This window comes from Xenopus laevis, chromosome 5S (genome assembly GCF_017654675.1).
Source record: "Xenopus laevis strain J_2021 chromosome 5S, Xenopus_laevis_v10.1, whole genome shotgun sequence".
NCBI classification, from domain to species: domain Eukaryota; kingdom Metazoa; phylum Chordata; class Amphibia; order Anura; family Pipidae; genus Xenopus; species Xenopus laevis.
The window spans coordinates 14,665,075-14,791,257 of record NC_054380.1 but is presented as its reverse complement, the minus strand read 5'-3'; the positions used below and the strand labels follow the sequence as shown (position 1 = coordinate 14,791,257).

The following is a 126,183-nucleotide window of genomic DNA, read 5'->3' as shown; positions in this document are numbered from 1 at the left end:
CTGAAATGTTCTGCAAACATAATTTTTTTCCAGTTGCAAATAAAATTACCCTCAGTTTTAATAGACACATTTTAGTTAATGGCCACAATTTTATCTATTTGTAAGAAAACATAATTTGTGTAGTCTGCGACAAGTAATAAAAAATATATATTAAAGGCAGAATTAATTTGGAAATGTACAAAAGTGTTGTTACGATAATAAAGGTGTAAAATTGCAGTAAAAGTTCATTCACCTGAAAATTCACACTCAACACTGTTGGTTTTTTGTTTTTTTGCGTCACCTTATGGGCACATTTTTGTCATCTTTTGAAAGAATTGTAGAAATAAAATTCCACCAGCACCGCTCCTTTCTCAGTTCGACTCCAACAAAATGTCATTAAAGCCAGAAAAAATACACGAACTTCAAACTGTTAAATCAATGCCAAAATAAATTCTGTAATTCCTGCTTTACTTTTGTAAAGCTGAATGCGACCTGTTTGTGTTAGATGCCCATAAACTGGAGTATGAAGTTTGTCCATCCCTTGCTCTGTCCTCATGTATACAAAGTTAAATTAGGCAAGGGTTATGAAAAATGAATGAACCTGCTTTATTTTGAAATTATTCTTGTTTCATGGACATTTAGTCAGTTTTGGATTAAACAAAACAGGGCAGAAAATTTGGGTAAAGCTGGCCATGCATTGACTGATAAAAGCTGCTGATTTGCTCCCTCTAAACCACAATGATTCTTGTTGGCTTATGTATGGCCACTTACTGGCCTGCCCAACTGAACATTGACCAGATATCTGTTGCGTCTAATAATCCAGTTGGTTGAGGCATATTGATTTGGTCATCATCTAACCCAATTTGGCCAAGTGGACTGGTGGACGAATCAGTCCAAGATCCCCTCACCAGCCTACGATAAAGCTGCCAATGGACAAATACAACAGCGCTGCGCCAGATTTAATGTCTTCTTTCAATGTTCCAGTCTAACATTAAGTTCTATCTTGTCTCCATATCACTAGTAAGATAAGTCATATGTTTGTAGAATGATTCCAGATATTCAAAGTATTCTTGTTTGATTCTACTTAATATGATCAAGATATGCTGCCATGTTCTCCCAACTATTATGAGTTCTCAAGGACTAGCTGAACACCCATCAGAACTGGATATTGCAAGCCTCTATTACAACCTGGAACATGTCTTTTGGGGATGATAAAATAAATATTTTCTTTCACTATAGTTACCCTGTATCAGTTGAGGTCCACTATATGTAGTGCCTAATTTTTTTCCTGTGGTCTTCGAAGACTATAGACATTTAGGAGACAAACTTTGTTCTATGAGCATTGCTGTTAAAAAATAACCACTGTTTCCCTAAAAGTTTGACTGTTTACACAGGTGATCTTAGTGCTACATTTGTAGTGCAAAAGCCAACGTTTGTTCACTTTGATTGTGATCTCTCTTTTGTTTTCACTCATCCTCTTTATTATCTCTACCTATGGATGATTGATTGTTCAATTAAAAATCCATCTCTCTTCCACCTGTTAAAAGAGGCTAATGTGGCCATAAAAACGCTTGTCTGAGACTGTGGAGGAGACAATAACAAACTTATTAAGGGGCTGGTTCACATTGAAATTCATTTTTAGGGTGATTTCAACTGGTATTCTAAGATCGTGATGACCCATACATGCAATGGTCAGTAAGACCAAAACTGGGCAATATGTCAGTCATATCTGTGCTTGGTAAAGATTTATTTCTGGTCCTGGAACTGCTTTCCATTTAGGAGCAGATTACATGCTAGGAAGCCTTTGGATTGAAGGCAGATAAATCGACCATATAGCGTTTGTTTTGCCTAATTTAAGATGAATTTATCATGCCATGAGTACAATACTGAGCTTGTTAGGGCAGGCACTGAATTGGACACATTAACAAATGGTCTTTCCTAATTGCTTCAGTGCAAGTGGCTGCTTAGAGATGTATCTGCTAATCTGGCACCAATATTACTAACCAATCAGGGCACGCTCAATTCACTGAAATGGCTTTTTAATTGCATCCCATCATCTATCATGGCCAGTTATATTCAAGTGAGTGTGCATTACATTGTATTTCCAGAATATCCCTAATCTTTAGAGAAAATACGTTTTTTGCTCCAATTGGGGGGTGGTGGTACTTTGTTATTGTTTATGCAGTGTCTGTTTCCCACCCAGAAACCCCAGTCCTATTTATCACATACACTGCACATACAAATGCAGATTCTTCTCTTTCCAAATAAACCATATAATATATTTGTCTCATTGCATTGCCCATTTACTGTACTAAAGTTAATAGATCAAAAATAACACAAAACCTGATTAGCAAATAAGCTATTTTGGTTTTGCAGTGGCTATATCACTCGGAAGTGTTGAGACACCCCTCTTTTCGTCAGCATTAGAGCTGCCTTCAGTTGAGGTAAAGAAGGTCCTCCAGTCAAGGACCCAGTGGCAGAATTGGCCGTAAGAGAAGATGTGAGCAGTGCTTGGGGCTTGTATCATGTGTTGGGTTAGAGCAGTGATCACCAACCAGTAGCTTTCCTGCAACGTGTTGCTCACCAACCTCTTGGATGTTGCTCCCAGTGGCCCTAAAAAACTTATTTTACATTTGAATGTGGCTCACTGGTAAAAAAAGGTTGGGTAACCCTGGGTTGGAGAGTAATTGGTATGCATGGGGTAGGTGAGGAGCATGGCCATTCATGCCCACTTCATCCCCACTCCACTACTTGTTGAAAGGGCACATTACCCAGATGACCAGTGGTCCAAACGTTGGGCCCCCCTTGGGGGGAAGCCCCTGCGAACTTGGCAGTATAAGGCCCCATGATTAATGATGGCAACCTTGTTCAGCAGGCTAAATGAATCTATTAGAATGCAGGGTACAAATAACTAAAATTGGTTTTGCTGTACTTAACTATATTTTTGAAAATTGTTGTGGTGCTTAACAAATATTTCATATTAATATTTATTCTGAGCAAGATATTCCCATAATATTTAAAAAAAAAAAAAAAAAGAGAGTCTTCAACTCAGTATTTTCATGAAATGTTCAAAAACTATCTATGATTTTGAGGAAAAAAATATTTAGTCCTGAACTGAACTTTTCAGAACTAAATCTCACTTGCAGGAAAAAAACACTGATTTAACCCAAATTTGCTTGTGAAATTCATATGGAATTTTACCAGCTTTAAACATTACATCTCCGCAGAAGTATAAATGGCACCGTGCTGACCGAAAGTTTTCAGCGTGTCCATCACTGCACGGAGCTTGTGCAATGTGGCCAAGCATTTAATGATCTGCTCAGCAGATTCCGAGATTCCTTCCTCTCTGTCTAGGAGAGAGTTACCTGCTTATACCCAGAGCGCCGGCATTTCCAGCTAAACCACATATAAAATTCTGACCACATTGTGTCGAACATTAAACAGAAAACAAAAAACCATCAGGTTCTGCAAAGTCATTTTCCAGGTGTCTCCGATTTAGTAAAGCTGTATTTTTGCTTCCCAAAGAGAAATCAGCACTGTAACAGAATGCACCCGATGCCTGTGAGCGAGGGACCAAAATCAGTTTATTTTGTAGCTAATATAATCCCCTCTGTGTTTTTTTTTTTATTAGTCACTTTATCCTCACATACCTGCTGATTTTAACACTAAACGTAAATTGGATTAACTTTTTCTTTCATTAAGGGAAAAGGCTATACATCTGTCTTTGCATTCATTTGTGTATCTGAATAACTAGCAGTGGGACAATAGTCTCTGGGAAGGGAGTGTGACTGTGGGATAGCAGGTATAGTAGGGAGAAATGGTGCCTATAGTAACAGTGGATAATAGTCTCTGGGAAGGGAGTGTGACTGTGGGATAGCAGGTATAGTAGGGAGAGATGGTGTCTATAGTAACAGTGGATAATAGTCTCTGGGAAGGGAGTGTGACTGTGGGATAGCAGGTATAGTAGGGAGAGATAGTGTCTATAGTAACAGTGGGATAATAGTCTCTGGGAAGGGAGTGTGACTGTGGGATAGCAGGTATAGTAGGGAGAGATAGTGTCTATAGTAACAGTGGGATAATAGTCTCTGGGAAGGGAGTGTGACTGTGGGATAGCAGGTATAGTAGAGAGAGATGGTGCCTATAGTCACATATAGGCACCAGTGGATAACAGTGGATAATAGTCTCTGTCACTTTAAATATATTACATATTTTTCTATATATATGTGCTTATATGGATGTATATAATAATCGAGTATTAAGTGATTAATGGAGCATATAGTCACTTTACATATATGATTGATCTATGAATTACAATGCATGATCTATTGCGCATTATTCTGATTTTAATATTTATATATGACACACAGGGTGTACCTATGAATTTTATTATGTGATTAATTGTACAATATTTTTTTCAATTTAAAATTTCATTTGGTTACTAGAGGGTTAATGGTTTTTTTAAAAAATGACAGGTGATGTCACATGACCTTGATTGTATTTGTTTCAATGCTCGTTTTTTTATGATATGGCACACTGTTCACATTTTTTTACTGCACTATAGCACTTTTAAGCCATATGAATAATATAATTATAAGGCATATTGCATGACTCTGTCCTGATCTGTTATTCTTCTGGGCGCTCTTGTTATCGTTTCTGTTCTGGGGCAATGTAAACAATAGTGTCACATGTAGCTGAAGTTGCTTAGCAACATGGTAAACAGATGCGCATGATTCCTCCCTGAATATGCGCAGTATAGCGCCACGTCACCAAGCCAGATGACTCATCGGCGGAGGTGACGTCACAAACCCGGAAGTATAGGAAGCGCGCGAACGAAGCGTCGTGATAGTGATTGAATAGGGTATTTATACCTCCACTAAACTCAGTAAGCATCAGAATCCCCTTGACAAAGGCCTTGGTGCCGAAACGTTGGGGCCATTCTCATTTTTCTGGTAGGTGTATCCGCTCCCTTGCTGATTTCTTGCTTGCTGCATATAACTAATGGGTGGTTAATTTTCTATGCTACTTTTTTAACATTGTATAAATTGCGCCATGTGTTGTATGGCATTATCTATGTAAAATGTTTTTTGAACAATAGTAAAAATTATTTTTTCAAACCACCCTTATGTTCAATTGTTTTGTTTTTGTTTTGAGTGTGCAAACATGTAGATTTAGTATTGATAATAGTCTCTGGGAAGGGAGTGTGACTGTGGGATAGCAGGTATAGTAGGGAGAGATGGTGCCTATAGTAACAGTGGGATAATAGTCTCTGGGAAGGGAGTGTGACTGTGGGATAGCAGGTATAGTAGGGAGAGATGGTGCCTATAGTAACAGTGGGATAATAGTCTCTGGGAAGGGAGTGTGACTGTGGGATAGCAGGTATAGTAGGGAGAGATGGTGTCTATAGTAACAGTGGGATAATAGTCTCTGGGAAGGGATTGTGACTGTGGGATAGCAGGTATAGTAGGGAGAGATGGTGCCTATAGTAACAGTGGGATAATAGTCTCTGGGAAGGGATTGTGACTGTGGGATAGCAGGTATAGTAGGGAGAGATGGTGCCTATAGTAACATTGGGGATAATAGTCTCTGGGAAGGGAGTGTGACTGTGGGATAGCAGGTATAGTAGGGAGAGATGGTGCCTACAGTAACAGTGGGATAATAGTCTCTGGGAAGGGAGTGTGACTGTGGGATAGCAGGTATAGTAGGGAGAGATGGTGTCTATAGTAACAGTGGGATAATAGTCTCTGGGAAGGGATTGTGACTGTGGGATAGCAGGTATAGTAGGGAGAGATGGTGCCTATAGTAACATTGGGGATAATAGTCTCTGGGAAGGGAGTGTGACTGTGGGATAGCAGGTATAGTAGGGAGAGATGGCATCTATAGTAACAGTGGGATAATAGTCTCTGGGAAGGGAGTGTGACTGTGGGATAGCAGGTATAGTAGGGAGAGATGGTGCCTATAGTAGCAGTGGGATAATAGTCTCTTCGAAGGGAGTGTGACTGTGGGATAGCAGGTATAGTAGGGAGAGATGGTGTCTATAGTAACAGTGGATAATAGTCTCTGGGAAGTGACTGTGGAATAGCAGGTATAGTAGGGAGAGATGGTGTCTATAGTAACAGTGGATAATAGTCTCTGGAAAGGGAGTGTGACTGTGGGATAGCAGGTATAGTAGGGAGAGATGGTGCCTATAGTAACAGTGAGATATTAGTTTCTGGGAAGGGACTGTGGTTGTGGGATAGCAGGTATACTATACTAGGGAAAGATGGTGCCAATAGTGGCAGTGAAACACTAGTTATTAATATCAATGTAAGAAAAGTGTCTTCTAAAAATTATGTGGAAGCTAAAAGGACTTTGATCTTCTAGTTACGTCACTGCCTTTGGATAGAGAGAAGGAGCCACCTAGGTGAGCTGTGTATGGATGAATGAACATGGGGACCTTCATGGAATGTAGCTGGGAGCAGAAAATAGTTCTTTGCTAGTTCTTATATCCCTTCTCTGGTTCCACATCCAAAGCAATCCTACTTGTATATTATTTTTGTAGTTGTCATCTCATAATATTTAGAAACTGGGGCCCAGTAGAAGACACAGGAATCTGTCTCAGGTGTTCCAGAGTCATTTTACTTTTAGTTTACCAACTGAGCTACTGCTCACTCTTCTCCTATACTCAGAACATGTGCTTCTTACAGTAGAAGTGTTAATTGAGGGTTAAGTAACCGTATCCCATCCACCTACTTTTTCAAACGTTATCACCAAAGGGTATTTTTAAAGCAGGGAACCCCTGTCTTACCTGCTTACGCTATTTTCCTTCTCCACAGCCTTTATATAAAGTCCACAAGTCTAGTCTCCAATTTCTCCAACATTCCCTCTTCAGAGACAAGAACCAATAGATTCCCATATCTCATCCACTTATTGTTTGAATCTTGCTCACCAAAGGTCCTCGAAGGGTTGTGACTGAGGTTTGCATAAGATAAATACCTGATTATGTACTAGTTTTATAAAGCTGAAGATCTATATTTTTTTCTTGGCACCTAATCTAGCCCAATTCTTCACCAATCTACTCTCCAATTTCTCCAACTTTCACTCAACAGAGGCAAAAAGTAATAGATTCCTGTATTCCTTCCACTTAATGTATGATCATGAAATGTTTTTGAAGGGTTATGGTAGATGTTTAATAGCAGCTACACGTTTGCATAAGAAAGGAACACAATTATATCTAAAGCTGGAGATCCCTTGGGTTCCACTCCTCTATATCTATCTTATAATATATTTTTTTATTCTAGTCTCTACAAGTCTATCCAAAACTTCCAATGTTTACTCTTCAGAGGCCAAAACAAATGGAATTTCTTTAGATTTTGGCTGTCACTTGTAAGGGGGGGTAGTCATCAATAGAACGTCTCTGAAGATATTTCCGATTATTAAAATTTACCAGAATATTGATTTAATAAATTGAATGAAATGCGTTCAATTCTTTCCTGTTGTGTCACGGATTCTAGGTTTTATGGCCAAATGCGGAATTACTGAAGTAACGTCAACTTTTTGCCAAATCAGTTTGAGTTTTCCTACAGTATTTTCGTAAGCCAGGGTGCCAATTTTCAGTGGAACGCAGGGAAAAAAAACTGAAGCAGACAGGCATTAAATAAGTGATGCATCATCAAATACCTCCAGAACCACCTCTATAGGGAGCTGTTGGATTTATTAAAGCAGGAGAACGTATTCAGACTTTGAGCGGTGTTAATTAAAATTTAATTTGCAATATTGATCCCACTGTTATTTTTTCCAGACAACAACACTGTGAGATTTCTGTTGAAATAAAAAGAGAGAGAGAAAAAAATCTGACTTTTTATTTCCATGCATGTTCATATTCTTTCCTTTGGAAGTCTTCTGACTGCTGGTATCCACAGCAACGGTGTACTGGTTAGTCTGCAATGCTAATGCAAGAATCCCTAGTGCGTAGAGCTTTGCCAATGCAAACATGGAATAGTAGTTCAACAGTGCTTGGCTAGGTCCTTTTATCTTATACAGGATACAAGTTTTTCTACTTTTTACCGAGAGTTTGAAAAGTTCAGCTGTACCTCTCCCTCCCGACTGCTGCTCTTCCCAAGTGGCCGGCAAAGCTCAGCTGTTGTCTGCAGACAGAATTTTTACTGCACATTAATCTCAGAGACATGTACTGTATATGTAGACGTTTGTAAGGAGGTTGCTGATATGCTTCTAACTAAAACTAGTAAGTACCAATTAATTTGTAGGCTTCAGTTGGCAAGTAACTATAAAGACTACTTTCTATATAGTGTCCCTCAAACCTTGAGAAGAATGACCTATTTTTTGATATATAAAGTTAGTCTCCCCAAGCCTGTTATCCTATTATCCCCTCAACCTTCTGTTTGAACTGAATCACCAAACATCCTTCAAGAATAGCTGTTGAGGTTGTGCTACATCTTCACAAAAGAAAATCCCCTGATTTATGTACTTACTTCTAAAGGTCCAGCCCTCCATCTTGCATTGCTCCTCTCTTCTCTATCTCCTTCACTAAACCCTTTAAAATATATATTATTGATTTTGACCTTTATCTCCTTTTTTGGTCTTAGGCTTCACAAGTCTAGTCCCCAATTTCTCCAACATTTACTCCTCTGAGACAAGAACCAGTGGATTCCCATATCACATCCATTTACTGTTTAAATCTTGAAGAGCAGCAGTCCATCGAACCTTGAGAAAAATGACCTATTTTTTGACAGGGAACCCCTGTCTTGCCTGGCTCCTCTCTACTCAGTCATATTCAGTTATATGAAAACATTTAAGAACCCCTTTTAATTCTTTGGAGTCTTGTTTATCATTGGCTGAGCTTTCAAAGTAGCAACTTCCTTTTAATATATAACATTTCTTATGGAAACAGTAGTATTTCAGCAGTGACATAAAGTTTATTGGATTAACAGAAAATATGCAATATGCATCATAACAAAATGAGAGGTGCATAAATTTGGGCACCCAAAAGAGATATTACATCAATACTCAGTTGAGCTCCTTTTACAAATGTAACAGCCTCTAGATGCCTCCTATAGCCTTTGATGAGTGTCTGGATTCTGGATGTGGGTATTTTTGACCATTCGTCCATACAAAATCTCTCCAGTTCAGTGATATTTGGTCGCTGCCGAGCATGGACAGTCTGCGGCCGCACAAGAAGTGACCAACGCGGAGGGGGCAGAAGAGGAAAGGGTCACAGAATGTAGTTGTGCCTATCTTTAACCTGTCCCAACATACGCTTTCTGCAGCAGAGGTGAGCTTATTACGCAAGGGCTTTTCTTATGTTCCTACATGCCAATTTAATTCTCTAGACTGGGATGTTTAAAAATTCACAGGAAGTTACATCTGAAGCGCCTAACCTGCGACTTAAAGGGATACTGTCATGGGAAAAAAAATTTTTTCAAAATGAATCAGTTAATAGTGCTGCTCCAGCAGAATTCTGCACTGAAATCCATTTCTCAAAAGAGCAAACAGATTTTTTTATATTCAATTTTGAAATCTGACATGGGGCTAGACATATTGTCAATTTCCCAGCTGCCCCAAGTCATGTGACTTGTGCTCTGATAAACTTCAATTACTCTTTACTGCTGTACTGCAAGTTGGAGTGATATCACCCCCTCCCCTTTTCCCCCCAGCAGCCAAACAAAACAACAATGGGAAGGTAACCAGATAGCAGCTCCCTAACACAAGATAACAGCTGCCTGGTAGATCTAAGAACAACACTCAATAGTAAAAGCCCATGTCCCACTGAGACACATTCAGTTACATTGAGAAGGAAAAACAATAGCCTGCCAAAAAGCATTTCTCTCCTAAAGTGCAGGCACAAGTCACATGACTGGGGGCAGCTGGGAAATTGACAAAATGTCTAGCCCCATGTCAGATTTCAAAATTGAATATAAAAAAATCTGTTTGCGCTTTTGAGAAATGGATTTCAGTGCAGAATTCTGCTGGAGCAGCACTATTAACTGATTCATTTTGGAAATTTTTTTTTCCCATGACAGTATCCCTTTAAGAATCTGTTTACCCCTCCACTTCCACATCCAACTATTAAACTTTTTAAACAAGCTGTTGAGCGTGATGTAAAAAAGAAAGTCATCAAAGATCGGTCGAAACACAACATAACTAATGAGGAACGGGCTGCCATTAGATCACTTCAGGATGACACTAATTTGGTGATAGGGCCTTCTGATAAAGGCAGGGGCATTGTGCTTTTAAATTATTCTGATTATAGAGACGAGATTATGGGCCAATTACTGGACAAGGATGTCTACAGATGTTTACCAAAGGATTCAGTAACACAATTTAAATCCCGGGTAGACATGTTGATTGATAAATCTCTTGTGATTCCTAAGGGACAGAGATGCTGGTTGGCCAGTCTGGATGTTGTCGGCCTTTGAACTATATGGGGGACCCCCGATACCATTCATATTGGAACTTTTAAGACTGTCTTTAACTATGAACTATTTTCGGTTTCAGTCAGATTTTTTTCTACAGGTTGCAGGGACAGCAATGGGGGCTGTCATGGCACCCTCATATGCCAACCTGTCCATGCATCAGTTTGAGCAACATTCCATTATGCCAAATTATGGAAATAGGATACTTTTCTTCCGTCGCTACATCGATTACATCATTATTGTGTGGGGTAGCACGGAGGAAGAGTTCCTTGAGATGATTAATGATTTAAATGCTTTTGGGGGCCCAGTAAAATTCACTTATGAGTTACATTTAGAGCGGATACATTTTCTAGATGTGGAGACAGGATGATCATATTGAATATACATTCTTTCGTAAAAAGACTGACAAAAATCTCTTCCTATAACAGCTGCCACACCGGGCACATGAAAAAATCATTGCCTATCTCAGAGTTTTTTCGAGTTTTACGGAACAATTCAAATTCGGCATTGGCAGAGCAACAGGTAAAAGAGATGTGGACTAGATTTAGAGAACGAGGGTATCCTGGTACAGTGTTGCAGCAAGCATTAGAAACAGCTGGACGTCAGGCAATGGTCCCACGGCCGGAAGGGTTGAAGCACCCCAATTTTATTTACAGCACCAAGTTCTCTACGAGCTCCAATATAATAAAAAAGATCATTAGGAACCACTGGATATAATTCAAGCAGATGATAGTCTGAATAGGGTAATTCCCAAGAAACCTACCAAAGGGGGACAAATTTGAGGGATCTCTTATTGAAGAGTGACCTGGTGAGGTGCTACCAGACGAGACAATAAACCTGGCTATGGAATGATATACCTGGTTGTTTCAAGTGTCCTAGCTGCACTTCCTGGAAACAGTTTTTTACATCCCCAGACTGGCAGACGATTTTTAATAAGACATCACATTACATGCACAATCACTCACGTTATTTACATGATTACCTGCCTCTGTGGGTTATCGTATTTGGGGGTAAAACCGAACAAACATTGCGGTTACGCACGGACGGACACCGGTCCGCAATTAGTACTACATTTCGGGATGGCCATACAAATAAACCAGTAGCTAATCATTTTTTTGCAGTAGGCCATCGATAACCCACATTACGCTATATTGGCATTGATCATTTACCACCTCCGAGAACGGGAGGGGACAGATCAAAAACGCTGCTTCAGCGCGACGTGTTCTGGATAAAAAGGTTAAACACTTTGGCCCAGGCAGGTTTAAATGAACATTGCTCCTTCCTTTGTTTTCTGAATCAAAGATAAAAGTCATAATAATAGGAAGTGAATTTTTACCCTGCTTTATTTCATAAGATTTTTGCTACATTTATGATGTGCTTTTGATACATAGTAGTTGTGGATATCACTGCTGATGAGGTTGATTGTGTTTCTTCCATTTTTTAATGTGGTTCAGGTGGTGTCTTGTTTAACCTCTACAGTGGGGTGGAACTTCTCATCACATGTCCCATGGGGCGGCCCGGGATTGGGTGAGTGCTGTTGGTTTTACTTATTTATTTGCATGATGATTTAATGGGTGCTATTGGTCTTGATAAAGGTCTTAGGGAAAGACTAAAACGTTGACCTGCTTTTAAACATGTATTAAATAAAATGTAGATTTTTTACTTCTGTAAAGGTTCCCAGTGTGCACCTCATTTCTTGGGTTTTTATGTGCAGCATTCGGATGGTAGCACCTGGGTCAGATGTTATTGTTTAGTGGTGTGCTGAACAAATTGGACTCTTTATATATATATAGAGAGAGAGAGAGAGAGAGAGAGAGAGAGAGAGAGAGAGAGAGAGAGAATAAATTACCCCCTTCTGTAAAATATAAGGGAATTAGAAATCACTGTGGAGTCCCATGACCATATAAAAGCTTTTATAAAGGTCGTGGAACAGTGAGATGACCTAGTATCTTCATATTTTACAACAGTCCTTTATTTATTATAATACACAACTTTTAGTGACATCACTAAGCACTGATCATAACTGATGACATCACTAAGTACTTGATTGTGTAACCAGCCCCAACTTTGAGTTACTGAGAAGATCCATTGGTCCTGCTGTACACACACAGTCAAATCCGGAATTGCATGGGATCAGTGGAAAATACCCAACCTGCCCAGTGCGATTTGCAGTCAATACGTTTGGGCAAATTACATCCCCGTCATAAATTTCTTTTTTTTTTTTTTAATAATTGACAGTGGATCATCTTTCCTGATCAGTAACAAACATGTCCTGCTATTCTAATGACATCATATCAATAAGATCCTCAGAACTGTGTGACATGTATAATAGCATGTGCACTCTTTTGTTGATTGCAGCATTGGCACCACTACTCCATGGTCCCTTACAGTGCCAGAGACCTCATGGGATGTTGGTGACATTTTTGTTTTGGGACGGGACCACCAGAAGGTTTTCCCATTGAGGAACCTATATGAATATAGAATGTTTGGTCTTTTGAGAAGGCTATGCTTCCCTAAATCTTCTCTGCCTACGATGTCACCTCAGCCCATGTCATTGGGTAATAATGATCCATTCAGGATGTTTCGAGACCCTGTTTCATGTTCTCATTTAGAGTGGAGAGTAAGGTTTTAAAAAAATCCAAGATGAGGACATTTTACCCCTTATGGCGTGGGGTGAGTTGACATCTCAATGTCATGCTCATTGGGCAACACTTTTAAATAGTGCTATTTAGTTCCAACGTTCTATATCCAAAACTGGAGCAAACTAGGATACTTATCAATGACTTCCACCAGTCAAACCATGGATATTTTACTTACCATTGACCCTACTCATGCTGATTCTTCCAACAGTCAAACCATAGATATTTTACTTACCATTGACCCTACTCATGCTGATTCTTCCAACAGTCAAACCATAGATATTTTACTTACCGCTGACCCTACTCATGTTGATTCTTCCACCAGTCAAACCATAGATATTTTACTTAATGTTGACCCTACTCATGCTGATTCTTCCACCAGTCAACCCATATATATTTTATTTACCGTTGACCCTACTCATGCTAAGTGCAGCCTTAACCCTCTCTCTAAATGGGGCACAGTACAATGTGATGGGATCCGGGTGCCTATTAAACGACATAAATGACAAATTGCCTCCTTCTCTTAAGTTTGACATTACAATCAGTGGTACAACTTCAATTTCCCATGCCCCCTGAAGATATAGGGACCCCCCTCTTCAATCTGTTGGTACAACCCCCTCTCCCTGCCCCTGTGAATGCATGGATCAGATGCAGTGGGTGCAGACAGAAGGGTGCCTGGGGATGCCTGTCACTCTCACACACTTATAATGTTGTTGTTGGGGCCCTTTAAGTCCCAACTGAAGAGAAGTGAACGGCGCCTTACTTGTAAATAGGGAAATATCTCACTACATTCTAGAAAAAAACTATATAGTATATTTAGTATTGGGAATATTTTCCTTGGCATTGAGCCATAAGAACAGAAATATGTTTCACACCTCGGGTTAAGAAGTGTCGTTTCATGGTCAGGAGCACGGGGAGGAGCTACAGTAGTTTAGCCTTCAGCTGCCATTAGCCCGTCTGGGGGTGATGTGGGGCTACAAGCCACTTAAAGGCATATTAACCTTCCTTTATATCTGTTGTCTAAATATTTCATTTTGATGTTCTTATGTTACATTTTTACAGTTGTTGCTTCTGCTAATTATTCCTGCTAAGGGCTCAGAACTCTAAAGGAATGTGAATTGCATATATGATCCATGGCCATGGTTGCACAGTGCATTCTCATAGGCCACTAAGCTCCTGGTCCTGCCCCTTCCCTCACCTTGTGTCTCTGATGCACAAGGTCCAAAGATTATCCCGTAATTCAGATTTAGTAAAATTATCTGCTTTTATTCAACATAAATGAATAAACTGTTTACATACAGACCCCACGACAGTCTGCCTTACGTGTTTCTTACCCTATGGTACTTAGTCATAGGTAATAACCTGAGACAGTGCCTACCCCTCACTTTTCTACTCTAAGGTGAGTGCTTATTTGTGCCCTGGGTACCCCTGGAACTATAGCAGGGTGACTGTTACCCCAATGTTTCTATATATCTGTAACCTTTTTATGAGCTAAGAGAACCCAGTCTGAAGGTCAGTTAGGGGGAGATTTGGGGTGAGTGCTTATTTGTGCCCTGGGTACCCCTGGAACTATAGCAGGGTGACAGTTACCCCAATGTTTCTATATATCTGTAACCTTTTTATGAGCTAAGAGAACCCAGTCTGAAGGTCAGTTAGGGGGAGATTTGGGGTGAGTGCTTATTTGTGCCCTGGGTACCCCTGGAACTATAGCAGGGTGACAGTTACCCCAATGTTTCTATATATCTGTAACCTTGTTATGAGCTAAGGGGGCCCAGCCTGAAGGTCAGTTAGGGGGAGATTTGGCGTGAGTGCTTATTTGTGCCCTGGGTACCCCTGGAACTATAGCAGAGTGACTGTTACCCCAATGTTTCTATATATATCTGTAACCTTGTTATGAGCTAAGGGGGCCCAGCCTGAAGGCCAGTTAGGGGGAGATTTGGGGTGAGTGCTTATTTGTACCCTGGGTACCCCTGGAACTATAGTAGGGTGACTGTTACCTCAGTGTTTCTATATATCTGTAGCCTAGTGATGAGCTTATGAAGACTCTGACCAAAGTTGTCCCTCTAAGGGGCTCTTGAAGTAAAATAGTCTGACACTCACTGCACTAGACAGACTTGTCTGCGCTCAGTACACAAATCCCACGGTCCCTTTTATTATTGGCGCATTGCAATACTGTGACATCATGGAGGAATTCCCTGCGCTGCCTCCTGCCAAAGAGCTGAAAGCAAACAGAGGTGTTATCTCAATTGAGTAATAAGCTATTTAGCCTCCGTGACTCTGTGTCTCTGCTGTGCCCAATGATGGCTGCACCAGGGCCGGAAATAGGGGTAGGCAGAGTAAGCAATCATGGAGGGGGTACACTTTTAAGGGGAATTTTTTTCTCTTTTTTTTAAACCCTTTTTTGTGTGGCCTTTAATAGTTTTTCAATTTTATAATCCACCTGTTCCAACCCCCTTTTCCCTGTGATTCGTACTGTGGGCAGAAGCACTCCCCACCTCCCTCTTGGCAGCTGCTGGCACAGGTACATATTCGGGGGCAATATGAGGGATTTTTGGCTCCTGCTGGCACAAGTACATATTTGGGGCAATATTGTGGATTTTTTAGCTGCTGCTGGCACAGATACATTCTGTATTTGGGGCAATATGATGGATTTTTGGCTCCTGCTGCTGCTACAGATACATATTTGGGGCAATATGATGGCTTTTTTGGCTGCTGTTGGCACAGATACATATTTTGGGAACAATATTGTGTATTTTTTGGCTGCTGTTGGCACAGGTACAAATTAGGGGCAATATGATGGATTTTTTTTGCTGCCACTGGGATAGGTACAGATTGGGGGTAACAATATGATGGATGTTTTGGCTTATGCTGGCACAGGTACAGATTGGGGGTTTGGGGACAATCTGAGGGATTGACTGCAGTTGGCATAGGTACAAATGGGGGCAATATGATGGCTGCTGGCACAGGTACAGGGGGCAATATGAATGGTAAAGCACTGCGTATCTTGACAGCGCTATATAAATAAATGATGATGATAAGGTGTGAAATGGTAATGCAGAACTGGGTGGCAGAGTTGGACTGGGGGGCCCGGGACCCACTGAGACTGCTGTCCCTCCCCCTACGCCGACGCGTCTCATGTGAGAACTGCACCATGCGCATGTGCTGACGGCGTTGCGCCGAATTTCTTTTTCTTTTCGTGAGAGGGGTCTTTGGGACAAGGGGTCTGGCCCAGTGGGGGCCTATGAGGATCGGGCCCACCGGGTTTTTTCCCTGTGTCCCACCGAGCCAGTCCGACACTGCCGGGTGGGGGGCACTGATAGAAGCTCTTGTGTATGATATGGTGCCAAAATACCTTGGCCCTGCCCTGGGGTGGACACTGGGTGCTGTTATCATATCACCCCTGGATGTAATTCAGTATAATTTAGATCTACAGGCAAATAACCGTCACTTCTGTATTCTCCTCCTCCTCCTCTTTACACCCATCACTGGCTGCTGAGACCCCACTCAGCCCACCTGCCCCGTGTCTCCCTGACTGGAGAGGAATCCTCTGAGCTCCACGTCACTTTGTATCAGGGGAACACGTGGTCGAGCGCGACCCCCTATAAATGTCCGTGTCGGCCTCACAAGGCGGTGAAGTTTATCCGCCGGGAGCAGATAGAGGAGGCTCCGCATTGATGTTACATCGAGACGAGCAGCGGCAGCAGCACCGGGGGAGTCGGGGCTGATTCAGTGATACTCGGGGCTGCTCCAGTGCCAGACGCTGCTGTGCTTCATGCTGGGGCTGCAGGGAGTTAGAGGGATGCAGGGAGTTTTTAGAGGGCTGCAGGGAGTACTGGGAGGCGCAGTATAATATAGCGCAGGGCTACTGCATGTTGGGCAGCTGAGGGTTAAGGTTTGGTGCAGAAGATCAGGGGGGCCGCCTGAAGGCACACACAGGAACTCAGGGGTTAATTCAGTGTAATGCGGGGACACAGCCAAGCGCAGGTAATTAAGGGGCAAACCGAGCGCAAGAGCAGCGACAGTGTCGCACAGAGGAGTCGGACAGGAGCGCGAGGCTGACACTTTGTAGCGGAGAGAGCGGAGTGAGGCAGAGACAAGCGCAGAGCTGCTGTTACTGGAGACGGGGGAGCAGCCCAGCCTTCTGCTGATGGTTCATGTTGCAGCGACTCTCTGTGTGTCTCTCTATGTGACTGTCTAAGTGTGTCTCTAGTGTCTCTCTATGTGCAGCAGTGGAAGCAGCGGGACACGTTGGATCTCCAACTCTTTCTCCTCTCGGGGTCGGAGAACATTTCCCTCTGCTGCTCTCGCCTTCACTCACTGGATCCCTTTCTCCTGTGTGGGAGCCTCTCCCTGATCTGCTGACTCCCTGGATGTGATCGCAAGGGCTTTCTCTCCCCTGTGACTTCTCTGGGGCATCAACTGCAGCCTCCTCCTTGGACCTTCCAGCAGACCTTCAGCTTAGCCCAAGGGACTTTGTCTCCTTTTTGCAATCATTTCCCCTTTCATTTGCACTTAGCTCCTCTTGTACTTTTTTTTTTGTATACTTTTCTATTTTGGGACACGTGGATCACTAGCCAGAGAAGAAATGCACTACTATGTCCTATTTGCCTGCCTGACCTTGGAACTGGCCCCTGTGGCCCTCAGCCTGTCTACCTGCAGTGCCCTGGACATGGATCAGTTCATGCGCAAGAGGATTGAGGCCATTAGGGGGCAGATCCTGAGCAAGCTGAAGCTAAACAGCCCCCCTGAGGATTACCCGGAGCCCGGAGAGGTTTCCCAGGATGTCATTTCTATCTACAACAGCACTAGAGACCTTCTTCAGGAGAAGGCCAACGAGAGAGCTGCCTCCTGTGAGAGGGAGAGGAGTGAAGATGAGTATTATGCCAAAGAGGTTTACAAAATTGACATGCTCCCCTACTTCACCTCTGAAAGTAAGTACTGTCCTGGGGCTGAGGGTGCTGTGTGGGGGCTTATATAGACTCATATAAAGGTGCCTGTATCTCCATGTAGGTGCCATCAAGCCTTATCTACCTTGGCCTTATATCAAGACTAGACTCAGACTTTAGTTGGCTTGACTTTGGGTTCCCTTGACCTGGATCATCTGTTTATCTTTATTTGGGACGTTCACTGGTGAAAGTAGAACTGCCATCGTTACCACTTTCTCTGAGGAACATAGATGGGTCACCAGTCACCGACACACATTTGTAAAGAAGCAGCCATGGTTATCCCCAAAGAAATTGATCCCATCTATAGCTGTCACTTTGGGATAACTCTGGCTACAGAGTTATATAATGCACTTTTAGTAGGAGAGCTGCATGGGCACCGGTCATACTTGCAGGCTTCTACTTTAGGATGAAATGATGTCCCTTTGCTTTAAATTAAATCAGTAGCCTTAAATCAGTTATTCCCATAGGCACCCCTGTAATATGACTGCATGCATACTTACTATAGTCTGTGGGGTGACCAATAATCCTATAGGGCTAACAGTACTTCTTTTAGTGATCAGATATGTATTTCAAATTTATGACTTCTAATAGTCGATAGGGTTATTAATAACTCATGCCATGCTCTCCTCTTAAACCCAACTTGCCCAGGTAGTAATATCTATAATTAATACAACCACCAAAAAAGTCAACAAGGTTCACCTCCCCCAGTCCACTCAGCCAATGGGAGACCTGAAAGTTTGAGTCAGCGGTAGGTGGAAAAGAAAACCTGTATTATTGATGACATCCCCTCAATTTCAGGTAGTGGGGACACCTTGTAAGCTCATTGCACCTTCTGTAAAGTAAAAAGGAGTCTGAAAATAGGTTTAGCGGTACCATGGTAGTCAGCCTTATGGAGGAAACGTTACTTCATGGCCCTGTGGTGACTCTTGGTCAACCCATTTTTGGTAGAATTCCATGACTGTACTTCCCAGTGTGTACTATTGTGTCGTAGAGGTCAATGCCAATGTGAGGCAGGTAGTTGATCAGCATCATATGGAAATCTAGTGTAAAATACCTTCTTGCAACCTGCTTATGGATTTCACCACCGATGTTCTCATTCTGTCCAAGTTTTTCTAAATTCTGGTTCCTCTTCTGGGTCCTCTCCAAGCCATGCTCCGGTATCTTGCTCCGATGAGCTCTAACAAGATCCAAGATGGGATGTATGGCTATACTCTGTAGGTTGGATCTGGGTTAGCAAAGCAGCAGAACTGTATGCACAGTTGGCCACAGGAACATTCTTTGAGTGACAGTTAGAACCTCTCATTTTTGGCATGTGAATACTTTATGCTATATATATATATATATATATATATTTATATACGACCATGGTGGATGGACTCTTTGACTCTTCTAACCTCTTCAGTTCCTCTGGTAAGTTGCTAATTTATCATAAGTGGATGGCAACCACTGACTGTCATAGTGAATGGCATCTCCTGGTAGAAAGGATGTACAGGTATTTCAATATACATTAGCAGTTGCCCCCAAATGTCCAAAAACATGTGAATATTCTTAGCCTTGAGATCAGTAGATCCTTAGGCCTTTGATATCTTCTACTGTCACAGTCTGGAAAAAATGACCCTCCCCTTCAAGGTTAGAAGAAGGAAAGTAAGTCTTGTCATGCAATCTAGGAGGGTTTTGCTTCTCTGGAACCTGATGGAAAGTAGCCTTGTTTAAATCATGGTAAAAACATAAAAAAAACAATTGTATTCTTTTTTTTTTTTTCTGTTCATGATAATTATCTGTAAAAAACGAAAATTGACTTGGAAAAGTTGGTGCTGGTGGGAGGGTGCAGGTCCTCGATCTACCAACAGAGGGCGTTAGAAGTTTTCAGTCTGGAGTGCGAGGAAGATTTGGGAAGCTCTGGTATTTTTTAGTGAGTGTGTGATGAGGATAACTTTCCATTACTCTCTCTGTATTCAGGCCGAGCGGGGAATTATTGTAAAAGGTTTTTTTTTGGGGGGGATGGGATGGGAGATTTTCATTATTTGAGTTTTACAGGAGCTGTCAAAAACTTTTGTTTAATGAGAAACTGGCATGCAGAGCTTGATTCATTACTGGATTCAGTTTGCCCATTCACTTTATTTATGATTTTAGCACCAAACAGTCTGTAAGGAAAATGCACACATCGAATCCGAACCCTAATTTGCATATGCAAATTAGGGGTGGGAAGGGGAAAACATTTTTTACTTCCTTGTTTTGTGACAAAAAGTCACAGTTTACTTACTTGTCACACGATTTCCCTCCCGCCCCTAATTTGCACATATTAGGATTTGGTTCGGCCGGGCAGAAGGATTCGGCCGAATGCTGAAAAAGGCCGAATCCTGGATTCGGTGCATCCCTAGTTAATACAGTGCATTATAGTAAATGCCTAGTCCTGACCCCGCTAGTCAGTGATGGTGTACTGCAAGTAAGGGGTTGTTCACCTTTGCGTTAATGTTTAGTACAATGCGGGTGATATTCTGAGACCATTAGCATTTTTTTTTTTTATTATTTGCTGCTTTTGAGTTATTTAGCTTTTTATTCAGCAGCTCTACTATTTCAGCAATCTGGTTGCTAGTGTCCAAATTACCCTAGCAACCATGCACTGATATGAATAAGAGACTGGAATATGAATGGGAGAGGCCTGAATAGAAGGATGAGTAATATTAAGTAGCAATAACAATACATTGGAAGCTTTATTGGCTTTTAGATGGGGTCAGCGAAACCCCCTCCCAACATTTGGACGCTGGACAGAATCAGAAGAAGAAGGCAAATAATTCAATAACTATGAAAAAGAATAAAAATGACATTTGCACTGGGGACATGTATTGGAGGTCGGAAGGAGCCCCAGGGACTTCCAGGATTGCCGTTCCTTTTGCAGCCCTGATGGGCCCCCAAGGTTCCAGTCTGGCCCTGGAATTAGCCATTCTATACTGAAAGTTAACTTAAATATGAACCAACCCTTTAAAGTTCACCTTTAAGTGAACTTTTAGTATATTATAAAAAGGCCAATTCTAAGCAATGTCTCAATTGGTCTTCATTATTTTATTTTTATAGTTTTTGAGCTTTCAAATTGGGGTCACTGACCCCACCTAACAACAAATGCTCAGTAAGGCTACAAATGTAATGATATTACTACTTTATATTGCTCCTCTTTCTATTCAGTTCCTCTCCTATTCATATTCCAGTCTCTCATTAAAATTAATGCATTGTTGCTAGTGTCATTTGAACCTTAGCAACCAGATTGCTGAATATAAAGCTAAATAACTCAAAAGCTACAAATAAAATATGAAACCCAATTGCAGATGGTCTCAGAATATCACTCTCTACATCCTACTAAACGCTAATTTAAAGGGACACACCCCCTAATTGCCATGCCCATTTTACAAAATTTGCCGGGTTTTTAAAGTTGAACACATTTCTGTCGTTTTTATGTTTTATTAGAGTTTTACTAATGAAGGTGAATTGCCCTTTAAGCTGTGAGTCTAATTTCTCCCAAGAGACAAAACTGTTACAAATGTATCTTAAGTATCTATTCTGGGCTCTCTGCCAAGAGCCAATTAACTAATAGGGACTGTCCCGCTCAAAACGGGACAGTTGGAAGGTATGCATAGCTGTTTATTGTTTTTAACTCATATATTTATAATGCACCAACCTGTTTGTAACTGGGATTTCAATACTTTTTGTAGCTACTTTTCCGTCTTTGTGTTTGCATCCATCTCTGTAGTGGGTGGGGTTAAAATTAAATTGTAGTCCCTTATAGTACTGGAATGTTCAAAAAGCATTGAGAACAGAAACATATATATGAGAACACATGTTTATTCAGCCAGTTTCCCCCCCCAGCCAACCAGAGAAACTAACTGTTCTTTTGCAGTCTTCACTTCCTGCTTGTGATTCTTGGTTATGTAGAATAAAAACAGGACATTTACTAATGGTTACAGGGGCAGCGCACACTGTATTTATTAGCTAAACATCAGCACAACACATAGGACTTGTGTTGAAAATGTATTGTGCTTTTTCTAGAAATTTTCATATTTTCATTTCTCAGATGGAGAAAATGATCCCTGTATAAACAAGCCCCATCCCTTGCCTACAATGAAACCTTTATTAGGCCTTGATGTAAGGATCAGTTCATTATACAGAAGGCTTATCTAGGGAATGGTCATTTTTCTAAACTTGCTTCTTCTTGGGGGCTCATCACAATCATTTCTCAAATGGAGACAATGAGCTCTGTATAAACAAGCCCCACCCCTTGCCTACAATGAAACCTTTTTAGGCCTTGGTGTAAGAATCAGTTCATTATACAGAAGGCTTATCTAGGGAATGGTGGTTTGTATTAACTTGCTTCTTCTGGGGGCTCATCACAATAATTTCTCAAATGGAGACAATGAGCTCTGTATAAACAAGCCCCTCCCTTGCCTACGATGAAACCTTTGTTAGGTCTTGACATAAGGATCAGTTTATTATACAGAAGGCTTATCTAGGGAATGGTAATTTGTCTTAACTTGCTTCTTCTTCTTCACAAATTCACAATCATTTCTCAAATGGAGACAAAGAGCTCTGTATAAACAAGCCCCTCTCTTGCCTACGATGAAACCTTTGTTTGGCTTTGACACAAGGATCAGCTCATTATACAGAAGGCTTATCTATGGAATGGTCATTTGATTCTTCTTGGGGGGGGGACTCATGACTGGCGCTGGAGGTATATGGGAAGATGTTGGTCAGGCAGCTAGAGAACAAAGGTGCCTTTTGCAATGCTGAAACTGCAAGAAACTAAGGGAAAACAATTTTCACGTTTACATGAGGCACGCATAAAGGGAAATTAAAAGAAATACTTGCAGTATAATAAGGGTGTTTTTGCAGCGTAATACCCATAAATGGCATTTTTTCCCCCTAAAATATTATTTTCATCCGATATGACCCAGAATAAACACAGGGGCACTTTCTTGGTGTGGCGGTGGCATTTTCCATTTCATTGGACGCATTCATATTTTATTTAGAATGTTTCGTTCTTTTTAACTTGCAGGGGAGGGGATAAAGCTGCTTGGCTCGAGCCAATGTCATAACTGAATTAATAAGGAGCTGGGCAGCAGAGAGAGAGAACAAACTATTAGGATAACGTCTAAAGGTCAGAAGCATTTCGAAGGGGAACACAGAGCACTGTTATACACCCAAATAGACCTCAGTTCCTAAGGAAAAGCCCAGGGACTGACTATAATAGAGGGGACATTACTAACAGGCAAGACTTGTGCCCTTGTTTGGGATAACTGGATGCTTGTTGTTTTGCTACCTACTCACCCCCCCCCTCCACTATAAATGATTTTTTCCGCATCGTGTATTAACCCTTTTTCGTATTATCAGCTCAGGAGGAAAAGCAAAGCTACAGAGGCATTTTGTTGCCAATAGATTAGCTGCAATAGTGCAAGCTATAACACTATATTTATTCTGCAGAATGCTTTACCATACCCGAGTAAAAAGATTTAGAAGCTCTCTGTTTGTTTAGGATAGCAGCTGCCATATTAGCTTGGTGTGACATTGCTCCCTGCTCACTCATAGCTCTAGGCTTAGATTACAGCAGAGAAGGAAAGGGGGTGGGAGTGGAGCAAACTGAGCATGCTCATGCCCTGGGCAAGGAGGTTTAAGCTGAAGGCAGGAAGTCTGATACAGAAGCCCATGTGTACACAATAGAAATGCAGTCTTTCTTTTGAGCAGCACAACTTTGAGGGTTTACTGGTGTATTTATAAAGACCTTTCTAAGGCTTACTAAGGCTTACTTAGTTTTAACCTTTCCTTCTCCTTTAAAGGGGTTGTTCACCTTTAAATGAACTTTTAGTATGATGTAGAGCAGTGGTCCCCAACCTTTTTTGGCCCAGGGACCGGGGGAGGGGGGAGTCGGAGGGGGTTGCGGGGGGGTCATAAGGGGTTGGAGGGGGTCGGGAGGGAGACGGGGGGGTCGGAAGGTGTCAGAGGGGGTCGGGGAGGGGTTCGGAGGAGTCGGCTTCCAATTTGGTTCAAATTCGGCCCACCACTTTCATTGTTCGGTGGCCCAGTTCAGGACTGTCTGCGGCCCAGTGGTTGGGGACCCCTGATGTAGAGAGTGATAGTCTGAGACGATTTGCAACTGGTTTTAATTTTTTTTATTATTTGTGTTTTTTTAGTTATTTAACTTTTTATTCAGCAGCTCTCCAGTTTGCCTTTTCAATGATTCGGTTGTTGTTGTTCAAATCACCCTAGCAACCAGTACTAAAAAAAAAAGTAGAAAAAATAAATAATGAAGACCAATAGAATTGGCCGTACTATAACATTCTAAAAGTTAATTCACGGGTGAAGCACCCCCTTTAACTTTTCCTTTGAACATGGCAAAGATCCTATTATAGGAAAGGCAACGGGAATATTATCAGTAGTAGCCAGGGACGCCCAACCTGTAGCCCTAACATAACTATCCCCATCCAAAAAAAAAAAAAATAGGGTGCCCAGCCTTCTTTCATCAGCCAGGGAACCCCCCTCTCTTTGAGTAAGGTGATGAATGGGTGGGATACTTCAAGCGAATAAACACAAGTCACGAGTCAGAATAGGAGGGATATAATTATCCCCTTTGCAGAAGAAGCATTAGAGTCTTCAGTGGCAGAGGATTAAGAATTAGTTACAATGATGGATTACAAGTGAAAGAATGACAGATATTTAAGGGCAGGTATCCAAAACCAAGGGGGAGGTGTTCTTTTTTTTTTTTTTTTGGCATTGGGAGATGAAAAATGAACAGTCGCTCCCTTATCTGAGCTGGATTGGAGGAGAAGAGCCAGGCCGGGTAACAGGAAATTCAACTGCAGAATAAATAAGTAGAAAAATAAAATAAGAAAGAGAAGCAATGAGTAAAACTGCCAGTTGGCGCGTGGATTCCCGGCAATTGCTGCACTGTTGCCCCCAGCGTCAGTGTTTAGAGCAAATTGCTGAGGGCAGAGGTGATGAAAGGTGAATGTGAAACAATCCATACGTTGCTGCTTAGAGATTCCACCTATGGACGCCTGGGTTAAAGAACTGTCTGATGGGTTTAGTTTTTTCCAAGAGGAAAAGAATAAGTAAAACTGGATGCCCTTATGCCAGTAGGTCCCTGGGGGACTGGCACTTTGTCAGATGGCACTCAGCCTGCAGCTTACAGGTCAGTAAGGAGATGTGGCCTGAAAACGTAGTTGTTGTCCTAGATATTCTATAGGTAGAAGGGAAGGGCTGCCCTGGTGAAAAGTTCCTGTCCAGATTTGCAAATTAGGAAATCCATACAGGACAGTGAAGTGAATGACACAGCGATCAGCCATCAGTCCCACCCCCTACATCATCCGTTCCGCCCCTCACCAAGCCTGCCTCTGACATCACCCACTCAACCCAGACGCACCCGCCTCCGACGTCACCCACTCCGCCCCCTGCCCGTTTTCCCCAAACATAAAGGTTGGCAGCCCTATCTATGGGTAAATGATGGATACAATGGTTTGATTTTATCCTTTATTGATAATAATTTTGTTATGTATAAGCTAAGAGGGACCCTGACCAAAGCTCGATCCTCCAAGGAGAGCTTGAACTGAAAAGGGCAAATAACCCCTGCCAGACCTCCCGACTGTCCCGTTTTTAGAGGGACAGTCCTTCTTTTGACAGCTCAACCCGCAATCCCTCGTTTGTACTGGAAAGTCCTTTTTTTCTCTGCACTGAACAGCCAGAAAAAGACACAAAGTTTTTAACTTATTTGGCTTTTGGCAGAGCCCAGAACAGCCACAGCAGAAGATTAGATACTTTTGTAACAATTTCGAAATAAGCAAATAAGTAATTGTAACAATATAAGATAACAGGTCCCTTGGGAGAAGTTAGGCTCACAGCTTAAAGGGAAATTCACCTTTATTAGCAAAACTGTAATAACTGAAAAAAAAACCACAGAAATATGTTCAAGCTTTCATAACCTGCCAAATGAACATGGTAATTAGGGGGTGTGGCCACAAAAACGGGTGTGATCAAATAAAATTTGCCGCACTACATGCTGCAACTTTTTTGTCCCTCTTTTTAATTCCAAAATGTTGGGAGGTATGAACCCCTACACTAGTTGTATACAGGGCTGTATTTATATATATAGGCCCCCGAAAGTCTGTGCCCAGGGTGGCAGTTTTTTTTTTGGGGGGGGGGCACTCAGTCTGTGCCCATATACAGGTGTGGAACCTGTTATGCAGAAAACATAAGGGGTCTTTCTGTAATTTGGATCTACATACTTTAAATCAACTAAAAAAATTATTTAAACATTAAATAAACCCAATAAAATGGTTTTCATCTCAATAAGGAATAATTATATGTAGGGATGCACCGAATCCACTATTGTGGATTCGGCCGAACCCCTGAATCCTTTGCAAAAGATTCGGCCGAAAACTGTACTTTGCATATGCAAATTAGGGTGGGAAGGGAAAACATTTTTTGCTTCCTTGTTTTCTGACAAAAAGTCACGCGATTTCCCTCCCCACCCCTAATTTGCATATGCAAATTAGGATTCGGTTCGGCAGAAAAAGGCCGAATCCTGGCCGAATCCCGAACCGAATCCTGGATTCGGTGCATCCCTAATTATATGTTGGGATCAAGTACAAGGTACTGTCTTCGTTTTACAAAGAAAAAGGAAATCATTTGTATTATATCGAGTAAAATGGAGTCTATGGGAGACTGCCTTCCTGTAATTCAGAACTATCTGCATATCTGGATAACGGATCCTATACCTGTAACTGAATGCATTTTTTAAATAAAAATAAAAACAAAAGAAATCCCCCGGGTGCTTAAAGCAGGACTGAGGGGGCCCATCGCAGCGATAAGCAGAAGTGACATATGCATGACCCGTGTGGGTGGCGTCACTTCCATACTTAGGGTGGCACCAGACTTAAATATTGCCCTGTGTGAAAAACTTCAAAATCAGAAAGACCAACCGAAATGAAGTCGAAGTTTTTTTTGGCCAAATAGGTCCGTTTTCAATCGAAAAGGTCTGTACTTTGCCGAATTCCCCCCCAAAAAATTCGATTTTTCAAAGTCCACCAATTGACTCCAAGTGGGTTCTAGGAGGTCCCCCATAGGCTAAAACAGCAATTCGACAGGTTTTATATGGCGAATAGTCAAATTTTTAAAGACAATTCGAATAGAATTTGGACTATTCCCTAGTCGAAGTACACAAAAAATAGCTCAAAATTAGAATTTTTTTAAATTCGAAAATTCACCTTCGACCTTTGATAAATCTGCCCCCAAATGTTTAAAAATCATTTCCTTTTTCTCTGTAATAATAAAAAAGTACTTTGTACTTGATCCCAACTAAGATATAATTAATCCTTATTGGAAGCAAAACCAGCCTATTGGGTTTATTTCATGTTTAAATGATCTTTTAGTAGACTTAAGGTATGAAGATCCAAATTATGGAAAGATCCGTTATCCGGAAAAAAACCCTAGTGCCTGTCCCTTAGTCCCTGTCCCCTAGTGCCTGTCCCTTAGTCCCTGTCCCCTAGTGCCTGTCCCTGTCCCCTGGTGCCTGTCCCTTAGTCCCTGTCCCCTAGTGCCTGTCCCCTAGTCCCTATCCCCTAGTGCCTGTCCCTTAGTCCCTGTTCCCTAGTGCCTGTCTCTTAGTCCCTGTCCCCTAGTGCCTGTCCCCTAGTCCCTGTCCCCTAGTGCCTGTCCCCTTAGTCCCTGTCCCCCTAGTGCCTGTCCCTTAGTGCCTGTCCCTTAGTCCCTGTCCCCTAGTGCCTGTCCCCTAGTCCCTGTCCCCTAGTGCCTGTCCCCTTAGTTCCTGTCCCCCTAGTGCCTGTACCTTAGTGCCTGTCCCTTAGTCCCTGTACCCTAGTGCCTGTCCCTTAGTGCCTGTCCCTTAGTCCCTGTCCCCTAGTGCCTGTCCCCTTGTCCCTGTCCCCTTTTGTCTGTCCCTTAGTCCCTGTCCCCTAGTGCCTGTCCCTGTCCCCTAGTCCCTGTCCCCTAGTGCCTGTCTCTTAGTCCCTGTCCCCTAGTGCCTGTCCCTTAGTCCCTGTCCCCTAGTGCCTGTCCCTTAGTCCCTGTCCCCTAGTGTCTGTCCCCTAGTCCCTGTCCCCTAGTGCCTGTCTCTTAGTCCCTGTCCCCTAGTGCCTGTCCCTTAGTCCCTGTCCCCTAGTGCCTGTCCCTTAGTCCCTGTCCCCTAGGCCTGTGCCTATCAATTAGTGCCTGTCCCTTAGTCCCTGTTCCCTAGTGCCTGTCCCATAGTCCCTGTCCCCTAGTGCCTGTCCCTTAGTCCCTGTCCCCTAGTGCCTGTCCCTTAGTCCCTGTCCCCTAGTGCCTGGCACTTAGTGCATGTCCCTTAGTGCCTGTCCCTTAGTGCATGTCCCTTAGTGCCTGTCCCTTAGTGCCTGTCCCTTAGTGCATGTCCCTTAGTGCCTGTCCCTTAGTGCATGTCCCTTAGTGCCTGTCCCTTAGTGCATGTCCCTTAGTGCCTGTTCTTGCTGTGCTCTTTATCAAGGTAATAATAAATGATCCCTTGTATGTTCTGTGTGTTTCCCTCGGCTACTCCGGTTTCCACCCACACTCCAAAAACATAAAGGCAGGTTAATTGGTCCCTGATGAAACTGACTCTTGTGTGTGTGAATGTGATAGGGACCTTTGATTGTAAGCTCCATGGGGGCAGGGCCTGATGTGAAGCAGCCTCTCACTTTCCAAAGCCTTATTCTATCACACAGACCTTACAGTTTCTTGTTCATCTCGCCCGATGAGCTAATGTTGTGGAAGAAAGTTGTGAATTCAGCTTTGTAGTCAGGTTATGTTCATTTAATTATTCAGCCGTTAAGGTCATTTTTATACATTGCAGCAGCAGCTTCTTAGAGAAACATGAGCAGGTCCTTTATAGTGCGGAAATGAAAGCAAAGGGTCTGACCGCGTTTTCCGAGTACTTCCTGCTGAACTGCGGGCACTTGATGGAGTACCATACAAACCATTACTTCCACCAGAGGAAATTATCATTTTTTTCTTTTTTTGAAATTTTTTTTGGCAAAAAGCCTAGCAAATAAAATGAGATTTTAAAGTGGGAAGGGAACGCTCACTATCAAAGGCCTAAAGCTTGCGTTCAATGGAGGCATCAGCGTTGATTTGTTTTCGGAAACGTCTCTCGTGAATTATTCTTTTCATATATCAGCGGAAGGGCAGGCGACCCACAAATAATACGTACAGGGACTTCATTCATTCTCCTGACTGTGATAGAAATACAGAATAAACAATTTGCTTCCACAAGCACAAGGCTCAGATCCCCTTTATTCTGTTGGAACAAAGCAAAGATTCATCGGAATAAAATAAATGCTTAATTAGGATACATGAACGGGCCGCCATCCTTATAAATGGATTTTCCATTAGTGCCAAGGGACTTGTGCTGTGTTCAGTGTCGTTAAAGGAACAGTAACACCAAAATATGAAAATATTCGAAAGAATGACAATATAATGTACAGTTGCTCTGCACTGGTAAAAACTGGTGTGTTTGCTTTAGAAACCCTACTATAGTTTATATAAACAAGCTGCTGTGTAGCCATGGGGACAGCCATTCAAGCACAGGATACACAGTAGATAACAGAAAAGTACTACTATAGTTTATATAAACAAGCTGCTGTGTAGCCATGGGGGCAGCCATTCAATCACAGGATACACAGTAGATAACAGATAAGTACTACTATAGTTTATATAAACAAGCTGCTGTGTAGCCATGGGGGCAGCCATTCAATCACAGGATACACAGTAGATAACAGATAAGTACTACTATAGTTTATATAAACAAGCTGCTGTGTAGCCATGGGGGCAGCCATTCAATCACAGGATACACAGTAGATAACAGATAAGTACTACTATAGTTTATATAAACAAGCTGCTGTGTAGCCATGGGGGCAGCCATTCAAGCACAGGATCCACAGTAGATAACAGATACGTTCTGAAAAATCCCATTGTATACTACAGAGCTTATCTGTTATCTGCTGTGTAACTTGTGCCTTTTCTCCTTTTTCAGCTTTGAATGGCTGCCCCCATGGCTACACAGCAGCTTGTTTATATAAACTGTAGTAGAGTTTCTGAAGCAAATACACCAGTTGTAGCAGTGCAGGGCAATCTGTACATAATATTAGCATTACTTTAATGCACTTTCATTTTTTGTGTTACTGTTCCTTTAAGAGGAAGAAAGAAGCACTTTTTAAAAGGGAAAATAAGCTCCACAAAGATCTCACAGTTATGGGCTGATCAGCCCCCCCCCCATTTCATACTTTCTCAGATGGCAAGTAAGCCAATATATTTAATAGTCCGGAAAACTGTCTGACCATGGTAGAAGTGTCCACTGAGATACCAACAGCACCACCTGCTGGTCATTTTCCCACCAGTCTGACCACCAAGTAGTCAAGGAAATTGTCAGGAGAAAGAAAGAGGCTGTTCTGATGTTCTTCTGCTTAGGAAAAATTAGAAACCTTTCTCACATCTTTCCTAAGCAGAAGAACATCAGAGCAGCCTCTTTCTTTCTCCTGACAACTTCCCTGACTACTTGGTGGTCAGACTGGTGGGAAAATAGCCAGCAGGTGGCGCTGTAGTAACAATATTCATTCATAGTAACAGTACATGTATCCTTTAATATCTTGGAATTTAAAATAAATAAATAAATAAATAATGAATGTACATTGCAAAAGTGCTTAGAATAGCCCCCTCATCAATTTTATATTCACTTATTTTTCAGGTTTACTTATCCTTTAATCAATTACAAGACTAGGAACAGGTAGGGGAAGGAGAGCTACCACCTGATCGCCTGATCTTCTGAGCACATATCCTGGGCATGAAACTCAAAGTGGACCTTTCTCTCGCTGTCTAGTTTCTCAATACTTACATCTGTCCTGTCGTACTAAAGCAATTGCTACCCATCAGGAAATTGGGCAAACCACAACTCCTTTCACTTGTTTATAATTCTGAAAAACCAAAATGACACAAAAGAGAGGAATGAGCAGCTCTCTGGATTTGTGCACCACTTATTGGGACCATGTTTCTCCTGACTACTAGAGCGGTCAGTTCCTTTCAGAATAAAATTTTCCCATATGGGTTACAGACCCTACTATATTAACAGAGGTCTTTCTAATACACAATATTTAGTAAAATCTTTTATAACAGGGGTGCATTAATCCCTATATAAGAGTTAAAGGGACTCATTCACCAATTTTACAGATGCAAATACTTGATTGCTAATGGCAGCGCATTTTTCCTTTTTCAGGGCCTATACATTGAGCACTTTCACCTACTCCATTGGATGCACCTCTTTGCACTCTATGGGGCAAATTCACTAACATTCGTAGTTTCGCCAGGCGCAACTTCGCCACGCTTCGCCGCACTTCTCCGCACTTCGCTGCACTTCGCCAGGCGTAGTTTCGCCAGCGCTCCGCAAATTCACTAAAATCTGAAGTTGCGCTCAGGGGTAGCGTAAGGTTGCGAAGTTGCGCTAGCGTTGATTCGCTATGTAAAGCGAAGTTACGCTAGCGAAGGCTAATTTGCATACGGCGCCAAATTCAAATTTCAATGGAGGAATACTTATAAGCACTACAAATGCCAAGAAAACCTTCGAATCATCAAATAAAAATTTTATTTTGCCCTACACATGTGCCCACTGTATAGTTAAGTTGCCATGAGTCAGGAAATGTAGGGGGGAAGGAGGGGAGCCCCAAAAAAAATTTCGATCTTTTTCAGCCTATCACCCATAATGTAGAAAACACGCCAGCGTTTTTTGGGACTTTTGACTTTTTTACTTTTTTTGAAACAATCCCAATCTACTCTATTGCGCTTTGCCAGGTCTGAGGTGGCGAAGGAAGTCTAGCGTAAAAGGTAGCGTTCAGTACACTGCGCAAGTTAGTGAATTTGCGTAGTTACGTCGTTAGTGAAAATTCGCCTGGCATAAGGGTGCGAAGTAACACTAGCGAAACTACGCCAGCGTTCGTTAGTGAATTTGCGCAGTAACGAAAATGCCAAACTCTAGCGAATTAACGCTAGCGTTCGGCGCTTCGGCGCTTACATCACAACACTGAAATGTCATAGAAGCTTTATGCACTTTGCACCAGTTTTTTGCACTTTGTTCATAGCCCTGCTCTTGCAAATGAGCCTCAGCTACTACTAGGGTTGCTACCTCTCCCATTTAAAACCGAGCACATATGGAAACCACAGCCTGCATGATTAATTAGCAATTCATTTCCATGCATGATACATGGCTGCACATAAATCAGTTCAATCTGCAGCATGCATTTAAATGAATTGCTAATTAGCCATGCAGGCTGCGGATTTCATATGTGTTTGGCTTTAGGGGCAGAGACACATGTGAAGATTCGGGGGGGTTTAGTTGCCCGGCGACAAATCGCCTCTTCTGGCGACTAATCTCCCCGAACTGCCTTCCAGCCGTCTAGAATCTAAATTGCCGTCGGTATGGCTTTGTTTTCCGAAGTCGCCCGTAGTTGCCTCACGAGGAAACCTTGGGGCGACTTCGGAAAACAAAGCACTCCGAGTGCCTTCTCGACGGCGATTTAGATTCTAGCCGGCGGGAAGCTTTTTGGGGAGATTAGTCGTCCGTAGAAGAGGTGATTTATCGCCGGGCAACTAAATCTCCCCGAATATTTGCGTGTGTCTCTGCCCTAAAGGGGTGAGGTGGCAACTCTAGTTACTACCTATTTAGGTTAGAGGCCCTGACTACTTACTTATTATTTTATTTGAATGTGTCAAATAAGATAACAGAACCGTTAAACAAAACACAGCAACTGCACAAAAGTCATGTGCTGAAATGATGTCCAGGATTTGGCCAAACCTTTGTTGAAGAACCCTTAAAGTCATGTTACTTTAACCATGTTGAAATGGGGTGCCTGGGCCCCAGTGTCGGACTGGGGTACCAGGGGCTCACCAGAGAACCTTAGGTTGAGGGCCCACTTTCCAAACTATTATTCCTCCTCTCCTCACTCAACCTCTTTATTCTCCTAGTCTCTTTTCTCTACATACTATTCTCTATTCTTCCATTATTAAACCTCTTTGTTCCCATAAAGAAATAGACCAAATGGCTAAAAGCAAGAGGCCCACTGACACCAGGGCCCACCGGGAGCTTTCCTGGTAACCCGGTGGGCCAGTCCAACACTTCTGGGCCCACTGGGGCTGCCACCTCAAGGCCCTCCAACCCAGTTATGAGCTTCACCTCTTCTAAATGCCACCTCGATGCACACTATGTACCTTACATTTTCTCCTTGCAGCCGCATTCAGGATGGTGGGGGATCGCTCATGTGAAGTTTACAGCAGGGGGAGCAGTTCTGGTTTGGTGGGGGCCATGGGTCGCACCGGCTTTTTTCTCCGTATCCCACCAGCCTAATCCGACCCTGGACTTTAATGGTGAATGCAACAGTTTCTTTGTTCAAAGTTTATAGAATTTTTGGTTATCTTCAAATTTTAATATGCTCATTAGGGTTCAAATTTGGTTCTCAGTTCAGACAAATATTTTGTAGAGGGTTTAGTATTAGATTATAATAGATTTAGTGCATCCATAGTCCTATATGTATTGTATCCGGTGCTGGAGAAGAGCAGGAGAAGAGAGCGGCATGTGTTGTAGGCTTGTGTTGAGTTTGCTAATACAGCAACGTTATTTGAACTGCATACCTTTGCTTTTGACCTTGGCCCTGTATGTTTGGCTTCCTCTTGCCATATCAAAACCTCACCATACTGAGAAATACTGCATCTGTCTTCTTGACATCATTCTCAGAAATAAAAGGGAGCTATTCATGAGTCGGAGCAATAGTAAGCTGCCTTCTTATGTGTCACTACGTCCAAGGACTTCGCAGGTCTGATTCTTTTTTCGTTTTAAATCCTCTGTTGTTGCCATGGATGAAATTAAAATGTTCTGGGAAACACAAGTGAATATTTAAGCGCTGGATACATTTCAGTAAGTCTCATGGCAGCCGTTCCTGCAGAAGTCCAACCCTTGGTTGGGATTGTAGCGAGTGAGCTGGTTGTGCTGTAATTCTTCTGTGCCACTATGTGGTCTCTCAGTCTGGTGTTATTGTTGGCAGGGACTTTTTAAACCTTTGTGGGCAGATGCACCTCAAAATGGGACAGTTGGGTTGGATTGGGGTTCCTTAGCCTTTATAAGGATCATTTTTTGGAATCCACTAATATAAAACCAAGTTATAAACCAAGTTTCATCCCAATCACACTCAGGTCTTCTGGCCTGAAAATGTTATGGATGACTAGTGCAGGTGAAGCTAAGTAGGTGTGTTAAAGGAGAACTAAACCCCCCATTGTGATAAGTCCCCAATTGCCCCCTCTGCTGGCCACATCCCTGCCTCCCCCCAATAAATAGCGACCACACATGCAGAGTGAGCGCACTGGAGCATCTTCTTTTCTTCCGTAATCTTCGTGTCTTCTTCCTCCCCTTTTTTCCGCAATTTCCGTCTCTTTCGGCGCATGCATAGTTGTCGCGAACAGGAAGATTGCTCCAACTGCACATGCGCCAATACGCCGATCACTTTGCGAAGATTGCCGAAGAGAAGAAGATGGCTCCTGTGAGCTCCGCTCCGCTCACTCTGCATGTGCGGTTGCTATTTCTTGGGGGGGACAGAATTCAGGAGAGCCAACTGTTTATGTTATGGAGACCCGTCTAATTAGTTTCAGAGGGGTTTATCAAAGTGTGATGTGGTTAGTGTAGCTTTAAAGGATTTGTATCATAAAATAATATACTGTAATAAAAATGAAAGGTGGACTTATCAAATCAGTCTTTTGCTTATCCATGGAAACCCTTGGTGAATTTTTGTGGACTTTTGCCCTGGACATGGCCCCATATGATCAAGTTATAGACTTGACCCACAGCAAGGGTCACCTAGCCACATTTTAGTGGAAACAGTGTTTCCACCTTCGAGGTGCTTGTGTTTGGCCTGTAAGCTTGTTCTTTATGCCTCCAAAGCTTGCTTCAAAACCAGGAATTTACTAATGAACACCTATGTATAGGCCACTGGGAGCAAAATCAAAGTGGGGTGATGATCATCATGTTGGGGTTGGGGATACTGTCCAATAGTAACACTATCTAACAAGCTCTATCTGTGCATATACTGCACACAAACAAAAAATATTAGCATTGAGCTCAATTTATTCCAGATTCTTATGGATTGCACTGATACTAAGCGCTCAGGAGTTACTTTACACATATTACGTTCTTACTACTGTAATTAGCAAAACATTTTAAGATACAACCTGGCCAGAGTCTGTGCACTATTAAACATCTTTCTGTTTTATCCTGCTTGTATTTAATCTGTTGCACAGGGCCATGTCATGAAAAGGAGCGAGGCACTATTTATATTGGTCGTCACCTTCCGGATACAGATGTTACTCTTCGATTTCTCTTTCCAAGTGTACAGCAGATCTGTAAAAGCTTATAGTCTGCTGGATAATCACGAATCCCATGCTTTTGTTTACTCAAGGGATTTTATTTTGTAGTGTAAAATCCCTTAGCTTTTGACTTCTCACAGGTTAGTCAGAAATCCTAGGGGGATGTAATAATGAGAATGGAATGGCTGCGGTTTAGCGTGTTTTTGTTTATCCTTCCCATTCGAGAGTTTCAGGGTATCATAGAGGTGAGAGAAGTCTTAAAAGCCTCCTCCTTCTCCTATGAGTAACTTGTCAATTATTATCTTTCCATGACTATGTGTCATGCAGAACTGGCTTGCTTGGGACAACTGTGTCTTCTTTATTCTTTGGTGAGATGGGACATAATATGGAAATAATGCTGAAAGTCAATGGAGTGGTCTAAAGTAGCTCAGAAAGGCAATTTACCCTCATCCCCCTGCAGGGGAAAGACATACAAATTCAAAGGGCATAATATACTGTGTGACTTAAAGGGATCCTGTCATTGAAAAACATGTTTTTTTCAAAACACATCAGTTAATAGTGCTACTCCAGCAGAATTCTGCACTGAAATCCATTTCTCAAAAGAGCAAACAGATTTTTTTATATTCAATTTTGAATTTTGAAAACGGGGCTAGACATTTTATCAATTTCCCAGCTGCCCCCAGTCATGTGACTTGTGCCTGCACTTTAGGAGAGAAATGCTTTCTGGCAGGCTGCTGTTTTTCCTTCTCAATGTAACTGAATGTGTCTCAGTGAGACATGGGTTTTTACTATTGAGTGTTGTTCTTAGATCTACCAGTCAGCTGTTATCTTGTGTTAGGGAGCTGCTATCTGGTTACCTTCCCATTGTTCTTTTGTTTGGCTGCTGGGGGGAAAAAGGGAGGGGGGTGATCACTCCAACTTGCAGTACAGCAGTAAAGAGTGATTGAGCACAAGTCACATGACTTGGGGCAGCTGGGAAATTGACAATATGTCTAGCCCCATGTCAGATTTCAAAATTGAATATAAAAAAATCTGTTTGCTCTTTTGAGAAATGGATTTCAGTGCAGAATTCAGGAATTCAGGAGCAGCACTATTAACTGATTCATTTTGAAAAAAAATTTTTTCCCATGACAGTATCCCTTTAATATTTTCAGTACATACATTAGGCATCTTCATCTTATAGTTTCTGGTTTGAAATATTTTATTTGGTTTTCACAATAAACCATAAAAATCAATATGATAACAAATAGTATGCAGAATAAGAAGATTAATACAATGACATATTAAACAGAATGTATAATTTATCATCTTATAGCCCTTCAGCTGTTGTTGCTCTGCCTTCCCTACCGTCCCACTGACAGCCAAAGTCTTCTAAAACAAATGCAGTAAGGACATTTATTTTTTATATAAGCCTCTTAGATGGGTTCCTGCATTTACTGGGTAAACCACTTCACTAACACCAACCCCTGGATGAACCTGTTGAAGTGGCCGTGCTATGGCCAAAGGGTGAAGAGACAGTGTTTTTTGTCAATCAGTGGTATCCAAACTCTAGGGTTGGTCCTCTTGAAAGGACTTGAAATGGTAGCACAGCAGATTTGATGGTACATTTTGTTGAGAACTGGGGGGAATGGCCAGTTAGGTTCATCTAAAGCCTAACTTAATGGTTGGTTAATGTGAGATTTGGGGTGAGTATGTACTTACTGTTCTAAATATTCTTGAAAGTATGACTGAATGGCTGATTTCCCAATATCTTTGCCAATTTCATGAGCTACAAGGGTCCTTGAAAAAGGTTGGATTATCAAGTTGGACCGGTAAGACAACCACTGATCTAGAAATGCTACATCCAGAGTCTTAAGCTTCTGTACCAACCCAAATCTATCACAGCCCCATCTTCTTTTCTGCTGATCCACAGCACTTGTTCTGGCCTGCTGCCAGGGCCGGAACTAGGGGTAGGCAGAAGAGGCACCTGCCTAGGGCTCAATGATGTAGGGGCGCTGGGCTGGTGCCTTTTCAAGGGTCTTCTGCCTACCCCTAGTCTGGTTGCACTCCCCTCTGCCGCTCTATCGCCTGCCACCTCTCTACCCTGCCCTTCTGCATCCTACGAATATAAAAGAAGAATTAGGAATTGTACCATATAAACCAAGGTATTTTGCCTCTCTATTGATTAATAATCCGTCCGGTACCATCAATAGATATATGACAGATGTTACCTTGTTTTTTGCTAATGTCTTATGATTTCACAAAAGATGACCTAACAAAATCCAAGATGGAGAGCTCCTATGGAAAATGTTGAAGGCCTGTATCATTGTTGTTATAGGACTGCTAAACCTCTGGGCCGGTACAGTAAGTTCAGTATATAAAATACAGCATTTTAAGCCATTTTCTTTTTAAGATTTCACTTCTTCTTTAAGACCTTGTTTTGCAGAACGGCATTTTTATTCAAAATTGCAAACAAGGCTTAGCCAGAACTTCCCACCGCAGAAGTATTTTATTTTTAAGGGTCAAAAGAGTTTAAGGACATAAAGTGCTTCCCTTAAAAGCCATGGCCCCAGTGTCTAAAAAAATAAACCCAGAGCCTTCCACTGTATCTGAATTTAGTGCCGTACCAGCAGCAGCGCCACCAGCCTGCCAATTTCCTAGGGCATTAGTGGTGAGTTTGTATATAACCAGTGTTTTACACTGGGCTCCATTATTTGCTTTTTTTTTTTTTTTTGTTTTTTTTTTTTCCTCGTCAGGCTCTTTACAAACTTCGACTTTGTATTTAATAAACATATTCAGCTGATTCCCCGGGGTCTCGTTCTTTCTGACATACCTTTTCTATTCCAAAACAGTAGCGCAGTCTTCCCGAGTGCTGGAGCGAGATTTGAAAGATTAAGATATGCACAGAGCCACATACATTTAATTTGAAACAGCTTTGGGGGGTGGTATATAAAGTATTGTATAAGGCAGCGTCAGCTTTATGCTTCCGTGGGCTTAATATTTCCAGTAATGATTATTGTTCCACCGGTAGAACAACGAGAGATTGTTCTTCGCTCTGACTTGTTGGGTGATGGCTGTGACACTGTAGTCATGGTCCCTTATTTTGCAAAGCCGAGATGATGGTAATTTGGCAGGACAAATATTTTGCTGTTTTAAATTACTGTTTTATGAATAGCGGCTTGTGACTGTTAGAATAGTTGAGGTCAATGACAGCATTTAAGGAGGCTTATGGTCACGGCTTATAAATATCCAGCTAGCCAGCGGCACATTGCCCATGCATCTCTGACCTGTGCCCAAAATATATTGGGATTTATTTCATTGTAGTAAAAAAAAAAAAAAAAAACTCTGTTGTTATTCAGCAAAGATCTCTCCATATTATGGAATGTAATAAAAGGCACAAAAGCTTGCCCAGGTCTAGTTACCCATAGCAACCAATCAGGTTTTTGTGTTCAAACAAATGCTACCTGCTAATTGGTTGCTGTGGGTTGCCAGACGAGTAGCAAAGTTGCATTTTTTCTTACATTAGAATCCAAATGACTTTTTTTTACTGAAAACTAACATACCTCCTAACTGTTCCGTTTGCTGGACAGTCCCGATTTTGACAGCTCAGCCCGCAGTCCCGGGTTTCTTACTGAAATGTCCCGAGTTTTGCTTTGATCTCCTGCACTGACACCAGAAAAAGATAAAAAGTTTGTGAAACTTAATTAAAATAAGATGCTTTATAGCAGAGAAGCCCAGAACTGTTGCTGTTTAAGGTCCATGTGGGTCAGAGACAAGGTATTTCTCAGTGTCATTAAGTGTTATTACTATAAGATCTGAATCTCGTTTGTAGCGATGTACAACAGTAGTTCCAGATCTTGCTAGACTGTTGCTACCATCATGGACTGTTGCTCCCAGTATGGACTGTAGCTCCCAGTATGGACTGTTGCTCCCAGTATGGACTGTTGCTCCCAGCATGCATGGGGCAGATTTACTAAAGAGCGAAGTGGCTAACACTAGCGACTTTTCACCAGCGTTGCTTTAAATTTCCCGCCCTATGCAAATTGACCTAAGCGCAAGATCACTAGCGAAGTTTCGGTAGGCACAAATGAACGATGGCGCATCTTTGCAATGAAATGCTCGCACTGCCAAAGTAACTCTAGCGAAAAGTCGCCAGTGTTCGACGCCTGGGACGAAACTTTGCATTTTAGTGAATTCGTTTATTCGTATCGTATTTGCGCCTGGTGAAGTGGTGCAATGGGTGCCGAGCTGACGCTTGCAAAAATTCGCCTGTTAGTGAATCTACACGCGTCGACTGTTGCTCCCTGCATTTTCAGCCTATAATCAAGGGCAAAATCATGTTGGGAGTTGTAGTCTTACAACATGTGAAGGCCCAAGATTAAGAAACAGAGTACTAAAGCCACATTGTACCTTTCGCTAACCTACGGGCTGTTTGTTTAAGAAGCAACTGATACATGAACAATAAGGTATTATCTCCTGATCTTCTCCGGGTAATTGCTTGGTGCTTGTTTTAAATCAAGGTTCTTTTTATGCCGCAGATTTCAATATTTATTTTTTTTCTGCTGAAAGAAAAAAAAAATGACACGTGTTTATTGTGTGTCAATGTATAGAGAGTTTTACTGCCATAGCCCCTTCCCCTCCCAGGCTTATAGTTTAGGCGTTGGGAGGGGTTTCAGTTTTAATGGCACTCCTGGAAATAGAGTGTGTTTTGTCTGTGGACTAGTTACACTGCCAGCTTTAAGTGGTGTTAACATGTACCCTGAATATCTGCTGCAAATGGGATATTAGGTGGCAGCATTTAGTATATTTATACACTGCTGCTGTTCTGTCATTCTAGCAGAGTTCCAGAATTCCTCTTTTTTAACAGCATTTCCGGCCAGGGTTGTAGAAACCCCTCGAACCTTTAACTGTTGCTGTTTAAAGGGATACTGTCATGGGAAAAAATTGTTTTTCAAAATGAATCAGTTAATAGTGCTTCTCCAGCAGAATTCTGCACTGAAATCTATTTCTCAAAAGAGCAAACAGATTTTTTTATATTCAATTTTGAAATCTGACATGGGGCTAGACATATTGTCAATTTCTCAGCTGCCCCAAGTCATGTGACTTGTGCTCTGATAAACTTCAATCACTCTTTACTGCTGTACTGCAAGTTGGAGTGATATCACCCCCTCCCTTTTCCCCCCCAGCAGCCAAACAAAAGAACAATGGGAAGGTAACCAGATAACAGTTCCCTAACACAACATAACAGCTGCCTGGTAGATCTAAGAACAACACTCAATAGTAAAAACCCATGTCTCACTGAGACACATTCAGTTACATTGAGAAGGAAAAACAGCACAAGTCACATGACTTGGGGCAGCTGGGAAATTGACAAAATGTCTAGCCCCATGTCAGATTTCAAAATTGAATATAAAAAAATCTGTTTGCTCTTTTGAGAAATGGATTTCAGTGCAGAATTCTGCTGGAGCAGCACTATTAACTGATTCATTTTGAAGAAATTTTTTTCCCATGACAGTATCCCTTTAAAGGCTAGACTGGTTAAAGCCTTAAACCAAATAGATCAATTTACGCGTGGGTTTGCCACCCACCTTGACTTAAATGACGGCAACTTGTTGAAAGGTAGAACGGCATGTTGGTGTTTTTAGTCTTCTATAGTGTTAAATTATGCATATCGTCTGGCTGTAATGTGGCAAGACTCTATTTTTACTTCGATTAAATCATTTAATATACAAATTCAAATGAGTCCAACTATTTGGAGTTTGTAGATAACTGGCAGGTCCGGCTGTTGGAGAATGTGAGCGGCATGGAACCCATTCTCTGCAGTGAATCGGGAGATATTTATATTCTAAAAGGATTTTATTCATTTCCTTAAATACCTTTATGTGTTAGAAAATTGTGTTTTTTTTAAGGAATTGTTACCCTTGTATTTACTCTGCAAATGTTCATATTTAGCTAAAATACATTCTACAGTTATTTAACGGGGGTTTTAGATTGGATGAAGAAATATTTACCCCCAATCTTGGCCGTAAGCCGTTGCTTTTTGATCTCAAAGAAAGCGGGTTAAAAAAGTGCTACCATCCCATTAGTGCCTGTTTTGAATACATCTATTTCTTTATTTTGGACCTCTGATTATTGTTGGACATGTTTCTTCACATTGTTATCTTGGCATCTTAGACACTTAGTGGGACAGGACTGCTGCTTACAATGGGGATCAAATAGGATCTGTGCAGCCACTGGGACAGAATGCTCTGTTATACAGATAGATAGAATCTCAGCCATAAAGCAGGACAGGACTGTTGCTTACAATGGGGATCAGATAAGATCTGTGCAGCCACTGGGACAGAATTTTCTGTTTTACAGATAGCTAGAATCTCAGCCACAAAGCAGGACAGGACTGCTGCTTACAATGGGGATCAGATAGGATCTGTGCAGCCACTGGGACAGAATGCTCTGTTATACAGATAGCTAGAATCTCAGCCATAAAGCAGGGGAGGACTGCTGCAAGGACAGAAACCTTACCATTTGTTTACTTTTCCCTATGCACAACATTTTCTATAATATTTTAACTAAATAGTAAACAATTTTTATCCATATTGTTCTAGGTTACATTTTCATAAAGTGTTTCTGTGTTTTTGTAATTCTTTCACCACCCATAATATACAGTATGTTTGGAGTTGAAAAGAGGTTTGAGTTTCATCTCTATTACACTGGGAGGACTATATATATATATATATATATATATATATATATATATATATATATATATATATATATATATATATATATATATATATCCCTGTCTTTGAGCAGTATCTCAGGCAGATTAGGTATCAGGGTTGGAGAGGAGTAAATATCCTGTTAATGATTTTCCCATGGATTCAGGGCTCCGTCCCTCTCTGATGTTCACTGGCTCATCAACTATTTCACACTAAGGGGCCCAGTTGGGAATATTATTTGACTCTTTTCTCCTTTTTGATCTATATTTGGCTCACTCTGACTGAGTCAATGGTTATTGTCTTTCTGCCACGTCAGGGAGAGGTTTGAGGTAAACAAACCAGAAGAGCACAGAGGTTTCATTGCCCGATCTTGGCAGCTGTTTTTAGGATCACGGAAATAAAATCTTAACATCAAATGGGATAAACGCTCCATTGAAAAGTGTTGCTTAGATTTGCTGCTTTAAAGAGGTTGTTGACCTTTGAGTTAACTTTTAGTATGATGTAGAGAGTGATATTCGGAGACAATTTCCAATTGGTCTTCATTTTTTATTATGCGTGTTTTTTGAGTTATTTAGCTTTTTATTCAGCGCCTCAGCAGTTTGCAATTTGAGCAAACCCAATTACCCGAGCAACCGTGCATTGATTTGAATAAGAGACTGCAATATGAACAAGAGAGGTCCTGAATAGAAAGATAAGTAAATAAAAAGTAGTAATATCAATACATGTGTTGCCTTACAGAGCATTTGTTTTTAGATGGGGTCAGTTACCCCCCCATTTAAAACTGGGAAGGGTCAGAAGAAAAATGCAAATAATTCAAAAACTATAAAAAAATAAATAATGAAGGCCAATTGAAATTGAAATTGCTTAGAATTAGCCATTCTATAACATACGAAAAGTAAAAGGGATAGTTCCCCTTTCCGAGCGATGTGGTTGTTTTCAATTAACACCGCCGAATTGACAACTTTCTCCCATTGCTCTTTATTTTTCACTTCTTCAAGGATTTAACGTTCATTTTCCACCTTCTCGTGTTTCCCAGGAGCAGCTCAGTGAGGCTTTCTGACTCTCAAACCTGTTCAGATGTGATACATTGGTTGATCCAGGCTTTTAAAGAGATTGGAAACAGTAGTGTGAATATTAAAGCGTTATGAAGTGAGACATCATTTACAGCAGTTTATATCTTTTCCTGGGCCCTGTATTGACCGTTCCATCTCTGTCATTTAAGCACCTATGGAATCTGTCTGTGTGTCCTTTGATGTGGGCAGGACTCGAATAAAGCCGCAACCAATAAAATCATTAGAGGAAGCTTTAGATTGGTTACAGTTTTAATGTTAGCTGTCAAGCCACTTCCAGAAGGAGCTGCAATAAAATGTGTGAAACACGCCTCTACAGAAAACTTAAGTTTACATATCCCAAATCATTTTTTTCCCCTAATGTTTCTAATTTCCTTTTCTGCTTCAAACATCCTGCTCCCCTTCCCTATGCCAGAGACTTGGCACATGTTGAAGCTGTTTATATCACTGTACAGTCATTTGGAATAAAAAGACAATATCAATTATGCAGGAAGATCTGTTAGGATCAGTGCCACGGACATGTGGTGGCCATTCCTCTCTAGGCAATAAGTGTTTGGTCTATTCCCTTATCCCTTATTTGTACGACATGTGTCCTTTCAGTCACACAATAAATCCACAGACTCTCACTGTTAATGCGATGCACCAGACCTGCTCTGTGAATATCTGACTAACACAAACATAACTCTACTGCCGACAGTTCTGGCATTTGTTAGGATGTAGATGGGGCACTCTATGGAACTCTGACAGGCCAGTCTAACTCTGATGGACTTTCAGGGGAGTCGAGGGACGTTGTCACGGTCAGCACCCAACACCAGAACATACACTAGGCATCCTGGTCTCGTGATTCACCAGTAGTGTGACTGCCTTTGGGCCTCGGGAGGAGCCCTCGGCTTACTTGGATGCCACCTGGACTTAAACGAGAGGTGCAAGATGAAGGTTCTGGATAGGCAGAGGAGCACGACTGTAGATAGAGTCTTTAAGGCCAAAAGTCACGGTATAAGCAGGATAGGCGAATTTGTGGTCAGACAGGCAGAATCGAGGCAGGTAGATAGCAGGATCGTCAGGCAGGCAAGGGTCAAAACCGGGTAATCAATCAGATAGGATGAGGCAGAATCGGAATCAAACAACAGGCAGGAGTCAAAACAGGAAGTCAATCAGGAGGGACAGACAGAATCGGAGTCGGTTTCAGGCAAGGGTCAGGTTACGGCAGTCAGAGAAGTCAAAAGCCAGGCCGGGTCAAAGCACAGAAGTTCAAAACAGAATTCAGGCAAACTAGTATTAGCACAAGGCTCAGGAACCACCAGGAAAGTAATCCTATCATGGGCAAAGAATACAGTGTAATGGCCCTTTAAATACCCATAAGGCCTTGCGTCATTGCGAGCTGACGTCACGCGTCAGCGCGCCTGCACCTTTAACTGGACGACGCATCAAGGGGAAGACCGGCGTGGCGGGTGTCCCCGCCAGCCCGCTAGACCACCAGGGTAAGTTACTGTTACAGATGTGCCTCAGGCTGCAACAACCTGCAAGTTACCAGGGACCTGCTCCATCACTAAAATACTAAGCATGGGGGAATAAGGGTGGTGGCATCTAATTGTGGACTTCTTTATAATATTCACAAGAGCTAAGGATCTTTATAATATTCACAAGAGCTAAGGAATTTATACACAGGACAATATTTTATGCCATCTCAAGTCAGACACTTATTGACCAATGTATGGGGTCTAAAAAGATGACCTCCCCAAATGATTTATGATCTATGCTTGCTTGGTCCAATATGGAGTGGGAAGGCTGGCATATGCCTTCGGGTGGGGACTGCATAAAGCCATGAGTATAGTCCTTTTTTTACAGGTCTTCCTGGGCCCTATCAAGTAGGGATGCACCGAATCCACTATTTTGGATTCGGCCGAACCCCCGAATCCTTTTCAAAAGATTAGACCGAATACCGAACCAAATCCTAATTTGCATATGCAAATTAGGGGTGGGAAGGGAAAACATTTTTTACTTCTTTGTTTTGAGACCAAAAGTCATGTGATTTCCCTCCCTGCCCATAATTTGCATATGCAAATTTGGATTTGGTTTGTCCGGGCAGAAGGATTCAGCCAAATCTGAATCCTGCTAAAAAAAAGCTGAATCCTGCCCGAATCCCGAACCGAATCGTGGATTCGGTGCATCCCTACTATTAAGTGACATGATTGTTGACTTGTAGTCAGATTTTTGCATAAGATTGATCTGACTTACTATTTCAGTGGCTAAATCAGATAAATACCTGCTCATTGGGCAACCTCACAAAAACTAAAGGATCTCTCACAGTTATCTCAAGTGACACATGCCAACATTAATAGCCAGCATGGCGACTCAGTTTAGCAGCTTTTTGGCCTGCCTATGCAGCAAGAATGATGATCTACCTGGGATCAGCCAGATACCTCTCAAACAAGTTTAACACCATTGGACGAGGTCCACCTTGGCCTGTATTCATTCATCTATGTCCTAGTTTAGTTAGGTCTTGATTATGTTCCAGTTGATATTCCAGTGGCGTAACATTCAGATTTTCCCAAAAAACTAGGTGACTAATTATCTGCTCATTTGCCAGCATCGCCAAATAAGTGGACCTTTGCATATGCTTTAGAATGTACCAGAAAAGTTCATGTAATTTTTCTAAACACTCTACTGATTTTCTTATCATTATTTGAGCATCACAAGACAACGGTGTTCCATAGACCATGCATCTTACTACATTATGCAATTATCTTTAAACATATTCCAGCTGAAAGTGCTTGTCTGGATCACACTAGTCATCAACGTACTTGAGACTATCTTAGATAATTTGCCCAGCAGTTTGACTGTAATAATAGCACAAGACTTAAAATGAATGCAAACTTAATACCTAGTTTATATTCCTATAATAAATGTTTAAGAAAGCTTAAGGAAGCGCATTGGACAAATGAGCCGAGTTTGTTTAACATTTGTAAATGTAGCAGCTAGGTATTTGAAACTCTTTGTAATCGTCAGCTAGTGGAATCTTTGGCAAACAGACATGTCATAATACATCATGTGAATATAGTGAATGTGCCTTAATCACTCAACAGCTCGTCTTAGAAGACAGGGCTTGATGTCTGAAGTTCTTTTTGAAAATATTTTAGATAGCAGAAAGTACTATTTAACAAGGGATAACCTAATGATAACAAACAAAAGTCTGGCCAGAGTAGTTTAGAAAGTAAACAGTGAGCTAAATCACCGAATTCTTTGTGTATCATTAAGAGCATTAAGACTGTTAAAACACCCATTGGTCTAGAGCAGGGGTCCCCAACCTTTTTATACCCATGAGCCACATTTAAATGGAAAAAGGGTAGGGGAGCAACACAAGCATGAAAAATGTCCCAGGGGATGCCAAATAAGGTTGGTGATTGGCTATGGGGTAGCTCCCCATACTGGCAGCCTACAGGAGGCTCTGTTTGGCAGTACACCTGGTTTTTATGCAACTAAAACGTGCCTGCAAGCCTGGAATTCAAAAATAAGGGCCTGCTTTGAGGCCACTTGGAGCAACATCTACATTGTTGGTGAGCAACAAGTTGATTACGAGCCAGTGGTTGGGGATCACTGGTCTAGATTAAATTTTACCGACAAGAAGAATTACTGCTAGCGATGGGCAAAAAATTTCGCCATTGTTGAACTTATGACAAATTTGCTGGTTTTTAAATTTATTCCCAAAACGACGGCAAAAAAAAACAAAAACGTGACTCATTTTCGCCGTGCGTCAAATCAAAAAAACGCGCTCAAAAACCAATGGGCCGTCAAAAAAAAATGTAAAAAAACAATATCAAAATAACCTGATGCGTGCATCAGAAAATGTCGCCCATCAAAAAAGACGTGCAACAAAAGAAAATTGACGCATGACTACATCGAAATGGACGGCAAACCAGTTGAATTTTGTGCCATTTTGCTAATTCCTACAGAAATTTGCTAATTGTTTGGCGAAGTGAAACGCAGCAGATTCACCCATCACTAATTACTGCCCCCCAACATTAGAATTTAACATTTTGCTAGGTGTTGCCGATATTTGTGCTATAATATGCATAAAAATTATGTTAAAAATGCTGTATTTTATAATAAATTATTCTGTTTTACTATGTTGAGACAAGCAAGCAACACTGACACCCATGGTTTAAAGGTACATTTAACTTCCAATTATTTTCTTTAAATTAAGGGTAACGTACGAGGATATGGCTTATTGCAGGCACAAAATTACTGCTTTTATTATTATAATCCTTTTTGTAGGTAGTTCCAACATATTCTGCAGCATTTAATCCCCTCCCCACTGGAGTTTATAGTCCAATCACATAATTATGTTATGGGTTTCACAATGTAATTATCTGTATGTGATGAAAGTCAACTGGAACACAACCATATTTATCCAAGTGTGTGTTCGGTATATTCGTTTGATGCATCCATCAAGTCCTGAACATTTGGATGGTGCTCATACAGTTAAAAATATCCCAGATTTCCAGAATACATAGGATATTTAAATTGTCCCAGATAATGCTTTCTGACATCACTTGTGGGCATGTGACATGAGGGAGCCTCGTCAATATTGAATGTTCACAGACCCTACAGCTACAGGAACGGAGAGACATAAAGAGTCATTATATCTGGGAGGAAGCCTACCTGTCTTCACTGTGAGCTCTACTGACACAGGGGTAACTATAGTCAAAATAAAGGAAACTTTGCAGTAAGAAAAAGTCCAAAGAACAAGAAACTGCAAAAACTCTAACATAATGTCTTAACCTAAAAGCAGATTTAGTGCATCAATTCTCCCAGTGGGAGGGATGCTATTCATGTCAATTCAAAGAATACTGAAAAAATACTGAAAATAATGTGTGCCCTTCCATCCAGCCATTACCCAAAAATTGTATGCCAATATCCTCCTATGTCACTGTTTAACACAGCAGCTGAGCATCAACAGTGGTTCCTAAACCATAGAGCTTGCCACTCTAATGGCACTTTAGATTACGATTTGTGGAGTATGCCAATTGGCTCTTCATAATATCCAAGAAGCTCAACTAGGGTAAGATTTGGTATCTTAGATATTCTCAGAATTATGGGGGTTATGTAATTAAAGGTACAAACAAGCTACACTTCCAGTAACCCATAGCTACCAATCAATAGGTAGTATTTCTTGGTAAAATATATGATTGCTTGGTATGGGTTACTAAACTACAGTAGACACTGCTACATTTGCACCAGCAATCACCACCTCTGAAAGGTATTAAGCTTTCCTCTTCTAGTCTAGGCTAAAATACATAGCAATTGAATCTGTCCCACATAACATAACTGCTCCACATAACATAATATTAGACTGAAAGGACATAGTCAAATTGGCACAATCTTCATGTTATAGCTTTCGATCGATAGATGTTGTGCTGAGGTCTTCAAATCACCTGAAATGCGAGGCTCAAAGCAGAAAAAATACTAAACCAATTCTGAAAGAATACTGAACCAATTCCGATCCCTAATTTGTATATGGAAATTAGATGTTGGAAAGGGTAACGAGAACCTCGTGTATTCAAATTTTTTTATGTTTGTGTGAGAAAAGTCACATGATTTTAAGGATTTGGTTTGGCCTGGTACTTTGATTCAGCAGAATCTGGTTCCTGTTGAAAAGGACGAATCCAGGCCGAATCCCAAACCCAGTCCTAGATCCGGTGCATCCCTACTCTTAAAGGACAAGGAAAGTCTAAAATAGAATAAGGCTAGAAATGCTGTATTTTGTATACTAAACATAAGCATGAACTTACTGCACCACAAGCCTAATCAAAAAAATGATTTATGCTTTCAAAGTTGGCCACAGGGGGCTGTCATCTTGTAACTTTGTTATACATCTTTGCCTGACCCTGACCCTGCACATGCTCAGTGTGGTCTGGGCTGCTTAGGGATTGTCATAAACAAAGCTGCTTGAGTTCTGCATGGCTGGTAAGTAAGGCAGGAGCTCCCCCTGCTGTTAATAAGTATGATTGTTTCCCTGCTCAGCAGTTAGGGACCATCTGACAATTCCTATCCACAACAGTAAATGAAGGGAGAATTTCACTGCATACAGTCTGGTTTCTTATAAAAACTGTACACATTTTTTAATTAAAGTATATTGGAGAAAGGTTTATTTTTCATTAAAGAAAGTAAAAATGGGATTTTATTGTTTTGCCTTTCCTTGTCCTTTAATGCTCTTGCACTTATGTCTGGGTCTTTGTAAATGACCCCTTATGTGTCCGTTCACTTCCCATAGCAATTGGAATCAATGATAAGCCCTTAAGTAATATAGACATGGACCACATGTGTGGAAGCTTGATAAAAGGCCACATGGCCTGAAACGTCGCGGGGGATGCCCACAAGAGCACAAATAAAGGCTTTTTAAACCACATCCAAATCGATGGTGCTGTTCATTTTCTACACCACATGTGTGAGGCACCACCGTCTTTTAGTACACTTTATATCACCTATGCACAAAAATATTTCCTTTGGTTTGGTAGTTGCCTTTACATGTACCCATTACATTTAAGTGTAAATTTTCCATAACCATTATATAAATTGTTTCTTCAGTCAAACATAAATACACGTAGATTAGATAGTAACTAAGACAACATCATCCTATGAAAAATTACTTTGTCACCTTGAAAATTCCATGCTAAAACATCCCCATATGAAATGTAGCATAACGGTGCTATATCTTGAACACATCAGTCGATTTTCAGTTTCGCAGACTTGGAAAGAAATAGTCGACTTCTTGTGCCACGTAATGTTCAAGAGGAAAAAAAAGCCAAACAGACTGAGAAAGATTGACATGAGCAAACATGACATTTACAAGGTACAATCCACTATATTTGGCACTTGCATGAAATATGCAAGGAAGGTGGTTTCTCTTCACATACGCATATCCTGGAATTACCGAGCTGACACCAGGCAAATAAAAACTAAAACAGAGCAGACATGTTTCTATTCACACCATGTATGACATTATTACTGAATACATATTTAATGCAATGCATTTACCAATGAAAATTCAATGACTGTCTTATTATTCATCTACACCAGGAACATGGGTATTTATTTGGAAGGGTGGGGAACCTGGTCATCCAGTATATATATTCGTCAACCTAAATATACAATCATCAGACAAAATCAGCATACCACACGCCACCAAAATTGCCACCGTACCCCTGCAAAAAAGATCTCATTGTGCATGATCATCTTATTTGAGAAGCCATCTACTTAAGATGAGCAGAGGAAGGAATGCAGGACATTTGGTAGACAATCTTTTTTACCAGTATCTTTTAGACCTAGGCTATATACAGTACCTTATCAGCATGGTTAAATGGTCTTCAACCAATATTAGATACAAGACACACCAGCAAAACATGGATAATTCTAGCAGGATTTAACCTTGCTCGTTTATTTGCGGATGCAACGTTTCGGGGCGTGACCCCTTTCTCATGCTTGAGAAAGGGGTCACGCCCCGAAACGTTGCATCCGCAAATAAACGAGCAAGGTTAAATCCTGCTAGAATTATCCATGTTGTGCTGGTGTGTCTTGTATCTATGCTGTTTTTGAGGTTGTCCAATTCCTCTAACATCTAGCACCTGGAACTCGTGTGACTTTGGACGACCAGGGTGTGCGAGTGTAAGTTCTTCTTTTTTGCAACTTCAACCAATATTGCCATATCATTTCTATATTTCAGACTGTTTAGAATGTTGTTACATCGACCATTAATGGTCACTCCCCTACTGAAGTTAATGTGTAATGGTTTTGTTGACCATTAATGATTGATCCCTTCCTGACTTGGCCTGTAAATCCAGATCTTTGGTGCTCCTCTACGTTCACAGTAGGGATCTCAATCATTTAGCCATCATAATCATATCCCACCTGATTCTGATATTGCAATTCATCCAGTCAGAACTTCTCATCCAGAGATCAGACAAACACAAAGATGTTACTGCTCATGAAAAACTTATGTGCGAAGCAAGCTAGAATTCAGATGAAAAGGAGAAGCAATGGGGCATTTGAAAGGCCATCCCCTTAAACAATGACACATTTTTTTGGCTTAGTACTATAGGCTTTACCATATCTATTGCAATTAAATATGTCACTATGTGGCCAAAGTGCAGCATAGATCAATGATCTTCAACAGACATTAACAGATAATCTCTATCTATCAGACTGTTTAGTACTTTGTTTTAATGACCATTCCTTTTCTGACTTGGATTTTAAGTACAGGACTTTGGTGATCTCTACAGTTCATGGTTAGTAAAGACCTCACGGCCTTTTAGTTATAAATCAATATGAAATCTAACCCACATCTTCCAGACACTGATCTTGTGTATTTTATTGCTGTAAGGAGATTCATTCATGGTCTGTATGGATATCCAATGATATCAGACATAAAGAAAATTTGAGCAGATCCTTCAAAAACCCACCTGACATTACAAATATGTTTATTTATATTCACAGCTAATTGTCCGGACAGCAAACTTCCTCGGTTCTCTGTCCCAGCTGCAAAAGTAATATCTGCAAGTTAACGCATTACTCAAATTTCTCACTCGCTACCGCCTTACCGGCTTTGTGTTTTTAATGTTATTTAATACTTTGCAAGTTTTAAGGATGCCTGGTCATAGAGTGTTGGAATATCTTGTTTTTTTCCCCCTAGTTTCATGAGAGGATTACAGTATTTAGTGTTTTTTGTGCTGTATGTTGCTAAAAAAAGCTTTTTTCTTAAAAATAGAAGGCCATATCTAAACCTGCCTTTCTAAGTGGCGATTGCTGAAGAAAGTTTCTGTTTTAGAAACCGTAATTCAGTAAAAGTCACCAAGTGCCAAGAGGCTGGATTCCAAATGTGAAGTGAATTTCTCCGTACCCAGTGTGATTCTGAGCACTAGATGAGGGGAAAAAATCCCTGGTGCCAAGAACCTAGAGGATCACCATGTCACCTCAACTGAACTCCAACTCTTTTCAATCAAATAAACTATAGGGGCCCAGCAATGCCATTTTCTATACCTCATTGGCTTGTCTTTTTTTAATTGTTTTCATCTAACATCGAATATCTTGCTTAGATACCACTGACTTTAAAAAAATAGTACTTTACCATTTCTTGATTACTGGCCTAGTTTTATATCATTACAATTCACAAGAGCCATGAAGAACTTTCACTATAGATTTTCATTGCTGGTATAAACGCACTTGAAGTGGGATGTTGTGCCATTATACTGTATATGGTCAGGATATACCTGGTGACTCGGAATATACTAAGGCAGGGAACCTATCTTATATGGTTGACTTACCCCTAATGCTAAGGAAGTCCCCAGTCAGATGCCTATACTTTGGTAGAGGGAAGTTAACTTCATTTACCCAAGGTTCACATTACTTCCTGGTTCATTCATGTTACTGTTTAAAAGGGGACAAGAGGTGTCTCTTTTTGGTCTCCATAATAGCAGGAGGTGGATCTATCAGAGGGCCTGAGGCAGAGGTAGACCCTTGTGCAGGAATACAAGAATTGGGCTTCTAACAAAAATTAAGAGTGGGTTTCTCTGAGTCACGGTTGTGTGATTTTAATACTCAAACAATAATCCTGAATAGATGATCAGCTTGTGTGCATCAGACTTCATCATATTTTTATCTCGCAGGGCTAAATCCTCCATCATCCTAATGTCTGGTGGGTCTGTCGTTTCTCATTTCTGGTCGCCAGATGTTATTCATCGACAGCTGGAGAGGCACAAGTTGCCTAAACGTTTGCTTAGCAATTACTTCTTGAAATGTTTGAAAGTTGCTCAAGGAAGAAGACATGTATTTTGATGCACACTAGACAAACATTAATAAGTTCAATCTATGTCTTTGAAACTGAATGGAAATACAAATATTTAAGGCATTTCCAGAATTAAATACTTGATTTAAAAAAAATTTTTAACAGAGAAGTCTAGGTTGAGGTCCTCCAACCTATGCTTGAACTATAGTTTCTAGTATAGTTAGCACCTGGACCAGAAACTTACTTCCATTTCTACATTTGAAATTATTGTATGATATATGTATTTTTAAATGGTTTGTAATTTGATTGGCATGTCCTGTTTTTTTATTTCTTTGTACCATGGATATCAGTTTGTAAGTGAATTGAGAAGGTTTAAACATTTCATTTGCCATGTACCATGTTGGCCTGTGCTTCAGCATAGTGTAGATAAGGAAGCTAAGAGGAGTCAAAGATCTTCTTCCGACATTAGCCCGAATGAATGCAACAATAGAAAGATGGCAAGACCATGTATGATGGCTAGTATTGTATTCTTTTATTTGGCCCATTGACCGATTGGTTGGATACTGTACAGGACTAGCCAGTGTATGCCTCCCCCCATAGTACCTTGATTGTTTGGTAGTGCAGGACTTCTAAAATGTGCTTGTCTATTGATGAGTGGACTCTCCTAGATTCCTTGAGTAGCTACATGTGCCCAAGTGGTCCATTAGTACTCCTTAGAGTATGCACTATAATTTGAAAAGTATGTTGGTTGCTGTTGACTCCACCTTGTATTTGTGTGCCGTTTCATTGGAGCATAATAAAAAAAAATAGTCCTTGACCTTTACATTAACATTTAGTAGGCACTGATATTCAGTGAGAATTTGCTGTTGGGTTTCATTTTTTTCAGTTGCAATATTTAGCTTTTTGTTTTGCTGATCAAATTATTGCCAGTTGCAGCTCCATTCTGCATTCTGCATGAATCATAGAGCTGGTCTGGTATCAGGCTGGACAGTCAAGGAGATACAGGACAGGTCCAAAAGGCTGGAAGTCAAACCCAGGAAGCACAAGAATCAAGAATTGGGAACTGGATGGGACTGGAGAACAGGAGGAAAGGACCAGGTAGGGACACAGAAACAAGGCAGAAATCAGGCAGAGAATCAAGTAGGAATTACAAGCATTCAGAATAATTGACTGGATCAGGTTCAGGAGCTACTGTACAATGATCAAGCAGTTGGGAAATACAGGGAACAGGTTTACAAATGCCCTCAATAGCAGTGACATATGTGGTTAAAAAAAATTAAAAAATTAAAGTGTTTTAAAGTTATTAAAATATAGTGTACTGTTGCTCTGCACTGATAAAAACAGTGTGTTTGCTTCAGAAAGACAACTATACTTTATATTACTGAGCGGCAGACGGGAAGGCTGGAGTGGGGAGGGGAAGCGGCAGAGGGGAAGGCTGGAGTGGGAATAGGAAGCGGCAGAGGTCTGGAGTGGGAAGGGAAAGTGGCAGAGGGGAGGGCTGGAGTGGAAAGGGGAAGTGGCAGAGGGGAAGGCTGGAGTGGGGAGTTGAAGCTGCAGAGGGGAAGGCTGGAGTGGGAAGGGGAAGTGGCAGAGGGGAGGGCTGGAGTGGGAAGGGGAAGTGGCAGAGGGGAGGCCTGGAGTGGGAAGGGGAAGTGGCAGAGTGGAGGCTGGAGTGGAAAGGGGAAGCGGCAGAAGGGAAGGCTGGAGTGGGGAGGGGAAGCTGCAGAGGGGAGGGCTGGAGTGGGGAGAGGAAGCTACGGAGGATGGCAGTGGGGAGGAGAAGCAGCAAAGGGGAATTCAGACCTGCAGAAGGAAGTGACTATGAACTGGGGTAGGCAGAAGAGGTTCAAGCACAGCACCCCCCTATTGTTGCGCCTTAGGCAGGTGCCTCTTCTGCCTGCCCCTAGTTCCGCCCATTTTCTCTTATCTGCTATAACCTGTGCCCTTTCTCCTTTTTTCAGAATGAACGGCTGCCCCAATGGCTATACAGCAGCTTATTTATATAAGCTATAGTAGTTTTTCTGGAACGAATGCACCAGTTCCATTGCAGGGCAACAGTACATTATATTTTAATAAATTTAAAACACTTCATATTTTTGGTGTTACTGTTCCTTTAACAAGGCAGGCAGAGACAAATCAGTATCAGGGAGAGATATCCGATGCATATCAGGAATTCTGATCAGTCCCATTTCTACAAGTGGCTCAGCTGGTGGTGGAGACAGTGGCAAACTAGTGCCAGGGATTCTGCTGCCCAAGTATTTAGTAGCATCCCAGGCTAGCCTACAATTGTTTCCCATTCATCTCAATGGCAATCACTTGGATCCAAGCAGTGTAGTCATGGGTCAGGCAACTACCAGTATGAAGAATATGGAAGCTAATGTTTTCAAGCAACAACAATTGGCTGAACTGCAGGAAAAACGTTCTGGTGCAAAGTATCATCAATGTTACTTCTTGTGCAAAAATCTAATGTTGCATTGTGTATGAAGTGAATATAGAGGCTGGACTGTATTTAAGGAGCCCAGTAAGTAGGGCTTGCGCTGGACATGCATTCTGCCTATTGCTTTAAAGAAACATTTCTATAGTTGTTATTTGTTTTATTAGACAGTGATATGAATTGAAAGCTAGCTACAATGTGTACAACCTCTGTGGTTCTTCAGATATGGGTTCAACCACCCTTAATAAATAGTGACAATTACCATAATGACTGCATCCAGTTTTGGAGGACAGAAACTGCCGTTGCATCCTGATCCCTTAAATGTCCATCTGGAATCCCATTAGCTAAGGTGGCCATTGGAAGTCTGCTATCTTTCCCCAATGTAATGTAAAACTTATCAGCCTGTTGCCACCCTCCTTTGACCCACTAAACATTCCATCTCTGTACTTACCTCTTGCACTCAGATCTTGGATTGCTAGGTACAGAGTATACTGAAAGAGCTTATGGTTAAAAAAATACATTGGAAAGGGACATCTTTATGTCACCACTTATTCCCTACTATTAAAAAGTTATTGGAAAACGTCAGTATCCCTTTATCTCCCATTTTTTTTGTTGATTTATTTTTCTGAGGTCAAGTAAGGCGATGTTCCTTCTAAGCAGTTTTTTTATTTGAGGTTCTTTGCCCACTTCCCCTTTCATCTGCTCATAAATACATTCTGTTTTTTATTTCTCTTTATGTACACTTCCTCCAGACCTCCAGTCCCCCTGTGCCCCTCTCCTTTTCTCTATACTTCTCTCTTTCTCTCTGTCCAGGAAAGGCTTTTCTCCCTGTTCTGGCAATATTGAATAAAGACCAACTAATCCCACCTTGCAGCTGTTTTTTTTTTTTTTTTCCGTATTTTGATTTATCCTTTGTGACTTTCTTACTATTTTTTTCCAGATCTGTGTACTATCCATCAAATCCTTAAAGAATGTTACCTTACTTTGATTTATTAGAAGTACAACAAATCTCCCACTCAGTAATGTTGGTTGGATTACAACAGATAAGGAAATGTCTTCTTTTATCTGCAGCTGATAACGGAATAATTAAATACAGAAATAAACCTTGGAGGAGGGCCCCATGACAGCCAGAAGAACATAGCCATGTTACTTTTCTTAATATAAACTTAACCCCTCCAATTATCTTTGTAACGGACACCATAACCCAATGGTTCCCAAAATGTGGGACTTGGAGTAGTGGCGGGGGAGCTCAGCCTAATGTCTAATTTGAGTAGAATTTGCTTTCCTAGACTTGAAAGTCCAGCTTGAAGGTAATTTAAGGTGAGATTTGTGACAAAATGTATTTGACATGTTAAATATTCTTGGGTCTATTTCTGACTGATGTACTAATACTTAAAGGGATCCTGTCATCGGAAAACATATTTTTGTTTAAAACGCATCAGTTAATAGTGCTACTCCAGCAGAATTCTGCACCGATATCCATTTCTTAAAAGAGCAAACAGATTTTTTTATATTTAATTTTGAAATCTGACATGGGGCTAGACATTTTGTCAATTTCCCAGCTGACCCCAGTCATGTGACTTGTGCCTGCACTTTAGGAGAGAAATGCTTTCTGGCAGGCTGCTGTTTTTCCTTCTCAATGTAACTGAATGTGTCTCAGTGGGACATGGGTTTTTACTACTGAGTGTTGTTCTTAGATCTACCAGGCAGCTGTTATCTTGTGTTAGGGAGCTGCTATCTGGTTACCTTCCCATTGTTCTGTTGTTTGACTGCTGGGGGGAAAAAGGGAGGGGGTGATATCACTCTAACTTGCAGTACAGCAGTAAAGAGTGATTGAAGTTTATCAGAGCACAAGTCACATGACTTGGGGAAGCTGGGAAAATTGACAAAATGTCTAGTCCCATGTCAGATTTCAAAATTGAATATAAAAAAATCAGTTTGCTCTTTTGAGAAATGGATTTCAGTGCAGAATTCTGCTGAAGCAGCACTATTAATTGATGCATTTTGAAAAAAATTTTTTTTTTCCCCATGACAGTATCCCTTTAACTATCTCTATAACCCTGTTATTGGCCAAGGAGTGGCAGACTGAAAGATAAACATTCTTAAGGTATTTGAAAAAAACATGGCAGCCACTTAACTTGAATTGCTGAAAGAGAGAGGCCAAAAAAGGCCCACCTGAAGATTTTCTAGTACTCTGAAAAGCCAATGTCTTTCTATGCTATGATACAATGTGCAAATTCTAGATTTCACTTCATGTTTGACTTTTCAGTGATAATATTTTTTCAGTGATTGTAATACACTCCCAATATTGAGCCCAGGTGAATCAAAATTCAGTCCTGCTAAGAGCACCTTTCTGTTGTTATGTCTTGAGAAAGGTACTCTTAGCAGGACCGAAATGTTGACAAGAATAAAGATTTTTTCACTCATTCATAAGTCCCGTGAGTGCTCCATTTTTCATGTGGATATATATATATATATATATATATGTGTGTGTGTGATGGAGTGAAAACCCTCAGATAATGAGGCCAGACATCTCTGAGGTTGCACTAGATACTATCTTGGCAGATGTTCACTCTCTTTTGCCTTGAAACCAGTATCTTGGTTACTGTTTTGGTTAATGTTGTTCTTTTTTGGCCATAAAAGTTGAGGTACACTAGATACTATGTTGGTTACTGTCCTGGTTAATGTGATTTCTTTTTGGCCATAAAAGTTAAGGTATACCAGATACTATCTTGGTTACTGTCCTGGTTAATGTTATCTCTTTTTGGCCATAAAATTTGAGGTATATTAGACACTATTTTGGTTACTGTCCTGATTAATGTGATCTGTTTTTGACCAAAACAGTTGAGGTATACTAGATACTGTATTGGTTACTGTCCTGGTTAATGTACTCTCTATATCAGGAGTGCCCATACTAATGCAAGGTCTACTTTTAGTGATGTTGCCCCATCATGATCTTCATCCATAAAATATTATCATTCTGTTCCATGGAAAATATTACAGGTATGGGATCCGTTATCCGGAAACCCATTATCCTGAAGGATCCAAATTAAGGAAAGGCTGTCTCTCATAGATTCAGTTTTATCCAAATTTTAACATTTGAAATACTGTAATAATAAAACAGTACCTTGTAGTTGATCCCAACTAAGATATAATTAATCCTTATTGGAAGCAGAACCAGCCTATTAGGTTTATTTAATGTTTACATGATTTTCAAGTAGATGTAAGGAATGAAGATCCAAATTATGCAATGATCGGTCCCAAGCAATCTGGATAACAGGTCCCATAACTGTATTTAAATATTGATTTAAGAGAAAATGTATATTGCTATATTTAAGAAACAAATATTTCTTATGTTACCGTAACATAATAAATATCTGAATGAAAAACATGAACAGGAGAGTGATTTAGACAAGCTGTTTGTTTGCAGGGTCTTGAGATCTACTGATTACCAACTAAAGGTCTACTGGTAGATCCTGATCTACCTTTTGAGCACCCCTGCTCTATATGGTCATAAAGATTGAGGTGCACCAGATAGTATCTTGGTTGATGTGCTCTCATTTTGGTCATATATGTTGAGGTGACCTAGAAACCCTAAAAGTTCTGTTTGTGCTAGATACTACCTTGGTTATTATCTTTGGTCATAACTCATAAATGTTTCACATTTAAAAAAAAAAAGGCAGTTGGCTTCCTTCACTATTAACACTAAAGCTGCTATTTGGAACCCTGCCATTTCCAAACTTTTATGTGATAGGATTCAAAAAACAAAGTACACCTAGCAAAGAAATAGAAAAAAATCCAGCTAGTTGTGAGAAGATACGTGTCATGGTTTGTCCATCAGCTCCTCTCCCAAGCAAAAGCTTTGCCAGACCAGAATTGCCAGGGAGTATTAGACATATCATAATATGAGGAATGAAGACAGATGGATTCAACTATTCAGAAGTTCTCTTTCATCCAAAACACACAGAACGAAATCCTAAAGCGGCTTTTAGTATAGTTTTTCAGGAAGGGAGCATAATGGTTACATAATGTGCCAATATTTGTATTCAAGTCACTCTTCAAGCTCCTTGACTTTCCAGTGAAACGTTGGAAAACATTAGAATATTGCAAATACACTTGGGAAAATATATAAAATATATATATATATATATATATATATATATATATATATATATATATATATATATATATATATATATATATATATATATATATATATATATATATATATATATATATATATATATATATATATATAGTATACTTGATGAAGCTTAAGATAATTATTTTACACCCAGCCAAGTGTCCCAATACTATTGGCTGGAAGTACTCAACCTGCGCACTACATTTGTCTTTTATGATTATTAAACCAATTGTCATCCCTCTATGTAACCATTTTCAAATTCTGGTCCTAACTTCTATTCCAGCCAGAACATGATCTCAAATGAGTTTATATGGTTTCCCCATGCCTGCATTGGCTTCCTATTGGAACTCCAATTTTCTCTCATACACCAAAGACGTATATGTAGCTTACCTGGTTCCTTAAAAAACATTTCCCAACTGTGTGTAGGGTGCTTAGATTGTAAGCTCCACTGGGCAGTAAACATTGACTATGGATAGGCAGAAAAGGCCTGGTGACATCATTGGGGTGAGGGTAGCTGTCCGCAAGTCCAGCCGAGGTGATGTTTGGATGGCGAGGTGGGGGCTTGCAAGGGCTTGCCTTGGGCATTTGCACCATTAGGCCTGGCACTAGCAAGTTATATATTATCTTGCTAAAGTGACCACATTAGAGCACACTTGCATCTGTAAATTACCCCTTATTGTATGTCATTGACCTAATGGTCCTTAATGAATAAGATAAACTTGTGTCCCTTGGGAGAGCAAACAAGCTCCTTCCTACTATGCACAGTGCAGTCCTAACTAAACTGATAAGTCTGTTTCTAGGGCAGGGATCCCAAACCTTTTGAAACCGTGAGCAACATTCAGAAGTAAAAGGATTTGGGGAGCAACACTAGCGTGAAAAATGTTCTTGGGGTGCCAAATAAGTGCTGTGATTGGCCATTTGGTAGCACCTATATGGATTATCAGCCTACATTGGGGCTCTATTTGGCAGTACACCTGGTTTTTATACAACCAAAACTTGCCTCCAAGCCTGGAATTCAAAAATAAGCTCCTGCTTTGAAGCCACTGGGAGCAACATCCAATGGGTTGGAGAGCAACATGTTGCTCACGAGCTACTGGTTGGGGATCACTGTTCTAGGGTAATATCCCCTAGAAGGATAATCTTGCAGCTGAAACATGCCCTTTTAGCAAGAACACCTATCTAATCCTCATTTTATTATTTGTTTACTAAACATTTAGTTCTGCGGGACAGGGAACATTTTCTCCTTATGTTATAATCATAATTCATTTTCTATGTTCCCATCTGCACCCATACAGTAGTACAAATGTCTAAAGTGCCCTCCAGCCCAGAGGGTATTTCTATGTGTTACCAAGGACTCTCAGTCCGTTCCAGTATTTCTTCACTTAAAATTGGGTAGAGAAAGTATTTTTGTGTATATTGTGATTACCTTGGCAGATATCTGTTTGCAAGATGTTCAGTACAGGAATCCAAACCCAAAATGCCCCCTAAATAAATCTGTAAACTCTAGTAGAACATAAATATGCTTATTTCTTGCCTGCACGAAAAATAATTAAAATTCAAGTTTTGATGCATAAGGTTTTAACTAAAAGATACTGAGCTATAAAGTGTCAGTGTCCAGAGAGCTTGGCCTGGGGAATGTGTTTATTGTTTGCAGGAATATTTTGATGTTCTATTAAATGTAAAGGTTATCTGGGGTAACTTGGCTAAATTGTACTCTTGTATCCTGACCTATTTCAATATTTAGTATCTTTACAGCAGAATTGCCCATAGTGACCCTCTGGCATTCTTTGTCTAAGTTACACCCCAACTGCCTTATTTCTTCATGGTAGCAAAAGTTAGTCACCTCCACAAAGTTACTGATGTGAGGACAGTTACAGATAGTAAATAATAATAACAACATTCTTCTTGTCTTTTATTTTATATGGTATAAATATAAAGTAAAACTTTTTGTGGCCATCCCCTGGCATCATAGCATGAGTTAGGGTTTCTTTTCTATCTCAGGGTTCTCTCAGTCTTTCACAAAGTAAGCTTGACACCAGTGCTTCTTCAACAGTTTATTAGTTGGAACAGGCCTGGTACAGTTACTTTCTTACAAGATGTTATAATGCCATGTAGAGTTACATTCTGGGGTAAGATCAACCATCAACGCACTTAAAGGAGAAGGAAAGCTACGGAGGCATTTTATTGCGAATAGATCAGCTGCAATAGTGCAAGCTAGAATGCTATATTTATTCTGTAGAATGTTTTACCATACCTGAGTAAAAAGCTCTAGAAAGTCTCTGTTTGTTTAGGATAGGAGCTGCAGTATTAACATGGTGTGACATCACTTCCTGCCTGAGTCTCTCCCTGCTCTGGGCTCAGATTACAGCAGAGAAGGGAGGGGTGGGGGAGAAGAGGAACAAACTGAGCATGCTCTTGCCCAGGGCAATGAGGTTTAACCTGAAGGCAGGAAGTCTGATACAGAAGCCCATGAGTACACAATAGAAGGAAAGAAATGCAAAGTTTCTTTTGACAGGGGACTCAGAGCAGCACTACTTTGGGGGTTTACTGGTATATTTAGATGGACCTTTCTGATAAGGCTTACTTAGTTTTAACCTTTCCTTCTCCTTTAAGTTTCTTTATTGGTGAAACACACCAAGGGTAGTCTACTAATCAGCTTTGACTATATTGTGTCCCAACAGCTTTTAAACCTCTTCCAAAACTTCCACAGTTTCACAGTGGTCTTCAATGTCCCAAACCCCTTACATTGTTTAGGCCCTTAGGTCCAATGTTGTTTCAATGGCTGGGGGCTGCTGCCCTGAGTGTAATGTATGCTTATTTGATGTTATTCTTTATGACTAAGACACAAGAGACCATGCCAGAGCTAATGCAGGGAATAGATGGAAGTATTTAATTATTGGTTACTTTAACGGTGTTAAATTACAGTGCACGCTTTTGGTAGGCTATCAAGCCACAAATTGTGAGGTTTTTATGTTATAACTTTTTTAATGAATGACCCCCAAGATGTCTAACATAGATCTTATTGCCTTTCCAATTAATTGCATAGATATCAAGGACATCACCAGGGTGTATTAATTACCTTTATTTTCCTTTCATTGATTTTATGTTAAGACATATTATTTCCTCCATAGTCTTTTCCCTTGGAGAACTTTGTGTTCGCCAGTCTTTTTTCTTCTTGGCTTTCACCTCTGTACCTTTACACAGGGGTGCTTCGCCAATGAGGCAAGTTGAGGCTGTTGCCTCAGGTGGCAGCGCCCCACTAGGTACCAGGGGCAGCAAAAATGCTGCTCCTGGTACTTTAAGAGCGAATTTCCAGGGGAGGGGGGGGGCAGCAGCAACTGCTGCTGCCTCAGGCGGCAGAGGGGCCAGGATCGCCCCTGCCTTTACAGGTACCCTAAGCTCCGTGGACCAGGCGTTTACTCTACCCATAAAACCATATGTTTAGATCCAAACATTGTGAGAATAAATAAATATAATAAAAATAACTGACCTCTTATAAAAATAACTGGAGACCTCTTAGCTGAGTCATGAAAGAAATGAAAGCAAAAGCCTAAACTAAACTAAATTTCACATTAAGTCAAGTGTCTCTATCTTTAGCCTTGAGAGATCTGTCAGAGTAGCTTAGCCAGTGATTGAGTCTAAACCTCTCTGGATATTCTTAGTTCCTGATCATCTGTGTGTTATAAAGGACTGATATTGAGAACTTACAAAGAGAAAATATAATTACATGTTTAGTTATGCATCTCACAGCAAACACACATTCAACTACCCTTCAAAGAATGGTTTTTAAGGCTATGGGAATCTTTCCCTAGCTATATTAAAGTGCACGGACCTGTCACCTACACATAAAAACCTTTATAATAAAAGTCATTTGCAAATAAAACATGGAACCCACATTCTTTTTTTTCATTAAACCACCCCTCCCTGTTATAGAGGTGTTTAAATGTCTGATCTGTCAATCATATATTGCCTGTATGATTGACTGCCTCACCTCTATGCCTCAGGCATAGAGGCGGGGCAGTCAATTACTTTCACTTTCCATTTAGCACTTCCTAGATTTTACTGCACTCCCCATATTCCCCTCCCTCCTAACGCTCCATAATTGTGTAGGCCACTGTCTTTGGGCATTAGGTCCCCCATTCTGGTGCATACACAAGATTTTGGGGTACTACACAACAGTGTCCACTAAATGGCTACTGCTTGCGTGGTGTGATTGTGTAATTCCTAGATCAAAGGAAGCAAAATGTAAAAATGAATTACATTGTAAGTAAATTTTATTTTGCTCAACTAACATGATTGAAAATAATTTGGAATGATTTCCTAGGGTGACAGATCCCCTTTACACCTTAGGGAATGGGTATGAGAGGCAGCCTAAGGGATATTGAGAGTTGATAGTGAATGGATATTTCTGTCCTCTGGATACTCTTTGAACCACATCACCGTGACTATTCTGATATTTTTTTTAATGGAAGACAAAATGTGGCTTAAACCCAAAACGGGTCTAAAACCTCTACCTAAACCCACCAGATTTGGTGGGTTTAATGTCTTTAAAGGACCAGTAACATCAAAAAATGAAATTGTTTTAAAGTAATAAAAATATAATGCAGTGTTGCCTTGCACTAGTAAAACTGCTGTGTTTGCTTCAGAAACACTACTATAGTTTATATAAATAAGCTGCTGCGTAGCCATGTGGGCAGCCATTCAAAGGAGAAAAGGCTCAAGTTACACAGCAGATAGCAGATAAGCTCTGTAGAACATAATGTTATCTGTTATCCATTATTTATCCTGTGCCATTTAGCCGTTTTTCAATTTCCGCCATTGCTACTCAGCAGCTTGTTTATATGAACTATAGTAGTGTTTCTGAAGCAAACACATCAGTTTTACCAGTGCAGGGCAACACTACATGATATTTTCATTACTTTAAAACACTTTTAGTTTTTTGTGTTACTGTTCCTTTAAACCAACTGAAAGACGTCAATTGTGAGTTTCTGCCTGTATCTATAAATATAACTGTAATAAACTACAAGCCCCAGGATCCTCAGTCCATCTATTCTATTCCCAATGCTGAAAGAAAAATAGGGGGAGGAGGAAAGTTTCAGAGAATGTGAAGCCAAAGAGCAAAATTTCATATCCTGTTTTTCACGTCACCCTTTTGACTTCAAAGCAATCTGCTGGAAGTTGGGCAGACCAATGGAAGTCCCCTATAAACAAAGAAGAACCTTCCATTTCTGACCTCTTCAGATGGCAAACCGATCCATATTGCATTATTTTGAAACTTTCTTCTTTCAAATAGGTACAATATTACGACTGACAGATTTTCACTTAACTTGGATAAAAGCAGCTAGAGTCAGCCCAGCGAGTGGGCTTTAGTAATTTTTATCTCTTTCAGCTGACTCCAGCTTGTCATGTCTCACCTGCTTTACTGGGGAAAATTCAGTCTCTCTCCACTCCAAGACTAATTCCTTTTCTGTCAGATCACAGCTTGTCGTAAGGCCGCTGACCTGAGACCTATGGTCATGGAACACACTGTTCCATTAAATTGATAATCAATCTGTTTTTAGGGCTGTCACAATGTAGTCCTGGAGGTCTGCAATATACTCGTCATCGGCTGAGAAGTACAATAAACACAGGGCTCTTTACATGGAACAGTTAACAGGCCTGAAACTTTTTTTCTGCACTCTCCATGATCCTTATTTTAGCAGGTTTGTCTTTTCAACAAAGAAAATGTCATTTCCATTATTTTCAGCAAGTTTTGATGGTATTTGTGGTTCTTTGCTAATAACATCCAGCAGCAGATATCTCATTGAAGATTTCCAGATGAATTTTCTAGTGCACATGACAGCAATCTAAATTGTCTTTTATTAAATTTGAAAACAGAGCTTTCATTTCTACATATGTCGAGAGCTAACAAGCTGCATGAGTTATACATCATTAACCTTAAAGGGATACTGTCATGGGAAAATATATGGTTTTTTTTTTCAAAATACTTAAGTTAATAGTGCTACTCCAGCAGAATTCTGCACTGAAATCCATTTTTCAAAAGAGAAAGCTGACTTTTTTATATGTAATTTTGAGATCTGATATGGGGCTACATATTGTCAGTTTCCCAGGTGCCCCCAGTCATGTGACTTGTGCTCTGATAAACTTCAGTTACTCTTTACTGCTGCACTCCAAGTTGGAGTGATATCACCCCCTCCCTTCACCACCCCCAGCAGACCATCAGCAGAACAATGGTAAGATAACCAGATAGCAGCTCCATAGTAGATATAAGACCAGCACTCAATAGTAAAAATCCATGTCCCACTGTGACTCCTTCAGTTACATTGAGTAGGAGAAACAATAGCTTGTCTGAAAGCAGTTCCATAGTGCAGTGGCTCTTTCTGAAAGCACATGACCAGGCAAAATGTCCTGAGATGGTGCCTGCAAACCAATATTACACCTAAAATACAATCGCTGGATTAGGAATTTCGTATGGTTGAGTGAATTATTTGCAGTATAATTTAGGAATAAAAACTACACCACCCTAATCTATTCATAACTGTCCTTCAGGAAAGGGTTACAGTTTTAGTGTCATATTTTTCACAGCCTTTTTTTGTCTTTGTGAAGCACCCTGATGACCAGTCGCTAGATACGGGTCATTGATATGTATTTACTTACTAACCTTAACTAACAATTATACCGTATATACCCGAGTATAAGCCGAGTTTTTCAGCATCCAAAATGTGCTGAAAAACTCTACCTCGGCTTATACTCGGGTCAGCGGTACCCGACCCAAGTAGCTGAGATTTCAGTCACTTTTAATCATTCCTATACCAACAGTTCACTTGGGGAGAGACTGCAATATCCCACAATGCCCTCTGTTGGTTATATGAAAGAATAACAGTGCGCCCTCTGTTGGTTATATGAAAGAATAACAGTGACTGCAATATCACACAGCGCCATCTGTTGGTTATATGAAAGAATAACAGTGACTGCAATATCACACAGCGCCATCTGTTGGTTGTATGAAAGAATAACAGTGCGCCCTCTGTTGGTTATATGAAAGAATAACAGTGACTGCAATATCACACAGCACCCTCTGTTGGTTATATGAAAGAATAACAGTGACTGCAATATCACACAGCGCCATCTGTTGGTTATATGAAAGAATAACAGTGACTGCAATATCACACAGCGCCATCTGTTGGTTGTATGAAAGAATAACAGTGCGCCCTCTGTTGGTTATATGAAAGATTAACAGTGACTGCAATATCACACAGCGCCATCTGTTGGTTGTATGAAAGAATAACAGTGACTGCAATATCACACAGCGCCATCTGTTGGTTGTATGAAAGAATAACAGTGCGCCCTCTGTTGGTTATATTAAAGAATAAGAGGTGACTGCAATATCACACAGCACCCTCTGTTGGTTATATGAAAGAATAACAGTGCGCCCTCTGTTGGTTATATGAAAGAATTACAGTGACTGCAATATCACACAGCGCCCTCTGTTGGTTATATGAAAGAATAACAGTGACTGCAATATCACACAGCGCCATCTGTTGGTTATATGGAAGAATAACAGTGACTGCAATATCACACAGTGCCCTCTGTTGGTTATATGAAAGATTAACAGTGACTGCAATATCACACAGCGCCCTCTGTTGGTTATATGAAAGAATAACAGTGACTGCAATATCACACAGCACCCTCTGTTGGTTATATGAAAGATTAACAGTGATGGCAATATCAAACAGCACCCTCTGCACATGGTTGTGGGACAGTGGGACAATGCACACAGTAATCCGTTTGGCAATTCTCTGTCATCATCAACTTTGCAAAGAAGTCCGGTTGATGGGGGGGTCGCTTTGGCAGAATGTGCGCTGCTGGGAGACAGGGCTGTAGTTGTGTCTAGGCTTATACTAGAGTCAATAAGTTTTCCCAGTTTTCGTAGGTAAAATTAGGTACCTCGGCTTATACTCGGGTCGGCTTATACTCGAGTATATACGGTATACACAGACAATTTGTGTACTGTGGCTCCTACACAGACATGCTTATATTGGGTATGCTGGGAGAAATTTAAAAAAAATGTATACCTTAAACTGTTTATAGACTATTTATACCAGTTTCTGAAGAGAAATAGTCAGAGCTTTGAACAATACCCATCTACTGTGTGCGGTCAGGAACATGGACCTTAGGTAATATAGTGGAACTTTGTTTCTAGTGACAATGGAATAAAATAAAGATCCATCATGTCAACTGTTAGTCTACAAATGATGCATGACCACACCTGGACCCTCTGACAATAAAGATAGAAATCATTGTAATTACAACAAAAGGAATATTGAATATTTGAAGCAGATGTAAAAACTGGAGTCTCTACTTTTCCCTCCCTTTGCACTTAATTGCCTGTGGAGCCGGGAGCCATTGGTTAAACAACGTTACCCTTACAACTTTCCGTGTTGTGCTCTGAAATCAGCAATTTTCCCAAAACAACAGGAAATACCAGACCAGGGAACTCTTTGCAAGAGACAAATAAGCAAAAATACATTTAAAGGAAGCTAATAACAAAAATAGATATTTATTAGTGGATCCCAACATATATCACACATGTTTCAGTGACATACGGTAAATGGGAAAAGGGAACCATTTGCCAGATAGGGTGAGAATTGAGGAGAATGCTTATTTGCTGTTTCAGATATAAACAAGATCAACTTGATTGTAAATGATAGTGAGATTTGGGGCAAAGTACTACATATTCTTGGAACTACAGCTAAATAACTGATGCATCAATGGTTTCCTATGTCTACAACCTTGATTTGAGTTAAGGGGCACAAACCAAGCGGAGTCACCTCCAAGGAGGACTTGGATGGAAAATATCCGACAACCACTTCCTCAGTCAAAGATGTATCCAGGCCGAAAAACCATTTGCCTTGAATTTGAGTCTAATTACTTGCAGGGTTGCTCGCTATCATCCACTCCCTTTAGAAAGCCTTGGAAATTTTGGGGCATCTGCCCCATGGTTATTAGGCTGTGTCTGTATGGATATAAAGGTATAAAATGGGGGACTATTTATTGGTGTGCCCATCACTACCTTCCCACAAGTGTTCCATGTCCTCTGTGCAGTCCAGTGACACTGGGATGACTATGGGCACAGTATTGTAGATTTATTGGCAGAGCAATTACAGAAACCAGTGTCAGACTGGCCCACCAGGATACCAGGAACACTCCCAGTGGGCCCTCTTGCTTCTAAGCGTTTATAAAAATTCCATGTTTATTCCTTAATTCTTTATGGAAACAAAGGGGCCAAATAGATGGAAAATAGAGTATAACATATAAAGAAAAATACTAAGAAAATATAAGGTTGAGTGAAAAGAGTTTTCTTGTGAGCCTCTGGCATACCAGTCTAAAGGTGGCCATACACGGGCCGATAAAAGCTGCCGACAGACTGTGTCAGCAGCTTATTGGCCCGTGTATGGGGGCCCCCGACGGGCTTGCCCGATCGAGAACTGGCCGAAAGTCGGCCAGATCTCGATCGGATGGGACAGAAAATCCCGTCGGATCGCGGCCGCATCTGTTCGTTGATGCAGTCCCGCGATCCAACCGCCCGTTTACCGAATGCTAGGATCCGATCGTTGGGCCCTAGGGCCCACGATCGGATCTGCCCGATATTGCCCACCTCAAGGTGGGCATATTGGAGGGAGATCCGCTCGTTTGGCGACATCGCCAAACGAGCGGATCTATCCATGTATGGCCACCTTAACACTGATAGTAACTCATAGGGGGTTATTTACTAAACTCCAAATGCCAAAAATCCGAAAAATTTTCGTTTGTTTTTTATTATAAAATGTGAATTTTAAGTGAAAAAAAATCACAAATTATTCGGAATTTATTAAACCCCGAGGATGGAAAAGTCAGAATCTGAAAATCTGCCATCTCAGTCCTGTCGAGGCTGCTTATAAGTCAATGGGAGAAGTTCCAATGTTTTTTTGATGTGCTCTGGTTTTCGTGGTTTTCGGGGGGAAAATCTGAAAAAAAAACCTTGAAAACCTGATTTTTTCCCACAAAGCAAATTTTCGAAAAATGCAATAATAAATAAGGGTAAAAAACCCGAGCAGATTTTGCAGCAGAAAATGTTGAGATAAAATAGGACTTTGATAAATAACCCCCCTAATGCATTGTGTGTGTCCCTGTGACTCGTGTAATAGAACAATCAAAAGCCCTTCACGTGAGTGTGTTGTTATATTGTTCATTTATTTCTAGGTACTTACACATATATAAACACATGGACACATTTTAAGTGCTTGCAAAGCCTTTTTGTCATAAAAAGGGATTAAGCATCTGTTCTTAATATTGTTGTTTACAATAACAAAGTGATTCATCGCAAGAGCTTATGATTACTTTGCAAAAATTGGTTATTAAAGTCCACATAAAATCTCCCAGCTGCACTTTTCACCCCAGAGGCTGTAAGGACGACGCATTGTTTGAAGAGTTGTTGTGTGTGTAATTTGCTGCTAGAGGATTAGTTGTTAACCCAATACCACAAATGAAAATGTTCTTTAAGGGCCCAGCATCAATTAGGACTTCTGCGCCGCCTGTATTACAATTATTATTCTTTATTTATATAGACATATATGGCATCATCTGACATTGATGGCCAACATGGCAAAAGGTCTTCTTATTTGGCATCCTTGGCAAATGAGTGGATCCTCCTCTATATGCCCAACTTTAATTCCATAATGTTCATATGTGTGATGTCCTCCTAGTATTTTTTAATTTCCCAATCATATTCCTGCTATGGTCAATTTTATCAGTAAATCTGAGTGCCCAGAGGGAACCCATGGAAGCTCTGTGAGAACATATATCACCTTGTCAGTGAAGCTTCTGCTATAAGACTATGTGAGAACCAAGCCTTTTGTGGCACAAACCCATCCCATTTTTATAACCAGAAATGTGGCCTTTTTAGTGTAGAGAGTGCAACTATCCAACCTCTCCTTGACTGTTTGAGGTCCTTGGAGCAGCTCCCTCAGGCAAAAGCAGTGCTATAGCCAACCCTGCAGATAGTGTCCTGACTTCAGGACCTCAGTCATGAAAGACATAAAGGTAATAATACCAGTCACTGTGCCAGCCATCATACCCCTATTTTCAACTCTTGTTACATGACCAAGGTTAAACAGTTCAATACCAGTGCTAGACTGTCAGGAGTTGCTGCTTTCTGAAAATATAGATTCTTTTGGTTGGTAACAGCTACTAAAGTATATTAAACAATCCATGTGCTGAGTACTATACTTCCGTTACGCATGAGCATGGGTGAAGGAGAACATTCCAGTTCCCTTGCCTGAAGGTAGGGACAAGTATTGCCACCCCGAATAATTGAAATTGAAACTCAGATTGTGCAATATCCTGAGAATGTCCTTTCCCTGCCATTTCCTTCAGCTCAAAAACAACACAGTGTTTATCATGCACAACATGACGGCTTCCAGACTCTTGTGACACTGTGTGAAAAAAGTGGATCCAGCCAGTGTTTATTTGTTCTTATTTTTTGAGCTTTCTAAACGTTTGTGTGGTTCTTTCTGGGCAGCCCGAAATCAGTAAATGCGGTAAATATAGAGCCGCTGCTGAATTAATCTGCTGTGGAGCCGGGATTGTGCACAGAGCCTACGTATTGTCTGCTATCACATGGCTTTTGCAAACAAACGCTGGAAATCGAGGAAATGTAATGGGCTGACTGCAGACTGGGCTTTTACATTATTTATTTCCATGAGTTATTGATGATCTGTTTTCTCTAGTGAGCCAAAATAAAGCCAACATTTTAGCCTGCAAGGTTATCATTATGGAATGGGAAGAAAATGTATTAGCTTAACTCTTGCTCCTTTAGAAAATGCTGGCAGGGTGTCTCTGAAGGTTGGCATCCATGACATTGCCAAATAAGAGGATCTTTTTATGGTATGGACAACAGTCAGATCATATTGCTGGCCTATGGTGACCCTTTGGATGCACAAGGTAGAGCGAGAGCGCACAAAAAAAGTCTCCTAAATAATGTAAAGGTTAAGAGGTGGAATTTACCCATGCTTATTCTCTGTTTGTTGGGCTTACCTTAGACTTGATCTGCAATGTTAGCTGGCTGTAAATTAAACTGGGAATACAGGGCAAGATCAAGTTCTCTGCTGAGGTCACTAGGATCTTTGTCTAATTTGTCTATCCATATTCTGGGGGACTATTATTACCTGTCTGATGGAATTCTGTCTGTTTTTTTATAAACAAGGGTCACTGAGCTGCCAACTCAGTCTAGAATTAGTTGGCTCGTGTATGGGTAGATTTGGTCAATTTGACCACCAAGGCGGTCAGCCTAATCTTAGATCAGATCACATGGGGTTCCTGCACACCCATTAGAAGACCTTTTTTCAGGGCTGGAACTGAAGAACATTCCTCAGGCCCTGACCAGATATTAGGGTGGCTGCTTTTTTGGCCCCATGCACAGCTCTGAAACCCAATGCCACCCTGTGTTTAATCAAGTCTCTTCTCTTCCACCTCTATTATGTTTGCAAGGAGTTTTAATTATTTACTCTGTAACAATGTAATGGCTTTGCATGCCCCCACCACAGTGTCCAGCTGTCTGCTGTAACTTTTTGTTTGGCTTCTCAAAACTTTATAGTATGGTTGGGCGTGGAGGGAGAATAACTAGGGTGTGGTACTATTTGGATCTCTGTGCCCTTCTCTGAGATTTGCTATAACATTGCAGCGTTTCTTGGTAGCACAAATAATCTAAGCACCAGAGTCTGAGAGCATTCACATGTTTTTTTGGCAATTTGCACTGCTGCTGTGACAACGAGGTGGTTTGGCAAAACAGAATCTTTCACTCTTCTATGTGCTTTTCATTGGATTTCAGGAGCAAAAAAAACAAACAGAAAACAGAGAATCGACTGTTATTTCTCATCTCCCATGAGGAGTTTACTCCAAGCCTTAACCAGAGATATTAGTCCCTTTTTCCCAAATTTTCATATTTGTTGGTTGTGTATGGTTTATTTGCCTGTCTATTTCATAACATGGTGCAAACTGATGATCATGTTACAAGCAATAGCAAAGGAATATTATTGTGTGCTGTGGTTTTTTGCTATTTTTATATATTCTCACACCTACGTATACTGCCCAAGTGCCAAGTAAATATACAACACATCTTGTATGTGTGTTCTAGAAATGCCAGTGGCTATAAAACAGACCATAGACCTTTGTGTAATATGCCACAGATTGTAGATGCCACACAACTGACACAACTTCAATTGCCCTAGTTCCAGGGTAACCCAGGGCAGCAAAAATGACACAACCCAAATTTCACCACAAATGGTCTTCAGGCTTCTATAGTCCCAGGGCTACCCAGGCCCCAAATAAACACTTGCCCCAAATCTCACCATAACTGACCTTCAGCTGGGCCCCCTTAGTTCATAACAAGGTTACAGATATATAGAAACACTGGAATAGCAGTCACCCTGCTATAATTCCAGGGGTACCCAGGGCACAAATAAGCACTCACCCCAAATCTCACCCTAACTGACCTTTAGGCTGAGCACTCTTAGCTAACAGCTTGAATCCTACTGACCTTAATCAGTAAATGGTGGCCTAATGTTTAATACTCTGGCTTGCAGTACTGTTGACCTGAGCTGAGCATGACTCTGAACTGGGGAAATAACTATGATTTGGGTAATGAGAGAATGGATGATGCAAAAAAATGAATTCGATTATAATTAAATTGGTTCATGGACACAGTGAGTAGAAAAACAATAATTAAAATAAAACAGAATTTTTAAGGTGCTTTGATGACTCTTGTCTAGGTATTAAAAGTTATTTGTAGGATTTAGGGCCTTAAAGGCTGAGTTGAGTTGTTGCCTTAAAGGTTCTGTCGTTCTTCCTATAGAGCCCACTTTATCTGCACAATTTTTCTTAATCAAATACATTGGAGCTGACAAATTCTCCAAAGGATAGATGAACTATTTTCAAATCAGGGTGATATAATAAAAATGGCAAAGTTACAAAGTAACTTGATTTCTCACTTTTGTTCTCCTCCTTTGGGCTGTTCGGACCCTTTTACCTGCCTTCTAACTCTATCAGATGCTTAGGGGCATATTTATCAAAGAGTGAAGTGAATTGATAAATACTCTTTTAGAAATCCCGTAGAAATGAATAGAGAGTGGTGGAATTTCACTCTAGAGGACTGAATAATCTCTAACTTCTCTCTTTGATAATTATACCCCATGGGCCTATAAGTAAGTGCTCCAACAGGCACAAAACACATCAGGCCTTCATCTGTATGTCTTAATAAATGGTTTGAACTTTTAACTATATTTTTGCTATTACTTTTTGGAGAAAAACTCACAATTTTTGTTTGTTGCTATTTGCTCATGCACTCATGGACTGGGGTGAACTGTGAGTACACTTTTCTCCCCTTACTTTCATTGCCCCTGTTATTAGATACCAATTTATAGTGATGCTGTTATTGGCAATTTACATACATTTTTGTTACTTTGTTTCAGAGTACTAAGTAAGTCCACTTTGCTGTGGGCAGTGGCCATGCCTCTTCACTCTTTGGTACTCTGCTAACGCATGAAGCTGGTTTGTTTACTGTTATACTCATTAATAGCCTAAATATATTTGTTTGAATTGAAGGTCTGTATTTGAAAGGTGAGAATTTATGGGACTGGGAAGTATATTTTGTATATATTGTTCACCTTTCAAATGAATTGGGTCTGGGTTGATTTACCACTGATAGTGGCCCCTGCTATATTAACATTTTTGTACTATTCACTGAAATCGAAGTTTTCTGAAATCAATATAGGTTCTATATTGGGGCTGCATTTGTAGTCCTGGTGGATGCTCATGGGTAATGTAAAAAGATTGAGTTAGGACCAGCAGCCAATTAGTTGGTACCATTTACCGGTCAACTTGTTTAGTCCCAAAATCTAATTGGGTTCTTTTAAGGCTCTTGACCTCAACAAAATTTGCCTTTTTTACTTCATATCCAAAAAAGCCATTAAAAAAACCGTTTGTTGCACAGAAATTTGTACTTATAATGAAATTACTTGCTACAACAAGCCAGTTTTTTACTTTAATACAATGATTGCTGCTTTATTGCTTTCTCCCACTGTACATAGTCTGAAATTGTGTCAGATATATATCTTTGATAAATCTGCCCCTTTATCTGAATATTTTTATTTTTATACTCAGAATATCTATATCCAGACTTCTTCTCCAAGATAAAATCAAAGATTGCACTAAACTCAAACTCTATAGTTAAAATCATCAAAGTTATAAAATCATTTGATCGATCGATGAAATCCTTCGAATCGTTCGATTTGAAGGATTTAATCGTTCAATCAAACGATTTTACTTCGACTGCAGGATACCCAAATTCGATGAAAAAAACTTTGACTTCAATATTCGAAGTCAAAGTATTCCAATTCGATGGTCGAATTTCGAAGTATTTTTAACTTCGAAATTTGACTTTTGATAAATCTGCCCCTTTATCTGAATATTTTTATACTCAGAATATCTATATCCAGAATTGGATATGCATTTCACCTTACAATCAGGGCATGTACGGATGAAGACCTTCCTGTGATCTAAAAGGCCTTTTTGATATTGTCAAAGCAGATGGATATTTGTGTGTCCATAGGCATCCCTGCTGTAAATAACTCCCAAGAGTGTCAAGAAAAGTGAAGCCCTTCTGTAAAAACAATGTCATGTTATATAAGATATTAGACTATTAAGCCTTTATTACGCTTGTTTATTGTTTAAAGTTCTCATGAAAATTTTTAAAAAACATTTGCATAAATTTGCATAAGATATATATGTATGATTGTCAAATTGTTACGTCAATTTATTTTATTGTAAACTCAATAAAAATAATTTTGAAAGAAAGAAAACTAAGCACCTGCCTTGAGGCCACTGGGAGCAACATCCAAGGGGTTGGTGATCACTGTATTAGACATTGTAGGCTCTATTAAACACATTTTGATGGCGGCATGGCCTTCAAACTCTCATGGACAAATGATGTTCTTTTCAACCTGTATGCATTGCTCTTCTGGTTGATAAGGTTGCCTTTATTATAATCACATATATCATATCTAATACAATATGGTAGAACAGAACAAAGAGAGACTCCTGTGTCTACATCTGTTCTCTTGCATGCAGTCCTCCAGCAGTTGACATCCCCTTTGTACTCGAAGGTTTGACCTTAAAAATTAATTCTAAACAAATGATAATCTCTTTGCTTAATAGTGTGTGTCTTTCCCACCACAGTCTATTCTGAACTGCTTATTTTCTATTCAGGAAAGCTCTTTTAAGAACATTACATATATAGCCAAGTCTGATTTATAACTGCTATTCCAAATGGACTGTCCCTCCAGCAGGCAAAGACTCCTACAAGCACTGAAACTCAAAGAGTAAAGGTCACTCATGTTTTGTTCCTACCAGTCCATTCATCTCCATATTTCATACTTATCATGAGAAGGGATTATTCTTCCTTCTGAGAGCCAGAAGATACATTAGCTTATATTTTAAGACAACATTGAAGGACACCGACTGCTGATATTATTTCAAAATGCTGCACCTGCATTGATTATTGTAATTACTTGTGTTTAACCTCTTAAATCCTTGAAAAGAATATATACCACCAAGGTTATAAATTGTCATATACAATCTTTTACATGTGATTTATATATGCAAACAAAATCTTGTAATTGCAACCTTATACTGTACTTATAAACATTCAATCTAGGAGGTATTATACCCTTTTAAAGGCTTGTTCTTACAATATGCCAGTTGGGGCTTGTGGCAGTGATGTGTGGCATTATCAACAGAGTGTACAGCCTAGTAAAAGGGAAACACCAGGAAGAACAATTGCAGGGACAATCCCACTAGTAGAAAGATATCTGAGGTCATAGCTTACAATAACTCTTGGGGGCAGATTTATCAAGGGTCGAAGTGAATTCAAGGGAATTTTGGAAGTAAAAAAATTCGAAATTCAAAGTAATTTGTTGGATACTTCGACCATCGAATAGGATACTACAACTTCAACTTTAAATTCGATTTGAAGTGAAATCATTCGAATATTCGATAATTGAAGTACTGTCTCTTTAAAAAAAACTTAATTTTCAATACTTCGCCAAATTAAACCTGCCGAAGTGCTATGTTAGCCTATGGGGACCTTCTAGACTAGCAAGTTTTTGGAAGTCAAAGTAAAATCATTCAATCGATTGCTGAAATCCTTCGATTTGAAGGATTTAATCGTTCGATCAAACGATTTTACTTCGACCGCAGGATACCCAAATTCGATGAAAAAAACTTCGACTTCGATACGTTTTTTCAACTTCGAAATTCGACCTTTGATAAATCTGCCACTTTATCGGAATATTTTTATACTCAGTATTAATGGGAGCTGTTGCATTGCTTGCTGTGGCCGCCCCTTTATATGATTGCTGCATGGGACTGTTGCACTTCAATTTGTCAAGTAGCTCAGGTTCATATGTATCAATACAGAGAATCTACTCATTGAACATAATAAGGCAACTTCAAGCTCTAAAGGAGAAGGAAAGTCTTTGTGCTCTTGGGGCTGCCAAATGTTAGGAACCCCTAAGTGATTGTACGAAGACTTGGGGGTGCCTAACATTTGGCACCCCCTAAGTGATTTTACTGACTTACCTGAAACCCCGGGTCGGTGCTCCTATCAGCAGAAAACTGCACCGGCCCTGGGTTATACCAGTGAGCACCACACTTCTCTACCGGCTTCTTCTTTCTTCAAATTTCCCAGGGCAAACGCATGCACAGTTGCACAAAATAGTCGACTTTTTTAGTTAAAGTTCGGCTTTTTGTTCTACTGCGCATGCACAGCCTCACGAAGAAAGAGGAAGATGGAAGAGGATGCTCAGTGGTGGTCACTGGTATAACCACAGGCCGTTGTCATTTTTTGCTGATAGAAGTACTGGCCCGGCGTTTCAGGTAAGTCAATACAATCACTTGGAGATGCCTAACATTTGGAACCCCCAACTGCAGGATGCCTTTCCTTCTCCTTTAAGATGAATTTCCTTTAAGTAGGTATTTTGCGGTGGTCTTTACACTATATAGCTGTGCTGGTGGTCACATCAAGGTAGCTTTTTTTTTAAAAAAATAAATTCAATAAATATTGAATTTATGCTTGGTCTTTTTCTAGATCAAGTTTAATTCAATTTTTTATACCATTTTTGAATTGTAAGATCTAAGCAATCCATGAAGCCCACACACACAGAAGGAAGAATTAGAATTGTGCCAATTTGTTCTGCTTCAATCGTTTTCCGATTATCCTTTGAAAGAATTCCACATTTGATCTCATGGTAGAGTAACGGCAATTGTCCAACCCTGCCGGCCCTTTGTTGGTTTGGTAGTCGTACATTTATATAGGTCACCAGTTGGAACCTATTTATATATTTTTTTTAATCGATTAATTTGATGAAAAACACATTTATTTTGCTTGCAGAATGATGCACTTTAAGGCAAAAACCACCAAATGTGGAATGTATTTCCTTTTCAGTTAATAACATTTGCAGCTTATTGAATGCTGATGTTTGTGCTTTCAGAAGAAGACTGACGGGTCTCACAAGAAGCATTTCATTGTCTTTTAACCTTTTTTCCCGCAGTGATATCCCATATAGCAGACACTGATTTTTTATGCTTTTTTTCCCTACCCAACCTCTGTATCAAAGGTATTTTGTCATGATTTTTATAGGTATAGTTTTTATTTCTAAATTACACTGTTTACAATGCAAATTATTCCCTCTACCATATAAAATGTTATTCTTGAACCAACAAGTGTTTTTTTTTTAAATGTAATATTGGTGTGTAGGCAGCCATCTCAGGTCATTTTCCCTTTCATGTGCTGTTAGACAGGCTATTGTTCCTCCTAGTCAATGTAATTGAAGGAGTCATAGTGGAACTTGAATTTTTGCTATTGAGTGTTGTTCTTATATTTACTAAAAAGATGTTAATCTGTGTCAGGGAACCAGGCTATCTGGTTATTTTTCCATTGTTCTGTTGTTTGGATGCTGGGGGGGGGTTGATATCACTACAACTTGCAGTACAGCAATAAAGTGTGACTAAAGTTTAGCAGAGTACAAGTCACATGACTGAGGGCACCTGGGACAACATGTCTAGCCCCGTGTCAGATTTCAAAATGAAATGTAAAAAAAATCTGTTTGCTCTTTTGAAAAACAGATTTCAGTGCAGAAGTCCCCATGATGGTATCCCTTTAATGAAATCAGTGTTATTAACTTGTAAGCAGTGGTAGAAAAATGTTAAATCATTTCCCCAGTTTAATAGTTTGTGAATAAGCATCTAAACTTAAAAAAGTGCCGATTGTTGAGTGAATATGCAGCTAAGGTGAACACAGTAGTGATGGGCGAATTTTTTCTGAATTTCTGAATTTTGCCGCTGGCGAATAAATTTGCAAATTTACAGCAAAATGTTTTTTTTTATTGATGCCAATGACAATTTTGACGGAGGCAACAAATAAACGCACGCCAATTGACTTTAATGCATGTCAAATTGTCGCCAGTGTCGGAATTGTCGCCGGCGTCGATCTTGAATTTTTCGTGTTTCGCAGATTTTTCATGTTTTGCGAATTTCGCTGGAAATTTGCGAATCTTTCTGTGAAGTGAAGCGGGACAAATTCGCCCATCGATCAGTGCATAATCAGTATCAATATAAATATTTTGTTTGGTGTGAGTGGGGTGGAACCTTTGTCTCATTTGGTCCTACTTCAAGGCCTTAAGAAATGTTTCCTATGTGTTTAATAAGACCCTTACACAAACCCCATTAACTGAGACTTGATTTCTGTTTTTTATACTGTATCTTATGTATTTGTTCAACACCTTTTTTATTCACCTTCCAGTCTGAAGCAAACCCCCATCTTGTTGCTAGGTTAAATAGTACCAGATAGTGTAAACTTCACGCTAGAAAGCTGGAAATTCTTGAATAACATTATCTACTCTACATCATAATTTCAAATTTCAAAAAAGTCAAATTAATGTTTAAATTCAAGGGAAACTCACCCTTTAAGCACTGGTAGATCGAAGTCAAAATTCTTTGTATGACCCTAGCAACTTGAATGTGGTATGAGTATCAGACTCGAAGCTTCACATGAGGGGTGAGCAAAAAAGTAGTAAAAATAATATAATTACGTTCTAGCCACAAAATTTTGTTTTTTACTCAAAGTTTTTTTTTTTTTTAAAAAAACCTGTAGGTACAGATATACAAATTTCTTTGTTTACACTAATATGTATCTTAACAACCAATGTAGGATATGCTATACCAAAAGTTAAGAGAAAATGTGATAGAAGAATAAAAGGGAAGGAGAAAGGATACTTAGAAGGAAAGAAGAATAGCAGGAAAGGAGGTAAAATAAATCATATTTTTTATTAACGGAGTTAGTGACTGTGTCGTTTAAGATGGAAAAGAAATATAGTAACACATATAGACAAACATCAAATGAAAAATCAAATGTGCTGTGCTACTGATAATATTTTTAGCTTTAAAAGATGGAATTAACTCTTCTTTTTAGATGTCATTCTACCAAGTTATACAACCCCATACTTCCGAATTGTACGATTTGACGTCGCTTCAATGGAGAAAAATGCTTCCAACCTGGTCAAGGCAGAATTTAGAGTATTTCGTTTAATGAATCCAAAGGCACGGGTATCAGAACAACGAATAGAATTATATCAGGTAAATACCTTTTCGTTCATTAATGAGGCTTTGACTAATGCTGTATTAGTACATCATTCAGGGCAGATTTATCAAGGGTCGATTTTTGAGTTTATTTTAGTGTAATTCGACTAGGGAATAGTCCAAATTTGATTTGAGTTTAAAAAAAATAATCAAATTTTATCATGTACTGTCCCTTTAAGAATTCAAATTCGACTATCCGCCATCTAAAACCTGCTGAATTGGTGTTTTAGCCTATGACCTTCTAAAATCAATTTCAAGTTGTTTGGTAGACTTTTTTAAAAAAATAACTTTTTTTAAAAAAATAATGGGTTTTTTTGGTGAATAAACTCGAATTGAATTTGATTGCGGGCCGATCTTATTCACCCGAATTTAAAAAATTTCATTTTTTTTTTTTTTTAATAATTTTTTTTTTCGAATTTCGAGTTAATGGGAGTTTTTATTAACTCCCAGAAACTCCAAATTTGACCCTTGATTAAAAAGTTCCATGGAGGTTTAGAGATAATGGATTGTGGGTTATTTTGGCCCTACTTGCAGATGACCAAGTTTCTTGTTCTGAGCAGATTTAGGGGCAGATTTATCAAGGGTCGAATTTCGAACTCACATAAGTTCGAAATTTGAAACTAAAAAAGACCAATCGAAATTTATCAAAAAATCTAAGTTTTTTTTTTTGCCAAATAGGTCAGTTTTCGATCGATTAGGTCCATTTTAGATCGAATTAAAATTATACGAATCATAGTAACAGCACATTCGATCGAATTTGATTTTTCAAAGTCCACCAATTGACTCCAAATAGGTTCTAGGAGGTCCACTATAGGCTAAAACAGCAATTCGGCAGGTTTTAGCGAATGGCGAATGGTCAAAGTCAAATTTTTAAAGAGACAGTACATGATAAATTTCTAAACAAATTTGGACTATTCCTTAGTCGAAGTACACAAAAACGAGCTCAAAATTCGAATGTTTTAAATTTGAATTTTCACCTCGACCTTTGATAAATCTGCCCCCTAAAGTGAAATGATCCCATTTGTAGATTCATGGCCACCAATGCTTGACCAACAACCTTTTATCCATTTTATTCCAACTGATAGATATTCTCTACGAGTAGCCCCAACTTCAAAGCAAGAATTTTATAAGATGATTCTGTTCCCTTCTGAATCGTACAGAGAAAAAAATGAAATTCTTATGACATTTGAGCAGATCCGTTGCTAGATATTGTTTTTACTTTGACAAAATGGGATTTCATTTCGGATGAAAGGTATAAACAGAAATGACCCATAAATGCTTTCTGAAATATACAATGAGATTAGATAATAGTTTTACAATAAACGACTTCTGCTCCAGAGAAGTCGTTTTGGAAACCACAAACGGTCCGTGTTTCATTTGAAAGGATTTCAGCCAAATGCTGGTTTTATTGGAGTTTTATCAGAGAAAGCTGCATGTTGTGGAAATTCCTTTTTAATAGATGACTTTCATTACTAGTTTCCAGTCTCATTAATACCTTAGAGTTTTTCCCTGCAGGTACCAAGTGCACAGCAGTTGAGGCCAAATAGTATTTGTACTAACCCTTGATATGCCATAAACTATGTAAGGTGAATAACAAAGACTTGCTTTGCTTCAGGCTTGTATATAGAAAAGAGAAAAGATCAGCACGTTCCTGAACAGGTTTCTACGTGACATACTCCTCTAGAATGATAAATAATCCATGCAAAATATCCACTTATAATGGTGCTCAGTGATCTCATCACTATATCATTATAATGAATCCTTAGACTCACTTTAATACTGAAATTGAAGGCAGCTGTGTGTGTGTGTGACTAGTGATGGGCGAATTTCCCACTAAATCTGCAAAACGGCAAAAAATAAAAGAAACTCAAATTTTGGTGCCCGTGTCAATTTTGACGCGGGAATTTCACAAATTTATTCTCCGGCGTCGAAACGTGGAAATTCACAGCAAATTTGTGTCTGCCGAATTTATCCGCCCATCACCAGTGACAAGACCTATAGTTCTGCATAAAGGATTCTATCAATTTTAGGCTATTTCAGATTATATAATTCTACAGGTAAGCAATCCGTTATGCAGAAACCAGTTATCCAGAAAGCTCTAAATTACAGAAAGGCCCTCACCCATAGACTCCATTATAATCAAGTAATTGAAAAAAAATAAATTCTCTGTAGTGATAAAACAGTAGCTTGTACTTGATCCAAACTAAGATATAGTTAATCCTTATTGGAAGCAAAAGCAGCCATTGGATTTATTTTATGTTTACATGTATTTTATGTATATTTAAGGTATCAAGATCCAAATTATGGAAAGATCCATTATCCCTGAGTATTCTGAATAACAGGTTCCATACCTGTATTTAACTAAAATAAGTAATAATGTGTAAAATGACTCATAGATTCGGCAGTCAGAAAGCAGAAAACAGCTTAGAGTTAATATAGAGAAATGCAAACTTCTTGAAATTTGGTGCCCAGAAAACATGAGCATTTGCCAAGTGGAACTTTCAGAATTTAATGGAAACAGTGGCCCAATAACACATTTCATTGAAAAAGAAGTTGATATTTGCAAAATGTTTGAAGTTACTTCTGTTAAACTCTCCTATGGCGCAGTGCTTAGAAATTGGAGCCAATTTTTTAAAAATTTTTGAAACTTGATGTTTTGAGCCGTGCCAATAAACTTTGCTTATTTTTTTTTTTGGTAACTGATAATTATATCACTCTTATGGTTTAGCACTAGCAATTGAGGGTTAAACAGTCTCAGACAATGTGGCCAGACACCTAGAGCCGTGGTTTCCAGACGGTTTGGGTTCAGGAACCCATTTGGCATTTACTGTAACATTTGCTTAGTTCACAGCAAGGTTATAGATATGCAAACAAATTGCTGTATCATCGTCTTTTGACATCTAATCTAGGCTTCAGACCAGCAGCCATTTCTTTGGTCCCTACTAGATGGGGCAGCTACAAAATTTGGGAACCATGGGGTAAAGTGGACACTTTAACTTGCAGTTTACAGGCTCTGGGATGCCACACAGTCAGCAGTATGCTGGGTTACCGAAAAAACATTTATGTTCTTGATTAAATCACAGTTGCTCACTAATGGAATCAAAATAAAACTCCAAGAAAATCTGAGATATTACACATTGTTGGCGTAATGCATGATAATATTTAACATACAGAGGGTTAAAAATCCAAATTTATCTAATTATTTAAATTTAAAAAACCACAACCAAAGTCCCCCGATATTACCTTATTTTTTATTAAAAAAACTAGATTTAATAGGTTTGGGTTTTTCCCAAATCACTTGATTTTTTCGCTCTTTCCCGAAAAGCCCATATGGTCGGATTTTCAGGCTAATGCCAGTGCAGACCATAGAAACTTCAAAATAGGACAGGAACCTCTGCCATTGACTTATACAAGCCTCCGCAGGTCTGAGATGGCGGGTTTTTGGATTCAGGCTTTTTTTTACTGCATCAGGCTTTAATAAATCTCTGTTTTAAAAAAATAGAGTTTTGCCCCAAAAAGCCAAACCAGAGTTTAGTAAATAACCCCCAAAATATTATTATTTAACATTATTTAGGTTATGTATGGGGCAACTGCTAGCTGCATACATTGTGAGGACTTACATTTTTAATTTTTTTTCTGCTGTTGCCCCTAAGATGAAGGTGAACAAAGAAACCATCTTCCTGGGGCAATAACAACAATTAACTGTCTTGTCCAGCCCAGGATATGCTATTCACACTTTGTAGGTATGGGGAGAGTTTTCATATGATTTAAATAAACACAATATAAAGGTAAGGGGTCAGTTTGTTAATTTATGATAAATATAACCGCTTAGACTTTGCTTCATCTTTGCAGTGTTGTAGCTCAGGACTTATTTGAAGGCAACAGATGTTTGAAGAAAGACTTGATTCTCTGTAATATTTTCCATTTTCATTGCCACCCATCAGATTTTCATTAGACTTGGCTCAAGAGGGATTTTGTTGTGAATTAACGGCACATTTTGAGCTACTGGAGTTTGTTTTGCCTGGTACATCCATAATACATGAGACTGTGAATATAACATATTCAAGAACACTTGGTCCAGAGTTCTTGACAAACATTTTCCCCGTCTTGCAGATTCTAAAGTCGAAAGATTTGGCCTCACCAACGCAACGCTATATTGACAGCAAAGTAGTAAAGACAAGAGCAGAGGGAGAATGGTTATCCTTCGATGTCACAGAGGCAGTCAATGAATGGCTCCATCACAAAGGTAAGATGACGCTTTTACAGATGGAACCATGTCATTTATCTTCACGCATATCTGTAGCGACTTATGTTGAGGATCTGTAGAAAGTTTTTGGAGTACTTTTGCCTTGTAATTTGTTAAAAATACATTTCTTCTTTTAGAAAAGCTAGAGTCTACAAGGTTGTAGTCATTAGGCAATACCCACACATACATATCTCTTTATCTGCTCATCTCTTTTTATTTTCAGACAGAAATCTTGGATTTAAAATAAGTTTGCACTGTCCCTGTTGCACATTTATTCCTTCCACTAACTACATCATTCCAAACAAAAGTGAAGAATTGGAAACCAAGTTTGCAGGTAAATATGACCTCAGTTAACTACGTGTCTAATGATTACACATGATATTCCGTCAGCATATTCATTAATTACTCTGCCTTTCTTAAAGAAAATATCTTAGTAGTAGTGATGAGCAAAAGACATTAAAATCTATGAGAGACATTTTTGTAGCATCAACATTTTTGTTGTGGCAAGTTTTTTTTGTAGCAAAATACATTAGAGTCTATTCAAGATTTTCAAGTTTTTGAAAAAAAAAGAAAATTCAAAATTTAAAAATGCCTCCTAGAGATGAACTTTTACAATTGTACATATATAGACAACTCATATTTGAAAGCATTCGCAATTGCTTTGCCATAATTTTCTTAAATTGATCTTTATTTTTTTATCAATCAGCCACTTATTATTGGAAAATCATTTTAAGTTTCACTGATCTGCTCTACCCTTACCTACAGAGATGCCCTCTCCAAATCCAACCCCACCATCTTCATATCTGGGGGGGCGCCAGGCACAGACTTCCTCTGCCTGCTTCCCCCTAGTCTGGTCCCCCCACTCTTTGCCTGACTGCCCACTTCCACGTTGGTTTGCCAAATGCGTGTCGATCAGCGCATGGGCACGAGCGTGTGCTTGCACATGCGCGTGATCGCCTGTTCACTCGCGAGCATGCCCAGACGGCGCCACGACCAGCCAGGTTGCCTATGGCGCCTGGCCAGCTTGGCCTGGCTCTGATCAGTAGTGAAGATGTGCTGGAAATTTTTAAATTAAATGCAGAACAGAAGTGTAGCTTATTGTGTATACAGAACATTCCATCCCTGCATACCTCCATAAACAGATTTGAACCACCTTAGAGCTTGCCTCAATATAGGTTACTCAGAAAAGTCTATGTAGACAACTCTGCAAATACTTAGAGGGCTATGTAATAAATGGTTTTAAATTTGCTACATGTCTAGTAACTCAAGAGCAACCAGCAGGTAGCATTTACTGGTCAGCTGTACAAAATACAAATAAACTGATTGGTTGAGATGGGTTTTTGGATGTGGGCAAATGTAACATTGTTGATGAAGAACACAATTGAAGTGCCTTAGAGCTTGTCTCGACATAATTTATTCTGAACAGTCCATGTAGACAACTCTGCAAGTCCTTATGGGGTTATGTAATAAATTGTATTAAATTAGCTACATGTCTAGTAACCCCTTAGCGATCACTAGTATGTACTATCCAACTGTTCAAAAATAAATATCTGCTGGTTGATATGAGTTATTAGTGTATGTGGGCAAACAAGTCTTTCTTGGTACGTTTCCCAAATTGTCCATTGATCCTTACTTGGGGTGCTGCTACCTTTGTTGTCTATGATGAATCTTTAAATTGTCACTACAGGCAATATGTTTATGAAGAAACTTTAGGTTAACCACACGAATGAATAACTCACCCAATAAAATTCTTCTTTTTCTGGCACTTTTTCTCATGACAACAATTATTTTTGTTGTGTAACAAGATCATCTGTGTTGGGTTTTTGGGTAATCAAAAGGCTTATGGAGAGTTTCATGGAAAGAACTCTGTACTTGTTATAGAATTGGTTACATATTTACAGAGGCTGTTGGTTTGTGTATATTGTGTGGATTGTTCTATACATATAAACAAGCCCATAGTCCATACATAAGGTAGAAATATACAGAGTAAATAATTATGCACAGTGTTCTTTATTTACAAGCATCCCATTATAACATTTTTTGTAGGAAATATTTCAACCTTTTTTTCTTAGTGTCAATTTTTTTTTTTTTTTTTTGTAATTCAAGTAATCCAAAGTGTCAACAAAAGTAGAATACATGTGTTAAATAATCATAACTTTATCATTAAAATAACCCAATTTATTGAAAAATTGTAAAAGCAAACCAAAACTGTAAAAGCAAACCAAAAGGCCGAGCCCTGGAAGAAAGAAGACATGGGATGGTCAGATCCCTCTAAACAGGATTATAGACGTTTACAGGGAAAAATATCTTTTTTCTACAATCAATTCATGTATTTCATAGGGAATAATGAATCCCCATTGTAATATATAAATACTTTAGAAGTCAAAGAAGTGTTTGAGGACTGTATAAAGGGAAAAGGCTGCAGGAAAAGTGCTTATGTACTGGTCATGGAACTTTGAGTTGACTTCTAATTTCCTTATATTTGACTTTTTATTTGATAAGGTGAATATATATATATATATATATATATATATATATATATATATGTATTTTGTGGTCACACTCTCATTGCACCCCCGCCTAATGGTTTTAAAAAATAGTGGTGAGCACAACTTTCCCTTGTTTGTTTTATATATATATATATATATATATATATATATATATTTAGAGTCTATAGTGGTGCACTCTCAATACAGGCAACTGCCTGGGTGCTGGTTATAACATAGCTATCTAATCAAAAAATAAAACCGCACTCCAAGGTCTGGAAATAGTGAAAAAAGTGGAAAATTTTATTTTTATTTATTTCCACTTTTTTCCCTATTTCCAGACCTTGGAGTGCAGTTTTATTTTTTGATTAGATATAAAAACACTCGGACTTCGGCCTTGTGTTTTTATATGGTCATGAAACTCCTCGGTAACTTATAATATCCTTATATTTTACAAGAGGGGGTACTTTATTCACTATATAAATCAACAACTGATATATATAATTGATAATCTCTAAAAGCGAGGAGCGAAATTTTTTGCCAGGTGTCGCCAATATAATCCAATGAGTAAAAAAAAATTGTTGTGTGTAAAAATAAAAATTGTCGTCCATAGACTTCAATATTGCAAATTGTCTGTGAAGCCAAATGCGTCAAATTGAGCCATCACTAATTTCTATAAGGGACATTTATTAGGATATATGTACATGTTTTTTTTTAGCTTTCATGTATTATACATATATCATTTGTGCATTTGTTTCTCCCCAAATATTATAATAATATTAACTAAGAAACCATTTTTTCTTCAAGGTATTGATGATGCCTACATGTATGCTGGTGTAGATCCCAGGACGAAGACTGGCCGGAAGAAGCACACAGGCAGAACTCCCCACCTCCTGCTCATGCTGCTGCCTTCACACAGACTCGAGTCCCAGCAATCCAGCCGAAGGAAGAAAAGAGCTCTCGATGCTGCCTATTGCTTTAGGTAACTAGTCTAATTCATCCACTAACTCAACTGATAGTAGGGAGACACATGGTAAATATACTCAGGCAATGCTTTTTTGTGTTTTGATTAATAATATACTCTCTGCTGATCAGTATATTTATTTGTTTCGGTTTTGGCATTAAGTGTGAACGACACCATTTTTAAAAATTAACAGGAACGTTCAGGACAATTGCTGTCTACGTCCCTTATACATTGACTTTAAAAGAGACCTTGGTTGGAAGTGGATACATGAACCCAAAGGTTACAACGCAAATTTTTGTGCCGGAGCTTGTCCATATCTGTGGAGCTCAGATACACAACATAGCCGGGTAAGAAAAATAATTCTTTTATGCAATAAGGACAGGTAAAACTTATATAAAAAGTGGTGATTTCCAGATGAACAATATTTTCCCCATCACTACTCAATGTAAACTGCATGTAGAGAGAAAGGATTTAGTCAATTATGTTTGGTAACTTTTTTTATTAAATATTTTTTTTTATTTTTTTAATATTCATAGTGTAAATACATGTAGTGTAAATGATAAATTAAGCTATTTCTTTCTTGAGTTTTGCTATGAAGATGAAGCACCTGCAATTCTGCCATTTGCTAAGAGGAATTACCAGACAATACTGGAGTATAGGCAACTAATGATGGGCAAATTTGACCCGATGGGGCAACAGTACTGAGTTAATGTCTTCAAGAAGACAAATGCCAGACAGGGCATTAGTTACAGTCAGGAGCAGTATTTAATCAGAAATACTAGTCTATGTACAAAGCTGCCCAGATAGCATCCAGGAGATTCACCTTTACTCAAGGCCTACACAGCTTATAGTCCTTACTCTGTTAGATCAAACCCTCCTACTAGACTTACATTGAGGTGTATATCTTACCACACAGTCATCCAATTAAACATTGCTTGAGCTTATGGCACATTTAGGGGGTTATTTATCAAGGTCCGAATATCCAAACCTCAAATTATTATTAGTTTTCGGAGCAAATAAAAAAAACCCATGAATTTTTCGAGATTTATTAAAGTCTGATAGTCTAAAAACTCAGAATCTAAAACCCCGGCATCTAAAAGCTCTCAAAGTCCTTTATAAGTCAATGGGTAAGGTGCCAGTGTCTGCGCTGATGTCCGTACCGATATCCGATGATTTCGGGGTTTCTGAGCAAAAAAACTCAGAAAACTTCCGAAAAAACGTAGTTTTTGTGAAAAACTCTGAACAATTCGAGAGTTTTCGGGGAAAGCTCCGAAGTTTGCCCAACCCTATTTTTTCTGGCTTTATTCTTCATAAATAAGGTCCATTCGGGAATTCGAAGTTACTCGGATTTCTAACTTAGAAATACTGAGATAAATTCAGACCTTGATAAATAACCCCCAAAGTCTCTGTGAGATTGTGACTTTGCTGTACAAGGTCATTTCCAACGCAGCCAGAGAGTTTGTCTACACCTGGATGGTGAACACCTCTTCCCACACTTATCACAATCCAGTTCACTGTCTAGAGCTTATACTTCGTAACAGCAAGAAATGGACAAAGCCCCATTCCCCTACATACTTACTTTATAAAGTCTTCCCCCCAAGTCCAGAGGTTTAAATTCCAAAGAAACAGAAGGTTGGATGATCTAAGAGTAAGTCAGAGGTTTATAGAATTCTTCAAGTCAGGCTTTTTTTTCAGTTCAATATAAAAATGTTCCAAAGCTAGTCAAAATCTCTGGCACCCCTTTCACTAATTTGCTTATTCCTAGTGGGGTTAGTTTCAGGGTTTGAGAATATCAGGGCTTTAGGTTTAGGATAGAAGGTGGTTGGGTTTGAGTAGAGTTTGGAAAAATGTGATATCCACTGAGAATCTCTATCTGCATATTCAGATTTTTAAAGGAGAACTAAAGCTTAACTAAAGTAGCTAACAGTGTTGTACATTATGTTTTGAGCTTCTGTTCTAGCCCAAGGCAACCACAGCCCTTTAGCAGTAAAGATCTGTGTCTCCAAAGATGCCCCAGTAGCTACTTTTCTGCTGAATCACTGCACATGCTCTGTGCTGCTGTCACTTACTGAGCTTAGGGACCTACTCACAATATACAGTACACATAGAATAGAAATGTCACAATATAAGGCTGATTAGTAATTAATACGGATAATTACTACATGGCAGCACAGAAACCAGTGCAATTAGCATCAGAATTTAAGTTTGAAGTCCTGGATCATTGCTGCTATTGACAAGCTGAAACTTTAGGCTGGTGCAGTATATAAAATAAATAATTTGTAGGCTTTAGTTCTCCTTTAAGAAATATATTACTTAAGCATGCTTTCATATAGTTTACAGTACTTCCCTAAATAAAGCCTCCGCTGTAACTACGATCATCTACTATATACCAAATTAGTATGCCTCTCTTAAAATAGAAATTAAAATCTATTTATAATAAAAGAAATGTCTGTGCTGTGTAGGCTATTAGCAGTAAACTGAAATTTCTTACCATGAGTTGAATTCAGTTTGTAGAATATTTACAGCTTTATATTGAGATTCAGGCCCAGTCAGCATGAGAAACGCAAACATGTTATGCTGACATTGTATTGCAAAGTATACAGCAGTTGTTTTTCAGTGGGAGGAAGTTGACTGTCACAAATATCTCAACTGGACATTGACTGTACACATGAAGCTTAAATAAAGTGGGAAGTGTAGTTGGGATGAACAGGTCTTCTGTCTCCGCTTTAAATGGCCAATTGAATCTGTAGCAAAAGGTCACTTAGTGTTTGACTAACATATTAATGGCATCCTTGGAAATATGTGTGCATCATCAGTGGGTAACCTACATTCTTCCTATGGTAGAGATAAATAGCTTTTATATTTTCATAGAAAACATAGCGTTAATCCTTCAGTGTTTTCAATTTATCCATTTCCTCTGATTGCCATTCCAAATGCTGTAGATAACATTTTAACAAAGCTGTGATGGTCGAATTTGCCCCATTTTGGCCAAAAATTTTAATTCAATGGGCCTCAAAATTATTTTGACGCGCGTCAATGTAGGCGCTTTTTTTATGCGCGCGCCTATTTTGTCCAAATGCATTAAAGTCAATGGGCGTCTGAATAATTTCGCGACTGTTCTGATGCGTGCCCAAATTTTTTTTGTCGCTGTCGAATTTTCTCTGCAGTTTCGCAAATTTATTTGCCGACGACGAAACGTGAACATTTTCGGCAAATTTCTACCTGGCGAATTTAATCACCTATCATTAATTGCGGAGTCAGGTTGGGGGCCGATCTACCACTCTACACCTTTAACATACTGTCTCTTATTTTTCTAGGTGCTAGGCCTGTACAACACCATTAATCCGGAAGCATCTGCCTCCCCGTGTTGTGTATCTCAAGATTTAGACTCCTTGACCATCTTGTACTACATCGGGAATAAGCCAAAAATTGAACAGCTTTCAAATATGATTGTAAAATCATGCAAGTGCAGCTAAAAGAACAAACAGGGCAGGATTTTTTTTAAGGATTAAAAAAATTAAAATAGGTCTGTTTCAATCAGTGTCAAATTGAAAAAAAAAAATAAAATGCGGTACTAGTATGTGGAAGATTTTTAGGAAAAAAAATTAAACTGGCAACTTGCATTCCACTGGCTTAATAAGACATTTTTTGAAATGTCTCCTCCACACTGCTAAATATTCCTGTGTTAAAGCGAGACATTTAGGTGCCAAAAATGTCTCTCCAGAATGCCTGCCAGGATGAGCCCATCATTTTTTTTTTTTTTACGTTCATTACGATCTGATTCCTATACCGGTACGCTATTTTAAGCGTGGAAATAGTACGTTTTAGTCTTAGTTTACCTTTGATGCCCGTTGCCATAGTCAGTATATGAATCTCCCATTTAAAAATAGAAATTGAAAAGCAAAAAAAATTTGTAATTTTGGCCTAAAAAAATGTAGATATAACATAGAAAACTCTGCCTAATGCAGACAAAATTAAGGAATAGAATGTCTCGCTATTCATAAGCCTTTCTTTTTTAACAGTGTAGAGGCGTTTATTTAAAAAAGAAAAAAAATAAACACTGGAAGAATTTGTTAGTGTTTTTATGTGAAAGGAAAAGAAAAACAGGAATAACCCATTTTGTGGTGTTGCTGTCCCATGCCTTACTTGAGTTCTCTCTATTGTTCTGCCTTAAGGCATCGTATCCATTCCTTTTAGTTTGTAGTTTTGACAGACATTATTTATTTCTGGGGACTTAAGAAGCAGCCTATTTTTTTTTTCGTTACCATTATGTGAATAAATGAAGACCAAAATTAACTGCTCAAACCATGTAATGCTCAAGAGCATGCGTTCAAACAGTACATGGATATGGCGACCACCTTCAGTCATCACTTAAATGGTTCCAATTGCTCAAGGCTCGGACAGTGGCAAAATAAGTGTATTTTCTGGTACTGAAAAACAATCCCAAAGCCTTAAAGTGGGAGGTGCCGTTGTGATCAATTCAAATAAGAATGATATACTCTGCAGAAGACAACATTTTCAAGACTTTGTGTTTGGTTCGGACAGAACGGAGGAGCACAATCATAACGTCGCATGGGAATTTCTTCTTGTGGGTCAAAGGGCTTCTTTTTTTTTTTTATACCAAAACATGGAAAGGCTGGAATTGACAATTTTTGGAATCTTGATTAAAATATCTTAATTCCATTTTGCTGTCCACCTAATCACAGAGGGACTGGAAAAGTATTTTGAGTGACATCTTCCATGCGATTATCTATGCTGTGTGTTTAAAGGGACAATTTACAAAGCTGAATAAAACATGCACATTTTTTATGCCTATATGCCAATTTTGCCTTTAGTAAATGTTGTTCTTGTATTTTGTACCATTTTTTTTAATGGAAACACCCCACCCCTTTTATCCTTCTCATCAACTTTTAATTGCTGCTGTCTCTGGCTACCTTGAAGTGCCTTGTTATTTTTTATTTGTTTTTTTTTTTAATAAAAATAAATCTATAGGACGCATTTAACGTAGATTTTAATTGTGGACTGATAATTGCACAGAACATCTTAAGGTCTTCCAAACCTTTCTTAAGCCAGCTGACACAATGATTTTTTGGGGCGGCGAATCAAATTTTTCTCTCTGTCAGTCATTACAAATTGTATTAGAAAATCTCCAATTCTTTGAGACATTCATCTGGATTTGTAATGTACATTTTCATCTTAGAAACCAGTACAATATTTAACATGTACTGGTCAACTCAACAGGACTTACTATGATGCTGTATAGCCTTGTTATGTTTGTTTTTTGGTATGTGTAATGGTAACAATATTATTACAGGTAGTAGGTGAGTGATAGCCAGAATTATTTGGAAACAATTTTGTAGATCTAACTTGTGTTATATGTACAATTTCATCATATTTTTATATTTTGTAAAACTGTCAGCTATGGTCATTCTCATTTGAAATTAGGGCTCTTTTTAAAGGTGATCCCTTGTAGCTGGCCAGTATGAGTTGAGTCCTATACATTGACTTGCACTACAGATAAGTGTTATATATTATTACATCATGGTTATCATAATGCTATAAGCTACCTGACTTTACTTTTCTCAATAGACTAATTTTAATATGCTAATTATGTGTAAAGGCAAATAATTTTGCCAGATGGTTGGTTTAAATCAGACATATTGAGGCTCATATATTAACACTGGGCAAATGTGCACATGAGTAGTAATTTATAGCAACCAATTATTGATTGGCCAGCTGCAGGTGGAACATTAAGGGGGTTATTTACTAAAGTCCGGGTCGGGCTTCTTGGAGCAAAACTAAATTTTTTGAGATTTATTAAGTCCGATGCTGCAAAAAGTAAGAATTCGAAAATCCTCCCTCTCAGACCTGCTGAGGTTGTATCCTATCCCTATCCTATTTTGGAAGTTTCTGTTATCCTTGCTGAGTTAGCCCTATTTCAGGCTTTTTGGGCAAAAATTTTAAAAATTCTGGCTTTTCAGGAAAAAGCCCCAAAAAATTGTACCATTCGGGAAAAAACTCAGAAAAAAATGTACGATTTGGGTTTTCATTCGATTTTTTCAGATTTTCCACTATCTGATTAAATTGTGCTTTTTAAATAATAAATAAGGTCCAATCATGGATTATAGTTTGGTCTGACTTTTTTTATTTAAAAAATCTGAAAAATTTGGATTTTAGTAAATAACCCTACCCATGTAGCAATTTCGTTACCATGGGTTACTGCCCATTTGCAATTTTGCCCAGTGTTGATAATGGAACCCCCCCCCCTCATCGTGTCCTCTAAATTTCTGGAACTTAGTCCACTGAAAATCCTATCTTAATTTTTATGCCCGATACACCTACTGTATATGCCTTCAAATAATAAGGGCTTGAGGATTTGGCAGCTTGAGGATTCTGTTCAGCCCAACCAAATTCAAACACTTATGGGCTTATTTATCAAAAATTGAAATGAGGTTTTATAGTTTTGAACTTTTTTTTAAAAAAAACCTGAATCTTTATTTATTAATAAATCTGTATATAAAAAACATAGATTGAATATAGTTGTGAAAAAAACGTAAAACATTTGAATTTGTGAGTTTACAAGCTCAAAAAAAATAGAATTTTAGAGATTGTGTGTTTTTTTGAAGTACAAAAAAACTCACAATTTTTATTTTTGATCAATAAGCCCATTAATGTCATGAGACTTCAAAGCATTGAACTATGGAAGGCAACACAGTTTTATTCATAAATTATGACTTTTCTTAATATTTGATTAGATCTCAGTACACAAATATGGGTTCAGTTGGCATTTGGATAAATCTTTTGTGTAGAATTTTGCATTTGCCTGAATTTGAAACATATAGATCCAGTTAAAAACCTAAAATCACTGTCAATTTTCTATTCTTTGATGTTATAAGGGAAAGCTTAGAAGCATATTTATCAAGGGTCGAATTTCGAATTGGAAAAAAAAAAATTGAAATTCAAATAAAAAAACAACAACCGAAATTAAGTTGAAGTTTTGTTTTGGTCGAATAGGTCCATTTTCGATCGAATAGGTTCGTATTCAGGCAAATTCTAATCGTAAGAATCAAAGGAATAGCGCGTTCGATCAAATTCAATTCGAAGTTTTTCCCAAAAAAAACTTTGATTTTTCAAAGTCCACCAATTGACTCCAAATAGGTTCTAGGAGGTCCCCCATAGGCTAAAACAGCAATTTGGCAGGTTTTAGATGGCAAATGGTCGAAGTTGAATTTTTAAAGAGACAGTACATGATAAATTTAAAAATTCAATTTTTTTTTCAAATTTGAATCGAATTTGGACTATTCCCTAGTCGAAGTACACAAAAAAACAGCTCGAAATTAGAAGTTTTTTCATCCAAAAATTCACCCCTTAGGGTTTCTGAATTTTTCAAATTCTTAATTGTCCAATAGCCCCAGTTAACAAAAGGCTTACAGAAATTATTTTCCTGAATTTTTTGTTATAAAAAGATTTCTTATAATTTAGCATGTAATGTAATATTAGTGTGAATTTTTTCCCTAGGTTTTCCCAAGTTCGCTCCATGCCAAATATCAGTGTTGCTTATTTACTAGCTTCTACTACTATCCTACTCATCAAAGCAACAAAGTTAAGTGGACAGATTTATTATTTTTTCCCCCACTTATTTAACAAAAAATTAAAAAAAATCTTTAATTCAAATAACTTAAAATTGGGATAAAAAAACTTGATCACTAAAACACATTTTACTTTATTTTCAATGAATCTGCAACATTTTGATTTATTTAAAAAACTGATTTTAGCTGGATTTTATAAAATATATTTTTATATATTTTTTTTATCAAAATCTCAAGTTCCTTACTGCAGAAAAATTTGAATTTGAATATTGATCAATCTGCCTGGTAAATATGTATCATTAAAAAATACAAATACTGGATACATTCATTAAGGGGCTTGAGTGGATTCTACACATTTTGTTACCTAATTTTGTGGTTAGTTTATCTAGGTTAAAGGTTAAAGGGTTAAATCATGGCTAGGTTTTTTTTAAAACTAAACATTTGTCAATATAATTTTTGATATTACAAAACCATTCAAAAAACAGATCTTCTACTTAACATTTTATTGAAACCCATATTTAAAATGCTAACTCCTCAGATTGTTTTAGATTATTTTGAATTATTGGGACACCCTTTTGAGAAGGAAAAAAAACATATTCTATTGCTTTACCTTTTGTTTAATCACTTCAATCGAATTAAAAACATGACAGCATATACAGACACTACTATATCAATACTTTGCTTTCCAGGTAGCAAATGGCTTGTTACTAATGTAAATAATTGTTAATTTGAGAAGGAACATTTATTTTAGTGATTTTTATTTCATTTTGGTCTGTAGAATTTTTGTTCACAGGGGTTTTTAAACTGATTTTAAAGAAAATGAGTACTTTAAAAAAATGATTAATAGCACCACTGTTAAAATTAATAATTTCCAATGGAATTTTTATGTTCATGTATAGACTCCTTTCCTATCAGATAATGTGAGGCATTAGTGAGTAAAGGGGTTACTCTCAAAACAGTTTTCTCTTATTCTTAAGCTGGTTTTGAAAATGAAAAAGGAATATTTTTTTTTAAATAACATTTAACAATCATTTGCTTCCGCTTCCCTGAAATTCAGCAGCTTTGCGCAAATGAGTTATAAAATAAAACAGCAAAGTTGATTAAAGAGAGATGGAGAGCGTAATGGTAGATTGTTACTGCTGGTAATTTTGGTTCATTTAAAATGTCTTTATTGTAGATTTTTTATGTTAAAGAAATACCTTGCACTAAATGCAGTTAACCATTTGAGTGCCATGAAAATGTGCAAGGCTTCTCATACAGTGAGTTTTCATTGAACATTCGTGATGTGGATTTCTTTAGATTTTTTTTAAATAAAGGTAAGAAATTGTTTTTCACCTGCAATGATTTAAACATTGTGTTCTCAATTTTGGATTTGTCTGATTGTGTAGCATTTATTGTTACACAAACTTCTGCTGGAAAAATGAAAACTCTTTTTTTTTGGCTTTATCATTTTATACAGGATAGTATAGGTCAAAATTAAAATAAAACCAGTTCAGTTGTATCTTTTGTGACTGATAACTTTGTATTTTAACACAATGGATGTCTGTTTTTGTGGTGCTGAAGTGGTAAATAAATTATTTCAATTGTACATTGATCTGTGTTAGGTTTTTTTTCAATTATAACTGCTTAGACAGTGGTGTTTTCTCAACAAAAGTCAGAAATATCAAAAAATAACAGTAATAGTATAGTTTACAAGGTGGTCTCTTACCAAGGTAACCCCCAGTCCATGGGTTAACCAATCAGTTTTGCTATATGTAGAAAATTCAGGTTGGGAAGTGTCCATCCAAAAGTAAAATAGTAGCCAAAATATTGATAAAGTTATAAAAGCTTTATTAGGACATGCATAAGCCTAACGCGTTTTGTGCCTAAAGTGGGCACTTACTCATAGGCTGCTTTTTTTCCAATCCGTCCTGTTATTTGTGATCAGCTAGAGGCATATTGATCAAAAGTGTTCGATGGGCCCTGGTAGCTCCAGATGTCTTGCTCTGGTATGTTTGGGTCAATAAGATGATGTTTGTTCACTTGGATTTTTTAAAAGTTTCCAGTTGGATTGACATTAAAGCTTTGACTATGCTATTGTAGGGCACTCACCATCTTGCCATTGTTATGATTCTCCCCTCTCTATTACACTGCCTTTTCCTTTGCTTGGTAATAATAGACCTGGCAGGTTTCATGCTCACTTCTTCTACATTTTCATTTACAACAATATTCTCCTTTTCACTGTCTGTTTTTACACTGTTGCCATTAGATTAAATAATAACAGCCCCTACCCTTGCATTAGTAACAGGACTACTATCTGTTGTCCTTCCCACTGCTTCGCCAGACTTTTTTTGTAAAGACTGTACATTTCTCATTGAATCCCTCTGCCCTGTCTGAAGTATTACTCATGCCTTCAGTTGCTGCCAAAGACTGGTCCTTCAGTAGCTGAAAATCAGCTTCTGTTTTCTCCTATCTACCAGCTTCAGTACCAAGAGCCTGCAGGAAATACCATCCTATGGTTGCTGCAGCCTTTCGCTCCCCTTTACTCCATGGGCAGTTTTTAAGGCTAAAACTAGTAAACCAATTCACTACAACCTCCCCAAAAACCCTTGTTAATAGGGGAACATATTTGGCGAATTACTGCACTACAGGTCGCCACAGGCCTTCCTTCACCCAAGCAGGGAAGGTGCATGCTTCCTGCTTCTCACACTCTGCACGCTTCCTCTGAAACAAACAATTTTGGAACATTTTCAATTTAGCATGTAATAAAATGTTATACCGTAAAGATATTTATTTAAATTGACAATCAGTGCAATCCTGCTGACTACGCCAAGTTTAGGGGCTGTCACAAATTATCAAGCAGAAAAGGAGGTTGGCCTGTAATATAAACTGATGCTACAGGGCTGATGCTAATTGCACTGGTTTCTTTACTGTCATGTACCAATAATCTACATTATTTACTAATCATGCTTTTTATCAGTGCTGTCCAACTTCTGTGGTACCGAGGGCCGAAATATTTCCTGCCTACATAGTGGAGGGCCGATAATAGAAACCACTATTGAACACTCCCTGTTTTTAAACCACACCTACTTTAAACCAAACCCATGTCAACATAAGGCCACATCCACATTAATTGTGGTAGCACACCAAAAAACCAAATGGTTGCTGCTCACTGCAGGGATATCACTTATCACTCATATGGGAAAAAAATTCATTTTAAGACATATCCTTAAATCCATATGCCTCCTCTTCACCTTGGATAACACAGCACCCCCAGCACATGATTAAACACCTTAGGGGCCCCTAACAATAATTTATTTTCAAATGCTAACAAACCCCCAGAACAAATGCCAGGCTTATGTTCCACAGGCAGAGCAGGGCATGCACTGGCATGGCATGTCAGACACACAGGCAGAGCATGTCACAGACACAAAAGCAGAGCATGTCACACACAGGCAGAGCAGGACATGTCACACACACAGGCAGACCATGTCACAGACACACATGCAGAGTATGTCACACTCCAGCAGGGCACACACAGGGAGCATAGGGAAGGCAGAACAGAGCAAGAGACAGTGAAAGCTATCAGGACCACTCTAAAATGTACTACATACAGTTACACAGTGCTGGTGCCCCTTCATCAATTTGTATAAAGTGTGAACAGGTGAACAATGTGGTCAGTTTCAGTCTGGGTCTCAGGTGTGAACAGTACAGGTCTTTAAGGGTCTGAACAATAGAGGTGTCACAAGTGTGAACAATGCAGGGGGATCACAGGTGTGAACAATACAGGGGATTAGTCTGAGTTTGATGTTTAAACAATGCAGGGGCCAGTTAATCTCGGTAGTGATACCATTTAAAGTTTACATGGTAAGCAAACACAGCAGGTAGGTGGGCATCGCGGGCTGCCAGTTGGACAGGCCTGCTTTATATGATATATAGTCAGTATATCGTGTGTTGATCAGCAGCACAGTGCAGTGACAGCAGCACAGTGCAGTGAATCAACAGAAAAGAAGATGGGGAGCTACTGGGGCATCTTTGGAGACACAGATCTTCCCTGCTAAAGGGCTGTGGTTGCCTTGGGCTGGTACAGTATCCCAAAACATAATGCATACCTCCCAACATTTTGGAAATAGAAAGACGGCTAAAACGAGAATTTTTTGACCACGCCTGTTTTTGTGGCTGCATCCCCTAATTACCATGTTCATTTTACAAAATTTGTCAGGTTATGAAAGTTTGAACACATTGATGTGATTTTTATGTGTTATTGCAGATTTGCAAATGAAGATGAATTGCCCTTAAAGCTGTGAGTCTAAGTTCTCCCAAGAGACTTTCTTATCTTAAACTGTTACAACAGTATCAAAGGGGCAGATTTATCAAGGGTTGAATTCAAAATTTAAATTTGTAAATTCAAATTTTGAGTTTATTTTAGTATAATTCAACTGGGGAGTAGTCCAAATTTGATTTGAGTTTAAAAAAAATTCAAAATTTTAATTTTGAAATTTATCATTTACTATCATGTACTAGTCAAATTCATCTATTAAACATCTAAAACCTGCCAAATGTGTGTCTTAGCCTATGGGGGACCTCCTACAATCAATTTGGAGTTGTTTGGTAAACTTTAAAAAAAAACTCAAATCAAATTTGATTCGAATTCGATTCGAGGGTCAAACGTATTCATTTAAAAATTTTTAATTTTTTAATAAACTTTTATAATAAACTTTGATTGTCATTTTTTTTTCGAATTTTGAGTTTATGGGAGTTTATGATAGTTTTTATTAACTCCCATAAGCTCTAAATTCCACCCTTGATAAATATGCCCCTAAGTATCTATTCTCGGCTCTCCGCCAAAAGCCCATTAAGTTAGAAACTTTGTATGTTTTTATGGCTGTTCAGTGCAGGAAATCAAAGAAAAAGTTGGGACATTTCTGAAAAAATTCGGGACTGCCAGCTGAGCTGTCAAAACCTGGAGTGTCCTTCGAAAAACACAACAGTTGGGAGGTATGCATAATGTACAGCATTTCTAGCATACTTCTTTAGTTAAGCTTTAGTTCTCCTTTGAGAATAGTATTAATCATGTATACAGGCTTGGGATTGGTTCAGTTTGCATACATGCTAAATGTAAAATGGAGAGGAAGTGTTAATTTAAAACAATACAAATTAATTGAAAACAATACTACAGTCACAACACATAACATCAGGGGGTTTGGATAACGTCTATTATTGATTTAAATAGGGCTCATGACAGTGATTATCATCTCACTCTCTGCTAGAGTCTTTTGATAACAAAAGAAGCCTATTACTTGCCTTGCTATTACATATATATTTTTAGGCAAGCACCATAAAAGAAACAAATTGAACTCTAGGTTAAGTTATTATATGAAATGGATTTTAGCCGCAAGGTAATAGCGTGGAAAAACATCTGCTTATTATAGAAGGGGCATGTAACATCTTTGATATCATAACAACCCGACCCTGGGAATGTGAATTTTACAGGAATTATTTTCCAAATTGAGATTAAAGGTATATTTTTACTAAATGTAACAGTTTACAGGCAAGAGTTCCAAAACGTATTCCTTTTTTTTGTATTACCTGTGACCTTACCTTACAGCTAAAATCCATTTCATATAATAACTTAACCTAGAGTTCAATTTGTTTCCAGACCATTCTGTGATATCTGATAATACAATGTTATAATAAAATAGACAGCTCACATGAGACTACAGAAATTCACTTTATTTTTCTTAAGTGGGGTCATTTATTTTCTGTAGAGTCGCAGATTAAAGGCATTCATATTATGGGTTAAATATAACGTGAATTGAAGTTGAATCAAGCTGATTTATTATGAGAGCAAAATAAAATCACAGGGAATGGAACACTTATCTGACGTAGAGTTCATTTTATTGTCTGTACAAGCAAATGCTTCAAGATTGTCTTTTCTTCTTAAGGTTGTATAACCCTAATTTGGTTACTGTCTCTTTAAATGGCAATTAACCCTTGGCAATCAAGGGACCTGAGTCCATTTTGCATATGAAAAGTACTGGGAACTGGAATTTACAGCACAGTGCCTCCACCCAGGGAAAACTGAGCAGCACACCTCAGGGGATTTCCACTAGAAAAAATATAACACATACAGTTTGCAATAAAACAAATATAAACTTTATGTAAACTGTATTTAGCAACTGTAAATGCAAATCACATAATATAGCTTTAAATTTGGGGAACCTGTGTGAACTATCAACCCCTGGCACCTTCTCTCAATGTCACAGTCCCACACTGGGTGGATAAATGCAAAATCACTCTGGTCAGTTCACACTCCCATGTGGCAGGTACACGAGCAAGACCTATCCTCACCCTGGGGAAACACACAGTGGCCAAAGTATTCACAGGCAGGATATAGAAACTGGCTCTCCCTAATGCTCAAATACTTTCGCAAATTTATTCGCCGGCGGTGAATCACGGGTATTCCCCGTGAATTCGCGCCTGGTGAATAAATTCGCCCATCACTAAACATTAGGCCATGGCCATCGTTTTACTCTACTGCTGCAAACAAAATGGTGCATTATTAGTGTGTATACACTGCCTTTCATTTGTAATTAAAATATGTGCTCTTGCCAATTACTCTAGCTGTTTCACTTCACACCATGTTATTTCTCCACGATACAAACATAAAACTCAAGTCTCCTGCATATTCATTTCTAATGACAGAAATTCTAATGACACACAATTATATTTGGCACAGGTACACAAATCAGCACGGCATTAATCCACAATGAAACCCTTCATGCTCTCCTGGTTAACCTTGTTATCTTAACACTTATTTATTGCTTGTTTTCTTAAACTGTGTGTTAGTATGTGACAAGTACAAGACAAATCTCACCTAACCTGTTATGAGTGTGACAACTAATGGAAAGCACTTGTGCATTTTTAACACTTAAATGATGAAATAAAAAAGAGTTATCTACAATAGTCAGCTTCATTCTCTTATCTAGTGGTCTGTTAATGTACTGTAAGAGGGCAGCTTATCACCGGAGACAGTTTGTTCAGACTGGACAAGTATAGGGGTCATTAGAGAACAGCACTTAAGTCAGGAGTGCCCATATTTTACTACTGCGAGGTCTACTTTTAGTTATGTTGTCCCATTATGATCTAAAGAACATCCATAAAAGCATTGTTAGCATTCTGTTCCATGGAAAATATTACTTACATATTATATGGAGTTATGAGAAAATCTATATTGCTATATTTAACAAACAACTATTTCATATGTAACCTTTATGTAATAAATATCTGAATGAAAAACATGAAATAGGAGGTTGAATTAGACAAGCTGTTTGTTGACAGTATCTTGAGATCTACTTATCCCCAGCTAGAGGTCTACTGGTAGATCCTGGTCTACCTTTTGGGCACCCCTGACTTAAGTAGTTAGTATTCGCTCTCCTAAATACAACTCCCTATTTGGTCACAATACATCCATAATGTCACAGATACTAAATTATATATAAGTCTGTCAGATGCTAAAGTGCAGTGGATAATTCTTGAGTAATACAGGCTACAAATTAAATGTAAGATAAGGATAATTAAATGTCACAAACCTACTTATGATAAGTCTCCCCAAAATATTCAGGTTGCGATTGGAAAAATTTGAACTTATATATGAAGCTGAGTTCTTTATTTTACCATGAAAAATTGGAAAAGCATGCAGTCCTCCATGTTTTTTCAGTTTTCTCCCTGCCTTCCAGGTGTAAGAATACCTGGCTGCCACCTCGCCTGCATGGACGCCCATCGCCTCCTCTCGTGCGCGCTTCTTAGTCTGGTGCACTCTGCTCGTATGCTTCTTTAATTAAATTTTCCTGCCCAACCTAGGTTTATTTCTGATTCCGGGTGCACTTCAAGTCTGATTCCATTTTCTTTGACCCTTGCCTGTGCTTGACCATTCCCTTTATCGCTGCCTGAACTGACCTTTGCCTGTTAACTGAATATTCTTCCAAATCCTGACCCTGTACTGCGCTGACCGATTTTTGACACTGACCTAGTTCTACAACTATGCTTATGGTTTTTTTGTCTGCCCAGAACTCTCACCTTGTTTTTCTCACTTTAAGACCTGGTTTTTGTCCTCCATTTTGAAACACAGAGACATGTATGAATCCAAATGTCTGTGTTGGGCAGCACCATATTTAGCATAAATACCTTCACCCCCATCCACTTACTTGCACATCATTTAGACAGATAAGCTAGGAATCAGTCACAGTGCAGACCCCAGGCAGAAGAGTACATAGCGGTCTTGTACTTCTGTACGGGGTCATAGTAAATTGCTCTAATGGACTCCTATCAGCAGCAAAGTGATCTATTTTGGGTAAATTGAAGAATACTCATCCTCCCTGGACACAGTATATCATATTAGGAGAATGGGGTATTTGACTGCTCTCAGGATTGATTCTGTAGATACTTTCCCAAAAAAGACAACTGGGATGAAGTCCATGGAAATTTATTGGAGAGTGCTTGCTAGCAAGCTATTGATGAATTAATAACCAAGCATTAAGTAGTACCTGCTGCAAATTAGAAGTCATCTCTCTGGACCAAAACACCATCCTAACAAAGAGAAAAACCAGGGAAACATCTGCTACCCTCCAGTTTGGTAGAACTTTGTAAGAATAAGAACCAATGATCCAAAAGTAATAATCATAAATAGCAATGGGCAAATTAATTTGGCAGGCTCAAATTTGGCTGGCCCAAATTCGCTGCGACTTTTCGCATTTGGCCAGCGGCGCATAAATTTGCAAAACTGGCGTGAAAATTAGTCTGTGAAAAATCTGGTGAGTGGAAAATATTTGGGAGCCCATCAGAATAGTCACACGCATCAACATTGTTGCGCGTCAAAATTATTCGGACGCCCATTGACTTTAATGCATTCGGTCAAAATAGGTGCACGTATAACAATTGTCATGGTGGTGAAATTGACATGAGTCAATATAATTTTGACGTGCATTGACTTCAATGCGTTTCGCAAATTAGCCCATCACTAATCATAAAAGAACATTGTACCCTCAGTGTATAACACATACACAAGTCTCTGGGGCTCATTTAGAAACTTTGCACAGCGCAGAATGATTTGCACAGTGAATTTTTTTCCCTGAGCATGGTTATATTTATAAAGCTTGATAAGAATGAGTAAACAGAAATGTGAATGTCCATAACAGCTTTTTAAATACAGCACGATCTGTGTTTGAATTACGCCACATCTTTGGTGGAGGAGAAAATATTCGCAAAACAGCTTCACAAATTGTGACTTTAAGTTACTTTCATCGCTATTTTTTAGTGGGCACATTCATGCAAACACCCATCTTATTTGCGAGCCATTTGCAAAAAATGACGCGCAATGCAAATTCACAAAAAAAATAAATAAATCTGGAAAACGTCCACAGCAATGCAATATTTTAGCATTCAGAAAAAAACATGGACAATACAACCATTTGTGAAAAGTGATGGGCGAATTTATTAGCCAAGCACGAATTTGCGGCGAATTTGCGTGATTTGCCGCTGGCGAATAAATTCGCGAAACGCCCGCAAAATTTTGCTGGCGAAAATTCGCCGGCGTCAAAAAAAATTGACGGCGTCGAAAAAAAACATGGACGTCTCGTTTTTGACGCCAGCGTCCATTTTTCTCAATGTTTCACGGGAAATTCGCAAATTTTTTGGCGAAACAGCGCAAATTCACCCATCGCTATTTGTGAATAAGTAAATATGAACTTTATAAATGACCCCCTCTGTCTTTTTCTGCTGCTTAAACCTGTCAGACACATGTCACGCTAAATAAACACAAATAAATCAATTCAAAAGACCCAATGATCACACAGCCACCATGTAGTCCCCAGTAGCCATTGATATGTTTTAAATTTTTCTTGTACCTGCACTAAACCAAGATGAAAAGCTTAGTGCTCTTTGGATGTTATAGGTTTTACAGGGTCAGTCCTTTGTTTACCCTTATTTGAATACAACCCATTTCCATGGCAGGATACTGTGAGTGTGTGTGAGCAAAAACAGGTCATATTATTATCTCTCTCATGGGCACATTATTGGATCATCTGTTGTATTCTAACTCAGGGAAATTAATCAAAATTTTACATGTTGTGCTAGTTCTGAAAGTACTGTACTGTTTGTCTAGTTTTGTTTTCTCAACTGACATAAGATCAAAATAATTTCGGTTTAATGGTATGCCAAAATATTTCCATTTTTAACCCCCCCCAAAAAAAAAAGTTTAGAGGGAAAAAAAGGCTACTTTGTTTTTCTTGGTGTTTTACCATGTAAGGGACGGCCTTTATTTCTGACAGCTTTGGAAGGGAAAACTGTATGCTAAGCTTGTGTACAATGTTGGGTTACTCATCTTTCTCACAATGTGCTCCTGTCCTCTTTTTTTATTGATATTTTCCTTTGAGAGAAGGCCAACAATAATTTCTCACAGGACTCTCGTGCAATAAATGGCGTGCAGAAGAGCGGGTCAGGTTGAAATACTAAGGGAAGGTCAGCCAGATTTTAAGTTGCATAGCTGTACAGTTCATTGGAAACAACCACGTTTCCTGCTGGAAATATTATAAAGCAAACTAGTATTACAATGAACCAAGCAGGTTCAACATTGAGTTTTGCCTACAAACTAAACATATCAAGAGATCCCTTATAAGATTCACAAATTGTGATTGCAGCTAAAAGACTTAAAGTAACAAAAAGAGAAAAAAGTGGGAGCACAAGGAGGGCTTGGAATCTTTCTCAGCTGGCTTTTGGAAACATAATACGTTTCTTGATGACTGTAAAAATGTATTTGGCTGGCTTGTTCTCTTATATTGTCTCTATGTGTGTGGAGACATTACTATACAGACCAAGCTTTTGTCTACACAATTTCAGTGACAATTGCTTTGTGGACGACAGTTGGCCCACCCTTGTAATGCCAATTTTGATGCCAATTTAAACCCAGAATGCCTGTTGTTTCCTTTACCATGCTTGGATCATGTTTATTGAAGCCCACGAAAGTCTAATTACCTGGTTGTCTCATTATCAGCGTGTATAGACCTTTCTTGACCTCAGATTCTGCTTCTTCACTGTCTACCTTGACCTTGGCCTAAATCTTTACCATGAACCTTTAACATTTGTCCTGGCCCACATTCTGCTCAGTACTTTATATACAACAGATCACTGTATTGAGATCACTTCCTGTTCTGAGATTCATTTCCTTCGTTAATGAACTGTGTGCTCAGGCAGTTCATTACAGTAAGAAATATAAGGTTAATAACTTGATTATGTTTATAGTACCTCACTGAAGCCTATTTTTCTGGTTTTCACCACCCTGCCTATAATTGTATATAACCTTCCTGACCTTGCTGTCTATCTTCACCTAGATCTTGACCAAGAACCTTTGACACCTGTCTTGTTCAAAGGTCACTGTACTGACTTCATTTCCTGCAGTACTCCTGCGGTACTCCTCTAAGCATTGAAGATATGCAGTGACTTCAATGTGTTTAGTGAATTATTCTTTTTTCAAGAATTTTTGGTGATCTCTAATTTTTGCTCATCACTAATTGCCACCCCATAAATTAAAGTTTGCAATGTAATAACTTGTTTAAAAAACAACATTACAGGTATGGGACCTGTTATCCAAAGTGATCAGGACCTGGGGTTTTCCAGATAATGGATCCACGGCTGAAAGCTCAGGGCAGTGCACCTGGGCCTCCATGTGACCTTAGTGAGTTGTGGACATAATCATTATCTGGTTTGAACATTCTGAAAGTTGTGGTCAAAAAACAGCTGGAGGCCTAAAGGTTTGACATGCTGGGTTAATGCATTCCAGGCTTTGCCAGGGCCTCCTATTGTCTAATTCTGGTGTTTGCAGGTGTTTTAACCCTTTGTGTCCTGGCAACTATTTGATCAGATGTGTCCCACATGTTGCCATGTCAATACCAGTTAGGCATAACTCACAGAGTAGACTGAAAATATATTTGCAATACACAGTGTAATCTAGTAATAAAAACTATGCCATTAAAATCATGACAGACAATCCCTTTAATATGTATGCAGGCTTAGTGTAGAATAACCTAGTGGACCTGAGAGGGTTTTAGATTAAAATTAATTAAAAAAAACAAAAATAGTTTCAAAATGTAGACTTTTACACTAACTGAAAATTTATGGCAGAATGCATTTTGATTGTTATTGACCCTTTTATTGTGCATTGTGCAATCTTATGCAATATAGAAAAAAAAAACTAACAAAATGTAATTATAATAACTTGGCCTCCCCAAGACTTTCTGGCCTACTGCTTGAGCATATGTGCTATGTGCATTGTGTCTTAGAGAACTTAGTGCAGCCTAGTAATATCAGGGTGTAAATAACATATCCCATTTATGTATTACATGTACATAATTAGGTTTATACATATATCGTAAAACTCAAATTGGGAAATGCAAGGAATTAAAATTTTGCTACTATTCAATTAATATCTTGGCTCATCACGCCTCCCCTAAACAACTGACTTTTACCTAAAAAAATAAATATCTCTGCTGTAAAGGGTGCTACTAGCAAAATCACATGACGATTTATTCAGAGTAAAAAAGAATAATTGACTCAAAAAAGATGGCAGGCAAGTAGTAAGCTTAGCTTAGTTTCCTGAACTTTAAAAGGTAGAAATTAGTTATTTATAGTGCAGAATTCCCCTTGCTAAGTGTTTGGACACTTGCGTCGGGGAGAATTTGTGAGTAAGAGAGGACACTGTCACTTTAGGCAGTAGAAACTTGAAGAAGTAAGGACTTCACTTCAATTCCAACAGAATTTCCCGCAAGTTTCACAAGTTAGACTGGTCTCACTATCTGAGAAATGCCTCGTTAGAGTAAAAAATTGGAGTTGAATTACATGGTCTAGTAAGTTTCTCATGATGATTTTGATTATTCATTTGAATTAAGCTAAGATCCAAGTTTCCTGAGCAGCATATGTTTTACCAGCAATCAAGAACACTCCCATTCCCAAAATAGAGCCAGCACCATCATCGAATTTGTAAATTCCACCGACCCACTACACAAACAAACAAGGCTACTGTACCACACAACAAATCATCGTATCATTAGCCCACACAAGACCACTTGGTTACAAAGCTGTCTGTGAGCCAGAAAGAAAAAAAGGAATGGTGCAGATAAACATTGCCATATGTGGGAAGTAACATGAAAAAAATCCACTATTCACTGAGCATCATATTTATGGTATGTAAAAGAGGAGGTTATTTAAAGCTACGATTAATGCATTTTATGGGAAATCCCAATGCTGCACTGTTTTAGTACATGTTGTACTATTATTCAATAAATGAAACAGATGCGCTGTATACATTTACTTTACAAGTTTGCAATATTTTAACATTTAATTGTCTTTTATCTGAAAACGTTGCATTTGCCTCTATAAAAAAAACCCCAGTCACATAATAAATATGCACCTTAAAGCCTACGGCTGCCATTGTTTTTTAGGCTGCTAAGGAACAGATTTAATGTTGGCAGCCAAAGACTGTTTGGTATAAAACTCGTTTCTATCTTTAAACTTAGTCTTAACATTTTTTTGGAGCACCCACCCTCATTTTGCTCAACGAGTTTCTTTGAATTTCTTCACCATTGCATCTATCTGGCAATTTTATTTTTGTTGAATATTTATTCATTTTGTCTCCAAAGCATAAGATGCATGACTTAAGGTGGGATTTATTGTGCAACCTCAGTTTAGAGGTTGTAACACATTTCTTCTATATATCTCTAGGGTCATTAAAATAATTAATTTGAAATTAAAAAGTCATTAAGGTGGCAGATCTGCCCAGCTACTGACCAAATCCATCTCTGTTTGCAGCTGGCTTTCTTTTTCCAGGGTCCTTTGTAATCTTATCATTAACTACATGGCTGAGTAAACAGGTCTGCCCAAACGAGCACACCCCCTATAAAACTGATGTAATGGGTAGCAGGCAGTGGGTGGGTCCAATTGTTTTTTTTCCAGCACATCTACTCCTGGTATTAGGTAGTACACTAGAGGTAGGCAGAAGAGGCAAAAATTTTGACGCCTATTGACTTCGATGTGTTTTGAAGATTTTTTGACAATTTTTTTGCAGTTTCAAAATTTTTCCGGTGAAGGGAAACGGGACAGATTCACTCATCACTATTCAATTCAAGTTAATAATCAAAAATTATGAAATTGTGTCTACATATTTTACTTCTTGTAGGTAGATGTGATCAAGCCAATTGGAAATTAGCCTTCCAGCTCTACATATTTATATAATTTCAGCTTTCATGTGGTTTAAGCACCCCTGTCAGCACTAGTGCTTAAATGCATATTTGGGGGCAGATGTATTAAGGGTCGAATATCGAGGGTTAATTAACCCTCGATATTCGACTGGCGAATTAAAATCCTTCGACTTCGAATATAAGGATTTTGCGCAATTCGTTTGATCAAAGGATCGAAGGAATAATTGTTTTTAGTTCGAATCGTTCGTTTAGAAGTCGAAGGTCGAAGTAGCCAATTCGATGGTCGAAGTAGCCAAAAAATACTTCGAAATTCGAATTCGAAAGTATTTTTTATTCTATTTCTTTAATCGAACTTAGTGAATGGGCCCCTAAGACTTTTTCAAATTATTGGCCCACTGATAAATTGGGACGCTAAAAACAAAAAGAATAGTGATCCCTAACATGATCTAGAGGTTTTGCATTCATCGTTTAAACTTTAAAAATAGATATGATTAGATTCAACAAATTGTCAGATGCATAACATAGAAAGGGGTATTGATGGGGGGCAGGATCCCTTTTAAGAATGAGAAAATGCCTGGTGCCCTAACCTAGACTAAACTTCACATTTCTTTTTTGCAGCGAGTGAAAGGAAAGTACACAAGTAGCATTATTTCCAAATAAGAAGAAACGGGAGTATAATTTAACAATTTACATAATCAAAACACTAATTTACACATAGTTCATGCAGCCATTTTGGGTTCAAGCCAGGTTCCAATATCAGATTAATGATAGAGAAAATTGTTATCTTATGTATCCCTTTACCACAGTGCAGAATTAGCCTTAATGCTAGTGATAGTCATGCACAGAAATATCTGATCAAGCAAAGTCATCACACAACGAAGACCATGGAATAAAACTATGTTACTTGTTATTTCTTGAAGCCAGTTTCATTTCCTAACTTTTTGGTTCTACTAAGCTCTGTATAACCAGCTTCTCTATATCTCAAAGCCTAACAAAGGATGCACTTGAAGATTTGTTCAAAAAGCTCATCATCTACCTTCAACAAAGTACTCCTTTTGTTAGGTGTGAAAAACAATGGTATAGTTAACTAATTCTTTCTAATTACAAAACAATTTTATAAATGTGGATATGCTGCTATAATTTAAAAATATGGATTTTCTGCTAGGTTCTACAGCCCTACAGGAGATATTTGTAAATACTGATAAAATGTTATTTTTGTAAGATTAGTAGTAATCCAGTAATGTTAGAGGGGATTTGGGTGTGCTTGCCACATCCTGGCCTGGATTTGCAGGAATTTAAACAAATTTATCTTTGTCAATAAAATATGGAATGAGTAGGGAATTAAGGCAGTGCCTTCTATTAGTTATCCCTCCACCCAAAATCAGATCAAATGCAAGCCTACATTGCTATTGTTATTTATTTATCTTTTCTTGCTTACCTTTCTGTTGGGCCCTCTTCTGCTTACTTTCCTATAATACTTTAAGGACACTACTTGTCTGGATTTGAAACTAAGCATATGATTAGGTATCCTATTGATACGAAACGTGTTAGGTTGTGTCCTAGTGCAATGGAATAAATAGAATACTTTTTAATTGAAAAGATTGGTCCTTGGAAGTGCCTGCTCAATTTTTCTATACGGTTATCTGCTCCCTCAGCTGAAGGTTCAGGGCGGTGCACCTGGACCCCTTCTCTAAACTGGTGAGTTCTTCACTTTGAGACCTGAAAGATTTACTGCGTTTACCTATGAGTGTTCATGATCCTAATTGGATTTGAAACTAAGATCTGATGGCTTGGACCAAATTAGATACATGTCTTGTAATTATTCATTAGAAAAATTACAAGTTACCCAACTTTAATGTTTATAACAGAATTTGCCTTGATGCAGTAACTAGAGAAGGTCTGTGGTGACTCTTGTGAATGTGACACCTGTTTAAGCTAATGGCACTATGGTCATTTTGTCTGCCCCTGCCATCTGTTGGAACTTTGGGTAGCCAAAGGCGGAAAAAATGTACGTCTGTGACCAGACCAGATATTTAATGGAAAGCCCTCGGCTTACCACAGAGACCAGTGAGCATTTTTATGTTTTGGCCCATAGCTTTTAAGGAGCAGAACATTTCCATAGCCTTATGTAAAGGACATGTTCAACACACAACTCAATTACCTGCCAGTGAAAAAATGCCAAATAATTAAAAGTGGCATGTGCTTTATTTAATAGCCCCAAGGGCACCGACTGTGGCTTTACTTGCAGCCAACACAGCAGGGGTGTGCTGTCATGCGAGAGTGGTGGGATAAGTGCTTTCTGGTGTATTATGTAGTGTATTGATATCTTAGGCAAGAACATGGCACCATATGACCAAAAGTCAAGATGGAGTTATTTTTGTGCAACGTCACTTGCCAGGTTTTATGGAAATAATCAATTTCATTGATTAATATGGAAGGAATCTGGAATAATCACTTTGTACCAGATTTAATCCCACTCAACATTTATGGCTATGGCTGGCCTCACCTTTCCCTGCCATAAGCAGCTCATTTCCCAGCAGGCACATTTCCCATCCATTTTATTGATGGGAAGTGATGAGTGTGCAAAGAAAGGTGTTTGGTAGGAGCATCATGGCAGCCATAACACCAGATGTGCCTCATGGCTCTCCCATAGTTTAAAGCAACACCTGATAATAGAAAACACATTTTGTGTTTTTTGGCACTGGGAGTACAGGTTAGGTAAATCATTTCCTTATGATAATACATTTCAGAATTTTAATATTTTACAGATATAAAAATTAAAATTTCATAAACCACTTGTTAGGTTTTTGGAGCTCATTCCTAATTTTATTCATGAAAATCATATCTTCATTTTATTTTTGTGGAGATACTCGGACAAAATTGCTAACATTTTCCTTTAGGCTTGAAATGAACTTATCCAGCGTAACAGGAAATGTGGAGTCTTGTGATGTAGATTGTTAAACCAGATGCGAGGCAGCATATGCTAGCTGCATGTATTAGCGGCGCAACTGAGTCATCATGGCCGTTGTGAAAGCTGCTCTTTTAACCTGGAGTCCCATTCGATAATACCAGTAAGTTCCTGCAACAACAGTGGGGAAAACATTTTCTTTCTCAAGTTTCTGTAAAAATTAATGCTACATGGTACTTTTTTTGCATTGTTTTTACTATTATAGATGATTTTTATTAATTAATTTTCTAGATATTCTTTTAATAACATGGAGGCATAAACAACTACTCATTCCCATCTAGAATATGCCGTACAGTTTTGGTCTCCAGCGCTCAAAAAGAACATTATTGAATTAGAGAGGGTACAGAGAAGGGCAACTAAGCTGGTAAAAGGTATGGGAAATCTTAGCTATGAGGAAAGACTGTCCAAATTGGGGATGTTCACGCTGGAGAAGAGGCTCTTAAGGGGAGATATGATAACTATGTATAAATATATAAGGGGATCATATAATAATCTCTCTAATGCTTTATTTACCAGTAGGTCCTTCCAGTTGACACAAGGTCACCCATTCCGATTAGAAGAAAAGTGGTTCTGCCTAAATATACGGAAGGGTTTTTTTTTTTCAATGAGAGCTGTGAAGATGTGGAATTCTCTACCTGAATCAGTTGTACAGGCTGATACATTAGATAGCTTTAAGAAGGGGTTAAATGGCTTTTTAGCAAGTGAGGGAATACAGGGTTATGGAAGATAGCTCATAGTACTAGTAGTAAGTTGATCCAGGGACTGGTCCGACTGCCATTGAAGTCTGGAAGGAATTTTTTTCCCTCTGAGGCAAATTGGAGAGGCTTCAAATGTTTATTTTGCTTCCTCTAGATCAACTGGCAGTTAGGCAGGTTATATATAGACTTATGTTGAACTTGATGGACCTGTGTCTTTTTTCAACCTAACTTACTATGTTACTATAGGGGACATGAGGAATCCTTCCCCTGTTTGTCTGCCTGTAACATCATCCAGCCCAGTTGCATGCTGGATAGCGATCCTATAGACTGGGAACCCCAGTGCATCCTTGGGAGAAAGGATGTGCCTGACTTTGGAGCCAAATGCACGGGTCTCCCAGAGAGAGAGCTGAGAGAGCCAGTGTGAGTAGCTGTAAGACTGTAAGGTACAGAGAAGCTGCTGAATCTGGGGAGATTGAGCCCAGCCTGTCCCCTGCCAAGCGGCTAGAAACTCAGAAGGAGAAAGGTGCCACTAGTGAGATTGATTCTGCTGCTGAGTTGCGTGTGATTTCCAGTGTGAATTCCTCTGACAGCACCCGGGTGAGTGAGCCACCCAAGGGAGGATACTGTGTGGTTATTAACCTCTTGCGGAGGATTGGGACTGTGATATTTACCAAGGACTATGTAAAGCAACAGTTAAGCACCTAATAGTGGTTTAGGTAGTGCCCCATGTGTTCCCAGTGTAGGAGTGAACTGTGTATTAGTTGCCCCAGTGTTAAACTGTTTATATAAGGTTTATATTTGTTCAATTGTAAACTGTGTGTTTTATTATTCCTAGTGGAACCCCCCTGAGGTGTGTTCCTCAGTGTTCACTAGGTGGAGGCACTGCGCTGTAATTCCCAGTTCCCAGTACTTTTCATATGCAAAAGGGACTCAGGGCCCCTGGATTGCCAAGGGTAAATTGCTATTTAAAGAGACAGTAACCAAATTAGTGTTATATTACTATGTACTATTAAGAGATCTTAGTTAATGAAAGCAAAGTGGAGAAGTCAATGGAGATGTGTATTATTAGCCATAAACTGATTACGTTTATTTATTGACTGCACCACAGGGGGATAAATATTCTTAGCAGTTAGACTGGGGTTCAGAAAAAAAACAAAGGTATGACAAGGGATCACTATGCTTCACTTAATGTATTCCTTATATGTTTATTTAATAGGCAAGTAAACACTTAGGGATTAAGTACACCATTTCCAAAGGAGGTACAAGAGCCAGTGGCATTGGTTACATGTCAGTGCCAACACGGTGAGGTCATTATGTGACCATTACAAAAGTTAATATGAACAGGTGAGCCCCTGCACAAAGTAGAGAAGACTGACTGTTTGTGTCTATGGGGAGGGCTGAGTCCTAGTGAGGAGTGAATTTTTTCGCCAGGCATGGATTCGCAGCGGCATTCTGCATTACTGTCAGGGAGCCGGGATGCTCCCACCAGGGAGGTTGTCAGGATCAAGGAGGAAGCCCACAAGGGAGTCAAGGTCGCGGTGTCCGAAGGGTTAATCCAAAGAGTAGTCAGAATCCAGGCAAGAGTTCAGGGGCAGGCAGATAACAGCAAAGTCCAAAGTCCAGGCAGGGGTCAAGATAAGTAATCAGGAACAGGATTAGCAATAACAGCTCACAGGAAACCCAGGATACACTTAGGAAATGTATTCCTATACTTGGGCGCCATTCTGGCGTCTAGATGGCGTTTTTATTTTGAATTTGGCGCCATTGTGACGTCATTGGCGTCCTTGCGCCGACGTCAGCGTGCTGACGTCATTGAGCCGGCGCCGCTACCCACGTGGCGGCCATGGGCGCCGCCATTTTGGGAGCGACGCCGGCAGGGGAGGACGCGCCGCCCGGAGCTCCAGGACCTGCTCCGGGCAGCGATCGTGACAATTACGCCATCTGCAAATTCTATCCACAAAGCTGAGTCAAAAATCTATATATCTGTATATATATATATATATGGCTATGGGAATGTCATGCTGATATTGTGAATACTGTGATCTAATTACTGAAGAATTATCAGACTTCCTAGTCAATTTTTTTGCTCGTGTTTGCAGAGCTAATTATGACTCATTTTAGCAGTCTGCGTTCTGTTTGATTTGGATAGGTAATGCTTTCTAGCACATTTATTATGTAAGAGGTTGCTCAGCCTAATGCTTAGACTCATCATGTCACTAAGATCCAGGAATTCTTTTAGCAATATCTTCAATAAATATTTTCCATATTTCCCTTCTACATAGTTGAGTAAAGATCTGCCACATTTCTGAGAAAGCATGTTTTTGTTTCAGGGGAGTGCAATGCACTTCCAAACTGTTCTCAGAAATACAATTTATATGCAGACGGAATGGACCCAGTTACTGTGCTTCTTTCTGTCGCTCCATTTCCAATAAATTTGTGCAATGGAAATATTAACAGCTCAGTGCTTCACTTCTCCCAAGCTACTGTGAAGATGTGGGTTTAGCTTTGAGGTTTAGACTTGCCTGAGCTGCACTGCCTCTATGTCAGGTTGATCACAATGACCCTATAACCACAAACAGACTTATGTTGATTTTTTTGTTTGTTTGTTATTCAGCTAGAGGTCTCACTGTGTCTACTGATCACTGGCGCGATTATGCAACTGGTACATCAATGATGCCACAATATTCATGGAGTCATTCAGTTTTTGGCACCAATACACATTTATATTCTTTTGAAAGATGCCCAAGCTTGATTTTGTATTTCAGATTCCTGCCTGTAAATGATTTGTTCTTTCTAGTTTTGACCTAAGCCTTGTTTACTAGTTTTTGCTTCTTGCCACCTGTCCAGACCTTTAGCCAGAATTAGCCAGAGGTTTCTGCTTCATCGTTGTTAATGATGGGTGAATTTTTCCGCAAAGTTCTCGAAATTTGCAAAACGCCAAAAATTTTAGGAAAAATTGTGAAATCTGAGAGTTTCATGAAAAAACTGTGAAATTCAAACATTTTCACGAAAAAAATGTGAAATTCGGAAATTTGCAGAGTGCCATGCAAATTTATTTGCCCATCACTAATCGTTGTTGGCATTGGTGGAGACTGATGCCAAAGTAAGAGCTAGAAGTTTCTAATAGTATAATCCAGGCTGGTTTAGCTGGTATCATTGCAAAAATCTAGATGAGGGTTTGACATATGATCCTATGAGCAAGTGCCCACTTTTGGCACGAAACGCGTCAGGCTAAAGCATGTCCTAATAAAGATTTTTCAGTAAGGCATAATTATCAAGGGTCAAATTTAGAGTTTATGGGAGTTTATAAAAAGCTCCCATGAACTTGAAATTTTGAAAAAAGAGTTGAATTTTACATTTTTTTTAGTGAATAGAATCGATTTGCAAACTTGAATCGAATCGAATCCGATTCCAGTTTTTTCACCAAAAAAGAAAAGTTCACCAAACAACTCCAAATTGATTGTAGGAGGTCCCCCATAGGCTAAAACACCGATTGCGAATAGTCAAATTCTTAAAGGTGAAGTACATGATAAATTTCAAAATTTGAATTTCGATTTGGACCATTCCCTAGTCGAATTACATTAAAATAAACTCAAAATTCGAATTTAAAAATTCAAATTTTCCATTTGACCTTTGATAAATCTGCCCCAAGGGGGGTATATTTATCAAAAGGTGAAGTTAGAGATCACCACAGTCCTCTAGAGTAAAAATCCGCCACTCTCCATTAATTTCTATGGGATTTTGAAAGGCTTATTTTTTTTATCAAAGGGTGAACTTTCACTTTCACCCATTGATAAATACTCTTTTAAAAATCCTATAGAAATGAATGGACAGTGGCGGAATTTCACTCTAGAGTACTGTGGCAATCTCTAACTTCACTCTTTGATAAATATGCCCCTAAATTTCTCCCAATTTTTTGCTTTTGAAATTATTTTGACATAACAGTCCAGTTATGTGCCATGATGTAACGTAGCAGGGACAATTCATTAAATATTCACTCAGATTGTACTAAAGACATTTATACTGTAAATTTGTCCTTAAGAGATAGATGAACCTTTATTGAAGTCTTCATTGTGGAACAGCAAAGTGCTAAAGAACACAAAATTTATAACAATGGAAAAAAGTGGCATGATTCATTGTATTAATCCAGATGCATCAATAAATACTCCATATCTATGCTTCCAAAAGAGTCTAGAAAGGAGGAAAACTATAAAGTTCTTCTCACTAAACTGACTGACTATTTTTACCAGGTATAAGTTACAAGTCTTTTGAATTCTTATCCAAAACTTAGAGGATTTGCTCTGGTTAGTGGTTTTGAATACATAAACACTAAATTAAGACTTTAAATTAAGCATGCCATTAAGTTCTCCGTTAGATTAGATGGTTTTTAAAGATCCCCAGGGGTCTCTTTGTAGAGATCTGCATCATCTCGTAGCAGAGCCACCCGTTGTCGTATTATAAAATCTTATATTGGTGGATTTGTTCCTGGAAGAAATTCCTGTTTTTGTCTTTTGATCCTGTTATATGTTTGCTGGTACGAGTGGAAACCAGAACAAATAAAACCCCAAATAACTTGAAAATTCAGCCTTAGGGCAGAAAAGTAAATTAGCTGGCGTATTGGAAATTAGCAGCTCATAGGACAACAACACAAAAAAGCCCCGGGAATATTTTTAAAATGCAATATAAAGTGTGGAGACGTGCTGTCTGGAAGGCAGAGATTCAGAAACACCCCAGACATACAATATAGGCTCACATATCATATTAATGCAGGAGTCCAACAGATTTACTTTCAATGACCCTTTCAATGTCCAAGTGTTTGAGCAGACATTAATAACTCAGGCAGTACATTACTTTTGCAAAATGTATTTATTATTAAAAAAAATGTTGGGTCTTTTGATGTAAAATAACAGTTGAATTAGTCTTAAATATGCTTTATTTACAAGAATGGGCTGGTTGTAACACTGATTAATACTAATAGCGATATCAAAGAACTGTAATGTTGAGTTAAAGGGGCATAGACCTCCCACAAAAGAATCTCATTGCATTCCTCAGCTTTCCAAAGTCGTTGCCAAAAGCTGATTACAGAGGCTAGAGAATGCACAAGAGTCCTGCCTCTCTGTGCTACTGTATATATTGCTGTGATTCGAAACTACCATGTAGTGATGGGTGAATTTGTCCCGTTTCGCCACAAATTTCGAGAATTTCCCGCAAAATCTACGAAACTGGCGAAAAATTTGCGAAACGCAGAGTACAGTCAATGGGCATCCGTTAATCGTCGCCGGCATATAGGTCAATTCCGGGCAGACGTCAAAAAACATTTAATTTTCACAGCAAATTCACAAATTTATTTGCCGGAGGCGAAACGCAGAAATTCACTGCGGATTTGCGCCTGGTGAATAAATTCGCCCATCACTACTACTGTGCACTTTCTGCTTGCTGATATGGTACCAAGATCATACAATGGACCAATGGCCCAGAAGAGTAGAGCCACATTTTGTATCAGATTTTATAAAGAATCTCTGATGTTTCTGAAATGCAGCCTAGGTTTACATTACCTTTATTCTATTTTTTATACTATAGGATTTGTGATGCCACAGTACCATAACTGCTGTTCTCTGTGGTATGGGGGATATCTAGTTGCAGTTTCCTCTACAGCTACTGCAGAGGGATGAAAAGTCATGGTCCCAGTGTAATTACAAACTGGCCAGATTTCCAAGGCTAAAAGAGGTGAAGAACATTGTTGTCTCACTGGCCTCACTATAACTACCTATCTCATGTATCTCATGTGCTTCTAGAACACTCAGGCAGGTATCTGTGTTTAAAGGTCCCTTAATATCAGAGGGGGGGGGGTCAGATGGTTGATGACAACAGAAAAAAGCAGAGATAATGAATGTTTCCTTCATAATAGTCCCAATCCTAGTACTACAACTAATGTTGCATGGTCCACGCATCAGGAAATTCAAAAGAGTCTAGAACATGTTTAGATAAGCAAAGGTCCGGGACCGGATGGTATTCATACCAGGGTGCTTAGAGAGCTAAGCTCTGTGATTGCCAAACCACTTTACTTAATTTTTCAGGACTGGTGTATTGCTAATGTGGTGGCGCTATTCAAAAAGGGATCCCGTTCTCAGCCTCAAAATAGGCCTGTTATTCTGACATTAGTGGTAGGAAAGCTTTCTGAAAGTGGTATTAAGATAAGATACTGGACTGCATTGCAAATTACAATACTATGAGTTTGTGCCAGCATGGTTTTATGTGTAATATATCTTGCCAGACTAACTTAATTTCCTTTTATGAGAAGATGAGCAGGGACCTTGATTCTGGGATGGCAGTGGATGTGATCTACTTAGACTTTACTAAAGCATTTGATACAGTGCCACACAAAAGGTTACATTAAGGCAGTGATCCCCAACCAGTAGCTCGTGAGCAACATGTTGCTCTCCAACCCCTTGGATGTTGCTCTCAGTGTCCTCAAAGCAGGAGCTTATTTTTGAATTCCAGGCTTGGAAGTTAGTTTTAATTGCATAAAAAGTAAGTATAGTGCCAAGCAGAGCCTCCTGTATGCTGCCAGTCTACATAGGGGCTACCAAATAGCCAATCACAGCCCTTATTTGGCACCCCAAGGAACTTTTTCATGCTTGTGTTGCTCCCCAACTTTTTTTACATTTGAATGTTGCTCACGGGTAAAAAAGGTTGGGGAACCCTGCATTAAGGAATGTTGGCCTGGAACTTAGTATTTGTACCTGGAGAGAGAACTGGCTAAAGGATAGACTACAAAGAGTGGTGGTAAATGGAACATTTTCTAATTGGACCAGTGTTGTTAGTGGAGTACCGCAGGGCTCTGTTCTTGGTACTTTGCTTTTCAACTTATTAATGAGCTGGAGGGGAGCATTGAAAGTACTGTTTCTATTTTTGCTGATGATACTAAACTGAACTATAGGTTCCATGCAGGATGCAGGACCCTTTGCTGAGTGATTTGACTAAATTGGAAAACTGAGCAGCATACTGGGAAATGAGGTTTAATGGTGATAAATGCAAGTTTATGCGCATTGGCCAAAATAATATAAAAACAAGTTATACACTAAATGGCAGTGTGTAGGGAGTTTTCTTAACTGAGAAGGATCTATGGGTTTTTGTAGATAACAAGTTGCCTAATTCTGTGCAGTGTCTTGCTGCGGCTAGTAAAGCAAATATAGTTCTGTCTTGCATAAAAAGGGCATTAACTCAAGGGACGAAAACATAATTCTGCCTCTTTATAGCTCCCTGGAGAGGCCTACTACTGTATGCAGTGCAGTTTTGGGCTTCAATCCTTAAGAGGGATATAAATCAGCTGGAGAGAGTACAGAGACATGCTATTAAACTAGTTATTGTGATGGAAGATAAAATATGATGGTAGACTGTCAAGTCAAGGGGTTGTTTTCTCTGAAAATCAGATGCTTGAGAGGGGACATGATTACACTTTACAAGTACATTAGAGGACATTATAGACAAATAGCAGGGGACCTTTTTACCCATAAAGTGGATCACCGTACCAGAGGCCACCCCTTCAGTTTAGAGGAAAATAACTTTTATTTGAAGCAACGTAGGGGGTTCTTCACAGTCAGGACAGTGAGGTTGTGAATGCACTGCCGGGTGATGTTGTGATGGCTGATTCTGTTAATGCTTTTAAGAGAGGCTTGGATTATTTCTTGGACAAGCAAAATATCCAAGGCTATTGTAATAATAAAAGCTATAGTAAATGTAGTATGAGTATATATTGTTTATGTGAGTGTATGGATGGGGTCAGTGTGAGTATATGTATGGATGCTGGGTTTCATTTGGAGGGGTTTATCTTGATGCATTTTGTTTTTTTTTTTCAACCTGATCTAACTATGTAACTATATTAAATAAATTAGCTGATTAATTGCATGTGTCTCCTTAAAGGAGAAGGAAAGGTTAAAACTAAGTAAGCCTTATTAGAAAGGTCCATCTAAATATACCAGTAAACCCCCAAAGTAATGTTGCTCTGAGTCCCCTGTCAAAAGAAACACTGCATTTCTTTCCTTCTATTGTGTACTCATGGGCTTCTGTATCAGACTTCCTGCCTTTAGCTTAAACCTCATTGCCCTGGGCAAGAGCATGCTCAGTTTGCTCCTCTCCCCCCACCCCTCCCTTCTCTACTGTAATCTGAGCCCAGAGCAGGGAGAGACTCAGGCAGGAAGTGATGTCACACCACATTAATACTGCAGCTCCTATTCTAAACAAACAGAGAGCTTCTAGAGCTGTTTACTCAGGTATGGTAAAACATTCTACAGAATAAATATAGCATTCTAGCTTGCACTATTGCAGCTAATCTATTGCCAATAAAATGTCTCCGTGGCTTTCCTTCTCCTTTAAACCAGTTGTATCCTTGAAAATGCTACAATGTTGACATTTTTTTCATCTTCCATAGCTAATTACAAGTGGTTGTCCATGTTTAAGATGGGTTTCCTTACAATAAAATGTTATGGTATGTTTTTGCAAGTTTGTCCATCTCTGATTGCATACAAATAAAATCAAAGAAAACATTTGATTTGGAAAATATTGTTTTTGTCTAAAACTTTTTTTTAAAAAGCCCCCATTTAATTGATTGGATTTAAATGTCATGTGATTTTATCATTTGTGTATTTAAATGATCTTCGAATAAGACACTATGAAGCCTATGATTAAGGACTAGTGTAGTCCAAATCGTGTCAGGCAATGATGCGGTCTTTGATCTTAATAATTTAAGTCAAACAATAAAGGATATATTTTTATTGGATTGCCGGTTCACGTTTTTCAAGATTTGTCTTATTATGGTCTATATTCATTCAAATTTGAGTTTTTCCAGAACTTTTCAAATTTTCAATGATTGTCTTTTTTTCTCTTGAACACTACAATAACCATAAACATGAACTGAAAAAACTTGATAAAGTTCATGTGTGAAAAAAACCTTCATACATTTTTTTTTAAAAATGGACATTTACAAAAACCTTCAATTAATAAATAAACAGGGTTTGGTTGTTGAATTCTCAAATTTTTGAGATATATTCAAATTTGGGTTTTCTTGCTATGATTTCCTTAAATTATAGCTTAAACTCAAAACATTAGTTTTGTATGGGAAACTTTAACCTACTAACCCTGTGCATCACATACTAACCTGTGATACATGTTAGGAGTGTGCTCTAGACAAAGAAAAACCCTTGCCATGTTCGAGTGTAGTTAGAAAGTGCAAGTTATTTCTTTGGAATACCCGGATATTTTTCATACCTGTGAATGTGACGTTCTTGTTGATGTGGATACAACCCTGTGCAGTATGCAAAGTCAATGTTAGTTTCTGTGAAGGTAAGTCGGAAATATGGAGGCACAGGCTCCTGTTTCTTCAATTAAGGTTTAGGAAAATTCTTTATTAGGTTTTATTTTATTATTTTTCAGTGGAAATCGCCAATTCAGTGGAAATCCCCAATTATTATTTAAAAATCAGCAAGAATTCTACTGAAGGTAGAAGCAGGAGTGAAAATCATAAGGTAATATGCTGGTATGGGAGCAGACATTAATTCCTAATCAGCAGGATGACTACAAACAAGGGTTGCAAGGGAATTCAGACTGTAATGAGAAGCAGACAATGTTTGCAGCAAGAGAGCATCAAAATGAGCAAGGGGCTCAGAGAGAATACTCCATGAGAACTTCAAAAAATGAGCATCAGGGAAGGAGATCAGGAATGCACGAGTGCAATGAGTGCAGGACAGGATGGGTATGTCAGGACACAACAGAAAAGGACATAATCAACCAATGAATAAAAGACAAGGACAGCAGGAAGAATAATCATTCTTAATGCAATAAGAGAATGCTATTTGACATACTATAAATTGCTGGAAGCTCAAGTTGAAGGTCAAAATGGGGGATATTTGGTCTGAACACTTATTTCCTGTCCTGGTTATTCTTGGAACAACAGCTGAATGACTGACACAGTACTGTTTTTATATATATTTCTGTAAACCTGTTATGAGCTGAATGCAACAACCACATTTTGAACCTCATGGGGGGTCATAGTCCAAAAACATCTGCCTTAAGAAAATCTACATCAATATTTATTGGTTTTGCCTTATCAGCCCAATGTGCATATAATGCCAAGACTTTTCATCATTAAGAAACAGTTAGGGGCAGATTTATCAAGGGTAAAGTTTCGATCATTGAATTGAAATCCTTCGAATTCGAATATCGATCGATCGAATAAAAATCGTTCGATTAAAAATCGTTCGATTAACCGCTTCAAACAATTTACAGCGATCGATCAAAGGATTTTTATTCGATGCCAAGAACTTAGAAAATGCTTGTAGAAGGTCCCTATAGGCTTATAATGCAATTCGATAGGTTTAACTTAAGTATTGAATTCTAAGGATTTTTAAAGAGACAGTACTTTGGCTATTGAATGGTCGAATAGTCTAATGATTTTTAGTTCGAATCGTTCGAGTCGAAGTTGAAGGTCGTAGTAGCCTATTCCATGGTCGAAGTACCCAAAAAATTACTTCGAAATTCGAACTTTTTTAACTTAGAAAATTCACTTGAGCTTAGTAAATCTGCCCCTTGGTATACAATATTTTTTAGTAGTTACTATTCATATTTTGTTACATTTACCTGACCTGCTTGTATGATGTTCTACAGTGTTTCACTTTCCTTTATGCAAAGAAACTAACAAACGCAATAAACAACTTTAAATTAACCAACCAAAGTGCGCATTGCTAAAATCAGTTTGTTTGGCTCTTCTTGGGTTTTAATGTGTGGGGGGGAGGGGATTTGTTCTTTTGTGTGAGGTTGGTGTTGCCATTTTATACCTTTTCAGTTAATTTTGTGTATGTCTAGCCATGGTGACCAGATTTTTTCAAATTGTGCGGGACATCCTCTTCTTGTATAGAGAATATAGGTATTATATAGGTATTGCTTGATTGATTTGCTTTTCCAAAAAGGATATTGTTGGGACTAATTAGGCCTTCCATTTTGTAGTGATGTATTTGCGGGTATAGGCAGATATTTCATTGAAGGGGTGACTATGATTGGGGTGTTCATCATATTTGAGGTGTATTTTGCAACTTCCTTCCAAAAGCGGTGTATCTTATTGCATGTCCATACTATGTGGATGAAGTTTGCTGGTGCTTTATGACATCCAGGGCATTCATTTGTGTATGTTGGGGACATCTTGGCTAGAATGTTATGAGTTAGGTATGCTTTGTGGAGGAATTTATATTGTATCGACTTGTCTCTGGACGCTATTATGCTATTGAATATTGAGTCTAGGACTTCCTTCCAGGTGTCCATGGTCAGTTCAGGTATGTTTTTTTACCATCTATTAAGAATCTTGCCTAGCGAGTTGTCTCCTGCTAGAATCAGCTGGGCATAGTAGGATGAAAGGGTCATGTTATTGGCATATGCTCGTTCTTCAATTCTGGTGGACGTGGTTTGGAGGGTGGACCCTTTAAATTGGATGTAGATGCCGTGTCTGAGCTGGATGTATCTGAATAGCATTTTGTTAGGCAGGTTGAATTTGTTTTTAAGGGATTGGAAGTCTAAGAGCTTGCCATCTTACATTATGGTGTGGACATATTTTATTTGATATTTGGCTCATCCTTGTGTGTCTGGTATAGTCAGGAGTTGTGGTATCTTTGGGTTGTGTCAGATTGGGGTATGACCTGAGCAGTGAATCACCAGTTTGGGAAAGAGGCTGTGGGCTGTATTCCATGCCCAAACCACTGCTCTCATGGGTAGGGTTGTTTGGTCGTGTAGCTCCATCCTCTGTACAAAAGGTTTTTGAGTTCTTCATACGATCCAACTGCTTGAGCCGCTATGAGCATTGCAGGGTAGTCTATAGAGGGGACTGTCCATTCCTTTGCCATTGTAAGTTGTGCCAATAGATAGAATAGGAATAGGTTGGGGGCTGCAAGACCACCAGCATGTGTTGGTAGTTATAGTTTGCCAATGCAAATTTTTGGTGTGGAGGGATGACAGAATAGTTGTGTGAGGAGTGATCTTATTTTTAGAAAGAAACTATTGGGAATCTTAATGGGTGTTTGTTTAAAGATGTCGATACATTTTGGGAGTATTCCCATTTTAAAAAGGTTGATTTGGTCGATGAGGGACAAAGGTAGGCGGGTCCAGGATTTCACCTTCTGTTCAAATATTTGCATTGTTGTTATTAGGTTCAGTTTCATGAATTTAGTGACATCTTTGTGGATGTTGATACAAAGGTATTTGAAGACTTCAATCCATTGCAGTAAATTTGGTAGCACCGGAAGAGGGGCTGGTCGTTTATCAATCTGAAATAGTGCTGAATTGCTCCAATTTATTTTGAGAGATGAAACATTTTTAGTATTCCGAGAAGTCTTTGAGGAGGCATTTTAAATGTGTCTGTTGTTTTCCCCTCAGAGCTTTGAACTCCTTCCTTATACCCTTTTACTGTTCTTATGTGGACCACGTCAGGGCTTTCACAAACCACAAACATCAACAAGGAAAGAGGTTAATCTCTATCTTTGTTGTTTTGAGATTCATCGTAAAAGTATTTCAAAGTTTGGGTTCTTGCAACAAAGATGAAAAGGGTTAACACTTCAAACCAGCCATACCACAAATGAAAGCATAGGGTGTAATATATCTGATGCACAGCTTACAGTAAGTTGGGAGAAGGTTCCTGGAAGCAGACAAAATTTTGGCAGCAAACATGGACTATACTGCCTTGAATTTACACTCCAGCAGTATCCATTGCTAACAGGACTTTCAAATAAGAAACTATTCTTTCATGAC

At 39.1% G+C, this 126,183-nt stretch overlaps 1 protein-coding gene across 2 annotated transcripts; it reads left to right on the top strand.

Moving 5' to 3' along the window:
- Positions 1 to 16,502: 16,502 nt before the first annotated feature.
- Positions 16,503 to 92,918, top strand: tgfb2.S (transforming growth factor beta 2 S homeolog). Of its 2 annotated transcripts, XM_018264976.2 has the most exons (8): positions 16,503 to 17,958; positions 79,788 to 79,883; positions 80,049 to 80,212; positions 84,329 to 84,461; positions 84,685 to 84,795; positions 87,755 to 87,929; positions 88,105 to 88,258; positions 91,229 to 92,918. In XM_018264976.2, the coding sequence occupies exons 1-8, from the start codon at positions 17,613 to 17,615 to the stop codon at positions 91,385 to 91,387; spliced, it is 1,338 nt and encodes a 445-aa protein (XP_018120465.1). In that variant the 5' UTR covers positions 16,503 to 17,612; the 3' UTR covers positions 91,388 to 92,918. The 2 variants fall into 2 exon arrangements, with proteins under 2 accessions (XP_018120465.1, XP_018120466.1); XM_018264977.2 differs by lacking the exon at positions 79,788 to 79,883 and having other exon boundaries at positions 16,509 to 17,958.
- The last annotated feature ends 33,265 nt before the right edge of the window (positions 92,919 to 126,183 follow it).

Coding starts and splice junctions, on each gene's coding strand:
- tgfb2.S (XM_018264976.2), top strand. CDS start 17,613: ATGCACTACTATGTCCTATTTGCCTGCCTGACCTTGGAACTGGCCCCT. Junction 84,462..84,684: donor TGAATGGCTCCATCACAAAG/GTAAGATGACGC, acceptor TTTTATTTTCAG/ACAGAAATCTTGGATTTAAA. Junction 87,930..88,104: donor GATGCTGCCTATTGCTTTAG/GTAACTAGTCTA, acceptor AAAAATTAACAG/GAACGTTCAGGACAATTGCT.